The sequence below is a fragment of the Aquila chrysaetos genome, chromosome 5, assembly GCF_900496995.4.
Source record: "Aquila chrysaetos chrysaetos chromosome 5, bAquChr1.4, whole genome shotgun sequence".
Lineage (NCBI taxonomy): Eukaryota > Metazoa > Chordata > Aves > Accipitriformes > Accipitridae > Aquila > Aquila chrysaetos.
Genome location: NC_044008.1, coordinates 16,288,935 through 16,404,981, shown reverse-complemented (window position 1 = coordinate 16,404,981; position 116,047 = coordinate 16,288,935). Strand labels below are relative to the sequence as shown.

The 116,047-nt window shown below is 39.1% G+C and overlaps 2 protein-coding genes across 9 annotated transcripts; one reads left to right on the top strand and one right to left on the bottom strand.

The window, feature by feature from the left end:
* Nucleotides 1–6,978: 6,978 nt before the first annotated feature.
* LRRK2 (leucine rich repeat kinase 2) lies at nt 6,979–77,548 on the top strand. 4 transcript variants are annotated; one of them, XM_030014944.2, is made up of 51 exons: nt 6,979–7,337; nt 7,434–7,519; nt 11,893–11,999; nt 16,470–16,558; nt 18,493–18,627; nt 20,302–20,436; nt 23,013–23,144; nt 26,027–26,146; nt 27,311–27,435; nt 27,992–28,071; nt 28,639–28,745; nt 30,358–30,487; nt 31,642–31,766; nt 33,442–33,575; nt 35,202–35,346; nt 35,652–35,791; nt 37,156–37,284; nt 37,371–37,541; nt 39,271–39,526; nt 39,764–39,952; nt 41,412–41,533; nt 42,327–42,396; nt 42,859–43,079; nt 43,588–43,838; nt 45,130–45,278; nt 47,118–47,211; nt 48,904–49,090; nt 49,479–49,660; nt 50,091–50,320; nt 51,347–51,474; nt 52,752–52,970; nt 55,167–55,368; nt 55,992–56,080; nt 56,937–57,124; nt 58,058–58,212; nt 59,245–59,391; nt 59,545–59,736; nt 60,541–60,687; nt 61,016–61,116; nt 61,290–61,480; nt 62,149–62,309; nt 63,124–63,294; nt 65,183–65,283; nt 65,939–66,133; nt 67,150–67,343; nt 67,645–67,717; nt 68,550–68,734; nt 70,135–70,287; nt 71,028–71,236; nt 74,502–74,576; nt 76,485–77,548. In XM_030014944.2, the coding sequence occupies exons 1-51, from the start codon at nt 7,175–7,177 to the stop codon at nt 76,604–76,606; spliced, it is 7,602 nt and encodes a 2,533-aa protein (XP_029870804.1). In that variant the 5' UTR covers nt 6,979–7,174; the 3' UTR covers nt 76,607–77,548. The 4 variants fall into 4 exon arrangements, with proteins under 4 accessions (XP_029870804.1, XP_040979200.1, XP_040979199.1 ...); XM_041123266.1 differs by lacking the exons at nt 67,150–67,343; nt 70,135–70,287; nt 71,028–71,236; nt 74,502–74,576; nt 76,485–77,548 and having other exon boundaries at nt 68,550–68,662; XM_041123265.1 differs by lacking the exons at nt 6,979–7,337; nt 7,434–7,519; nt 11,893–11,999; nt 16,470–16,558; nt 18,493–18,627 and having other exon boundaries at nt 20,327–20,390.
* Nucleotides 77,549–85,911: 8,363 nt separating this feature from the next.
* On the bottom strand, nt 85,912–110,919 carry ERGIC2 (ERGIC and golgi 2). 5 transcript variants are annotated; one of them, XM_030014739.2, is made up of 16 exons: nt 110,731–110,919; nt 108,672–108,790; nt 108,192–108,337; nt 105,170–105,278; nt 103,096–103,142; nt 101,834–101,904; nt 100,223–100,263; nt 99,398–99,499; nt 97,783–97,878; nt 95,971–96,026; nt 94,882–94,980; nt 93,583–93,680; nt 89,774–89,936; nt 88,775–88,854; nt 88,238–88,456; nt 87,857–87,994 (listed from the first exon to the last, which is right to left on the bottom strand). In XM_030014739.2, the coding sequence occupies exons 3-15, from the start codon at nt 108,295–108,297 to the stop codon at nt 88,277–88,279; spliced, it is 1,248 nt and encodes a 415-aa protein (XP_029870599.1). In that variant the 5' UTR covers nt 108,298–108,337; nt 108,672–108,790; nt 110,731–110,919; the 3' UTR covers nt 87,857–87,994; nt 88,238–88,276. The 5 variants fall into 5 exon arrangements, with proteins under 5 accessions (XP_029870602.1, XP_029870599.1, XP_029870597.1 ...); XM_030014737.2 differs by lacking the exon at nt 108,672–108,790; XM_041123267.1 differs by lacking the exons at nt 108,672–108,790; nt 110,731–110,919 and adding an exon at nt 110,390–110,518.
* Between the last annotated feature and the right edge of the window lie 5,128 nt (nt 110,920–116,047).

The window sequence follows — 116,047 nt, the reverse complement described above, 5'->3', positions numbered from 1 at the left end:
TCAATAAAGCTCAGCTGAACATAGATTGTACCTGACTGGTTACTACTTTGGGTAAGAATGCTATTAAAAGTCAAAGAGACTACATAACTGCAGCTGACCACTCCAAAAATTGAAAAGCACATCCGTTCATAATTCAACACACCAAAAAGCAGCACAACCCCCTACGGGTAGTGTTCATGAATTCAGTGAAGCCATCAACTCTGTTTCATATCCTCTGGGTTCTTAAAAGACGCTGGTTGCCAACTAATTGAACTAATCCTGCATGCAGACAAAACTGTTACTCTTCACCTGGAATTGAAGGTACTCATCGAGTCAATCACTATTAAGACTGGAGTTTAAATAAAGAAGATACAAGATCACCACGGATTCATTACTCTGCCAGTTCGAGGCCATCAGCAGTGGATTCCATCATGGACAAAACAGATCCACCACCCTAGCCTTTGCTGGCAGTCTGGCCCTGAGAAGTGACTCATAGGAACAGATATGAGGAACACCTCTTGCACGCAAGTCTCCTGTGAAAACACTGGTTCACAATCCCAGAGGGAAAAGTGTCATGAAGTCTTCCATCAAACCCAGCCATAATGCCCACACAGTCAATAACTGCAGTCCTTGGATAGTGTCCAACATCGTCAGTATGAGCATCCAGGCAACTTTAAAAAGTATATCTAACTAAAAATTGATCTGTGAGTAGCAACTGCTAAATCAGAACTACTGAGAAAACTGGAATCTCAGCTTTCTAATATTAGAAAAAGCTTTGTTAAAAACTCTCCAAAAGCTCATGATTTTATACATCTTCACAATCCCAAGGCGTGTGTAACTAGCAGATGGAAGGTCCATACCTTAAAATTCTGAATGTTCATCAAAAGTGCTGTTAAAGGATGGTTATACTTCCTGGCCTTTACAGAAAATAGCTTACTTTACAGCAGCTCGAAGGGCTGCAACCTAGGAGTTACCTAGCTCGTAAGCTCACTGTGAATCTACAAGTACACAGATTATACAGAATTTCATTCACACAGGATACCACCATCCTGAGAGATAGCTGTGGAGGGATGCAGAGAAATAGACTGACAGATTATGGATAGTCATTGGAGTTAGTGAAGAGACAAACATTACCAAAATCAACCCTAAAAGTGCTAGCTACCATAGGCACTAATGGGATTAAGTGAACAATGTAACAGAAGACCTCCTATTTCCAAATTTCAATAAGAAGTTTAAGAGATGGACCAGTTTGAAAGCTAGGGTTGTAAAGTACTCTGAGAGGACCCAACCAGTAACACCTGGCTAAAGAACCATCCATCAGTGTCTGTCGGAGATGCCTGTTAACAGCTATTCAGCTTAGGGCAAATGGTTACTCAGTCTGAGGATTTCCAGGGAGAGGACGATACAACACTAAGAACTGCAGACACCGCACAGCCAAAAAGACCTGGGCATGTGTTGTGGGGACACACTCTTGTCAAACCATGTGCATAAAACAGCACAACAAGCTACGGCTGATAAAGGGCAGAAGAAGTGGGAGAAACACACTGAACCCCAACAGAGAGAAAGGAACAGATTGTTTGAACCAGTTAAAGATGAGGTGGCCCTTTGTTGTGGTCTTCATGGTTAGGCAGGACAAGACATCCACACTCACTGATGCAGCATTAGAAAGAGTACAGAAATATAAGAAACTTCCAGAACAGAAAAATATTAGAGGTGCTCCAGGAGTAAAGTCCTTTGCCACTTTTCCCATGCTCTGATAAGAAAGCCATCCACACAACTACACTTTACTATCAAGAGCTCAACCTCTCTGCCAGTCATCAAGACAACACTGCTCAGTCTACAACCCCTAATCGCTTCTACAGATATTACCGATATCTTCAGCAGATTCTCCTAGGAGAATCTAAGAAATCTGCACAATATAGACACTTACTGGGACCATCTTGTTCTTTCCATTCTCCTCTGGTCTAACTAATTAACACACTGCAGAAGACTTTTGGCAAACTCTCCTGGACTCACAGAGACTTCGCAGAAGCTGGCATCCCCTCTAACCAGTCGTCCAGGGAACTAACACCTGCAAAGAAATGACACTTGGGAGCCACGTTGCAAGTTTTGGGCTTGAGATGCCTGGATCTCAAGAAGCTGGTTACTTTATTCAGCCGCCTCAGAAACACTAGCATAGTTTTTTGTTCTTTACCAACGCAAGTGGAAAGAGGAGGAAAGATTAACTGAGGCCTCAAGCTGTCTAGCTCAGGAACCTACAATTGCTACAAATTATTTACTAAAGGAGTTACAAATGATCCAGGACAGCATGCCAGCTGTACACAACAGGATGGAACAGGCAGGGAGACTGCAACTACCCAACATTTACTATAAAGGTGGGTAGAACATACACACTGAAGATTTCAGACATCTGTGGTTTCAGGCAAGACTAATGTGGTAAGCACCAAAAAGGACTGTGGTGGGTTGACCCTGGCTGGACACCAGGTGCCCACCAAAGCTGCTCTATCACTCCCCCTCCTCAGCAGGACAAGAGAGAGGAAATATAATGAAAGGCTCATGGGTCGAAATAACAACAGGGAGATCACTCACCAATTACCATCACAGGCAAAACAGACTCGACTTGGGGAAATTAGTTCAATTTGCTGCCAATCAAATCAGAGTAGGGTAATGAGAAATAAAAACTAAATCTTAAAACATCTTCCCCCCCACCCCTTCCTTCCTCTCAGGCTCAACTTTACTCCCAATTTCTCTACCTCCCCCCACTCCACTGAGCAGCACAGGGAAATGAGGAATGGGGGTTGCAGTCAGTTCATCACATATTGTCTCAGCTGTTCCTTCCTCCTCAGGGGGAGGACTCACACCCTTCCCCTGCTCCAGCGTGGGGTCCCTCCCACAGGAGACAGTCCTCCACAAAATTCTCCAACGTGGGTCCTTCCCACAAGCCGCAGTTCTTCACGAACTGCTCCAGCGTGGGTCCCTTCCATGGGCTGCAGTCCTTCAGGAACAGACTGCTCCAGCGTGAGCTTCCCACGGGGTCACAGGTCCTGCCAGAAGCCTGCTCTAGCACGGGCTTCCCATGGGGTCACAGCCTCCTTTGGACAACCACCTGCTCTGATGTGGGGTCCGCCACGGGCTGCAGGTGGTTATCTGCTTCACTGTTAACTTCCATGGGCTGCAGGGGGACAGCCTGCCTCACCATGGTCTTTACCACAGGCTGCAGGGGAATCTATGCTCCAGCGCCTGGAGCACCTCCTCCCCCTCCTTCTTCACTGACCTTGGTGTCTACAGCGTTGTTTCTCTCACATATTCTCACTCCTCGCTCTGGCTGCTGTTCCCCAGCAGTTGGGGTTTTTTTCCTCCCTTAAGTGTGTTATCACAGAGGCACTACCACTGTCACTGACTGGCTCAGCCTTGGCCAGCAGCAGGTCTGTCTTGGAGCCGGCTGGCATTGGGTCTGTCAGACATAGGGAAAGCTGCTAGCAGCTTCTCACAGAAGCCACCCATGTAGCCTCCCAGCTCCCAAAACCTTGCCACGCAAACCCAATATAATTGATCATGGTTTTTGTTTACAGTACTGTCTAAGCTCATGCATTAGTATAATTTGCTTTTACTGTCTCTTATGCCTTCCACAGGGACACCTGTCATCCATGTGAAAAACAAAAGATAAGAAACCATCTTGGTACTGACTACCAGCCAAAAAAAAAAAAAATTTCAACAACTAAGGAATCTTGAAGTAGTAAATATGGGTTTGACTGCTCAATTTTTTTATTGCATAATGCTGCCAAAAGCCCATTACATACGTATATGATGAAATCAGGCATAATGCAGAAGTGGTTGCACCAAGTACCTGTGGTCAGACGTCAACATCCATACAGTCATTACAATAAGCTAGTGAATCCTAACGATGTTCTGAACATTAAAATTCAGCTTTAGCAAAGTGTGTTCAATAGCAGCCTCATTCCAAGTTCTGTAAAAGAAAAATGCTCATCAGTGTGATCAGGCTGCTACTTTTTCACCAAAGTTAAGTGACAAATAAGGACAAAGACTTCCTAATGTACCTGTGTTAAAATGACAATGATCAAGGAAAAACCCAAACATTCACATTGTTCTATATTCTCTCTACAATCCAAATCTCAGTCTTCAAGTTGTAAAATATTCCACATAGCTCCGTGTTACCTCAAGGTGTTCATAAACTGCAGCAGGAAAGAAAAAGCAGTGTGGCCTAAAACAGTAGGAACCCCATTGATAATGCCACCACCAAGCAGGACCCAGTTCATTTGAACAAGTGTGTCATAACTCCAGGGATCTCTGATGTCATGCAATTTTCCAGTTGTGATACAGAAATGCAAAAGCTCAAGGTAGACATCTGTTCTTATACATTACCAGACAGAACAATTTCTTAGTCTCTGCTATGTTAGCATGTCATGTTATGTCTTTATATCTGTCTAGATGGTCACACACCAGAGATGATATATTACTTAATGAGTATTAGTAGTCCCATCTGAGTCTAAGAGGATAAATACAGAACAATCTAAACTGGGTTGTTAGCTACCAATCTCATTAAAAACAAAAAGGGAAAATAACTCTTTTACACCCAAAGCACGCAGCCTGAAGAATGAACCAGCTGCTACACAAATCTGGCAGAATCATAGAAAACATGAAAAGGAAACCTCAAGGGAACACAAGTGCTTGGAAGCAAAAGTCACTTGGAATTTAAGGAGCAACAAGGGAAGTGAAGTGATAACAAAACCCCTCAATGCCTAACTAGGACATGCTGAAGAAGTTGCAGTTGGGATCTTTTAAGAGACAGAAAAGAAATCTTTTAAAGTATAAATCAAGGTTACATTTTAGCTCTAATCTTTGCTTTCTCTTTCCACTTATCTAATAACCTAGCCTTAAGTTTGCTAAGCAGCTGACAGTTGTTTGGGACAGAGTTGACCAGAAAAGAACTAACACAGAAAAGGCTCTAAAAGCAGCAAACCAGAAACTTCACATACACATAATTTCAAGTGGTCTGCATCCAGCACACAGTTAGAGAACTCAACCTATTTCAGGAGAAAGGGCTGGTTCCCAACTTTCCTTAAAGAAATCTACAACTTTTTTCCACTAACATTCACTGAAACTCTAATACATAACTTGTACTTGTGCATTCTTATATAAACCACAATGCAAGGAAGTCCACAGCAGCAGTACAGCTGCTCTGCTAAATGCACAAAACAGCCACAAATTCAGTTTAAGATCAGGATTTGAAAGTTGTATTAATATGACTTTATCAATATCACTACTTGTAGCTTACAACTGGCATTTCCGATCTGTGTGAACTATGAAGATTGAACTTTTAAAATCTTTTGCTGAAGTCTGGTAAATGGCTACAGCTTTGCAGATATTGGAGAAAGCTGTTTACTGATCCAACCTGAAAGACTGTATTTGCATTCATACTATTTGTGAGATAAAAGGATCTTGTCAAAGCTGCAGGAAGCCAGCAATGAGGCTTTAAATCCAGAAAATAAATTTTTAAGTTTTTCTTTGTGTTTGAATTACTGCTTCTGCAGAAAGGAAAAATATCTTTCAAGTGAAACTAATCCATTTAATTGAACTAATTTTTGTTTTAGTCCAGATGTAATGCATTCCACACATCCCAAACATGAGTCACTATTTCATAAAGCTATCTCACATTCATATTTGTTCTCCAACACTTCAGAGAAGGAGAAAATAGCTCACCATTTAACAAGTGCAGTCCTAGTTAACAGGCTATAATTAGGATGCCAAGACAATAGTTTCTTTGTGCACAAAAACCTAAGAAGCACTGAATGATGATGAGAGCGACATACAAGCTTTAAGACCAATACACCAGCAGACCAGAGACAGATTATCTAGGACCCCATGGCTTCAGAGGCATTACTAAATAGTATTTCTTAAAGTTTATTTTGAGAAATAAATTAGTGACCTGTAAGTCAGCTAATCTAAGCAAAAGCTTTGAGTAAATCCATACTCCATGATCCTCCAAAACTTAAGATATTTGTCTAACAAAAGTCCTGTTCAACTGAAGAGTTTACTACCTTAATTTTTTGTATTTAAGAAGTATATGCAAGTTCTTTATGTAACATATTCTACTGACACTACCCTTCTAATTAAGAATTATTTTTAAAAGTGATTACTAGTCTCCTACCCACACATCGCTATCTTAGAAGGGCAGCGGAGGTACCAGAAATATTGTCAGACCTCAGGAAGATTGCATCAACCACAAATGAAGCAATCCGTGCACGCAGCGAGAGAACCTTCTTGCCTCCAAACAACAATCTGTCACCGCAAGGCTTGGAAAGAAGTTTGGCTTCCAAGGACAACAAAGGTTTGTTTTAACCAAACCCGCAGACCCAAGTCCACAACTGCGTGCCTCCCTCAGGCGAGGTGAGCTACAGCTTCACCTCAGCTGCCACACAGCAGCCTTAAGAGCAGAGCACCCCCTCCACCTTTCCTGGCCCCTCGCAGACCCACCGCACAGGGAAGGGCTGGCAACCCCAAACACCACACGAGGCACCTCACCTGCTCGGGGAGCTGCACAACGGGGACACAAATGGGCTGCAGTTACTTCCCCTCTCCTCCCCTACCCAGCAGGGCACTATATATCTATGTTTTCTTTCTCAACAACGCCAAAAAGACAAGGCAGCCGGCTTCCCCCACCGCCTAACCTGCCCGCGCACCCCACCGCCCTCGCCTCAGCCAGCGTTCCCGCCTCCCGACCCTTTTATAGAGTAGGGGAAAAAAGCAAGCAGCAGCACGACGAGGCGGAACCTAGGCTCCAGCTCTGCGGCGCTATTGGACAGCTCTGTTGTCAATCAACGGAAACGGGCGAGCGGCCAGCGTGCCTGGCCCCTCGGCCGGGCCCTTGCGCGAATGACGGGGGCGCCCCCTAGGGGCAATGGGGGCCGCCCGCCCGCCGGGGCCGGTCCGTCGTGTCCGTGTCCGTGTCCGTGGCGCGGCGGGAGGGAGGGGCAGGCGGCAGCGGGAGGGGCGGCTCGAAACAGCCGGGTGACGCCGGCCGGACGGGCGGCTCTGCGAGCGCGGCGGGCGGCTGTAGCGGCGCAGCGCGGGGCGGCGGCGGGACGGGCCCGCGCCGCCCAGCCCTCGTCCCCGCGGGCCGCGGTGGCCGGCGGATGGGGTGAGGCGCCCGGCGCGAAGAGTCAGCGGGTCGGCCATGGCCAGCGCCGGCCCTGAGGAGGGGGAGGCGGCGGCGGCGAGGGAGGAACAAGCCCTGAGCAAGCTGGTCGTCCGGCTCCAGAACTTCCAGGAGAGGAAGCGGCTGGAGACGCTGGTGCAGACCCTGAGCGACCTGCTGGAGCTGGCGGCCCGGCAGAGCGGTAAGGCGCGGGCGGCCCCGGCCGCCCTGCCCAGCCCTGCCCTGTCCCGCCCGCCGCCGGTCGCTAACGCGGCCTGTCTCTGCCCCCCCCCCACAGCTCCCCGGCTCTTCAGCGGCAAAAACGTCCATGTGCCCTTGCTGCTGGTGGTGGACCTGTACCCGGGAGCGGCGGGCGTGCAGCAGGTAAGGGCGGCGCGGCGCCGACCGGCCGGCTGAGGGCGGGGGGCCGGGCCGGGGCCGGGGCCGGGGCCGGGGCCGCGCTCCCGCCGCTCCGGCTTCCCTCCTCGGGACGAGCCGGGCACGGCAGCCCTTTCCCGGAGGGAAAACCGCTCGGCTTGTTTACTCAACTTGCTCTGTTCTGGGCCACTTTCTGAAGTACTGTCGGTCTGTAAAGGGCGCTTGCATTTAAAGGGACAAGCGTTCCAGCTTTTTGCAGATACCACTCGTTGCATCTCTGCTTAAAGGGCAGAAGGCGGCGGAGTAGAAAATAAAAATTAAGCAGGGTGAATACTGCATGACATAGGCTTCCAAATTACCAGTAATGTTATCTGATACATTTTTTACGTGTCATTGTTGAATTTTGCTATGGTTAGACAAACTTCTGAAAAGCAGAATTTTATAATATGAATTCATACGTATGTAGCCCTATCCTAGAAAGAGAGTTGTACTATACCAGTTTTGTAAGGGGCAGGGGGGTGGGGGGCAAAAAAAATCTTTCAGCTAAGAGTAGGTTCTGCAATTTAAGGTTCTGCTTGGCTGCTCCTGTTACTCACCATTGGCCCATTTAGATTAGGTGTGGCACTTGTACAGTTCGATGCTGTACTTATGGTACAGCTGCCAGACTTGTCATGTGAAACAGCTCCTTCCTGGCAGGCATATATTAAATTTCTGACTGTGTTATGCTTAAAGGATGTTTATAAGCTCCAGATGTCTGTGCAACTCACTTGATTTTTTTTCTTTTTTTTATTAAGCCCATTTTTATGGGTACAATATTTTTGGCATCTTTTACTTTTTTCAATTCAACTAGAAGGCAAAACATAAATTATATCGCAAATGTCTCTTAAATAATAGTATATTTTAAGGGTTTTTTTGTCTAGTAGACCTTAGCTAGAGGTCAAAAGCATAAAATTCAGATTAAATATGAAATTGGTACTTGTGTAGTGATTAATCTGGAATAACAGTGATCTCAGGTTTCCTTTGAAGACTAAATGTTTGTGCAGAGTCTGAAGTTTTAACTTATTTTACTATTCAATTGTAAGGTCATTAAGAAAGAAGAATGAATCAGCAGTTATTTTCAGGATAAAGCATATTATGTATATAACAATTTACAAAACCACTGCCCAGAACTTTAGACTAGGAAGTAAAAAATATGAAATCCAACCACAACCAGAATTAGGTCTGAAATGACAGCACAAGACTCTCGGAAGTGCATAAGGAAAATAGTGATTGTTTAATTTTCACTTTAACTGTGTTAAAACACCTCACTCTGATTTAATATAGAATTTTAAAATTAGTTTTAATCTTCTGTCTGTCTACATATGCAGTCGTCCAGTGTTTCAGTTTAGAAGTTTTGGAGCTCCCTTGCATTACTATGTTGTATTAAAGTGTGAAATTCATAGCCAGTGCAAAGCTTCAATCCCGTTCCTCATAAAATGTCGTAGGCAGCTCTTCCTTCACATTCAGTTACGATATTTACAAACATCGACAATATGTTAGTAGAGCTCTGTCTTCTTGCTTCATTCACTGCGATTCATTTACAGTCTTTGAATACACAGTTCTCACTTTATGGCAGTGATAATGTAGTTCTGATTTCAGTGCAGTCTCTTTACACTACTAAAGAATTTTCATTGAATAAGTGGATTAATCCATCTCTTTTGCTTTGGCATTGTAATAAAATTGACTCACATGAGAGAATAAACACAGTAAGAGACATATCCGAAGTGAGGATTTTCTTTCCCTCCCTTCCTTAACTGGTCATAAAGCATCACTTTGTGCTGCTGTTCCACTGGCTTGTACAGAGTAAATTTGCTTAATAGATCAATATTGCAAGTACCAGTGCAAGTCGGACTACAGGCATAAACCCTGCAAGCTTCTTTAGAAGTAGGAAGGTACTGGGCTGGAAAGTCAATAGTGCCTTAAAATAAAATAGACATCTTTAAGTAAATATGGTAGTTTCTTTCTGCAGTTACTCTGGCAATGATTGGAGCAGCTTAGAGCAAAATATGTTTACACTTCAGTAAAGAGCAGTCAGCAGGGCTTTATTGTCTCATGTAGAAGGTGTGACCTAATGTAATATAAATTCATTGCACGCTAGAAATGAAAAGGGTCTGATTTAAAAATAACAAGAGTTTCAGTGCTGCCACCAACTGTTTCTGTGTATAGGGACCTGTTTAAGTGTTTATAAGAACGTCTTTGTTTACTGGTTGTTTTTTTTTTCTTCCCCTGTAACCTTTAGGATTTCTGTTAGTTATAAGACCCATACCTTCCTACATAATGATTAAACAGATAATAAGCTCTCTGTTATCTCAGATTGTGATTTTAATATTGTAAAATAGACCACATGTCAGCAGGTCAGATGTTTGCATTGGTCATCTCTGGATCCACAGTTCTTATAAATGTTTGCCAATACTTGGAGTCACAACAATCCAAATAAAAATGTTTCATGGAAATACAAATTTCATCAGAAACAATTTTAATACAAAAAGGAATTTTCTAAAGTCATTAAGCTAATTTTCATCATGTTCTAAATTTTACAAGAACAGTTAGGATGGCATGAAGTGGGACTTTTAAAATAAAATCTTTTCTAACCAATACGCAGTGTATGAATTAGTGGTCACCTCTACAATGTCTTTGCTATGCAGATTTGAAATCTGTACCTGATTGACTGTCACTGATAAACTCTTATCATGTGGATAATTAGGTAATTGCATATCCTCATCTTGGGGAGGACTGATGGTTGCTAAGACTATTCTTTGCACCTCTGTTTAGTTAGGACTCAGTTACACAGAGCAGCCTAATCTTCCTGAATGTCCATAATAATTGGTTTGCAGTCTCATGTAGAGCAAGCCAGCTTGGTGTCCAAGTAAAAAAAGAGCATGCAAATCGGACCGTGGTCAAGCTCAATCTGCAGACGTTAAGGTTGTAATTGGCTTGAAACATTTGGCTCTGCAAATCTAAACTGAAACAGAAACAAAATTACTGCAGATAGTGTGAACATAACCCATGTAATCAGATATGTGAAAGATAAAAGCAGAATTCCAGTTCTCAGGGAGCTACATCACCTTTTTTATGTTTGCCAAAGCTGTCATGAAAGCTATCTAGATTCAAGCCTATGCTGTTCCTATGGGTGTTTCTACACTACCAGACTTGAAATTTCATGTCTCTGGTCTTGCAGACTGCAGGGTTAGAGATCATGCACTTTCCATGAACTTTGTCGTTAAACTCCTTGGAGGTAGCCATTTACATTCCTGTTGTTGGCTGTCCTGTCTTGACCCCTGTGCTTTATATAACTCTTCTGCCAAAAACTGATCCAGTTATGCATACAGTTTTTGAGCCATACTTAGATTATCTTCTGTCTTGACCCTATTCTTAAAGCACACAGGCCTACTTCCACTTTTTTTTTTCTTGTTGTTTACATGGACAAGGAAACTTTGATGCCGTTTTTTAATTCGTTTTTGTAAAATCTGCTTCATCTTGAATTTTGATATTTCTCAGTTCACTTCTCTTTCAATACAGCGAGGTTTTCTTGCTCATCAGTTAATCCTTTGTACAGATTTTGCTTGCTGCATCCTCACCAAAGCCCATTCAATCATATCAGCCTGCAGGCATTCATAAGAAAGCAGATTTCTCCAATACAGAAGACCAAAGAGGAGCATTTTTCAGTTTTGGCATTATTTAGAGATGTTTGAAAGTCAAATAATTTGCATAGGATAGAGCAGGTAGTTGTGAAGAACAAATATATTGGTTTTAGTTCATCTTTTATTCCTTATGATTTCAAAACTTTCACTGCCTTCATTACATTTTGAAAGCACACAGTATTGAGGATTGATGGCGAGAATATGAAACATATAGTATTATTTAGGTATCTCATCCATTTAAAACAGCAGATGCCTTTAAAAACCTATCCTTTCTCTTTATAGTTTGCAATTAAATGGCAAATTCTTATGGAAACACCCGATCTTCAATAAAGCTGGACTACCTGCAATAGTGCAGTGGTCTTCCCTGGCCCATGATGATGTACTATGGATCACATCACATATTTTTCTCTCTGTCAGCATCTCTTTTAACTGTGCATCCTTTATCCTCAAGCAGTGCTGAAGCACATTGAGAGTGATGTGTTCCTACAAGCAATGCATTCAGAATCATTAGCATATCTGTTTTACCTCCGTCTTTTAACTTTTTATGTCATTTGTCTTGTGTTAATTAATTTTCCCTTATTGATTTAGCTAGATAACTTTTCAGAACATCTGTCTTCCAAAAGTCAAGAATGTTAGAAGACAACATTGAAGTTTCAAACAGAATACCTGTTCTAAAATAGCTGCATTCTTGTTTTACAGATGGGTTGGTCACTTCTTTGTAAATTAATAGAAATTTGTCCAAGTACTCTACAGAACATAGCTCCTAAGGATGTTGGGAAGGACTGGGAAGTACTGGGTGTTCACCAGTAAGTATTTTGTATGCAAAGAGTCTTCCAGAATGCTTGGTTATCATGGCAGCATATGTATGCAATGAAATATATTTATATAATGTTATTCCATCAGCTTCTAACTGGTTGAAGATTTCTGTGTGTTTCTTCAACCTTCAGAATGGGAAACTCACAGAAGCAGGGATCTTATCTGTGTGTATAAATACCTGATGGAGAAGGTAAAGGAGACTGAGCCAGGCTTTTCTCAGCAGCACCCAGCGACAGGATGAGAAGCAATGGGCATAAATCGAAACACAGGAAATTCCACGTAAACATTAAGAAAAAGTCAAGCAAACTTTTAAATTTTTTTTTTTTATGTTTGTTGTGAGGCTGATCAAACACTGGAACAAGTTGCCCAGAGACATTGTAAAGTCTCAAGCCTTAGAGATATTCAGAACCTGACTGGACATGGCCCTGAGCAATCAGCTGTAGCTGACTCTGCTTTGAGCAGGAGAGTTGAAATAGGAAACCTCCAGAGGTCCCGGCCAGTCTCAGCAATGCTGCGATTCTGTGGTTATCAAGGACTTGTATTTTAATAAACAGATGCAGTATTACCTGGATGGTTGTGTGTGTGTGTGTGTGTGTTCTTTCCAGATGTGATGAATTATATCCATAAGCCTAAAGTAGTGCAAATGGAGAGGTGTATTTGTCACACCTGATCTTAGTTGTCTAAAAATTGGTATTTACAGTGGTCACCTCAACTACCTGTAAAGTCAGTGAACACAATTACCTTCAGAGAGGATGGTTCATTCCATCTTTTTAGTAAGTTATCCTGGAGCAAATTGTGGTTTGGACTTGCTCATCTCTGTCCATTAAATGGCGAGGGAGCCAAAGCAACTGGTTTCTGGATGGCTGTGGTTAGATGGGATGAAAACCCACATAGGTTAGCTCCATAGTTGTTCCGTAGCACAAATGCTAGTTGTAGATAGGTATAATGTATAATACAAATAGGGAAGAAAGGCTTTGTTTGGTGTTCTCTCGCTTGGGCAGATTGCCTCATTCAGGGCTGATAATGACAGCAAGAAGCTACAGCCTTGTAACTCCCCTAGTGAACGTGCCTCTGCCTTTATAGTCTTCACCATACCCTTCCTTAGAAAGGTTGCTACTGTAAGATCATTTGCATGAAGATGGTTTTGTGGTGGTTCGTTGGTTTGTTTGTTTTACAGTGGCTAGAGTACATACATGGTCAGTAGGTGAATAAACTCCCTTGAAGGGAGTGTTGGCAATTTTTGTTAGAAAGCGAAAGTGATTTTGGTTGCTTTTCATAAGGAAGGAGATACTGAGCTGAAGCTGTATAAGCTAGTTATGATTTCTTTGGCAGCTTAAAGGCTTGTTAATTGACTGAGACTTATTCTGAGAGCTAGAGATTCTGCTGTTCATCCTTGGGTCTCAGAAAAATTACTGATCTTTCCCATAGCCTCCTCAGAGACTGCACAGTATGAGCAGTTGAACAAAACATCCTTTTCAAATTCAAACTTCACTAAAGATCTAATGATAACATTGCTGTACACGATTCCTTCCCAAACCAATATTTTAGCTGACTGTGTATCTCTGTCTCACATTTTGACAGTTTTATGTGCTGTGGAGAAGCTTGTTAGTGGGGGAGTGGGCTCAGACATTTCTGTCAATGCCAAAGGCAGAGCAAGCCAACTAAATTATATCTCAGGTTCCTTGTAGGTGGATTGGACTAGTGCATCAACACCTTATTGACTACATGCTGTTTGCAGCAAGGCAGGAAACAGTTATGGTAGAGAAGAAAAGGTCATTTTTTTTTGCAAGAGATTTTCACTTTTGTGTGTGTAACTATTTTAGGAGAAAAGAAATCTTAAGCTAGAAAAAAGCATTTGTTTCTGGTCTCTCAACCATAAGCCAACTTGACCACATTACAGTTGTGTTTACAAACAGTAGTTTGTTATTGATTTAGGTGTTCCTGACAGTGTGATAAATAATTAAATAGTCGCTGTCACTGTGAGGAGAAAGGAAGGAAATTCCTTCAATATATTTGCATCCTTTCTGCAAGCTCAAAGAGACTTCATGAGATGTTTTGTAATCTCTTATATTCAACTCCCGTAGAGTAGATGAAGTTTAGAATATTTTACATCCTCATGCTTGATTGTGCTTGAAATGGGAGAGTAGATGCAGGGAATTTTCTCCTTGCATTAGACATGCTTTAGTGTGTGATTATTTTACCCTGCAGTATAGTGAGCCAGCTCATGTCTTTATATATCAACACTTGCCTGAAACAGATCACCCTCTATAAAATGCCCTCTTCTCAAAGCAGATTTCCTTCCCCGCAGCAGAAATCGTGAATCATTGGTAGACAAGGGAGAGACGTTTCATGGCTTCAGAGCATTTGATAACTCGGGGAGGGCGGGGGTTCCATCCATGCAGTGCATAAGGAGCAAGGAAGTCTAAGCCACAGTTACTTAGGGAGCAAAGAAGTGAAGGAATCTTCACCCCATGTACAGTTTCTACACATGTATGCATGTGCACGCACACCTACAACCACACAATAGAATGCATTAGGAATGCTTAAGACTAGAATACTTTAATCAGGAGGCTAAAGCAGATTAAAGGTGTCTGTTTAGCTATTCTACCAGCTTGGTTAGCGTGGCTCTTTGTTTTCCTTGACTCACCACTCTACATCTTAGTCCTTACATGTGGGCTGTATGTTGGGATAAGAATTTGCCTCAGGACTGAAAACCCAAAAGCCACTATCTATCCTTGTCTGTAGACTTAAAAGTCCAAAGTGTATATACAGAAGTTTCAGCGAGGTATCTATTCTCAGTTTAAGAAAAAAACCCCTGCATTTAACTGGATTTTATTTTCCATTGTTAAGATCATCCTGCACAGTATTCTGACTAACCTTAGATTTCAGTAGCAGTTTGTGTTCATGAGAGTGTAAGTATGTAAGCAAGGCATAGTTTATATGAACGGACAATATATCTTTTATTGGACTGATACTGTTATAATTTTCTGTCTTGCAAAAGGTAAACGATATTATGTCTCCCATCAGACTTTCCCTCTTATGTGTACTTTGGTCATCACAGCTACAACACTAGTGCTACAGCAGAGGAGAGAGAAACTAGCAACATCATAGTATGAAGGGGCAAGAAATAAAACAGTGATACATTCATTCTAGCTTATAAAGTTAGACTTTAGCAAGGCAAACAACATCATTGCTAGAGCTGGGGAACGAAATTTGGGTGAAACTTTAAATGCTGCTTTTTGTTTTTCAAGACACGTCAAGAGTATCTACTAAAGTATCACAGACTGCTGCACAATCCATTTTTATTATATATTATATATACAAAAATTCACATTTGAAGATTATTAAGATTGTAGAGTCAAGCTCTCCAAAATCATGAAAATAAAATAATGAAGGTTTCTTCAGGTTTTTTTGTGTAAGCCTATCCTTTTTTATTTAGTTTTTAATTACTCAATTTGGGGTTTTTTCCCCCTTTTGAGATACGCTTCATTCAGGGCAAATTCAACACTTATTTATTTTCTGTCATCAGCATCATTCAACATTTGGCCCACTGCCTTATTTATTGTTCATTAGTGATACCTTATGTGAAAACTGGCCTATTCATTTTCTTCTCAGCTTTTCTTAGTGTTCATCAGTATTGTCTACAGCTTTTAAAATTTTGTTTCCTGAGAAGGTGTTACGGATTTGTGGTCCCTGTTTTACAGGTGGTAGTTTGAGCAAAGTATGTTAAAACTATCAACTGATTTTGGGGTTCTCAGTTTGATACATGCACTGGATTTTTCAGAGTACTTAGCATTGTTTGGCACTCTCTGTCCAAAAAGTCAGCTTTGGTTGACTCTGGTGCGGCATTTCAGAGGTTAATATCCATGGATCTCAAGTTGGGCCACCTAGAAAGTAAGGAGTGTACAGTTAGCAGTCTATGAAATGTTTCTTTTTAGTAATTGGTCCAGCATCATGTAAGTGCTGTATGGTGGAAACTTAGGGTAGAGTTCTTCAAGATGCTGTTTAAGTTCTTTAGGTGGGAAACTGCTGCTTCTCTTCCAACAAACCCTTGATCGTTCACTGTGGCTTAGCTCTTGCTACAAACAGAACAGTGCCATAGTGTCCGCAGTCTGCTGTACTCCACAACCCTGCTTTCTGTAGAGTAACCCCATACTGAATGAGACTTGTCCTCTGTAGAATTAATATACATTACTAATTAAAAAATAAAGTAAAATTGATAAATTATGCATCACTATTTTAATGAAGTATGATAATAGTTAAAATACCAACATTATTTCATTGCCAACTTGAAAAAAACATAAACTGAAATAAACATTTTAAAAAAATGAATCGGGAGCTTTTTAAGCTTTCGTTAATTTCTGTAACTATTTTTGTTTTTAAGGTGAACATTTGATGAAATTTTGTGTATAATATTTCTTTAGCCATAACTCTTTTTTCTTTTTTTTTTTCATTTTTAGGCAGATTCTTAAAATGCTCACAGTCCACAAAGGAAATATAAATCTCTCAGTAATAGGACTGAAAGCATTAAATCTACTCCTCATGTCAGGTATTGTGTGTTTTACTTTCCTAATTTGTCTAAGCCTTTATACCACAGAACTGTGGTATAAAGTAAGAGACTGTACATCTCAAATCTGATTTTTCTCTCTATTTTACTCCATAAAGTCACTTGTCATTTGTACTTGAATACAAAATAATAAGAGTACTGTTTTGCACCTTTTTTACCCAGGTAGAAATGATTCTCCAAATTGCAAGACTGTGAAGAACATGATTGCTTAATTTTGCTGACTTGTTATTACCATAGACACAAATACTTGCTGTTAAGTAGTTAAGTAAAATAAGTAAAAGCTTGATTTTTCTTACCTAAGTATAAACTTGGTGACATTCTGACTTGCTTCCTTTAGTACTGGTTAGTACTTTTGAAAACAGTAAATCATCTCTGACGTTTCTGTTATCCTGCTCTGCAGAGACCTAAACTTACCAGGTACTGAGAACTTTTCTCATGGTGCTGAGGTTCTTGATCTTCTGTTGAAATTAAAGAGAGACCCTAAGGGAGAGATTCTGCTAGTTTTATTTGAGGCAGCATATAATATTAGCACAAATTATTGTTAGGATTAGGAGTGTTTCCATTGATTTTAACAGGCTTTGTAGTTAAAGATAATCCAGCTGTCCAAGCTTCTGCTGTAGGCAGTAGAGTGAGGCAGGCACTTTCAGAGGATGGTTCATGCTATCCATTTGTCTATTTTATAAGATCAGTTACTTCTTAAACCTGTTTTCCTCTCCCTTTTGATTGTAGAGAGGTCTGGAGGACTATCTTAGACTGGATGCCTAACTTTTTATCTGCTGAAGTTGGGTAATACAGGTCTTGTTATAAGGCATTATACTGTGTGATTAATAATAATAATAGCAAAATCTGGCTATTAGTGAGTAACTGTAATAAGCAGCTTCTTTCTTTTAATTGTGAGGTATCATAAAGGGTCTTAAACTATTGACTGGATATTCTGTAACAGTTTATTCCTGACTGCTACTCTTCTTCTCAGCAGTTGATTAACCAAACTTAAACTCTCACTTCAACTACCTTACTTCAGAAAATCATTTGAAATTTTACCTTGTCAGAAAAATCTCTTCGTATTCTTTATTTCTATATGTCTCTCAACTTGAATTACACTATAACTGGAGCTGACAGGCCAGTGTGAATGCCATATAGAAAGATCTTCTCTAAAAAAAAAAACCAAAAAAAAAAACCAAAAACCAAAACAAACAAAAACCAACCACAAAAAATCCCAGCTGCATCTGAAACACTGGAACAGGCATTATGAATTCTATTGTTATTGCTGTAAGCTTGAAAAATTGTCAGGGATATGAATCTTTTTGTCTACATATGCTATAGAGTAATATTTTTTTGCAGAATTTTTTTATGTTATAAAAGCAACAGTGAGATTGGCTTTTCAGTTCAGGCTGAACGAATGGCTGAGAGAGCGAGAATAGGGTTTTATGATACAGATGGACTGATTTAATGGTTCACTGTAGCTGACAGGTACATTTCAAATCCCCTCTTGTTTTCCTCAGGCAGTCTAGTCCTGCCCTCTTTCTTCCATCAACCTTACTTCTTAGTGAAACCTTTCAGTTTGCTGTGACTGCAAAAAGGGGTTTTTTGGATGGGTTAATTTTCTACCAGTTTAGTGAGTTGAACTGGCTCATTGAGGGGTCAGACAAGTACCAAAGCAGTGCAAGGTGGGAGCAAGAGTGGAGAGGGGAAACTGTCTTTTTGGCAGTAATGTTTTAGAACATCTCAGTTGTATTGTAAAATACTGCCTTAAGAGATAACTTCCTCGTGGGTTATACAAAAACCTGGATTTGAGCCATCATAGTAAATTTTAAGGACAGTGTTAAAGAACTTTGAATTGTAATGGTTAAGTACAGTGCTTCAATGAAAACGTTGAGAACTAGTCAGTGCAACATGTAATCTCTTCTGCTATTCAGATGTAATTGCTTTCCTGCTCTTGGAGGAAGAGGTGGATGTGTTTTCCTTGGTATTTCATGCCATGCACACCTTCCCTAAAAATGAAGAGATCCAGCAACATGGATGTAAAGCATTACACAAACTTTTTGAGAAAGGTATTTATATCTTGTAGTTTATTAAGTTAAAAAAATGTATAGGTTGGGAGGGGACTGCAGATGTTTATTTAACTGCAATAAATGAATTCTTGCATTCTAGATTCTGTTGTGTGTATTATATCCATTCTTTGAGTTAGCACAAAACAAGTTTTCCAAGCAATATCACAAATTTCCTAAATTAGAGTGATGAATACGAAATTTTAAAAAAATCAAAATGTCTCTTCACTTCTGACTCAAGAGTTAACTGAAAAGATGGGATTCAATGTTAGTAACACTGGAACAAAGACTAGTGACATTTGATTTTAACTCTTAAAAAACAGGATTGTTTATTTAAAGACTGGCAAATTTTAGTAACGTATGAACAGTTCTAAAATCAAGCAAAATGTGTGCACTTTAGAAAAATACATGATTTTGCTTTTGGTCCTTGCAATGCTAAAAGATGAGTATGCGCCTGTATGATATTCTTGTGTTTATTCTGAGAAATGAACTTGCCATGTATTGAATTTCTGCAAAATTCTCAGGAACTGCATGTGTAATTACCAAAAGTCCCGCTGTTGTAGCAGCCTTGCTTTGCATTGAGTTTCTTGCCTCAAAATAAATATTGAGAAATACTAGCACTCCTACCAAGTCCGCTATACTCCTTTCCTTCAAAGATACTCTCCAGCTCTTCAGCTTTGTTCTTTCTGGCACCATTTTTATTGCTTTTTCTAAGTCTTCCTCCCACACATGTGTGCCTGGAGTTATCTTCTGCGTTCCTTCCCCTCTTCCACTTTCCCTAAATACTTTTGTCCTGCCGTATTTTCTCTTCAGTCTCCACAAAGGTCTGAGCTTCTTAGATTTTCTGTGCATGTTTTTTATAAGGCCCTGATTTTTACAGATCTACAGACTGCTCTGGGTACAGACCTGCATACCTTCTTATTGATGGCAGTGCTAATGTAACAAGTTCCTAGGGTTGCCTATGGCTATCTTTTCCTGCATCTGAGCCACCTTGTCAGTTATTGTAGTGTGAATGTTTGCCTAGCCTTAGCTTGAACCAGATTCAGAAAATTATTCTGCTTACGAAATTTAAAATGTGTCATTCTTTCTCAACCTGGATCAGTTCCCTTATCTGGTTCATTGCACAGCCACGCAGTTATGTCAGTACAAATGACAGGGGGCAGGGATGGAAAAACCATAAGCCGTTATTACAATGAAGGTAAGATATTATTAAAGCATGGCTGTAGTCTTTATGGAAAGAACTCCATTATCAAAAAAAGTTGAGAAGTGAAGTAAAATCATGCAGTATGCAAAATGGCATTCCATCAAATGGTTTTCACTGTATGCTTAGCCTTTCCTTCAATATATACTGTCTTGGTGAGGAGTATCTGAAGTTCGTTCTGTGAAAAAGGCTAAAAGACTTCTTTTAAGATACTGATTCACCGGGAAGCATTTAAAAGTCAGAACTCAGTTACATAAAGTGCAGGCTAGAAAAAGGTCTTTATAAAGTAGCTCAGTTTTTAGTAAAAGGAGTCATAAATGTGTAAGATGATGTGTGTGGAGACTACCTTACTTCCTGTGAAACATAGAAAATAAATATAAAGAAACTTGATAAAAACAATTGTCTTCTCTCATGTTGTACCAGGATGTGAATTATTTCTTCAAAACATACTGTGTCTCTCTTGCTTTTCAATTTAGTTCCAGAAGAGCAGCTGACTGAATTTGTTGAAAGCAAAGATCATATGATCATACTGAAAGTATTTAAAGAGTTTCCCGAGAAAGAAGAGGTGATTCTTCCTGCACTTTATTCATTACATTCCTTAGCTGGTCCATGTAAGTGCATTATTGAAAGTTATTTTCAATTCTTCATCTCCCGTAGTGTGCATCAGCTCACCTCAGTTTGTGGTAATCTTTCAGTAATTGTAAAAAATCAGTGAGAACTGGCTGGGAGGTGCCAGACAAATTATTTTTCTGTTTTCTTTGGGAAATACTGATTTGTAATTTTTCATGCAAAATTTTCATATTCAGCCATTCTGATAAAACTGAAGTCTCTCATAACAGAAAGAGGCGTTCTTCTGCTTGGAGTGAGAGGTAACAAAGATGCTCATCGTGGCTGTAGAGGTCAAAGTTCAAGACCCTGCCCTGTCTTTTTTTAATGCTTGATAAATAAGGTATATTTATTGACTAAATAAATCTTCAGTGTGTTTGGGTAGCAGGTAAAGAACACTGTTGGCAGAGGCTGTTCCACAAGGGGAAAATCACCCATGCAAATCCAATGGCCAGGGCTGAGAAAAGGTATCTGGTACTCAGACACCCCCTCTGATCATTCAGTGGTGGCTGCAATGAGAAGCATTGGTAGCACTGTGCACATTATAGAGTCTTAACGGTGTCCTCAGGTGTTGTGCAAAAGGACTGGAAGAAAATGTCTTCATTATGTCTTCTGATAACAGCAGTCCCTGTTGTGGGCAAAATCAGATCCTGAGAAATGTGCTTGATGATTTGTGTCAGTTTGTTGACAGTAATTTGATCTTGTTGACACAGAGGCAACTCTTGTCAGCTTCCAGCTGGTAGTCACAATTTTAGCAAGCATAGAGCAGGATCCTGCTCTCCATGTCTTCCATGAGGTACGTAATCTTGTACTCTTGCAAACACGATTCCTCACAAAGCCTTGCTCGTACATTTTGCCTGGCTCTGTAGGAACCATGCTGGCCCCCTGTATGCCGCAAAACAAGAACTGGACTGGAGTGTCCCACATTTCATCAGACTCCAAGCTATTTAGTTTCTGTTTCTCAAACTTCATGCTGTTCCAGTTTGTGTTTAAAAAGTTAAGTATTCCTTGAGCCAGAAATAATTTTACCCTAGCCCAGAAGTTACTGCCATTTTCTAAGGAAGAGGATGCCAGATTTTTAAGTACTTTTTAAAATAGTAAATACTTACACAAAGCGTAACAAGAGAAGGGCATGACAGACCTGCTCTAAAGTAGGTATTTAGCACTCTCATTTCTGATACAAAAGATTGAAAATGGTCAGAGAAACAGAGATAGTTTGCACAGGAATGTGCAAAGCTAGGCTACTTTTGCCAGCATTCATACTCTTGGTTTGTGACATCCCACAATACCTGCAAGAAAATGTATTCCTTCAAGGCCACCATGGAGAAAATCATTCACTGTAATTACAGACTCTAGCTTATCTGGTAGTAAAATGTTTGTGTCCCCATATGCTGAAGTTCAAATCTCTATTCCAAATGAGTTACATCAAGGATTTGTACGTCGCTATACCTTCTTTCACTTACACATATGTAGACTTTATTCCAGGTCATATGTCATGAGAAATTGAAGGGTAAGAGTTTATTCCAATGCAGTACAAGAAGTCTTTTAAATCTCAGTAGTTTCAATGGAATGAGAAAATGCTTTGCTGCTGACTGTCCTCCAGAGTCCATAGGGAGGTGACAGGTCACAGAATGTTAGCCATCCAAATGGTAGTCATGGGCAGCCATCCAAGCTTCTCCTCTGTTTAATGGGGAGAAACAGGCACCTCAAGAGGAAATCTACCTAACCCTAAGAAAGGTATCTGTTACAGGTGGGATAAGTCACCATATGGAATGCTCAGATCTCTTCAGCAGTTGTTGTGAGAACCTAGATGACCAAGTTTTGGTGGTTAAGAATAAATGAGATCCATTCCACCTCCTTTTCTCTAGCTTGTTCTGGTAAATGGTGGCTCCCTGCAAAGGTACCATTGTTTGGTTGCAGGATTTAAACATGCAATTAACTGCATGCTCTTTCTGTAGTAAACAAGTTTGGAATCTTCTGAATATTTTAATATGTTTATAATTGTCACCTGTGAAATGATAACTTACTGTGAAGCAATACTATTTTGTGGAACATACCTTTAAAAAGGTGTTTTCAGTTGAGAATGACATGAATAAATTGCTGTCCTCTTAAAGCATTGTGAAAGTTACCTTACTTCAATATCAAATAGAATGCTTCAGAAATGCTTCCCACTCAGAGCTTCCTTTTTCAACTTAGAGTATCATTATTTAATATTCAGAGATATTTAATTTGAAGATCTGCTGCTGCTTTAAAAAGACTTACTATCTTTAATAATACAGTTGTGGATATTCCTTTTATGTTGTATATAGGAGAGGCAAGCTGTTGAAAGAATGATTAAGAAAGTTTATAAACCTCAGCAGAGTAATGCTAACTCCCTTGGAGTCAGTGACAGGACTCTGTGTCTTCTATGGCAATACCAAGAAAAAAAATGCCACCTTTCTGTCAAGTTGCAAGGCAAAAACTGAAACATAGGCCCAGTTTTCTAAATAAATCTATTTAAATAAAGTCTGAATTAGAATCCAATCAACATGGGTGGGTTTTTTTCTTGAGAAGCAATTTTTGTTTCTGTTTCTTTCTTTAGCCAGCAATGTTGAAGTGCTCATGTCTGGAAATGTTCGCTGCTACAACATTATAGTGGAAATGATGAAAAGTTTCCCCAATAGTGAAACAGTTCAGGAAGTGAGTTGCTGTTTGTTGCATAAGCTTACATTGGGTAAGTTCACAAAGTTGTTTATGGTTAGCTTACTCTGACTCTGTAAGAGTTGGAGTTAACTGACAGCAAGCGTTACAGGCAACAAGAGAACTACTATTCCAGTTAATCCTCAGGGTGGTGTATAGCTCCATGTCTTTAATGATGTAAACATACTGAGGTAACACTGGCCACAGTCAATATGGTATCCTTTCATGTTAAACATTAGTAACAATGACAGAAGCTGCCGTAAAAGATTAGAGCGGGGAAAAAAATGAGACAAAAGTGTGGGAGAAACACAAGATGAGAATGGGAGATCAATAGATCCCATTCTATATAAAGTTCCTATAAGAAAGCAAGAAAATTCCTTATAGATTTCTTTTTTGAAGTGGCAATGCTGAATGTGTGAGAAACAACTGGAGCTACAGAATTACCTAGGAGGGATTCTCCAAGACTCTGTTTTTTCTCCTTGCAGTGCATTTGCCTTCAGAGACCTATGCTGCATTCCTGCCCAGCTATGGTGCCTGTTTTGGGACTCCCTATGCTGCAGCAGTGAAAGAACCACTGGTTCCTAGACTTCCCTTGACTTGGGCAAAAGTACTTTGGTTGTCTAGGCTTACATGGGCTAGTGTCACATCAAGAGAAATGATGGCAATGTCAAAAAGGGATTTGTTGTGCCTCTTAGCAGCTCTGTCCTCTCTCTTGCCACTTTAATAAGCTGATCTGAGCAGTTCCCAAGGACCACATAATAGGAAGGTCAAATGAAAATAAATGTTTTTCTACCTGCTGCATACAAAACCACTGTGAGTAGCTGCCTGAGCAGCCCCCACTCCATGGCAGGCTCTTCTTCATCAAGGACTTGGCCAAGGTTTTTCTCATGAGTTAGGCTTCCCAATTCTTGCAGGTGGTGGCCTGAAGCTACTGCAGATGCTGGTACCACTGCATGGCTCCCCTTAATCAAGTCAGTCCCATCCTTTCACCATGTGTTTCTGCTTCTTCATGCAGATATTATAGAAAATACAGATCAAATTTAAGTGCAACGCAGAGCAACTTCCAGTTCCCCTTCAGAAAGCCAAATAAAAATTTCAAGAAAATGTGGTGGTCGCTGAGGTAGTATTTGCAGTCTTTTGGCAAAAGGTGATGTTACCCTTGAATGTTTTCCTGTGCAATGCTAACTGAAGATGGGCAGGGAAACCAAGCACTTGTGGGGACACAGCAACTCTGTTGACATGCTTTGATCTTACCCTAAGCCCAGCCAGCCTGGTTTCAGTCACACGTTTGTTGTGTGTGTATGCTGACCAACAAGTAAAGCAGCCACAAGATCCATTTCTTCATTCAGCATAACAGATGCCCTTCATCTTAATAAGGAGCCACTTCAGGAGACTTATGGGAAGAGTTGTCCACAGCACCACACAGTTAGGGAAACAGATGTGAAATTGATAGGTGCTCCTGGAAATAGTCTGGAAGATTTCCATATAGCTGATGTGGCTTCCAGAATTATTCTTATGGACACTGTGTTCCAACCCATGTTAACTGGCAGTGGAATGGTAAAGTCAGCATCTACTAACTTCCAAAATCACCATCATGCATTCTTGCTAATCTGGTAATGACTACCCTAGATTTAATTGACCAATACCTGTTTGGCCAGCCACAAGTCCAATGTAATAACTTATCACATAGCCTAAGATTATTAATTTTGTGAGGTAAGTAACATATTTACACGAACATACCATTTCCATTAAAGTACGGCAAGAAACAGCAGTGCTGGTATAACATGACCACACTACTACAGGGTAAGAAGAAGAATACTGTTTCCAGTTGCACTGGTAATAGGTGTTAAGGACAGGGTTTTTAGAATGATGAATCTGGAAAGGACTTGCCTTAAAGTCTGTTCTTAAGAATTCTGTTAACTTGGTCTAATTGAACTGAACCATAAAACATTGGGAGACGTACTTATCTTCTGGTGAAAAAACTAAACATTGAAGGTAGTCAGCACCTATAGGACTCAGGACCAGAACTGAGGGAAAGAAATGAGGTTTGCTTGTCTTCAGTATGTAATTGTAGTTTTGATTCTCAAATATGGGAAACTTCTTAATTTTGTACCTCATCTGAAGGGTTTAAGAAACATTGATACAGATTTTAATCTGACCTGTCACATTGCTAGTGTGATTCTCATTTTTACTAATCAAGAGTTAAACAAAATTTAATATCAAAATAGAAACCATAGCTATCAAACTATGTTTTACAAAGTGAGCATTGCTGTAGTATTTTATGCATGATATTTGTTTTTACAACAAACAGGGAAGTTATTTTCATTTGCTTGCTTTTTGTGGAATTCCTTTTATTCAACCTGTAATATAAAATAAATATAAATACTGTATTGTAGGCTATAAAATAGCCTATAATAAAAGTTATGCTTTAAATATATTTATCACCAAAAGGTAGTTTTTTCTACTATTCCAGAATGTATGTATTCTGTATTTATAATGCTGACCTTGATCTATTTAATGAGGGCAAAACCAGAGAGCAAACCAGGGTTAAACCAATTGCTTGATAGGATAAATCAAATCATTGCAGGAATTCAAGACCAGGACTGTATTTGCTTCCTGGCAGGAAGTCTGCAAGTGATACACTGACGGTTTTTTTTCTTGTTTTGATGACAATGTGCACTCATTTTGCATTAAACCTCAGTCTTTCATAAAAAAACACAAAGAACCTAGATCCCAGCTGTTTTTTATCCTTGACCTCTTCTTTCCACAAATAAAACACTGTTGTGTCAAGCCCTCTAACAAGAAATCCATTGTTTGCTACAAAGTTTGTGCATTGTGTGCTGAGAAATTTATGTTAAATGCATGTAAAGCCCTAGATATGTGTTTATATTTATTTAATATCTCATGTATTTTCAGGAAATTTTTTCAATATCCTTGTATTACATAAAGTTCCAGAAGTCATTGTGAAGGCTGCTAAAACATATCCTGAAAATGCAAAGTTACAAGCTGCAGCTCTCAGTTGTTTAGCTCTTTTAAGTGAGTAAATCTCTTCCTAAATACATAAATATATTATTTCATTTATCTGTCCACTGTTAATTTTTTTATAGTGGTAATTTCCTATAATGATTTTGAACTCCATTTCTTTAACATGAAAGCCTCAGGCAGCATAGCTTTGACAGAGCTAGATTTCCTACATGCTTACAGTTCGTTGTTTTACTATGACATGGCTGTGTTCGCATCATATGTCCAGCATCTTCACAGTGTTCAGAGCTGGTAAGTTATGTTGACAGATCTTAACAAAGCAACCTGTTTGTTCCTAGGCAAATATTGGATAATCCCTACTTAACATAAGATCTCTAGAGATAACAACGCTAATTTCATGCTGTGTTTGCCATGTGTGACAATACTCATTACATTGTGGCAGCTGATAGCAACACCAAATCAATGCTTGTGCTTGAGTTCTGAAAGCAATTAAAAAATTTAAACTTTTCCTTGAGTACATTCCAGGTATTATTTTGAAATGGAAGTTAGTTTAGTTAGTTGCAAAAAGCTAAGAATCTGATCCTCTTTGTCTTTGAGCAATTGTTCCATACAAAAGTCAGTAGAGATGCTGTTTAAGAGTCCCCAGAATAGCAAAGATTAGAAATCAGTACATACTCCAGTAAGCCTCAGATATTATGGTCGCTGTTGATACTTTTTTTTTTTCCTTAAATGCTGAAAAATCACAGGTATAAAATTATTTCTTTTAAATTCTGTTGCACTTTCTAGGACCAGATATTTCTCTTTTAGCAACTGCAATTTGCATTTCATTTTTTAATGGCACTGCTTCAGAATTTAGATGGTTCTGTGGTAAGTGGTTACATTATATTTTATGTCTGTGGTATTCTGTATATAAACACACAACAAAAAAAAAGCATGTGCAGGTCTTTTCAGAGCCTGAGCATTGACTGATCTGTAACTATGTACCTAATTTACTGCACTATAATTAATTTTTTTAGTCCCTTTATAACCTTAAAGACATTTTTCAAATCTGTTGTAGAGTTTATGTCAAAAGACTTCTCATTTCCCAGAAAAGGCTAATCCTCCTGCTGGTTTTCGCACATAGGCAGCGTGAGCACCTCCATGACTACAGGAAGGTTAAGATATAAGTGTTTTGTTTTCACAACAAGAATTTATTGTAAATATTTTTTTTATTTCAAGCTGAAACAATATTCTTAAACCAAGACTTAGAGGAAAGAAAAGAAGAGGAGGAGGAAGAAAAATTATGCTGGTTGGAAGCATGTTACAGAGCATTAGAACTGCACCGAAGAAACACAGATGTGCTGGTGAGAATTTCTGGATGATGGGGCTGTGGAGAGACTGCATTATGCATTAAATAAAATGTTTAGCAACATCACTTTCTCCTATATATCCTCAGGCAAACAAGGCCTTAAGGACTGGATTAGATTTAGAATAAATCTTACCTTTCTTGCCTTTCTTATCTTTGTTCACCTCAACTGGTTTCAGTTACTCCTTTGGATCAACTGTAGGTAGTTAAGATGAGACTTGTTACCTGAAACTTTGGCCATCCAAAGTTTGTTGTTTACGTAGCTCTTCTGAATACAGCAGCAAAACACAAGCCCATCAACAGAAGAATTAATCTCAGCCTAAAATAGGTATCAAAATGCAAATCAAATAATGAGATTGTGGCAAATGTTTGTAACTCAGGCCTATCCCAGCTGTAAAGAATGTGGCAGTCCACATCTTGTTGTATTTCTACATAAGGCACCTTGTACCTTTGTCATAGACTGAAAAACAAACTATTTAAATTTTTTTCATATATTTTTGATATTCTAAAAGCATATTTTCGTAATCCTTTGTCTCCTCTTGGTTTATATTTAGGAGGCTGCATGCTGGGCTTTGAAAAATCTGTTTCTGTATCAACGCAACCTTCATGAGAAGATTGGAGATGGAGATAATCAGTCAGTGTTAATATCTTGAACTGTATTTTTGGAAATGAAAAAAACGAAAGCCTGCTATTAGGCCATTTGGGGTCTCATGTTTCAATTATTTTTATTTTTATTTCTTGTTTTCTAATATATGATGAAATGCGTGGTGATCAACAACACTTGGGAAAGTTTCTTGAAAAGTGTGCTAACCTTGACTCAGGCAAAATTGCTAGTGTTTTAATACAAGGTCAGAACACAGTCTAATAAAGCTAATTTTTATAGTTCAAAAGGAATTTCTTCTTCAGTTGCAACAAGGATAGAGAGAGGACTAAAGAATTTAAGAGTAGAGAAAATGGAGAAGATTAAGATATCTAGTATGTAAGAAGTATGGAAAAGCAGTGCTCATTTTCCCACAAATCAGATGAAAGGGCATAGTTGGGGGGGGGGGGGGTGAGGGTGCTGCCTCATATTAGAAGCCAAGTACAATCATCTGAAGATTTAATAATGTCGCTCAATACCTTTTTAGGAGACTGAACTACAGATATGAAGTAACTGCTGTAATGTGGTCAATGTGCAGTGATTTGTTTCTCTCTGTGAAAGGTTCCCAATAGACAGAGCAGTGATGCTGTCCATGCTGATGCACTCATCTTCAAAAGAAGTGTTTCAGGCAGCTGCTAGTACCTTGGCAATTTTGTCACAACAAAATGGTAAGGGAATTTAATTATCTTTACTTTCTAATTCAGCAGAAAGTTAGTGTGCTGTTGTATGAATACAATATTCCCTGTGACTAGAATATTATGCAGTTGTGTTTAGTAGGAAGTTTATTCCTTGCTTTGAAAAAGCTATTGTTGGCTAATATCAAAGAGAGTATGTGGAAGTAAAGAGCTCTTTGCTAGTTTATGTGTTGCAATTTCTATTTTTTGGAGCAGGAGACATGAAAAGACTGCATTCTTTTTGTATGCTTGTTTATCACATGTTTGAATTTCATCAAGAGCAGCATTTGTTGAAAATCATGTGAGTAAGGATTACAGCCCAACAAACACCATTTTCTTGCTTAACACAGAGTATTTGAGCAGTCCTGTTTGCTTCAGTGAATCAAATCACTTATAGAAAGTTAAGCACGTGCATAACAGTTTTCAAGATTGCTTTAGTCCTGATTGTGTCCCTAACATGGTTTCCTAACTTCGATTTGCAGACCCCCTCAAAATTTTCCAGTGGAGATGTGGACCCCTGGGTAGAGTATTTAAGCCTACTGACAGTTGGCCTGCTTTTATAAGATAACTTTCCTAGAACCATTTGAAATGGTGGTTTGTAGGCTGCACGTTGAAAACCACTGGCTAGATAGGAAGATAAAGACTAGCAGTTAATTATCATTCTCTAGGTGAGAAAGCATTGTTTTATCACTAGGTTACTGAGCCATCCAAGTACATAAAACCTAACAATGAAAAGATTTTATAGTTATTTATGAGATAAATATATATCTAGATCAAGAAATAGATCTCATAAATGTATGCATACTGTTATATATTATACCAGGTATTTTCATAACATGTTTCTGACAAGTGGGCCTCTGATTCCATTTGGAAATCTAAAGCAAATTTTTATTTTTTCTTTTTTTTCTCCCTAAATGAATGTGCTTACACCAGAAATGATAGACATAAAGCAGCTTAGTAAAACCCTCTGGCACAATGCTTGAATATTGCTTGAATTAACCATTTGAAATGGAGGTACTGAACTGGGAATGACAAGAATTGGTGGTAGTTATCATGATAATGTAGAATATTTTTATGGTGTTCTGAGCTGTATTGGTTACATTATAGCTACAACATGTGCTTGGGTGCTTGAATTTTAAAAAAATGAATTAACAAAGTAAATAGAATGAATAAATATAATATAATTTTTGAAGCCTTATTTTGGAAGTTAGAAGGTTTTTTGAAAGTTTTAAATTCTAGCTTTTCTACATGATCACAGAGTGCAATTAAAAGGAAAAATTGTTTAAGAATAAACATTTTTGAAAATGAAAGTAAAGCTGTATGTTCTCCTTCCCTTAAGGTAACTTAATATAAGTAAAAATAGCAGATGTATTTAAACATATTAGGCATTCTGGAATTATAATGCTTTTGATTAAGCTATGCAAACAGAAGTCAGCTTCAGCTGAAATTGTTTCCCATGCTAATTTATACTTTTATGATGTGTGTGTTTGGTGAGGAAAAAAATCGTAAAAAGTGGGAAAAAAAGTTAGCAGTTCTGTTGGTTTTGAGACCTATACATAAAGAGAGAGAGATTTACTTATGGAATGCTTACTATTTTGTGTTGCAGTAAATATTAGGAAGACACTTTTGGCTAAAGGAATACATATGAATGTTTTGGATATAATGAGGAAACATCCACATTCTCCTGAAGTGGCTGAAAGTGCCTGCAGAATTCTGAATCATGTTTTCGAAGGAAGGTAATATGCTTAGAAATACGTGGCCACTTCCAAAGTGAAGGTTTCTGAGATTCAGTGCTGTAAGTGATTATATTTAAATTATTGACTGTTTCACTCATATTAAAATTGACCACAGGCTAACAGCCCCATTCAAGACATTGAATTTTTTGAGCCCTGTAGTCAAATGCCCAGGTGGATATATGTAGGGAGCTGCATGTTGTTCCCTTCGTGGTTCTTGAGCAGTGAGGTTTGAATAGATTATTGCTAGATGGTTTCCCCTCCTGTTAGCCACACTGAATTCCTTTGAGAGCTAAGAAATTTCCCACAATATTAACTCTGGTTATTGAAATAACATTGTGTTAATATTACTTTTGTGTTGGCTTTTGCAAATGCTCTAGAACATGACTGGAAAATCAAATTTGTGACTCATAAGTAGTGGTATACAGGGTGGGAACGTGATTCCAAGTTTTTCCAGCCTTCCCTGAAAGCTTTGTATATGCTAAGCTGTCTGTGAAGAAATGACAGACTCAAGATACAGTCACAGAATTTCGTATGAATAATTTCATTTTATAAAGAAGAAAATCTCAAAACTTCCATAAATGTTCACAGGAATAAAAAGTATTATAAAATGAAAGAATAAAATAACCTTAAAAGTGAATTAGTGGCCTTTGGCTACTGCCATTTCTAGGAATGCTGATGACATTGAGATTTATTTTTTTTTCTTCAAGATTAGAACCTAACCTGACTGATATTTTTCTGTTTATTCTACAAATATCTGACAATTCATCAGTATTTTATGACAGTTGCGGAGCACTAAATTAAGGAAGATGTTTCTTTTCACATATCTGGATTGGTATCAAAGTGAAATATATGAATCCACCACTCACCCTGAGTGAAATACTATATTCTCTGTGTATCACTGTTTTGGACTGGATTGCAAATTACCTCTCAGTAGTCTAGAATGGAATTAGTTACATAGGCTGGATTCATGGAATGGCACAAAAATAATGTATTTGCTATGATGAAGAAAAGTACCATAGTTTAACTTATATTTTGTAGCTCACACAAGATTTACAGTGTTCTAAAGAGTTATCACACAGTGTGATTAAGGAAGCAAATACATGTAAAATTTAGAAATGCATTCTTTTTATTTATTTTGTAAACAATATTTTCAGTTTCCCTCATCTGGATATAATGACAGTAGCTGTATCAGAAGTTGTAAAAGCCATGAGGAAACATGAAAAATCACTCTCTCTACAACTGGAAGCACTTCGAGTCCTTTTACACTTTATGATGCCCGGTAAGTCATCCAAAAATATAATTGGTGTGGCATCATACAGCAAATCAGAGAATAGAATTACATAGCTGGGTTTTAGTCTTTCTTATCTAATGAGACAGCCTTTAATGGGACTTCAAAAGATTTACTGGAGTTCTGTACATAGCAGAGAGCAGCTGTAACTCTTCAAGAACATACAAGATGGAGGAAAACTTTTGAGGTATTGAAGGTAACAGACCAAAATTATCATTGCTGATTTCCCCTTGATTTCATCAGTGAAGAGTTAGCTCCATTACTTCTAAGGAATCAAGGGAATGAGTGTGGAGCTATCACTGTGATTGTGTATTTTCGTTATAGATACCCTTTAAGTGAGAGCAAATGGTGATACTGACATCAACATTATTGTACCCCAAAATGCAATTGTTTTAATAGTATCTCTTGGAAGGAACATAAAAATTGGACTTCTGACACCAAAAAATAAAGACAGTGATTTAAATACATGAAATATACTATTATATACTACTTTCTACAGAAAAGGAGAAGCCAAACTGATTAGCTTAGAAATTCCTTTAAAAAAAAAAACTCGTTAAAGGCAATCTACTGTGGGAAAAATATGTTCTTTGTTAGTTCTATACCTTTAATAGAATTTGGGGAAAGTTTGAACTCTTCTTACCTGTTTACTGCTGTATATCCTGTTTCTTTCCTCTGATATTAAGTATGAGAGTGCAGACATGGGCTACTGATTTTTTTTCCAGAGGAACTTTTTGCAAGTATCTCTCAGCAGTTTTAGTTGAACATTTACAAAACCAGTAACTCTGAAACTAGTAACTTGGCTAATATGCAGACTGATTGCAGGTTTTCAGTTTCCTTCTGTTTCTAGAATTATAATCCTAATACTTTCCTTTCTTTTCAATAAACAGCAGGATTAACACTTGACATACATATTCTAACATGTAGGCAAGGCACTTTTTTTGCCAGTATCATGAAAGGGAGGCCCTTCTAAAGTATAGTCAAACAAAGAGAGTGCCAACTCGATGTTGGAACTTGCAGGTTAAATAGGGAATAAAAAGTAATTCATGGGGAAAATAGTAATTGGAACAAATACGAATGCTGAAGTGACTTTTAAAGGATTTCTGGGTACTTTCTGTAGTGCCACTTGACTGCAAGTGCCAATAGCTACAATAAGGGTAAATCTGAAAGACCTTTCTCAGTTCCTTTATTTGTACTCACCTTCCACTTAACGTCATCTGTGCATAAAATTTGGCCTATTATGTGCTGCCAAGTGAGAAAGGGCAACTAGTTTATAGCTTCTCTATAGTGTCTCCGTTCCAGAAGGAAGAGGCATTCTGAAGTAGGTATCAGGAACACTGAGAAACCCAGTAACTCAAAAAAGTAATATATTGCAATGTACCTTAGGCAAAATTCTTTGGCATGATTTTGCGTTTTCACAGTAAGCAGTGAGCAAACACATGCTGAAATCGTCATTTCAAACACAATGTACTTGTACCACAATGTAAATCTGGAGGGACTCCAGTCTCTGTAACTACAGCGTTCTGAAAATGTCATAAGATCTGAGATATGCCCTCTGAGTCACCTGTGTGTTCAATTTGATTGTTATATTGGGTTAATAATATTGGGTTAATACTGGGGAGAATATTAAATCTGCTCTTCTGAGGAAGGCTGTTTTCCATTGTTCCAGATATGAAGAATGAACACCAGAATGGTTCTTCCAGAGATGTGGGAGATGCTGCCTTTGTACTTACAGTAAAAGTCATTAAAAGCCAGTGTCTGTTGGAGGGAACTCATTCATTGGTGCTTAATGCTTTGAACCGGGTATAGTTAAAGCTTTATTCTAATGGATTTTGTCACTATTTTACACTTGCAATGGTGAATCATTTGTAAGTTTTAGTTCCGCATTGATTTTCCTATTGATTTGATAGAATTAAACTTAACTCCTGAGTTTCATTTATCATTTGGGGTTTCTTCTTACTTTCTTTTCTGGAGTGTATTAAATGATCCTTTATACAATATCTCTAAAGGATATTTATAAAAACAAGACTAATCTTTTTTCAAGCATACAGTTTATTTGTGATTTTTTAATAGACTAGCTTATACATGAAAAGTGTCCTCATACCTACACCTCAGCTACACATAGAACTGAGTGGTTCTTTAATATGGCTTTCATGGATACATATTTGTTTACTTTCAACAGAACAGTGTTTCTCAGTTGTCTCCATTCTTTTCACTGTTCAATTCTATAACTTTTTCCAGCCACTGGAAAACAGAATGATCACAGTGCCTTGAAGGGGAAGCTGGAAAGGGAAAGGCTGAAGGAGACCCAGTCTAAACAAAGGAAACACTGGGCACTTTGCACAGCAAATGAACCTTAAATCCTAGTGATAGGAAATGTTTAACTTCATGGTCTTCAGAAGAATTCCACCTCTACAAGGTTTCCAAGGTTCACATGACCACAATCAAATTGTAGCAATTCACAGTTTTTCAGAAGTCTTTCAACAATTTTAGGCTTGCCAAACACCTTCAGTCAAGGAAATTTTTGCCTCTTAGCAAAAGAGTGCTAGAGTATCTAAAGGACATTTCTTGACCTGAAGATATAGGAGTTAACAAGGGAGGCAAAATAATTTTTACTCAGAATGTATTACAGTCTCCAGTGCTTTGTGACCATCCTGATTGCTCTTTGTGACCCAGCTGATTTGTGTTTTGGGGTACTACAATATCAACCAGAACAGCTAGAAATTAACATTTTAATGAAAAACTAGAGAAGGAATAAGAAGGAACATGGGCATGACTCTACTGAAATAATTTTGCAGATTTGCAAGTCACTGTGACAGCTATGCACACTTTCAGATCTAGGCCTCATCTAGGTTTCCTCCATCTAAAAGTGGGGGAAAATTGGGAAAAATAATCACAAATAACCTATTGAATTGCTATATAACTAAACCCAAAACTTTTAAAATCTTGATGGGGTGTTGTAATAGGTATGTTGCTTCATATCTTTCTCTTTTCATGTTTTTTTCACTTGCCACCATGTTTATCACTTGTGCCAGTTCTGAAAGAACCCCATTTTTGTTCCTTTTTAGCCACAAAGGAAGTACTTTTTCTCACTCTCCTTATCCTAGCAAAATGGTGTGAACTTGTGAATGGTTGTACTGAAACTTTGAGGAAAAAAAGTCCCACTTTCCATTAGAAAACTAGCTAGGGAATATTTTCAGAATCAAAGGTGAAAATCTGGGGAGATTATGAGCAGCTTAAACTGATGGTTGAAATAGAAACCTTTTTGAAATTGTGATTATTGTTATTCATTGTCACATCAGCTGTAATTTCACATACTTTAAGAACAGTCGCTTGTTCTTAAAGAACAACTTTAAGAACAAGCAACTTTTCTGTTGCCGTTGTAAGCAGAACAAACTTGATCTGATTTTATGTTCATTTCTTCATTAGTTTATTGGAAATCCTAGCATTCAGAAGTGTGGATTAAAACTACTTGCTTCTGTAGCTGAGTGCACTGGTGCACTAGAAATTTTAACCCAGCAAGGAGCTACTGACACTGTGCTTCACACCCTACAGATGTATCCAGACGAACAAGGTAGGGAAGGTGTTTTGTTAGTAGAATGTGAATGGTGTAGTAGGAGGGGCTGATTAACCACAGAAGCTGTAATCTATCTATTACACTCTTTAGTACTGGATGTGATGTAGGTTACATGGCAAGAAAAGGCTGCAGTACTGCATAGTCCTCAGGTTCATCCACTTTGTAGTTATGCCTGGCCCTGTAATAGCTTATGCAAATAACTTTCTGGAATATTAGTAATATAACACTACGTAGGTCATGGGTTTATTCCACTCAGAATGTCTGAAAAATCAACATTATTAATCTTTCTTTTTTTCTTCTAGACATACAGTGTTTGGGTTTGAGTCTTCTACACTCTTTGATTACAAGAAAAAGTTTGTGTATTGCAACTATGCATGTCCTATCAACAGTTCTGGTTTCTGCTCTGCGACGATTTAAAGAGGTCACTGAAATCCAGATGCATGTATGTGTTATTTCTGTGTACAAAGATGAAAGTGAGAGGCATAACCTTAGAAAATTATTTTAATGTAGCTATATTTGAAGTATAATTACTTATTTTATTTACTTCATTTTGATTTTATTGCAATTACTAGATTAGTATAAGCCTTTATAATTAAACCAATATGTTTGCCATAGAGATGGTTTTCTTTGAGGCATGTATTCAATCCAGAATATATAAGTGTAGGTTTAGGTGTTTATCTAAGATTTCTGAGATCTGCAAACTAGAACAAATTTCTTAGTCATGGTCCATCATTCAGTCAATCTATAACCATTTAATGAAGTAACCTTTATAATAGTATTAATTGCCCTTCTTTTAAAAGTAATAGAAAATAATTTAGTTCCCAGCCCTGTCACCAGCAATAAGCTTAGCGTAGGAATGCTGTATTTAAGAAGGATATTACTGGAATACTGTGTCAGACTTTGGATCTTCTTCTGAATATGGAAGGAGAGTTCTTCTCTGTCTGCAAACACACATTCAGTCCTCCTTGTGTGAAAGTTCCATTTCCTCTGCTTCAGAAGAAGCTTTCCTTGTTTGTTGCCAGTTTCATTTTTCTAGCGTAATGGAGCTTGTCTGTGAGATCAGCTTCCTGTGAGAGTTTCTGTAATTATGTTTCAGATCAATATGAAAATATCACAAGCACAGCCTCCCTTCTTTACTGCTGTTTTTCCCCCAACGCTTCCAAATTTAGCTTAGCAACCAATGTAAAGAGAAATCAAAATAATGTGGTGGAATAAGGAAGTTGCCTGAAGTGATTTAGTCTCAGTTAGGCTTGGACAGAGTCCGTAATTTAGCCAGTTCACCCTTCTAGGTGAACTTTACTTGCAGAATCATGGGATAATTTTGTATTTGTTTTTAGTTTTTAGGTACACCTGTTAAGGTTTTTCATTTAGCCTATGTATATTTTTCAAATTCAAGGATTACAGAGCAACACATTGGGACAGGGGCTGCACCTTCATCTCATATCCTTAGAAGGAGATTGTTTCATCTGTACATTTTCAGGAAATCACGAGTACATTTGTCAGTGCCAGGCAGGATGTTGTCAGATATTATGGTGCATAATTTGGCTTTTCAAAGTGTCAGTTAATATCTGTTTAGGTGGGCCAGCTAAACAAGCATGAAACTACAGCTATATAAACACAAAGACATCAGGTCTTTCTGCCTTCTCTCCCGATCTTCTCCAATTTGTGAATTATTGCATGTTTAAAAGCAAGAAAAAAAAATAAAGCACATATCTTTTGGTTGAAATTTGATTTTGTTGCACAACCTGTTTTAGAATGACACTTTTTAACACTGTACTTATTTCAGTCTTCTCATTGTGTTCTTAGGGATTTCATACAATCTTGTCAATTCTTGGTTTATCACCTTGTTTTGCAAAGCTGCTGGTACATGAATCATTTGACACAGTCATTTTCCACCAGATGTCTATGTGTTTCACTGACCAGCGAGATCGACAGGTATCTTCTGCCTTTTGACAGCTCCACAGCTGAAAGATTTTGGTGCTTTTTTTGTTCTAACTTTGATTGTTTGTCTTCCCATTCAGTTTCAAAGCCTGTGTTGTAAATGTTTTGCTAAAATAGCTGAAAATGATGATATAAAAAATATGATGCTGGAAAAAGCATGTATTGAGTACAATAGTATTATGGCTGAATGTTTACTTCTACTGGGAGCTGATATTAATAAGAAGACAAAGACAAACTCTTTGATCTATCAGGTAATATATGGAAATATATATAGTTTTATTGCTTTAAAATTTGTGCTTTCTTTTTTCATGGAAACATATATTTGGCAGAACACAGCAGCAATACCCAGTGCAATCTAACTGTGACCTGAGTGGTGTTAACCAGTGCTACTTATGGTGACTTCAGGCTCAGTCTGATGTTCAGTGAAACACCCTTCACTTTATTGAAGCTCATAGGGTCACTGTCAGCAAGAATGTGCCCACGCTGCCAGTTCAGTTCTGATGCAAGTTCACTTTAAAGTCCATGCTTCCTGATTGTTTACCCTGTTCACATGCAAACCTGGGTTCAATCAAGTACTGACTTAGCCTTAGCTTTGGAGAATTTTTGAGAAAGACGACTAAAGCTCAAGCTTTGCAAACTCCCAGTCACTTTTTCAGAACTAATCAGGCACAGATGGCATCAAGCCCATTAGAGCCCAATCCATGAACTGATACTCCAAATTCAGCTCTTTCCAAGCTCTGTGAGGCCGAAATACAGATGGACCAGCAGGCACCACTGTGCATGGATAGGTTTCAGTGTGCTTAGTCCCACTCTGTTCTAGACCTGCAGAGAAGACGTTGCCCAAAACGCCTGCCCTGGAATGGTGGGGTTTTTTTTACTTTGTGTTGTAATTAAAGATGGATATACTCATCAGTTTTTGTGCTGATTTAACTGTTCTGGTTGGAGTTCTGACTTTTTATCGACACAGCTAGAGTAATATAACATCTTGGAATGCCTGCAGTCACACTAGCTGCAAGGAGCTTTATCCAGACAGTGGCCACATCCAGAGCATCAACTATTTGAAATACGTTGGTGTCTTAAATAAGGCCATAGACAAACATCCCATCTGGATTCAGCAATGCCAACAGAGAGGCTGTTCCCACCTGCTTGTAAGGGCTCCTTGCTAAATGTGACTGCCTTTAAAATTTTTTTTGAGAAATGCTGTGTATGAGCACTTCTTGATTTTTCTTCAGTGTCAAATTTTTAAACAGTCTGAGATAACCCTACCAGTACTGCGTGAAATTAATTAGGAAGTGTTCACTCCTGCTGGCAGAGCTGGCTGGGTGATAAAGCATAGCTGGGTTTGAAACCAACCATCCAACCATAGAGTCTTAGGTAGGCAAATCACTGTTAGTGAACCACAGTGGAAATATTGAAGTAACTGGAAGTATTTCTAAAAAATATTTGTAATATTCACAATCAACACTGCTCTGTGTAGCAATGCAGGCTGTGAGATTGGAAGGAGTAAAGCTGACTGAAGTCAGTGGACCTGAGCTCCCTAGCACTGGCCAAGGCTTGACAAGTCTCACCATTGTTGCTTGTTCATCTGATATCCAGATGACATGGCAAAATAACCCCTAAGTGTCTTGTTTTTTCACTGAACAGATAAATAAGTGGAGTTGCCATAGACCACATGCAATAACCAAACTACATAAATTACCATTCATTTTTGCCTGATATTTTGTGCACTCATGGCAGAAATTACAATTACAGAACTCAAGCATTTGTTATATTTTGGGCAAAGACTTCAGTAAAAATGGGAGCTGGTACTCAGATGCCTTAGGCATCTATATGCTCTGAGGGGTAGGGAATTGTGTAGTTGAGAAAGAGACATGATCCTAAAAATACAATGACTCTGAATTTGAGACAAGTCTCTTAATGCAGTCTGAGCTGTTGTTTGAGTGTCTCTCATAAGTTTTTGTAATTGCTTTTCTCTGTTAGGTTTGTGAGAAAGGAAATAATCCTAAATTGGTGGAATTGCTATTAGCCAACGGTGCTAGAGAGCAGGATGTTCGAAGTGCTTTAGCCATCAGTATAAAGAGAGGAGATAGCCAAATCATCAGCTTGCTCTTAAAGAGGCTTAGCCTTGATGTCGCCAACAGCAGTATATGTCTTGGAGGATTTGGTATTGGGAGACTAGAACCTTCCTGGCTCATTCCTTTGTTCCCAGATAAACTTACTCCATTAAGAAAACAAAGTGAGTATATATAGAATTTGCTATACAAAATGTGTTAATATCTCTTGACGGTACTATATAAGTGTTTAAAAGTGTTTTAGATCAAGACCTTCAGTTGAGGATCTCTTCATAGCATTCAGCTGGTTATAGAAAGACTGCCAAACCTTGAAAATAGATCAAGTTATTTCTGTTAATTTTTTTAAAGCTATTTGGATTTCTTGGAGAATATGCTATCTTTTCGGTTTCTTATACATACAGATGCAGGTTCTGCACTGGCAAGAATGGTGCTTAAATTCCAGATGAAGAATATTTCAGAGGATAGATCAAGAGCCTCCTCTGATCTAAACTTCTCTGAAGACGGAGTGGATAAAAACTATGATTGGAATTTCATTTCTGACCCATTAGTGGACAGTGTTTTTCCTTTCAGTGATGATATTGATAGTGAAGGTAATTGTTTTTCTTTTCTTTTTTCTTTTTATAATCCCAATTTAGTGTACCAGGGCTAGACCATAGCCATAAATCAGTTGTTTATTTGTACTTGAGGTAAAACACTTCCCACAAAAAAAAATAGTTTCATCTAAAATTTTGTTTGTGGTGACATTGAAAAGTAGTTTATGATGGGCAAGTATGTGCTTTATTTACAAAATTAGGACCTTTATCCACTTAAAATTAGTTCTTCATGCATTCAGTTTCTTGTAGAGAGAGAGTGGGATTCATCCAACCAATTTTAGATACTGACTGTTTTTATGTCTGTTTATGAGCTATTCTCACATGCTGCCTTTATAGTCTATAGCAAAAAGCAAGTCGTTCAAGAGCACAGTTTGTGTCATCGTGAAGTCAGGTGTATTGTGATCTAGAAATCCCTATTCCCTGGGTTGTCTGTAAATAAAGTGCGCACAACTAAGTCTGGTATAGAGGACTATATTGTTAACAAATAAAGTAGGTGAAACAAGCTCTATCCCAAAGATATCTAATTGATCAGAATATGTAAATTGACAAGTCTATGTTCAGTCCAACATCATTCTTGGTAACCATATCAGGAAATCTGAATGCCTTTAACTTATAAAAAAACAGCATTTCTGTCTACAATATCGATAACTTAATACTAAGAGTAAGTGGCCTTGATTTTCAACATACCTTTTGTTTGTTCAGATGTCACTGTTGTTTTAGAACTGTTGGATACTTAAAATCATCACAGATGAAGAATTTGAATTTGGGAAACAGAGAATCCTAAATAATTTTTTTTGTTCTGTTTTGTTCTTTTCCTTTACATCATTCAACACCATTTTTCGTTTCTGTAGGACTGTAGCACAGGCGTATAATACTGATCGGTACTATTTGTTGTCCCACATAGAAAAGTTATTAAGTCATATGTAAATTATGGTAAAAAAATACAGGTTTTGCTAACAGGAGTGATTTTAGGAGTTTTAAAAGTAGCTTTGAGAAGAGGAACACTAAATGGGTCCAGATAATCCTAAATCACCAAAGCCAGAGTGTCATTTGATGTTTCATTCTCAATAAATGTGAGACTGCAAGTTTATCTATTAAAATACAACCTATTTCTATTTGCAAAAGTTATTTACACTGCAGTAGCACAAAGATGTGTTAAGAAACATGTATAGTTAATGCCAACCTGCTGGAAATTTTAAATGATAAAGCATCAATTTAACAAGCTGCAGGTTGTATTTGGAGCATGTTAAGTTAGTATGGCCCATGTACTCTAAAACATGTTGACAACATTCTTGGCCTATTTCACACACAGTTAACAGGTGAGATCCTGCCAATATTGATGCTTTTGAAATGTATCTCTCCTTTGTATGTCAGCATCTATATTACAGGTGAATTCTGAGCCTCATCTTTACATTTTCTTACTTATTTGTCCTCCTGTGTTACTGTTTTGTACTAGGAAGTGAAGGTTCACTTTTTACAAAAAAGAAGTCCAATTCCATTGCAGTTGCTGACTTATATTGTAGGGAAATGGCATTTCAAAGAGGTTCTCCTACTTTGCCGCGACATTCCTACTCTGTGGTAAGTCAGATCCTTGTTCATTCCAGGCTTCTTATAAGTCCATCTGTGTTGCCTACAGCAAAATTGTTAATAATCAAGTGTTAGGAAAGGTCATGTAACCATATAGGCTTTTGTCTCACTGTTGCCATTTAATATTTCCTTCTATTGCTGTGCAATTACTGTGCTCCAGATCACTGTACAGATGAGAGTTTATTTCAGCAAAAACTTAACGATCAATAAAAAGTACACATTCTTGTGAATTGCTCAAATTTCCGGTCTGATGTTCAAATGCAGATACAGAAACTGTGGGCCTATTCACAAAGACTTAACTACCCCTTAGTGAAGCTGATCTTCAGAGTGCTACTGCAATCAATGAAGAGAGACCGATTCCATAAGCAGACATGAGAGGACAAATTGGTGGAATCAAAGTCAGGTTCCTTTGAAAGAAGCTTGTCTCTTTCCATTGACTGTAAAGGGAAACTGGAGAGACTGGCTTCCCTAGAGAAAGTTATTTTTTGTAATATCCTGCTCCATCCTATCACCCCACCCTAGTGAAAGTCATTTTAGGTTGCCAAAAAATGCACTGCTTCCATTGCACTTTAAATCCACTGTTCTTTCATATTGCATGAATCAGTAAGTTTTATAAAGATGTGACCTATTGTTATTTTTAGTTGAAATGTACAGTTTCTTTGTGTTCCCCCTGGAAGTTCTGATAAAAAGAAACCACAATAAAAAGAAATTATCTGAATTCAGATAATTTCAGATATCTGCATATGTCCATAAATGTTTTTTGTTCGCTTCTGGGATTTTCCAGGGACCTGGCTCAGATTATGAACCATTAATGAAACAAAGAAGAAAATTCTTGCCTTCAGATGAATCCACCAGTAAGTAAACTACAATTTAACATATATAACAGATGTTTCATCCTTAATGCTTTCACAAGCATAGCATGCAAAGATTTTAGTCAGATTATACATTAGTTTACAAAGAGGAGGATAAATTTTGGAAATACTACAGTGGAGTACAAATAATGCATATACAGGGAATTTATTTTTTTTCCTGGGCTTCACAAATATTTTATGTAGAATTAAACAGGCAATGAAATTTCATGAGCGCCCTTATTAGCTTTCAAAAGCTACTTCTGTTGTGCAGTGCATAAGTGTCCATCTCTTCCCTACAGTCTTATAAATTTGTCTCTTAATAGAAGTCTTCATGGATTTGGATCTTAACCAATATCCAAACATTCACTGTCTTGTGCATCTTTACATCCCAAGTTGATTGATCTTAATTTTAATTACGTGATAAATTAAATCATGCTGGTTTTCCCATGTTTTTTGTTTTAATAGAAGGCATCTCAAAATTTTCACCGCATATAAGACCATCAGACAGTCTTTCTTCATTGATCTCAGAGAAAGAATATATTAAATCACTAGATCTTTCATCAAATGAGCTGGAGAACATTGATGCCATCAGCCAGAATAGCTGCTTAACTAGTCATCTGGAACATCTTGAGAAACTGGAGCTCCACCAAAATGCTATTACAAACATTCCAGAACAACTGTGTGAAGTAATTCTGCATAATTTTATGTAATACAAGTTGAGATTAAATAAATTGTTTGTCTCTAACAATGTACCCATAACAATACTACTCATGAATATGGGTGTATATTTTTGCATGCTTCATACATTCACTCAATTTTCATTCAGTGGATTTATGTTCAGCTAGAAATAAAAGTATTTTCGTGGAACTGTTTCAAGTCATTTACTGCAGAGAACTGCTTTAGGACATGTTATATTGAGTAACATAATAATGTAAATGAAACCGAGAACTGCAGGCAATTCTTATCTGTTAAATTTTATGAAACTGAGCTAATGAATTTTGAAGAATGCTTTCTATTTTATTCTGTAATAGAAATATTATGGGTTACATTGGTATGATTGCTATTTTCTGCTATTTATCCTAGTGAGAGAAATATAAGTAAATTAATAAATTGTAGAAAATATAACTCAATTTAAAACCTATAAATTCATATTTTCATTTAACTTTTTAAAAACAAATTATCCTTTTCTTTCAGAACTTGAAATGCTTGACTTACTTGGATTTGCACAGTAACCGATTCACTTCTTTTCCAACTTACTTACTGAAAATGAATTGTATTGCAAATCTTGATATCTCTCGAAATGACATTGGACCTTCCTTTGCTTTGGATCCATACCTCAGATGTCCAACTCTAAAGCAACTTAATCTTTCATACAATCAGTTGGTGTGCACTCCTGAATTTCTTACAAATGTTGCTGAAAATCTGGAACAGCTATTGCTAGAAGGGTGAGTAGCATTAGTGAATGGACTGTAGCATAACAAACATAACAGAAAGTAGTATATTTGTCATCCAGAATGATGACTGTTATAGCATGGAAAGGATTGTTTAGACAGCAGTGAAACACTGACATTATCTTCCAAATGTGTAACTTACTACAATTTTCAGTGTTGTGTTAAAAAGTACATGAGAATATCTTTGGGCCTTGATAGAATCTAATAGCATTGCAGTTTCAGTAACATACTAAAAATGTTGTAGTTCAGCATTTTTCTACTGCCATACTATTCATCCACAGGACTGTCTGTGTTGTCTAACATACTCAACTAGGTTTTCTGTATATAGAATACAGTTTCCAATGTATTTCATATTCACCAAAGGTTTTTTGGAAGTATGATTGACGGAACTGCATTTATTGGTATGGATATGTTTTAAATGACAGAAGCAGAGAAAATATGTATTTTTTTGTTTACCAGCACTTTTTATCATATTTGTTAGTGAGTGAGATAATTCATACCTATACGGATTTCTTAAGAATGCTATTATTGATAGCTCTGTAAACTGCAGATACTGTCTCATTCATCTCCCATAATTTATTCTAAATAAGATGGTGACATTTTTTACGCAGAAGTTCACACAGAATAAAGATAGCAACATATGTAACTAAAGCAAGCAGTATTAAACATGGGTCAAATTTACAAAAGCAATATTTTAAATTCAAAATCCTGTAGCATTTCTTCATTAGCTTTGTTTTGAACTTTATTAGCAATATTACCCTTGCAAAACAGTGCTACACGGTTTGTTTATCTCTGGGTTTTCAGGATCTTTGTATCTTTCTCTTTCTGGTGTTCTTCTTCCCAGAATACATTGTTTGTAACAATGTATACTCATCCTGAATTGTATCCCCTATATGGAATTCCATTCTTTTTTTAGATTGATAGTCATTCTGTGATTATAATCCTGCAAACGCATATCTTTAGTAAACAGAACTACTCACAAATGCAGCAGTCCTCTTTGTGTGAGATTGAGCTGCAGGATGTAATCAGGAAATGACACCTTGTAGTACATTCTGACATTTGCTCTCCAAATTAATTAAAACAATCTTAATGTCAGTCATGTTATTGCATGTTGCCACATGTACCAGTGTTTTTGCTGACTGGTCAGTCTCTATGTAGATAAAAATCTTATTTTTGGTTTACCAGTGTAAGGATAGCATTGCCAGATCAATACTCTTTACTTTCACTGTTTAGCTAATAGTTTCTGAATAAAAAACGGATATTTTTTTTCTTCTTGTTATCATAGAAATAAAATTTCATGCTTATGTTCACCTATATGCTTGAAAGAACTGAAAATTTTAAACATTAGTAAGAACAATATTTCATCCCTTGCTGAGAATGTCTTCATGGGCTGTACAAAACTGGAGCAGTTCAATGCCAGGATGAATGCTCTTGGTAAGTATCTGTGAAAATAGATCCACCTTCTAGAAACTATTCCAAGTCACAAGATTCCTCAGCCACCAGCATTTGGAGTCTTGGGAGAATAGAAAAGGAGAATACCACATTTACTTGTCCTTGTTTATACAGTTCCCTAAACATCAGCTTTTGATCAGTGTTGGAAAGCGATATACTTCCAGTGGGGCTTGATGGACATTTGATCTGACTCGGAGTAACTCATCTTGTTTTTACATTTGTAGTGGATGCTGTAAAAATGGTGGAGTGTACTCAAGATCGTACATATTGTTGGGGAAGGTTCAGAGGAAAGGCAGAGGAAATTGTTCAAAGTTAGCTTGCAAATCTAGTACTAATACAGCTTTAATACTTTACTGAAATACATATGATACAAGCATCCTGGCTTGTATCAGAAATAGTGTGGGCAGCAGGACTAGAGAAATGTTTGTCCCCCTGTACTTGGCACTGGTGAGGCCGCACATCGAATACTATGTTCAGTTTCAGGCCCCTTACTACAAGAAAGACACTGAGGTGCTTGAGCATGTCCAGAGAAGGGCAACAAAGCTGGTGAAGGGTCTGGAGAACAAGTCTTATGAGGATTGGTTGAGGGAACTGGGATTGTGTAGTCTGGAGAAAAGGAGGCTTGGGGGAAACCTTATCGCTCTCTACAACTGCCTGAAAGGAGGTTGTAGTGAGGTGGGAGTCAGTCCCTTCTCCCAAGAAACAAGTGATAGGACAAGAGGAAATGGGCTCAAGTTGCACCAGGGAAGGTTTAGATTGGATATTAGGAAAAAATTTTTCACTGAAAGGTTTGTCAAGCATTGGAACAGGCTGCCCAGGGAAGTGGTTGAGTCACCATCCCTGGAGGTATTTAAAAAATGTGTAGATGTGGCGCTTAGGGACATGGTTTAGTGGTGGACTTGGCAATGTTAGGGTTATGGTTGGACTTGATGATCTTAAAGGTCTTTTCCAACCTAAATGATTCTATGATTCTAAGTATTACCACACTATATCCAATGTTGTCTTCTGAATAAGACAGACTGTTTGGTTCACTTGCCTGAATGCAGGTGTCATTTCAGATGCCCTGAAGTATCGCATTTGGCTTACAGCTTCTGGTCCAGAAAAAGGAGGTCTTCCATAGTTCCTGTGTTGTATCTCTAAGCCATGTGCAGATGGCTTAGGTACCACAGGGCAGATCACCTTCAGTAGAACCCAATGTTTAAGCAATTGAATTGAGAGTGGGTTTCAGTGGCTTAGCATACTTTATGCAAAGGTGTCAAAATTAATTTACCTATGAAAAATACAAATTACATAAATGAGATTTTAATGATACTGCAGGAGTTCATAAGTTACTGTCAGAATTTATTTCTGTCTTCAAGACATAAAACCTTCCGTTTTGAAATTATTGTCACAGTATTTCAGAACGTAGCTCTTATGCCTGCATTATACACAGCTGAAGCATTAGAGTCATTTTTATATGCATAAGTCCCACCACTCACTGGGTGAATTATGGGAATGTTACGTATACTGGCAATACAGTAAAGTGCAAGTAAGATTATTTCAGTGTTTAGTACCAATATGAGATGAAGTATGATAGTATGTAATGTGATAAAAGCCAATACATTAACTCAGTTCTAAACTTCTTTCATTTGGGGAGTTTAGTTTTAAATAAGCTTTAAAAAAAAGATTCAGATTCTGCCTTTGGTAGCTTGTACAAAGACCTGTGTATAGAAGATGGTAGACTGACTTTTTAGTCTGTCTTTGATTTTAGAAAATTCCAGACTTAAAAATAATTTGAACAGTTCTGAAAAGTAATAGGATTAACCTCTTTTTCTGCTCTAGAAATAATACCTGACTTGTCATCCAGCATAACAAGCTTAAAATTATCCCAAAATCATTTTATTAATGTTCCAGAAGCAATTCTTCTTCTACCACAGTAAGTTACTATTTTATTCATTGAAGTTAATGACAAGTTCTTGATGAAGAAAATCTGATGGCAAGACCTTTGTTAAGCAAAAAGTTCTGCATGTTTTACTGATTTTCAGGAAATATTCTAACAGGTTAAATCCAAAACATAGTAGCTTTTAACTGAAGACAAATGAGTCATGTTTTCTTCATTGTTTTGAGAAATTCTATTCTTCAGATTCAAATCAGTGTTATTGAGAATATATTGCTTGACTGCTGAAGCTGACAGTTCTTGCTGAGAAGACCAGAATAATTTTATTATTTTCTTGAAACCAACAGTAAAAAGATACTGGCAATTTTTCCTTTTCAAGAAGTTCTGCAGACTTTTGCACAAGGCTACTGAGATTAGTTTTTCACTTCCCAAATATCACAAGATATTTATTCTCAAAGAATGACACTTCCTCTAGATGGAATTGTGATAAAGATGCATGTGACATTTATTTTGCTATACCTTCAAAGCATTACTCATGTGAAAATCAGACTTCTTTTTTTTATGGAAGTTACTGACCTTAACAGGTCTAGAATCAGATTGTGGAAGGAGTGCTTGGAAGGGATGATCAGATCAGTTATCTGATAGATGTGGGTAGATGTGAGTGCTGATGGCACTATGGGGAGGGCAGATCCACAGATTTGTGAACTTACATTAATCAAATTTACATAGAGCATGTCATTATTAACATGATATTACACTGTTTCAGCGTGCTAACATTTATATTCACAGCAGCAAATTTAGTGGATATGTTGAAAAAGGTGCAGCTTTCAGTTTCTACATCTCCCAGCCCAGACAATAAGGAGTTGCATGGATTTTTTGCATGCTTCATTTTCCACAGTACATAAACAGCATAGTCGTCCAACAGATGACTTACGGGAATGAAATGTTCTTTTTTATGTAGTTCTTAAATACATGTGTAGTTGAACTATGTAATTTATGCACATACATGTATTTACAAACATATATTCATAGAAACATTCTGATAAGTGAGGTAGCCATAGCATCTGGTGTTAGTTTCCTAAGTTAGGAGCAAGAAAGAGAGCAGTTCAGATCACCTAGTGGGGCTCCATAGTTTATAAGTGGAATCTTGGGTTCTAGAAAATTGATAATACTGGGGAAGTTCCCCATTGCTTTTTTTTTTAATTTGAGATTTATAAAAAAGCACATGAAAATACGTATTAGTATTACCTTAGTTGTGCACTACAGGAGTGTGAACCATGTTTATCTGTGTCTTCTACTAATCTGAACAGAGCCATGCATGTCTGCAAATTGTAGAAAGAAGGAAGTGGACTATTATCCCAATATGTACACTTATTTAAAGTGACTCTTTAATTTCCTATCTGAAACTTATACACACAGTATAGTGTGGATGTTTATTTTCATGACCAGGCAATTTAATTCACAAATACATTGAAAGAATATTGTACTGAATCAATCATATATATATTTTCTTATAATTTTTTCTGAGGTAATGAAGACTTACTTATAATATCATCTTACTTTTGCTTGTAGTAGTAATTCTCTATCTTCTATGTACATTGCTGTCAGAAAACCGTCTGTTCTGATATGTAATCTATTTGTTTATTTATTAAAAATTAATACAGTTCCAGTTAATCTCAGGTTTATTTTTTTCATTTGCTAACTTTTTTTTTATTTATTTCATGTTTTTAGTTTGCGATCAGTAGATTTAAGCCAAAACAAGATCATAAGCCTGCCTGGACCAATGCACTGGAAATCATTAAACTTAAGGGAGCTGTTATTTAATTATAATCAAATAGACGTCTTGGACTTAAGTGAAAAGGCATCTGCATGGTCTAGGCTAGAAAAGCTACACCTGTCCCACAACAAGTTAAAGGAGGTAAAGTGTAAGATTCTACCTAAAGAAAATGAAATCACTTTTCAATTTAATGCAGTTTTTCAATGTTCATTTGATTTTCATGTCACTTCTCATAAAATTGTAAATTCTATTAATGAAATGGTATGTTAGTGCAAATAGTACTTCCTGTGAATGAAAATCACCATATTCTATTAAGCGTTTCTGTCTGGAATGTGTCATATAATCAGTTTGTATAATGAATTCATTGTGAGGTCCTTTGTCTATTAGTGTGGAATATTAGGCCTGTTTACTAAAAAAAGTTAAACTAGAGCGGTAAAAATAATACCTAGTTTTGTTAAACATTAATGTATTCATGCACATACTTTTTTTTTTTTACATTTAATTGCCCGTTAAATGTTCTTTTATTTAGATTCCTCCTCAGATTGGCTTTCTAGAGAATTTGACTTCTCTGGATGTAAGTCATAATCCCGATTTGAGATTCTTTCCAGATGAAATGGGAAGACTGTCCAAAATCTGGGATCTTCCTTTGGAAGGACTCCATCTTAATTTAGACTTCAAACATGTGGGATTCAAAGCCAGAGACGTTATCAGGTTTGTTGCCCTATTGTTCTTGAATATATTAAGAAAAGAACATATCCTTTTGAAAAGACATGCTGGTTTGTCGTATGAATTCCAGCATGCTACTCTATGGAAGGTATCATATATCATATCAATGCACACATAAAATAGATTATAGTGATTTAGACTATAATAGTATTACTTCTTGAATTTGGTGCTTCTATAAACCATGCAATAAATGGTGCTTACCAATTATTTCTAATATGGTTCTGGTTTATTTACAAAATAAAGAGACACATTCTGAATTAAGCTTTAACTTTCAAGTCAGAAATTAGAGTAGACTTAAAATCCCAGTAACGTCAAACAGATACTGAAAATTTGAAGAAAATGGTATGGTCTTGTGTTCTGTTGATATTTTCTTTATTATACACTTCTATGAGTTCTGCAAACTTTTTTATGGCAGATTTCTTCAACAACGACTGAAGAAGGCTGTACCTTATAACAGAATGAAGCTCATGATTGTTGGAAACACCGGCAGTGGGAAAACCACCCTGCTACAACAACTAATGAAGTGCAAACGAACAGAATTGGGCTCTCCAAAAGCTACAGTAGGCATTGATGTAAAAGACTGGATCATTCAAGGGAAAGGCAAAATGAAGAAAGAGCTTATATTAAATGTGTGGGATTTTGGAGGTATTTCAAGAGCTTATTGTCCTTTACTATTTTCTTTTCTAACACAGTAATGCATTACTTAGAGTCAGCCTGTGAAATTTCAAATTCTGGACAGTAGAATCATGCAAATTTATACCAAAAGTCAAGTAACCACTTCTAAATTAGTGAATTCTGTAAATTGGCAGATAATATCTCAAATTTAATATAAGGCCTCAGGAATTTCTCATCACCAAATGTGGTCTGACCACTCATTTCAACCATAGCACTCTAGAACTGTCATTTCAGAGTAAGTAAGAAACTGCTTGTAATCAGTCACCAGAAGAATCATCTTCCACTCAGCTGTTTCTCCCTTTTATAGTCTGAGTCTCTCTAGGCTCTACAGTATCACCGTTTTGTAATGTCACAGAAAACAAAGCACTTGGGGGGCATCTTTAAACTTTGGACTTTGGAAAACTTTCTAAGTTTGGGGGACTCCAGAAGCACTTCTAAAATTCAGGGGTATTTTAGGCTATAGAAAAGTTACTTTTAAACATTGGTCCACGATCATTTAAATACAGTCTATATCACCATGGATAAGCACAGAAGAGCAGAATTAAAGCTGAATGTCCAGCTTCCATTGTGATTTTAAGTGCTTAATCATGTGAACTTAGGAGTCTTGTTTTGAAGTTGCTGAAAGGATAGGAGAAAGGGAGGGAAGAAGAAAGGAAGGGAAGGAAGGAGTGAGGGAGAAATACTGAGTTTTAAAAGAATCATGACCTTTCAAGTTGTCTTTGCAGCAACCATGTTTATCTAGTTGTTAAATCTTACACTTCTTGATTTAAAACTAGCTTACATACTTCAACACTACACTTCAGTCAATGAGCTACCACAGAGTACCTACCTAAAATTCATAGTTATTACAGGCTTCCTGTCAATTTAGACAATTTTCTGTAAGCATTGATTTCATTTGTGGATTAGTGATCTGAGAATAAGTGTTCTCCTGCCTTTTTGTGATCTGAAGATATTCCATGAGGGAAGTACTCAACAGTGGAAATTTTTTATCATTAGGACAAGAGGAATTCTACAGTACCCATCCTCATTTTATGACCCAAAGAGCTTTATATCTCGCTGTTTATGATCTCAGCAAAGGACAAGCAGAGGTGGATGCTATGAAGCCATGGCTTTTTAACATCAAGGTAAGCCATAGATATATACACAATGAAATTCCACTTTCCAGGGAGCTGTTCGTGAACAGCAAATTAACCACAAATATTTTTAGATGGGGGAAGAGGAAAGAAGCTCTTCAGCAAATAAAAATAGTAAGATGAAACAAGAGCTGAAGTAATCATATATTGGATATGAAAATATTTGTAGACATACAAAGACATGATTAGCACCATTTTGTTCTTAAAATGGTCAGAGTGATTTGCAAAATAATAGTTTGTATGTTCTGGCAATATTTTTAATTGACTGATAAAAATAAGAAGTGGGTATTATTAAAGGGATGATGAGTTAAACCTGCTTTTTCTTTTATGCCATTGTAAATACTGCGGAAATCAGAATTTGGCTAATGTTAAACTGACTAGATGCAGGTTTGAAATCATGCTGTTAAGTGCATGCTTAGCATCCTATTGTTAATAGGGATGATTCCGGGACTATGGTAGCGAAATTGGTCTGAGAATCTGCCTATATATTTTCTTTTGCTCTGTGTGTTTTATTTTCATTTGATGGAATCACCCCATGGTGAGCATTGCTTGTCTTTTCCTTTTGTATGATGGTTAGCCGTGGCTGGGCAATGCAATTACATAAAGATTTTGTATACTGATCCTGTTTGTTAAACTCGTCTTTTTCACTCTTTTCACCTTGAGCAGTGATACAGGACAGAGGGTTACAGTCTTTTTAGTGTTGATGAAGACCATTTCTGATGTGTTCTCCTTTGCTATGCAATACTTGCTGGTGTTTCATTGCTGCACTGTTCTGGTGACAACTAGCAGAGTACCCTGTGCTTTTCTATTTTGTTGGGCATTTTTAATGAAAAATACAGTTGTCCCTCTATCTTACTGACAATGACAAGTTGTCAATTAATTTGCAATTAATCTGCAAAGTATGAAAGCCAGATCTGTACTGCTTCCTTTTAGAAAAAGCTGATTTTTTAATATTTCTATTTTGAAATAGACTGCTCTCTGTATGTTAAAAAATATGTTTCATATTTATAGGCTGATGCATTTTTACTGCCTTATCCAGTCAAGGCTATTATGTGGGATTGCAGTTTAAACTTACTCTGGATAAAGACATGACATCATATTTCAGATTTCAAACTTATTTAAAAGACGTCTATTTAAAGAGGGAGAAACGGTTGCTTTTTTCATTGTATTGATTGTTTTGACTAAATTGTTCCCATTTTATGTGGATATAAAACAATAACATCAACATTCACTATTGAGTTAAACAACTGTATGGATCTTAATAACAGGCTCGAGCTTCAACATCGCCCGTCATTCTTGTTGGCACTCATTTAGATGTTTCTGATGAAATGCAACGTAAGGCCTGCATGAGTAAAATTACTAGAGAGCTGTTGAATAAGCGAGGCTTCCCAGCAATCCAAGATTATCACTTTGTGAATGCTACGGAAGAATCCGATTCCATTATCAGACTTCGGAAAATCATAATAAAGGAAAGTCTTCACTTCAAGGTAAGATACATACTGTTTGTAATGTTGAAAACATTCTAGTTTTAGTTAAGTAAATATATTTTTAAACATTAATTAACACATAATTAAATACATTTTTAGTGTGATAGCAAACTCATTTTGCCTTCTATAAAATGTTACACACAGCAAAATAATGAAGGAAAATCACCAGGTTTGTTTTCATTTCATTTTCTGCCAAAAAAAGCAACCTAGTAAAAATCTCAGCTAAGTTATGTTTTCAATCACTAGGGCCATAAATAGAATATTTAATTAAAAATAGGCCATCTTTTTCTTACGAAGAAATGTGATCAAAAACTGGTTGTTGTTGGATGGCAACATGTAATTGCAATAATAAGTATTGCAAGATTTATGGGGACCAGAAAGTAAGATTTTGTGATTTCTGAAAGTCAACTAATTCTCCGTTTACTGATTTCATTTTACATAGTGTGAAACCATTTCTAGAAAGAGGAAAGTGAATTAAAGCAGGAAAAGAAGACCCCTTGGACTGAATGATCCTCCTGAACTGGAGAATCTGTACTCATAGTTCTGTGGTCTCCAAAGTCATCCCTACCACTCATTCCCTGCTATCTCCGTAGCCACAGCATGAAGCTCTAAGTGTGAATCACAAGCGTGAAGGGACTAGCGCAGGCATGGAGCTTATAAAAAGACAGGATCCAATCTGTAGCAAAAAGAATATACATATTTTTATTTTTTCATTTATATGATATCAATCGTGTAGTGTCAAAACATGTTAAAGAGAAAAGGTGATGTCCTGTGCTACTGAAGTCAATGGCAGAACTTCATAAACCATAGCAGAGCCCAAATTTCTTCTGAATTACTGCTTCGAAGATTTTATAGAGCAAATGCTGTATTTATGACCAGCCTCACACTAGTGGTGTTACAAAGGAGAGAAAGAGTGCACACACCTCTTGTTTCTCAGAAACTAGCAGCTTAGCCACATCCATAATCTGCCTAACTTCATTCCACAGTTCAAGGAATAGCTAACCAGTGCTAAGAGGCAATGAAGTGGCCTGTTCAGATGGAATGGATTAATTCTACTTCTCATACATCCAGTAGGCATGAATAGAGCTGGTGTTTGTAAAGGTATATGTAGCCCTATATTTCACTGTGCTTATTCAACACTCAGGAGAAGTTCTGCTTTTTGAAAACATTTCACTCTTAGGGACCTAAAAATTGTTCCTGTAACATCCACATCTCTTGCGACTATGACTTAAACTGATGTTTAAACTTCTACACAAATGTAAGGTAGCCTGAAGGAAAGGAGATAGTTTCCATAAATAATGTGGACACTGTGAAAGGAGTGTTATAAGGCACCTGCTTAGAAGTTAGGCAAAATGAGTTAAGTATTCAATATTGTCATCAAGTGCTCTGAGTCTTTGAAATTACACAAGGTACTAATAACATTTTCACAAGGTACTAATTACATTTTTGACACATAAAAATTCCACAGTGCATTGGTGTTTAACTTCTTTGAGAGGAAGATTACAAACTAAGAAGCCAATTTGGAAATGTTGGGAAAATTGTTTCCCATTTCCTCAAAAAAATTACTAGCTTAGCACCTATGGGGAATGAAAAACCTGGTCAGGAACAGGGGCAAAGCACCCAACTCTGTTTCCCCTAAGTGTCACTAACTTGGCTAAATTTATTTCTTCCTCTCCTCTTAAGATCATCTTAAGCTGATCCTCTTGACCACTGACTATCAGCAGTGGAGACTTTTAATTGAGCTACTACCCTTTTCCCCCCAGTTTATCTAAACACATGTCTAGAGATATTACAGATTACAAGAGGTATCTTTTTTTTTATTCATTTGCCTATTGTCTTGTGTTAACCTGAGATGTATGACATCATCTGTTCATATAGTGAATATTTTCCTTTTACTTCAAATCAAAGCTTCTCTTTGAAATGATGTCTTCTGAGATGACATAATTTTTTATTTACGTGTAATGTGGAAATATTTTCTTTGAGTATTTATTAATAGAAAGATATTCGTATTATAATTCTGAAAGAAGAGTTAGTTACATCTACCTTTCAGAAACCACGCTAGTCAATAAAGGAGTGTTCTTGTTCCTTCTCACTGCTACTGTTGAGTGGACATGCCCAGCTTACATCTTAGTTTTATTGTCTGCATTTCACATGAATAAATTAATACATTTAAGATTATTATTCCTAATTGTACAGATCAGAGATCAACCAGTGGTCGGTCAGCTAATTCCTGACAGCTACTTGGAGCTGGAGAAGAGAATTTTGCTGGAACGTAAAAATGTCCCAGTTGAATTTCCTGTGATTGATCAGAAACGTTTACTGGAACTGGTACAAGAAAGCCAGTTACAATTGGATGAAAATGAACTCCCTCACGCAATTCACTTTCTTAATGAATCAGGTAAAATATTATCTTCAATGTATGTTTGTTAGCACTTTGTTGCAAATCTGCAGCAGACAGACCTGTATGCATTTTTATATCTTGCACAAGGTTGCCACAAAGTGTTGAGCTGAAATGCTTAGGGTTAGGTAACATTAGTTTGATAATCCAGGTTGTTATGTCATAAAGGAATTCCGTGATATAAAGGATCACTACTGTAACAATTTAATCTCTTAGCCCTCCTTGAAAACATCGTACCTGCTGGTTGGTTAGCACAGTTTCTAAAGAAAGATGCAATTGCTGCAATAGCTTGAATAGAACAGCGGTTAGATGAATACATGTGACAGCTTATCTCAATGCCATACAGACTTCATAAGATTACCTAATAAACCACACAGAGCATAGCTGCTTGGCAAAAAAACAAGTCAGATTACAAATCTAACAAAACATCTGAAAATAAAGGTAAAGCTGAACAAACCGTGATTGCATTCTACTCTCCTGAGATATTGACATAAATTCAATAGCTGTGTTATTCAAATTGCTTATGTCAAGTCACATAAGAAAAACAGCCCAGAGTGGACTGTTTACTTTGCTTAATATGGAGCTTGAGAAATGCATTGCTAATTACAATATTCTTTGCACAGGTGTACTCCTTCATTTTCAAGACCCAGCACTACAGCTAAGAGATCTGTATTTTGTAGATCCTAAGTGGCTATGTAAAATCATGGCACAGGTTTGACTCTGATTAGTTTTTGTATCTACATTCATGGAACTCTTTCGTCTGTCTGAAACCACTGTAACTTATCAGTGATTCTTCTTCACCATTACTTTACTGTTTCATGATCTAAAATTTTCTCAGGGCCCAGATTGGTTTACCTGGCTCTTTCTGTTTCCTTTGCTTTCTAGACAACTGTCTCAGTGGTTCTTACACTGCAATGTCCAATATCATTTAAATTGCATCGGACACAAGAATACATGTAGAATAGAAAAACCCCACAGATGCAAAGTAATCCTGCAATATGTTGCAATAGGTTGAGATGAAAGCTGGAATGTTGGATTAAAGTAGTAAGAATGGGGGAAGAAGGGTCATTGTGGGCTTGGTAGTGATGGCAGAGGAAAGTGAGTGATATGGATTCACATGTTGGGACGGGAGAGTAGCAGACTGACTGCTTAAGTGAAACCGTTGTTGAAATGTTGATCTAGAAACACTCAAAATTTTTTGTATCTATTCAGTTTTCCTAACCTCTGAAGCTTTACTTTCATTCAGTGCAGGAAATGGGATGGCAAAAATGTAAGTTTGAGTCTTTAAAGTTGGTGGGATTAAGAGTGAGAAAAGATCTAGAAGATCACAACACACAGTGAAAGCTACTGAAGAATGGTAGCACACAAGTGGCTTGGACAGGTTAAGTTTTTTCACTGCTGTCTTCTTGCTGGCTAGCATTATGGAAATGTTTGGTTTCACTGTGAAATGGAGTCTTATTTTGTCCCCCTAAATAATAGGCTACCAAATATTTCAGGGAACAAAGTTTGTCAGGAAAATGCAATCTCATTATGACTGTACACCTGAAATTGTTTTACTTTTTTGAAAGATTCTGATGGTGAAAGTGGAAGGCTTTTCTAAATATCCTAAGGGAATTGTAAAGCGTTCAGATGTGGAAAAATTCCTTTTAAAGAAGAGCAAGTTTCCCAAGATCTACATGTCACAATACTTCAAGCTTCTGGAAAAGTTTCAGATTGCTTTGCCATTAGGAGAGGATCAACTACTAATCCCAAGCAGGTAAGCAAAGAGCTAAACCCCCAAATGACAGCCATAGAGATCAATCAAAATAAAAACTTCCCATCAGGCTAACTAGTTTAACTGATCATCAAAGCAATTCAGTATATGAAAGCATGATATATACTTAGTACACTACATTTTAGTGATGCTTTCAGAGACATCTTAAGCTGACCTTGTAGCAGATAAAGCTTACATCATATTAGCACGGTAGGTAAATTGAATCTATAAATGATAAAATGCTTTATGAGGATAGTATTTCTTTTACAGTTACCATGCTTTGAGACTACAGCAGGAAGATTATAATTTAGCTTTACATTGCAGTGTGTACCAGCATTACAGATATTTATTGCAATATAAAAGATAACCGTGAATTTCTATAGCCTATTTGCTTGGAGTGAGAACCACAGTCAAGTTACTCAGAGACAGTATCTCTTCCAAACGGTCTAGTTATTCAATGTGGTGACAAAAAAGTGTTATGAATTTTAATGCGGTCTTTTTGCTTTATCTGCAGCAGATAACACAGTTTCTCTGCCTCAGTTACAGATTTCCCTGATGTGTTTAATAATGCCTATGTTCCTTAATGGAGAGCATGTTGCATGGTTGTATTGGTTAGAGCTTCTGCATTCTTCAAAGTCCTGGGATAGGAAGATTTTATCTGAATGTCTTACTTGCCTTTTATGTGTCTCAGGTTTTTCTCACATTTACATTCGATATCTAATGATTGTTAGTGAGGTTCTGCTGGGTTTAAATTACAGCAGAACTCCACTTTAGCACAAGCAAGTAGAATAAGCAAATACATTATCTGTCTGCTCCCTGATCATTTGAATCATTCATTCATTAATAAATAATACATTTTACATAATAATGTATGTCATCAGTCAGTTTGGATAAATTACATCATTAAATTACTGTCTAATATTTTTATTCTTTCAGTTTGTCTGATCACAGACCTGTTATAGAACTTCCCCACTGTGAAAATTCAGAAATTATCATCAGGCTTTATGAGATGCCATACTTTCCTATGGGATTTTGGTCCAGGCTGATCAACAGGTTGCTTGAAATATCACCTTATATGCTGTCAGGAAGAGGTACAAATCTTTATCTCCAAAAGCAATAGTGAGCATGTTTGCTTCAAATGCCAACACCTACATGTTAAAGCTCTAATCCCCAACATTGTTTTGGTTTACCTAATTTCTGGCCACTTCACAAATGTGAGAAAAAGAGCAGTGGTCATTTTTGTAACTTAGATATATTCAGGAACAGACAATGCCTGATCTTTACAGTGGTGTGCAAAAGAAAGTGAAGGTTGTAAGCCAGCTATTTCTCTTTCACATGCTAGAGATGGAGGAAATCCTTATATTTATGCAACATTGCCATTTGCTTTTACAAAGAATACAGGAAAGGATGTGTCTTCCACATAGAAATACAAACTGCTTTTCTTCAGGTTCATTGATTCTCCCTTCATGAAAGTCTAAAAACTTTGCTTTTATCAGAAGGACAGGGGAGAGGGGGTTGTCTAATTTTTTTTCCAATAATTCTGTGCTTTGACATGAGATCTGTCTGCTCAACTTTGCAATTTCATTAATATTTGGGTTTTTAATGTGTGATTTATCAATACTGGTGATGAGTAAAGTATGAAAAATATGCATTGCTAATGCTCTACAAATATGATTTAGAACTGCTGGCTCTTCTGGCATTCAGTTTTCCCCTGAGCATAGAATTCCAGTCACATCTTGCTATTTCATGAGTGTATGATAGTGGAAAAAATCAAATCGCTGACTTTTTTTCATATGTTGCCTAAGATATTCTGTGTTTTAACCTGAATGTACCTAAGCATTTCTGTAATCCCTACATGCATCACCTGCTACATGACTTACCATCTGATTAAATATTTAGTTTGTGGATGTGCCTTACAGAACTGAACACTGGTTGACATATAGTCAGCTTTTGTGGGGCTATTCAGTCTGCAAAGTTGTAGCCTTTATTTTGTTTGTTATTTGGGTAGGCATAAACCTACAATCACAATTAAATATTTAAAGTACCATGAATTATTCTGAATATTTTAAAATATGACATTCCTATTGGAGATCAGGTTTTTAATCTAATTTTGTATTTTCTAGAGCGAGCTCTTCGTCCTAATAGAATGTATTGGAGGCAAGGCATCTACTTGAATTGGTCTCCTGAAGCATATTGTCTAGTGGAATCAGCAGTATTTGACAACAACCCAGACAGTTTTTTGAAAATTACAGCACCTTCTTGCAGAAAAGGTTAATTATTCCTGAGCCTGATTTTTGCTCCAGTTTGATTGCAGCTTGGCATTTTGGTTTGTTGTGCTTTTGCCTTTGGAATGTAGAGTTTAGCTTTGTAATTACAAGTATGGCAGATTGAGGCTGTAATTTCCCTCTTTTGGTTTCTTAAAGGGTGCATCCTTTTGGGGCAAGTTGTGGATCACATAGATTCTCTTATGGAAGAATGGTTTCCAGGTTTGCTGGATATAGATGTATGTGGTGAAGGGGAAACACTGTTGAAGAAATGGGCTCTGTACAGCTTTCAGGATGGTGAAGAACACCAAAAAATACTACTTGATGACTTACTTAAAAAAGCTGAAGAAGGTATATATTTGTGCCATTTGAGCTATATAGAGGTATACCTGTATGTAGATAAATATTATATGACATCCCCTTTATAACATTTGGATATTTCACGTTACTTAAAAATGTTTCATTTCTGTAGGAAATAATTACAGTATAAGTCAAAAGCAACTTGTTCTTTTTCTTATGTAAGAGCCATCTGTATAAGTATAGAATATGGGACAGATTGCAGCTAGTCTGTATAGTTATGTATAAATGGCAATAATGAAGAGAATCATTTTGTCATGATACCAATAATGCAACTTCATTCATGGAATTGAATCCACAACATAGTAAAACTGGTACTAGATCTCTTGATTGGACCATGTACAACAGTAATTTAAAAGGCAATACTCAGGATGACATTCTACATACTAACAGAATTCTTTCTTAAAAGGCAGTATTCAGGATGACATTCTACATACTAACAGAATTCTTTCTTTTTATAGACAGAAAAATAATCCCTTGGTTATTTTGGTGTTATTACATAGCAACAGTTGCTATCACATTTGATTGGTACATATACAGAACCTTGAAAACACTTAAACATGTAAGATACATTAAGTTGAATGGCAAACTTAATTAGTGTTCTGTTCCATATATTTACATGTATATATGTACGTTTATCTGTGTGTGTGCGTGTGTGTATATATATATACACACGCGCGCATATGAATTTAATTTTAGGTACATTGATCATATGCACTCACAGAGATCCACGTACCTTTCAGTGCCTTTTGAATGATGGCTACCCTTTTTTTTTTTTGTCTCATTTGTTTTTCTTAGGTGACCTTTTGGTAAATCCAGATCAACCAAGACATACCATTCCAATAGCTCAAATTGCTCCTGATCTGATATTGGCTGATTTGCCTAGAAATATTATGTTGAACAATGATGACCTGGAATTTGATGAAGCTCCTGAATTTCTCTTGGGTAAACATTATTTTGTAGGGTTTTTTACAGAGCTTATGTAAACAAATCTATTGAAGTCAGTTCTGCAACATATGGAAAACATTCTAGAGATTTCTTATTGTAGAAATGGATTTTTTAAGGTATTCTGAATTTCAGGTTATTTAGTTTGGAATTTTCCATTAAGTTGTATGCTAGGACACTGGGTTTTATGTGTTTAGATTACTGATCATGATGCTTAACACAGTGGATGATCCATACATTTTAAAATTGGACCCTTTCAGCTATTCTTTTGAGAAATTATTGATATCCCTTTGTTTTTAATATTCTTTTCAATTTTATCATTGAAAAGGTGATGGTGGGTTTGGATCTGTGTACCGTGCATCCTATGGTGGAGAAGAGGTTGCTGTAAAGATTTTCAATAAACATACTTCCCTCAGGCTCCTAAGACAAGTAAGAAATTGCCTTTTTTTTCTGTAGTGCTGCTCTTGGAATACCAACCCTAGTGAAGAGCTTGAAAAGCTTAAGAAAATTGCAAGACTTCACTCCAAAACATTTCTGAGTTTACTTCAGGGCTACAGAAGTTATGCTATTTGCAATATTTCATCTGATTTTACGATTTACAGGAGCTTGCAGTGCTTTGTCATCTCCATCACCCTAGTTTAGTGTCTCTGCTGGCTGCTGCAATCCGTCCCAGGATGCTGGTGATGGAATTAGCCCTTAAAGGATCTCTTGATCGTTTGCTTCAACAAGACAATGCAAGTTTAACTAGAACACTTCAGCACAGAATAGCTCTACATGTAGCTGATGGCTTAAGGTAAATGACTTCTGCGTTGCTGTAAAAACAGTATACAGCTGCAAGTAGAATATACTGCAAATGAAAAGCTTGTATTTTCTTTTATCTCAAGCAGAATATTCCCTGGGTCAGAGAAATGCTTGTATTTTTATGATTGATTAGCTGATACATAACACAAACTTTTGTTACCTGTTTTTTTCTGCTAACAAGTGGTGCTCATATAAGTAGAGAAATAGCAAGAGCTCTGGGTGAGATTTCTATGTGGCTGTTGATTTCTTAATAAAATGTCAAAGAAATTAATTAAGTGCATTTTTAAAGTTCTGAAAGTCCGTGAATATCCTCAGGAGCTATTGAAGTGTGACTGTGAAATGACAAAACCTGCAAAGGAGCTCAGGGACCGATGAAGCTTAAACTTCTAAGATTCAGTTTTCAAACTGCCAGTGACACTTCCGATAAGACTTGGTGCTAAAACACTGCAATGTTTATGTGCCAGTAAATAGTATTTCAGAACAATTCTAAGCTCAATATCCAGTAAGGCGTTGTCATGTTGGTGATGTTTGACATTTTTTTCACATAATATTTAACATTTGAAAGCACGATTTACTGTTGTGGGAATAATGCATTCAGTGTGCGTATAGATGCATCCCTGAATTATGAATGCTTTCAATAAATACTTTTTTGATTAACAGGTATCTGCATTCAGCAATGATCATCTACCGTGATTTAAAGCCTCACAATGTGTTGCTCTTTACCCTATATCCTAATTCAGCTGTTATTGCAAAAATAGCTGACTATGGCATTGCCCAGTATTGTTGCCGAATGGGAATAAAAACCTCCGAAGGCACACCAGGTATGGAAAAATGCTTTGGTTTACAGTGCATTATATCAAAAAATAGCTAATATGTTTTTTATGTAGTCTGTAAGAAGTAACTCAAATCTATACTCTAATCAAAATCACAAAATGTAATCCTAATTGTATTACAAGTTGTGATGCCAGATTTATACCTTTTGGCCTTTCCTCCTATTAATGTTTTAACCCCTTTTAGAAGAATCAAGGAGTATGCTAAAGGTTTAAAAAGAGAACAAATTAAATTACATGCATTCATTATAATTTTTTGCTATCTTGTTTTAGTATGGTTATTGTGATACTGAAATTATACTGCTAAAATTGTTTGGTTTTTTAATTTTCAGTAATGCTTAGGTAGGCCTTATTTTTTTTAAAGGTAATAAATACCTGCACTGTTTCCTGACTTTAGAGAGAACATATTAGCATCCATTTTAAAGCACTGAACAATCCAACAACTTTCAAAAGTGCCTTTAGGTCTTGGAAATTGTGCATGAGGGTGTGACTTCAAGTGTTAAATGTTACGCCTTCAGTAAAGACTGCAGACTTGCCCTTCACTTTCAGTATTCATTGATAAATGAATTATTTTGTGTGTAATGGTGCAGGAGCTCTGTAACTGATGTGCTGTCCCCTTCCTTTATACTGACTGGATATATTTTTGGAGGTCTGCCACATGCAAACTACTGCCAACCCAGAAATAGTGTGCCATTTTTGGTTTTCTTCCTGTGACATTTTCATCAATAAGTGTTTGCTCTTAAAAGGATAAAGATGGCTTCATTTTGGTATGAATCATAACTATTAATGAATGATTTATTTGCAGGATTTCGAGCACCGGAGGTGGCCAGAGGAAATGTTATTTACAATCAGCAAGCTGATGTTTATTCATTTGGCTTGCTGCTCTATGACATTTTAACAGGAGGAGGTAGAATAATGGAAGGCTTGAAGTTTCCAAATGAATTTGATGAATTAGCAATACAAGGAAAGTTACCAGGTATGCCTTGTTTCTTGAAATTTGAACATGAAAGTGGACCATTTGTCCTGCCTCCTCCAAAAATAACACCTCTTATGTTTTATGTTGTATCTGACAGTGATCAGAGGAGGAGGCTAAATAATAGCAATTTTTAGAAGCTTCTCCTAATTTCATACGGTCTTGAAATAGTGAGAAATAGGCATCCATTCAACATCATGTTGGTTATGATTTTACTGCAATTTCAAGATACCTAACTGGTTCACTTTTATAAAGAAATAGAGGTTTTGTATACTTGGGACTTTATCCAGACCTAGTTAAAGTGGATGTTGCTGAAGGTACCTTCTAATACCATGTCTGGACTTGACCCTTACATATTACTGTGATAATGCATGTCATGCACTAATATAAACACAATTCCACTTCTGTTCTTTGATCATGATACATTACGTTAAAATATCCATTATTGAGAAGCTGCATATCTTAAAATCTTTTAAAAAACCCTTGAAATCTTATTTTTTTTAAAAAAAAAAAGCCACTACGTTAATAGAGCAGCCACCCCTAAAGGTTTTAAACAGGAATTCCCTTTTAACTTGTCAAGATTGTGAAGTCCTTGCCCAGCTACATAATGTTCTTCATATTCCATCTGCATTACAATATGTAGTTGTTGGCTGCTGGAAGGAAGATTAAACAGGCTATCTGGCTGGACATGATGTAGTCAGCTGGACAGTGTAACTCAGCATTTGGCAATTTCTGTGTAAAGAGCTGTTGAATTTTTATAGTACTACAAGCTTAATGTGTGGCGTTCTTATTTATTGCTCTGCAATAGCGAATATACACATGAAACACTCTTTAAGACTGAAAGGTCACTCCATCTAGGAAAGGGCAGCAACCATACCGCTTAATCTGGCATGGCTGTTCCATTAGGAGATACAGAGAGTTCATACGTTTTCTACTCCTTAAGGAGAATAGTCCAATTCATAGCTCAGACAATTTAAACCCCCTCCCTGAAGAGGCCATCCCAAGAACTGATGACTATCTCGAGTGCAGCTGTCCATTTGGCTGTTTTCTGTATTATGAACCCTATGAAATAATCAGAAGTATTAGTTTCTAGAGATAGTACAGTTCCATCTGTGTGCATGCTCATCATTTATATATTTCCACCAAAAAAGGGGCTGGCTGAGCTCACAAGTAAACAGTGCCTATCATTTGCTGAACAGAGTATGTTCATTTGCAGGTATTTATCATTATTGTTACCTCTGTCTAATGTAGGACTGGAATATCTGCTGTGGTTTATGATGAACTAAAAGGAAAAGCAATACAAGCACCATTATTCACGAGTGACTTGTTCTTAGAGAGGTCAGCACCTATAGTCATAAGATATCTATTCAAAGCACTGAGTGGCAATTTAAACTTTCATATCTCGTAAATACTATATAGAGCTGTTTATCTCAATTACTATACATTTTATTGGAAATTCATCCGTATTCCATATACTCTGCCCAAACACAAGAATAAATGTGGAAAAAAATGTTCACAGGAATTGTAAAGACTACAGACTGAAATGACATACCATTGAAAGGTCAGCATTAATCAAAACACAACTCACACTTATCTGTCATTTAATCCCAGGTATAGGGACATTAAAGAAAAAGTTGAAACAAAATCCATTTGCTTTAACTGCTTTTAATGAAAAGGACTCTACCTCTAGCATTTCATGCTCTAGCATTTAATGGCAGATGAGCAATTCCAAGCTGTTCATGCTGACATTTTACTTAAGAGAATGATATTTCTTAGAGAAGCTGTGTAAGAAGTTAGATGAATTCTTAAAATAAGAAGAAAGTTATTCAGAACTCTAATTTCTGAACTATGGTAAAGGCTGGTTAAGAAGTTATCTAATTTTACATTTTAGATCCTGTCAAAGAATATGGGTGTGCCCCCTGGCCTAAAGTTGAAAATTTAATTAGAAAGTGTTTGAAGGAAAACCCTCAGGAACGACCAACATCTTCCCAGGTATTACTTAGTGTATTTATTTGTATTTTTGTGATACCACAAAGTTATTGTGCTTTCTAAAAAGGAATGGGACATTTAGGTTAGTAAGAGGCACGGGGTTTTTTCTGTTCTTCTTTTCTGGAACTGAAACAGCCATGAAATGTTGCCTGCTCTTGCCATCCAGGATAAACTGTTCCATTCAGATGTACCAACCATTTATTCTAGCCTGCTGTTTTTCCCTGTGTTGCTGTATAGTGACCATAGTGAAATGGGATTCAGATTACTTCATGGTCTTTACTAGAGCCATGCAAAAAGGACTTTGTTATATAGTATCAGTGCGGTTAGCCTACACTGTTCCATGTGTGTGAGAGGAGGAACAGGAGTGAGGATCTGAAACCTGCTGTCTCTTATCACACTTTGCATTGCTCTTTGAAATGGGTGAAATTTTCAAACATGCCTTAACCCCACTGACTTCCTGAAATTTTAATAGAAAAGTAAGAGTCAAAGTAAAGTTGCTCAGTGCACAAAGATTGCTCATTAATAGTGGTAATACAAATGAGCAGACCTGCTGAGATACTCTGTCCATATTCCATAAAACATTGTTATCCATTGCTTGTTACTTATCACTGTATAAGCCATTGTTATTAGCATGTGCATGCTGTGGCTTGCTTTGTAGGTTTATGAGATCCTGAATTCTGCAGAGCTTATCTGTTTGATGAGGTATGTTTCAATACCCAGCACATCTACAGCAGAGTGCATGGTAGCTGCCAATCAAAGCTGCAAGAAGGCAGGAGTCTGGATAGGCAATGGGAACACAGAAAAAGCACAACTTTCATTTGTTAACCTAAATACAGATGGACATACTTGTGAGGTATGTGGGAAAGTTGCCATTTATTCTAATTTTTTTGGCACCCAGATATATTTCAGAAGAATTAATTGCATTTTAACAGCAGGCTATTACTTCTGGAAAACTAACCTTTGAGAGAACAAAGATTGCTCATAAGTGAGTCATCATTGTATCCATGAAATGAAGCAGAAAAGCAGTTACTTTTTCCTCTCTTCCTGCCATCCAGCCTGAACTTTCTCATAATACTGTCTTTCCACTACTGGGTTCCTTTCTTCCACTCAGATGGAAGTTATTTCTAGCACGGAGGCTAGAACAAGGAGTAATAGTTATACAACATTTCGTATCTCTACCTCCCCTAATAATCCAGCTAGTCTCTTAACAATTCCTCTCTTCCCATGGATGCCACCTCCTTGTGCCACTTTGGGTGATACCCTCCAGGTCTTTTCATTTGATTTTTGTACATCTCAGTCCTGTTCCATAAGAAAAGGGAAAAGGTTTTATCCAGGCTTGATGTGCTGTGATGAAAATGTGTGCCAGAACTGAGTGTGACTCATCATCAAAGTTGTTTAAGTTATATTTCCATCTGCCATCTGCTGACCATGTTACATTCAAATTGGTAGCTTTGGTATAAATTATATGGCTTATTTTTCTAAAACTAAAATGAGAAAAAGAAATACTAGACCAGTACTTTTAGAGTTAGCAATTAAACTGAACATATATTGCAGTGTAATTCCATTTGCTTAATTCTCTGATGGCTTTGAGCCCTTCATTAGAATAGAAGGATAATATTTTTTTCAGCATTCAGCTTAAGAGATTTTCCTGTGTACTGTTTGAGGGGTCCTTCCCAGCACTTTGAAGATAGATGGCACAGCTGAAGTATTTTGCTAATAGGGAATTAGATTTCTTAATGGGGAGGTTAAGTCTTGGATCTGTCCAGGCTCCTAGAACATTGTACTTTATTTTTATTACCAGCAATTTACCAGCATTTCCCCTTACTGAAATCATAACCAGGTTGTTTTGTTTTGTTTTTTCTGACTTAGGATATTGCAGATAGCAAAATTTTAAGTTTGGCCTTAGTAACCCTTCCTACTGAGAAAGAAAACTGGATTGTAGCAGGAACCCAGTCTGGTTCTCTCTGGGCAGTTAACACAGAAGATGAAACAAGAAGGCATCGTCTGCAGAAAATGTCAGATTCCATCACTTGTTTATACTGTAATTCTCTTTCAAAGCAAAGGTATAAATTAATTTAAATATTTTAGATTACATTTGAAGATATGACTAAACAGAGATATTCAGAAAATTACATCTGTACACTCATGCAGTTTTGTTCAGACAACTGCTTATTTTGCCTGTATTTTCACTTAATTTTGCACCCAGTGTAACTGAAGACTACATTCCTGACCACAGGTGGTTGCATTTGCTTTTAGTGTTCAATGAAACATGAAACAACATCTTGAAATACCAGAGGCTGCTCATTTAAGTTTTTCTTACCCGATTAAGGCATTTTTAGAATTCATTATTTTATTTTATTTCAGCAAACAGAAGAATTTCTTCTTGGTAGGCACAGCTGATGGCAGACTGGCAGTTTTTGAAGACAAAGCAGTAAAGGTAGACTTGTTCTTTGCTGTCTGTTCTACAAAATGCTATCAGTAATATGTAAAGCAGCTACCAATAGTAGCTTTATTTCATGCAGCTTATTTTTTAATTGCTTCTCTAAAACTAAAAATAATTTTCTGCTGCAGTCTTAGAGGAACTGCACATGTTTTACAGTATCTGTTTTAACCAATAGAGTTAAGAGGGGGAAATTATTTCTTATTATATGACTTTGAAAGTCCTGGCAAACTGACTAGAGAGTGATATTAATGGTTGTTATTAAGAATATTCTAACAGTTTTAATCTCCTTTATTTATTGTTGTTATAGCTCCTTTTTCTTTTCATTCACACTAAATTTTCATAGAACAGATATCTTTAAAAAAGCAGTATTGTTTCTATAGATCAGAGTTCTGCTCACAGAACAGGTAAAAAAATGCTGGGAGCTGTTGTTTATATCATCTGGTTCCTGAGGGCTGGCTCCTGACCGTATGCAATTTAGAGCAGTTATGGAGTTGCAATGCACTGCAGAACTAGAATGTGGTCCAGTGTGGGATGTCTCCAAGGTATGGATGTGACTTTCCATCCAGTTCTTGAACTGCGCCAGGGGTTGCAGAAAGTATCAGTCCCAGCTCTGTCCTGTTTGCACTCACACAGGCTGTTTTGTATGGGACATCTATAATGAGACTATGGTGCTTTTCAGCTTCATAACATTCTGGAAAGATACCATAATAGTTCAGAAAATCTGTCTGTGTAAATTTAATTCAGCAGGCTGTGTGGTTTTGTTTTAACAGTTTCTGAGTGTCTGTATGCTCCTTGTTTCTAACGGAGACTATATTTTTGCTTGCAGTGTAAGGGTGCTACACCTTTGAAGATATTAACTGTAGGAAATGTTAGCACACCACTGATGTGCTTAAATGAATCCTCATACTTATCTGAAAAAAATATAATCTGGGGAGGCTGTGGAACAAAGATCATTGCCTTAACTAGTGATTTCTCTGTTCAAAAGCTCATTGAAACAAAGACAAGTCAACTGTAAGTTTTTCTGATAAGTGATGTTACTTGGCTCTTTTGTTATTTTCATTGAAGACTTCTGGCAGTACTTTGATGTAATGTCTTGTCCTAGAGCTCGTTCTTTGAGTTATCTTGTTTCCATTCTTTTCCTTCCATAATACAGATGGAATACAATGTGCATTAAAATAAGATCAGTGAGTAGTGTTTAAAGTATTCGTTCCTGTGTTTAAACAAGGGATATGCATTTTTACTATATAAAGGATTTATGAAGTCAGTATCTATTCAGATAATGTATAAATGCAACTGATCAGTTTTTCTCCCGCAATTGCATTTGTCCAGGCCCTGTTTACTTTATTTAGAATTACACACACTTACTTAGCATAGTGTTTGTCAGTATGATATGTGTGCATATCTTTGCCCTATATAGCTAAATCATGTATAATTGCTGACTTCTCATTATTTAGAAATTAGTGTTAGAAAATTGGAGTGTTTGATATAGTTCTCACATGGGCAAATCCTGCTCTCAAGTCAAGGCAAGATTTTCCTGAGCAGGGAAAACTGTTTGATTTTATACTAGTAGAGATCATTATTCTGGTAAATTAATTTACTCTGGAAAATAATGTGTTAATATAAAGCAAAAACCTAAAACTTCAGTAAAATGCAGTTCCATGGTAAGATGCAAAATAGGTCACAGGAATAATTTGAGCTTTGTGGAGGCAAAACTGTATACGGTTTTGAAATAAAGTTGTCAAAACCAAGTAACATTAGGGAAAGTAGCAGTGTTACTGAGCATCTGCTATCAGGGGCCTGTGATTTTGAGCTGTTCTTCAAGATTAATTGAAGAGTTGGTGAAATAAGCTAATGCTGTTAATTTGCAGGGCCAATAATATTTTGATACGTGCAGGCGCAGATCTGGCATGAGAGACAAATTTGGAAGTAGAAGAAAATAGTGAAAAAGGCTGTCAGCTGAAGTGAAACAATAGCAGAGTGGGGTGAACTAAATCTCGCTGCTGCTTTTCAAGCTTAGTCGTCTTTGTGTTGAGTGACCCTTTATGGTCTTGTGGGCCGGAAAACTATCAAGTGTCTCAAAACATTGAAAGAGAGGCAGGAGAAAGGTGGAGTTTGCCCTGCTGTGATGTGAGCATATGTAATTTGAGCAGATAGATGGGAAAGATTTATTGATAAGTTTGGGGCATTAATGTGCCTCCAAGGATAGCATCAGCATAACTCCATTACTGTGACAATTTATGTCAAACTGTAGGAAGATTACAGCAAACCCTTTCAGTTGTATCCTAGCCCAGTTTGGTTTTAAGGCTGAATGATTCTGTAACAGTTAGAGGGAAGCTAACCCCACTCACAATAGTCAAGTTTTTCTACTAGCTATTTTCTGTGTATCTAACTGGAGTTCTTCTCTCTTCTAGGTTCTGTCATAATGCTTACAGTGACGCAAACATTATTTCAATAGCAATAGACAAATCCATCTACTTGGCAAAGAAAAACAGCCATTTTGTGGAAATCTGGGACAAGAAGACAGAAAAACTTTCTGAACTAATTGATTGTGCACATTTTCTTAAGTAAGTGTTTTATTTCAGATTAATGGCCTGATGCGTAGAAAGCTGAATATCAGATTGCCTTCTCTAGCATAGTACCTTAACCTGCTGGTGGTAAGGGATTTGCCCAGTTCTTTGGGCAAATGTGGAATTCCTTTCCTCTCTTTTGGCCCAGAAATTCAGAATATGCCATGCAGAATCTCAGTTTTTTAAGACCCTTATTATATTTCACAATTTCTGTGTGATGTCAAGAGGATTCATTTAACTCTGCTCAAGAAAGAAGAAAGTCCTTTGCTGTCCTTCAGGTACTAATGCTTTTGCATCCAGTTACTTCCTGCATCCCCTAAATAAGAATGTATTCTTTCTCCAGTGCACAGATTCAGCAGGAAATCAGAGTTTTATTAACAGTGACGGTGATTTTCATTTGCATTCAAATTGTTCCTCTCCCTTAATGTTCATTTTCATGGTGAGGTTAGGAGCTCCTCTAGGTGCGCTCCTCCCACTTTGCAGTGACGTTATCCTCCTGCAGACTGGGAGAGAACAGAGAAGTATACCTGCCTCCTTTTGAAGCAGACCAGGTGGCTCTTAGAAGTCCAGTAGTTTTCATCCCAGTTTGTTTCAAGTCAATCAACTGATTAGCATGAGATTTTTGCGGCTTGTCTTTATGAATGATTGTTTAAAAGGCTGCTATTGAGAGAGTCATTTTAGCAGTTGTGGAATAGTGTGCCACCAGATTTTAATACAAACTCTCTCCATATTCGTAGGGACAAAGTGGAAAAACTAAATAAGGAATCAAAACATAAACTGGCTTATTCTGGAAGAGTGAAGACAATTTGCCTGCAGAAAAATACTGCACTGTGGATAGGAACAGGAGGAGGACATATCTTGCTGCTTGATTTATCAACACGTCGTCCTGTACGAGTTATAGACAACTTTTGTGATTCTGTTAGAGTCATGATAACAGCTCAGCTAGGTAAGTAAAACCATCAAATGATGAGTACTTTGAAATCAGTGCCAAGTTTAGGATTGCTGTGTCCTGTTTGGCATGGTGTTCCAGGAACAGATTAGCATTTCCCATGTTTTTTTCATTCATTCTGTTCCACTGCTGTCGTCTTCAGTCAATGTCAGACACTCCGGTGTTAGCTGAATACGAGCAGGCTGTCATACCTGTGCCCACATAAAACAACAGCTCTTCCCTGGTTTGTCACTGATCAGCACATGAACACACCCCACCTTCACTGCGTCCTTGTGCCATGCTTCAGCACAGTTCTCACCATCTTCTGTCTGATAGTCTTTGTCTTGATCTGTGTCTACCCATCTTCTTTCTCCATCTTAAGTTTTATACTTCTGGCTTCTCTCTCTGTGGAGCTTGTTAGGGTTTAATAATTTTTCCTTAATTGCGTAATGCCTAGTTTTCTTCTGCCATCCTTATTCAGAAATGGTTCTTTTAGGTTTGGGTCACAGGCAGATCACAGCAAAGCTGAGAAAGTGCTACACACTTGGACTCAGGGTTCAGACTTGTACATATGTCCTGTTCCTGTCACCAAGGCCAGTTGTTTCAAGCTGCTGTAGGCAGATAGTAGTTGTGGGTTTTCAGTGGTCATTACAAACAGCTAGAGGAGCATAGTTAGGTATGGGGCACTTCTTGGCTGTTGTAACTTTCTTCTCCTGTACACTTTCCTGCATCTCTCCCCAAAGTAATAAAGGCCATACCAACTCAGGAGTTCTTTGTACGGCAGTGGTAGGTACGCTCAAAATACACATTACTTCAAAAAGTACTCTGTGGCACAACATGTGAATTCCCATCGCCTTCCACGGTGTTTTGAAAAAAACTTTGGAGTTCCCTTGTCAGTGTGATTTAAAGTGTGTTTGCTGTCAAAAAACCACTCTGAAGCGGTTGTTGTGGACTCAGAAACACACCATAATCCTGCTAGTAAACTTCATAGTTGCAGGCTGTGGATGTTTTCTCATTACCATCATGAACTTAATTTGGGGGCTGTTTCTTCCTTTCTAGCACCAGAAGTATCCATACACTACAGTTAGTTCATAGTGCTGACAGTGTTGTATGAGTCAAAGAACTCCATCTTTCTCTGACTTGGCTTTGCCTGAGACAGCAAGTTTGTAGAGTCTGTTCAGTCCTCAGCTGTTAGGAGTGCCAGCTATAGAGTCCAGATTCACTAGCACAGCATTTTCAGTCCTTCTAGTGCTGATAGCTACAATATTAATACTATAAAGGGTTGTTTTATTTTTAGCATTTTGTAAAGAGTAGTTACTATGAAAACAAAATTTCTGCCTCACTTATTACTGTCATTGACAGGGAAAGTATATTCTATAGAATAGTACAGTGTGATTTAAAAAGCCTTGAGTCTCATATTCTTTGTTTCTAGTCACCTCAACATTTTAAATCAAAATTTTATATACAGAAAAGTTAATACTTCAGGAGAAAGAGTTTAGCTGTGTTTGCACAAAACTCAAGAATTGCAAGTAAGATTGATACATGATACATTGATGTATACTTTTTTCTTTTGATCATCTTTTCCCAGCAATTATTTATAAGGGTTGGGTTTTTTCCTAAATTCAAGGACTTTACTTCTACTGGGATTTTCACAGATCAGTGAAAATGGCACTGAGGCTGCCGAGCAATTCTTCAATAGTAATGCATTGCTTGTGTGAAATGAGAGAAGATAGAGGGAAATATTTTTGTATTAAATAGTTTCATTTAAGATTAAAATACATAATGTCAATCAATGTAAATATTTCAGGGAAAAGAGATTGCCAGACTTTGAGACATCAATTTTATCTGTAGTTCATATATGAATATGGAAACATAATGTCTTTTTCTAATTCTCTCACCTAACACATTGACATATAATAGACATGAGACTTACCATAGAGAATTATTTATATGTAAATCTGTAGTTCATTTTGCAAGTGAAAATTTAGACTTCTATATAGTAGGAAAGGACCCTAGTCTGAATAAGAAACATTATACTTAAGTTCCAGTCACTTTTGTAAGGAGTATGGATAGGACTGGTTGCAGAAAAAATTGAAGTGATGAAAAATCTGAGCATGGAAGATGTGTATGGTTCCCACCAGCCCTCATCTACCATAAGCAGATTTACATCAATAGCAAAGGAGAATATACTGCAGATCTCCACAGGGCAGGAAAAATGTCTCTACCGTGCAGAGGTCCTGGGGGACCCACTAGAAACATTTGCCGGTTCAGAAGGAACATAACGTGGGGGACACACTGCAGTGTGGTCACACAAAACTTCCAGGACTGTGGCTTTCACAGTAAGCCATACTCCAGTCTATTTATACCCCAGAAACTGACCCCCTCCTGATCTTTTCCCTGGGGGAGAGTGTAAGACTTCATGCATGAAGAGGTGTGGGGCGCAGTGCTGCAGCTGGGGTGTCTGCAGACGGAGGGCTGTTCCTTCCCTGGCCTGATCCGTGACCCAGGTACGTAGGCTGGGTCCTGTATTCCTCTACTAGCGTACAGCCAAGGGCTCACTGTCCTCTTTGTGCTGCCAGTAGGACAGGTAGCTGCTGTGGCAGGAGAACATGTAACAGCTTCCATCTACCTTGCAAGACATTTATAAACATGTCTTGTTGGGAATAAGCGGGAAGTTGGTACTGAAACACTGGCACATTCAACTTATCCCTCTGTGATCCAACCACTCCTGTCTTCCTGGTCTTTTTTTGCATTCCTCAGTAGGCACCTTCCTATGATCCGTCCCCTATTTCTACTTCCCTGTTAACTCTCCTTTCCCACCTACGTGCCATCGTTAGTACAGAACACTTTTAATTGGTTTGTATCATACTTGGTTTTGATTTTTTCATAACCGAACTGATTACTGGCACTTTCTGTTTCTGCTGTCCACTGGGACTTCATTTGCAGCCTACCCCTTCGCTGTGACATCTGTTTCCTGTGACTCTACTACCTCTGCTTGTGGTATATAATAGGGTGCTTTGTTCTCAGGCTTGTTCAACATGCTGGCCGGCTGATCCAGCGCTTATGCCTTTGAATCCTGATAAACCCCTATGTTAAAGGGAGACATGAACTATATTGTTTTCACGTCTGGGTTTTTCATGGTTAATGATTTTGAATAAAGGGTCCGGTTGAATGAACTTTGCTTTCTGTCATCTTAGTGGGATGATGTCATCTACTCTTTCTGTCCTTAAATTACAAAGTTCCCATTAAAATTAAAATTTGACATTTTATTTCTTTGAAAAAGGGAGTCTCAAGAATGTGGTGCTGGTTTTGGGATATTGCTATAAAAGTGACACTGAAGACAACAAATATCACAAAGGTACCTGAACTGTGTTTCATTTATTTGTATTATTAGTAGAGTAGACACTATCATGCTTGACTACCCACTGAGAGTTGATCATCATTTCATATAATTTTATTGAAACATTGTTATTATTTTTTGTTGTCTTTTGCATTTCTGGGCTCCATGCAAACTAACAGTAACTTCTAAAAATGGATCAGAGGAAGCCACTATTTGAAGTATATAACATACTGGAAAACTGTATTTGGAGAGTAAATGTCATTGTATAATTGGAGAATGTATCAAATGGATTTCCAGAGGGGTCTCTGCTGGGCCAGGAATCCTCAATGTTTTCATGAATGTTGTGGATGAAGGAATAGTGAATGTGCTTTTCAGATTTGCAGACAATTCTCAGCTAAGACAAAGCCACAAGCACACTGGAGGGCAGGATTAGAATTCAAAATGACCTTGACAAATAGAACAAATGGTCTGGAGGGAAGTAGGATACAACTCAGTAAGGACATATGTAAGACCTTTTACTTAATTAGGAACGATCCGTTGTACCAACATGAGGAAATGATCAGCTTAAACAGCAGTGCTGTAGAAAAAGGATTATAATTGATCGCAGGCTGAACATGAGTCAACGTTGTCACGTTGCTGCAGAAGAGGCAAACACCATTCTTATACCAATTGAGAAGTGGTGTCTGTAAGACATGAGCTAATTCTTACACTCTGCTGAGTGCTGATACGGCCTCTGCTGGAGGAGCCTATCCATGTGGGACTTGCTGAATGTTCTGGACTATAGTCCAGATGAGAGAAATGCAACCTGTGAGGAAATGTTGCAGGAAGTCAAGTTGGTTAACGTAAATAAAGCTTAGAGAAGACATGATAACAGGCTTCAAATATGTAAATAAAGAGGAAGGGAATAAAGACTTCTGCATATTCCTTGGGGGTAGGATAAGGACTAACCAGTTTCTATTACAGCAAGGGATATTTAGGTCAGACATCAAGAAAAGCTTCCTGACAGTTAGGATAGCGAAGTGCTGGAATAAGAAGATAGAAAACCTCCATCTTTGGGTTTTTCTAAGAACAGTTACAGCTGATGCTCTGATCAATGCCCTTCTTCACCTTTATCTCATCCCAGTTTCAGTGACTCCTAAAAATGTGGCAATGACAGAATAAAGTTATAGGTGGCAAGTGGAGATGAGCTGACTGTTTGGAGTAAAATAAGAATCAAACTTACAGCAGTGGTTTTTATATTCTGATATTCCCTGATTATTACCATGAGAACACCTATTGCCTTTTTAGCCTTTTTATTGTATGTAAGAGTGCCGTTAATTATACAGAGAGGAATCAGAGACTCCCAGAAACCGTGGGGCCTTAGTTTATGAGCCCCTACTCAGGTAAGTGTTCTCAAAAAGCAGCGTGAATTTTCCATGAATAGAGTTGTTTGCATGAAGGAGGATTGAAGAAGTGACCTTTTCCCAGTATACTCACTACCTTATGAAATCAGTTTTCATTTTTAGTTTACAGTGAATGGGTTTTGAGTCTTGTAAGCATTTAGGGTATATCTACTCGGGAAACTAGAGATGGAATTTTATGCCAGCACCTCAGTACTAGCATTAGCTGTAGCTCAGGTCAGTACCTTATGGCCCACAGGCACCAGAAAGGGTTTTTCAAGTGCTTTTAAATGGTATACTCTAAGTTTAGGAACTGGAATCTAAATCATTGTGCAAGTACAAACAGCTTGTAACCCATAACTGCATTACCTCATACATGAAGTTTCATATAACTTGTCTTCCTGGTCCTAAGCATCATGCTTCATTGAAGCAATTTATGAGTAACTAAAAAATAAGCAGATAAGCAAAACTACTTCTTATTATGCAGTAATTCTTCTCTGTTGCAGTTTTCCATTTTTTCCATTTTTTTCATTTTTTTTTTTTCCAGAATTACAATCCTGCGTGTCGGTGTGGGACATTAACCTGCCCCATGAAGTGCAAAACCTGAAAAAACATATAGAAATGAGACAGGAATTAGCAGAAAAAATGAAGAGCTTTTCTTTGGATTGAAAAGTCACCCTGCAAGTGCCATTCTCTTTTCTAGTCTTCCATTCTAACTTACCGTGCAATATTTACAACTTCTTGTCGCTGGGGTTTTTAACCGAAAACCAGGAAGAAGATTGCCATGAGAGAGGCCATTGGTATTCATAGGATACCAAGAAAAGAGAAGGATAAGTTATTTGTAATATTTGAAAGGACAGAAAACTATTGAGAATTTCTGAATCTAAAGTGTTATCATGCATCTTGTTTACCTGTGAAGTTCTGCTCCCAGAAGCTATGGCTCAACTTCAGTATAACATTGTTCATCCAGTTTTTGATCCCAGTTAAATTGGGAAGAAGCCAGAAGACTATAAATGGCTCTTACTTACTTCCTTATCTCTACTGAGTTGACGCTGTAATAAGAAGCAAAATTTAAGCTTCTATGTGTTTATTGCTATTTGCGTGTATGAGTTTGCTCTGGTAATTCGTGTTTTAGTAATAAGTCAGAGCTTATGACCCTGAGTATACGAAAGAAAACATTACATTTTATATAATAGCAGTGTTTAAAGGAACATATAATAACTACATTACTCTGCTTGAAACAACAGGCACAATAGTCTTTATTTCTTCCATGAATAATTGACACTTCTTCATTATGATCAGAAAAAAAAAGTTGTGCTACAATAATAAAATAGGTCAGAATTCAGAATTTAAATACACCGACAGGCTTCTGCAAGTTGGTGTCCTCTTGCAGTACTGCAGTCTGCCTTGTTCTCGGAGATGTAGTCACATTGTTATGAACGTTACCATTCACATATATCTGTTGTACAGCTCACTTTGAAAAGCCAAGAGAAACGCAGAGTGAAAGCTCTGATCTAAATGCTGCTACAACTTTTACCACAAAGGAAGAAAGCAGCATGCTGCTGTAGCCAGACTGCTAGTTCTTAGTCCAACTTGCTGGTTCGCTTATCTCAATCTTAAAAAAAAAAAAAGCAGGGGGGGAACTTTCACTTTGATATTTCTAACATGCGAAGTTTCCGCTTGTTCTTGGTTTAATTTATATTGTTATTTTGGGGGTAAGCAAGGGAACCTTGAGGAGCGTAAGAATTGGCTACCTCTTGTGTACAACAACCAGAATTTGTTGCCACACATCTTCATTCAAGAGAGGCCTTTTGCTGCTCTCTGGCTATAAGTCCAAGCTGCTTTTTACAGCCTGCACTGATGTGGTCTAAGTAAGTAAGTAAGTGCGTGCCTTATTTCTGTCCATCAGAAGACAGATATAATTCTCTTTTTTTGATACCAAAAGAATCTATAGGGTGCTCCTGAAATCTCAAGGAGTGGATATCTAGAGCCGTTCCTGAGGCTATGGAGCTGAACAAGGCTGAGCAACCAAAAAGTTCTCAGTTCCATTTTTATAATTTTGGAGAAATTACATACTAGGACAACAGCATTTATTGTGTCCAACAGTGTCACTGTTCTATTTTCTGCCATTTGTTGAGTGTATACTCAGGATTCCTTTCAGATATGCACCCCAGTTTTTATATATTCTTGTAATCAGCATACAGAGAATGATGTGCTATTTATATAAGATTTTATAACTGAGAAAATATATATTATCTTATAATGAATACTTTTTTTAAAAATAGAATATATGTATTGTGATTATGTTTATTTATAAGTCATTTTGAGATGTAAGCCTTAAACATTTTTATTAAAGCTGTGCTTTGTTAATAATATAGTCTACTTCTGATCACTGAATCTCCAAGGAGGAGCTTTTGTGTGCAGTTTTTTGTGGAGCTTAATCCCTTACATCAGGATGATGCAAGATCCCCTTTCCATGGGTTGTTTTGACACAGCTGCATTCCCAATTTTCCCCTGTCTCATTGTGCATGTCTTAAGCCCTTTTCCATTCCCCAGTTTATCTTCTACTTAGTGTTCCTTGCAACCTTTCCCAGAGGTGGGAGGTGACCTGTAAGCAGTACTGTCGTTGCAGTTGTTGGTCACCTCTTCCAAGATGCTCTGCAAAAGAATGGTCTGTAGACTGAATTGGTCCTACGTGTTCGGTATTACAGGGATAGCAAAGAATGAAAGAGACAATAGCAACCAAACAAAAGACAGAAGGTCATTACAAACCTGACTAAATTGGCCACTGTTGAATTATCAGTGGTGAGAGAGTAAAATTCTGTAAAGGTGACTATTTATCAATACAGCACTCATTCATAGGGAGCACAGTGATCCAGCTGCATCCTCCCCAAATACTTTTTAGTACTAGAAGAAAAGATTTGGAGAAGATCATGTGTTGGTACTTCATGTTATTCTTTGCCATTTGATACAGTCTAGAAGTTCATCTCTGGCCATCTTGAGCCCTATTCAACTCATGCACAGCTGCCTGTCTGCCAAGTGTGGCATTTCTTGGAGACAACAGCGAAAGGGCATATCCTGTCAAATAAAGACAGCCCTCAGCATCCATCTCTTTCCTGAGTGTGGGAAAGCTCTTGAAGGAGGTGGCTGCAAAATTGTTTGGCCAGGAGCTGGCAGGCAGTAAGTGTGCAGGTCCAATTTAGAAGTACTGAGGCACTGGCTTCCCCTTCCCAGCTGGGACGTGCTGCCAAGGAGAAGAACATCACTTCTGTGCGACAACCATTTAAACCTGTGCTATAAGGAAACCTTTTCCCAGAAACATCTCTGACAAACTATAAGGAAAGAGGAAAAAAAAAAGATCCATGACTTTGTGTTCCCTCTGGCTTTAGTGGAGCTGTTTGAAAACCAGCAGGGAGTACAAGCTCTATCAGATGCAACGCTTCCTGTATACTTAGGATAACATCCAGCACCTGAAAACAGAACGATAACCCTTACTTCAAAAAAGAGCCTGTTTGCTCATGGGAAACAAGCAGTATGGTTTGGATGTGATTTAACACCTGAGCTGGGACACGTAATTAACCCCATGTTCCTCAGAAGTGTGCAGCTAAAGGATACTGGGGTTTAGACCTAAAGACAAGGAGACAAACTACAGAGTGAGCTGAATACTTGATCCCTTTCAAGTCCTTTCTTGAGGGAAGGATGACCCATCACTAGTCACAGAGGGAAAGGAGAGGCCTTGGGCTCCCCCGTGGGCCCTGAGTCAGCCCAACATGGTGACAGGAGCGCAGTGACTCAGCTCACAGGATCACACACCTCCAGCATCGCCACCTCTTCCCCTGCTCCATGTTTTGGCAGCTCCTGCAGAGCCTGGCCCGCACAGGACCATTGGCCACGAGGACACAGCATGGTGGGACACGCCTTTACCTTGTAGAGAGAAATTCATACAGCGGGAACATAAACACCCAGCTCTTTGCACTGCAAATACATTAACTTTAGTTCATGGATGCTCAGGTCTGCTTTTCCTTGCCTTGACATCTTGACGGTCACCTTGAAAACATCTGTTCTCTGCAAGGCAGCAAGAACCATCCGCCCCCACCACCACCCGCCGGGCTCCCGGGCTCTGCAATTGGGACTTTAAACCAACTGAGCTAAAGCTGGGGCTCAGCAATGTCAGCGTCACACCATTATCATCAGAGGTCACAATAAATACATTTTTTTAAAAAACTGCAGAGCTGTGAGCCCTGGGAAGAGCAGCAGCGCCTTTTGCAGCTCACAAAGCAGAGGCTGGGTTGGTTTGTTGTGGCAAAGCTGCCGGTGGACACAATGGCAGCTCCCCTGTGGGTGTCGCCAGAGCTGCCTGCCCCCCCCCAGCACAGCTCCCCTCCCTTGCTGCTGCTCGCTGACCAAGTCCGCAGCAGCCTGAAGAGGGGAAAAACCTGTTCAGTTTTTCTCAGTAAGGGCCGAGGGACGTCAAGCCCAGCCACCCACCCTGATGCAGTAAGGTTTATGGGGACTGGCAAGACACAGGGCAGCCAAAACCAGCTGCTTCTGGCAGCATCCGTCCCCCCCCAGCACCTTCCCCCCAGGGAGGTGTGTCGTGCTCTGAAGTGAGCCCATCCTGCCCACACTCACCTGGCACCAGCCCCTACACCTCTCATCAGGACTGGGAAGCAACAGGTCTGTGCACACCAGCCGGGAAGATGCCACTGACCCTGCTGGGTTTGGGTGAGACCTTACACAAATGTACAGGGAAGCCAGTTCTGTGCACTAGCAATTTTCTTACATTATCCTAAGCATTTCCTGATGAACGCCCACATAAAACTCACGTGAATTTTGCCATTTTGAAGCCCACTGCTCCAAAACGCAGTGCTCTGCTGAGCTACATCCACGGGTGGGCACAGCAAGAAGAGTCGGGCTGATGCCTTGGGGCTCAGCTAAGTGGGTGCTGACCCCAGGGTGCTCCATTTGCACCTGTGGTTCTTCTTCCAGGACTAAGGGAGGCCACCTCAGGTGTTGGGACAAGCCACCAGGGCTCAGACATGCGCCCCACAGCCCTCCGCTCTGCAGGGAAACCATCCGTGCAAGAGCGGTGACACCTTCTCCACCCCAGCCAGGCCTCTCTGAGTGCTGCTGACAGAGGACAAAAAGCCCATCTGTTGCCCCTGCAGCGATGTCACCACATAAAGGAAATATCCCCCCTCTCCGCATGCCTCCACAGACTGCTACGGCAACAACGTTTTTGCATTAGTCTAACACTGTCAGGTTTAGGCAAAACTCAAAAGATGCTATTAAATTGCATGCGCACAAGTAAAGGTTTAATGAGTTTCCTATTACTCCAAAAAAGTTCAAAATTTGAAAAGTGAATTTCTAAACTTTAAAGTCACCTGCTAGAGCCCACGCTCCCGGCTGAAGCAGAGCAACAGCAGCCCCTAATGGGTAGAGAGCTGGAGGCCCAGGCTGCCCAGCAGCCATGCTCGGTTTAACCACCACCATTGTTCATACTCACTTTTAATAACTAACTACCAGCCAGGTAATTAAGCTTCAGTCAACAGTAATTTTCAAATATTATCCATGTGTCAAAACTCACTTCCTCCTCTTTTTTTTTTTCAACCTCCAAAATAATAGTATGTGCTGAGCACTCTGCAGCCGGAAAAATCTCATGGCAAAACACGCTCCCACCTTGTTAATTATGAGAAAGTTTGCAAGGAAAAAAAAACCAAAAAAACCAAACACATTCAATTCCCTGGTTTTACAGCTATTACAGCTAAATCCAGGAAGGGACACAAACACCTGGGCTCCGCAGGGGCTCAGAAATAGCTGGTGCGGAGCAATCAGTCCTGCCGGAAGAGTCTGAAATCCCCATTGCTGGAGCTAGGGGCAAGGGAAAGAGGGAGGAAAAAAACCCACAAAACCTAAAAACCAATATTAAGTGTCTGCAGTTCCCATAAAACCGGTGCCAGATACATAGGGGACCGCACGGCCCTGCTCCTGCAAGCTCGCAGCACACGGATGCCCAGGCCGGGCGGCTCCGCAAGACGCGTCACGCCTTGGCGCGACCGGCACGGCGTGGAGCGCTGGCAGAGGCGCACGCAGGCAGCTGCAGGGGGAGGCTCCTGCTGAGAGGACGCTGGTGCCGTGGCCCCAGAGAGGAGCAGGGACAGTCCTTCCCGGGAGAGGTCAGAAAGCCACCAGCTTGCCTAAATCCAGGCCTGGAGAGGAGGGCCCACAGACAGGGAACTATTGTTAGTTCTGCCCTACCTCACCCAGCCATTTTTCTTCAGTCAAAGGCTTTATCCTGGACAAGCTTTGCTTTTTAGTTTAAAAGCCCTTTGGGCTTTGACCACGTCAGCTTTGACCAGCACCGCTCCCCTTCCACGCAGGCATCTCCAAGGCATCAGGAGAGCAAAGTGCAGAATTGCTGTTGCTACTCGGTTGCCCCGTCGCCACTGAAAGATGGAAATACCAGCGTCCCGGTTTCATGCAAGGACCCGTCGCTCTCCGCCCTGGAGAAGCCGCAGGACGAAGGCTGGGCGCTCCCCGACTCCAGCAGCAGCTCTTGCAGACCCACGTGCCACGGGGCAGCGTGTTCCCACAGCCCAGCAACACGCAGCCGCCCCCGGCTCGCTTTGCCCACGGTGAGGGTCCTGCACAGCAGCCGCCGGCTGCCCGTGGCTCCAGCCCACCCAGGGGGGTCCCTGGGGAACGGCTTTTGGGCTTGGTACGGGCAGGGGAGCACAGGGCCCTCGCTCAGAGGAGGGAGCGCTTCGTGACACCTCCAGCCTGTGATGGGGGAGGCGGAGGCATGGGCGCTGCAGCCTGGAGGAGCTCTGCTCACCGCGTTTGCAATCGCCTTTTGCCCCCACACCACGCCAGGGTCCTTCTGAACTCGGCCCAGTCCGGCTTTCTGTTTTTCACACCTCAAGTTGCTGGTTCTGGGACTCTGAAGGTTTCTATTTATGTACACAAAATAAAAAAAGAAAACAAACAAGCCACAATGAGATTTTGCTTGAATTCTGCTGTGTCGAGGCCAGGGAGAGGCTCAGGTTTGCAGAGTGTGCCTTTAGCTCTTCCCCACAGAAAGCACGCTGTACCACCCAGCCTTAAAAGGCTTCTGCTTTAATGAATTTATGGACCAGCTCTCAGAAAACTCTTCTGGAAGACAGGAAAAGGTGACACTGCCTTGCTCCTGGGCCAGCAGCAACCAGAAATACTTTGGAAAGGACACTAAGCCATGGCAGAAGGAAAAGATGAAGCTTTTCATGTAATTTTAACTGAATCAGCTGAAATGTATGCCAGTGCTCTAGCGAGGCCTGCAAGGGCAGAAGGCGGACAGACCTACAACACCAAACCTTTGCCAGGGCACCAAAGGTAGCAGGCAGCCTCCCTTAAGGCTTCTTGAAGCATTAACTACTGTATGTTAACTATATACGCAGGCAAGCATATTTTCTCTAAACAACAGACCACCACCAAGGCCAAATACTAGACATGATTTGCATTAACTGAGCGTTGGCAGAAAAAAAAAAAGTGTCTTTACGAGAAGTAACTTTGCAACTAAGGACCGATCCAAGTAAGCGATGCGTATAGTAGATGTATCCTCTCACACCCCCGCCTTCTGTGGTGCCTTTTAAAAACAGACGGAGATCTTTGCAAGTATCCCCAAACAAGCTGTTCTCATTTCCCATCTTCCCAGAAAAAAGCTGCGGTGCTTGGTTACCTCTGAAGAAATAGAGAGCAGGGAGTTTTAGTATCATCAATGCCACCGGAGACGTGATCGAGGTGACCACATCCCTCCTGCTTCAACGTTACTGCATCTGTAACGTGTTATGCAAGACATCCTTCTCACAGAGAACTAGACAGCAAAAAGACAAGGCAACAGCTGCCTCCGACCTTGGTTTTGTCTGTACAGTTAATCACAGCTGCATTTATACCAAATATATATCTGCCTCTGACTGTTCCTAAGCAACTATGCCGACTGCTTAGGGCTCGGTTTGTCAAATCGGTCCCTGAAAAGCTTAAGAGGATTTCGGGCAGGGCAAGGCAGAGGAGGGAGAGTCCTTGCCCAGCTCCGGGCAGGACCGACTCCACCAGCACATCTCCCCGTCCCACCGTGGACCTCCCCACGGCCACTAACAGGCGCCCAGGGCAGAGCCGGCAGCTGCAGGGAAAGGCCGGGCACTGCACCCACAGCGCAGGTCCCCACCACGGAGCTTCCGAGATGGAAAGAGCTCAATTTTCTTTCAGATTACTCACCTATTTCTAGGATGAGAATTTCAGGGGAGTGAAGAGCAGCTTGGGTTTGCTTTTGTAAAGAAAGTCTGCTCCGTCAGTTAACCCAACCCCTCTCCTGCTACAGAGACACATGCATTTCTTCCTCACCTCCCTGCCAGCAAGAGCCCCAAAACACCTACTAGAAAAGTCAGGGGGAAAGAATGAAAAGAGCCTGAAGTAGGGCAATTTCCATTCATACACCCACTTCACATTCTTCTCGTGGTCTGTCCCGCAACAGGCACCAATACACACACCAGAGGTGGTGGTTAAGGAAGACGGAGCAAACAGGCGGCACAAAGACAGTAGCCACAACGTACAGCAGGATCTGTCACAGCCGGACTTCCACAGCCTCCCCCATCACACTGTCCAGCTGCACCCGCCACAGCACATCACTCAGCTGGAAGACAGCATTATTATAAATTACAGGAATTTACTCTTTTACATCAGCTCATGATCAGTTCCTGCCCCCCCCCCCCCGCCCCAAGAATTCTCTCACAGCTATGGGTTTTGACCACATCTTCATTTTTTACACTGCTAGCTTGCTTTTGCTGCCTGCTCCACAGAACAGGCACCTGCTCCTGCCCACCAAAACACCTCGTCCGGTCTTCTGCTGTACCATAAAGCAAGCAAGCACCCTTACTGAACTCCTGCGGGTGCCAGGGCTGGCTACATCCTCACGTTTTTCCTTCCCTAATTAGAAATCTTTTGCAAAATACATCCAGAAAAACAGCAGTGAAGTGTGTCATCTTAACTCGGAGATTTTACAGCAACTTGTCAACGCTGTGTGATCCTGGCTCGCGGGTGACAGGGCCGGAGGTGCTCTGTCCTGTTAAAAACTCAGCTCGGTGTTTCCTCTCGAGCCCTAAAACCAAGAGTTACTTGAGACATATCCGCTCCCATCCCCTCCCCACCTCTTACGGCTGGCACCAGCTTCCCGTGACACTGGGGTACAGCTCGAGGGATCCGGGGGACACCTGCATCCAGGCACAGCACTCCAGGTCTTGGAGACAATCAAGGCGATCGTGCTCCTGCTAACACAACCTACACTCCCTGAGAGCATGGCAGCAGCGAAGCAAAACCCAAACCATGCCAGCTGGAAGCATGGAAGACTTTCTGCTCATAAAGACAGCTGAGGGGGACAGGGGAGCCAGAGGAGTCTGCAAAGGGCGTGCTATGAACGCACCTTATGAAGGTTAAAAATTTCTTCCCCTGTGTTCTCTCTCTTCAACATTGTGTAAGAGCCAAAGATAAAAATACATAATTTTGACCATCTTTCCTGACCCAGAAAATGGTATTTTTCATCTACTATCCCCCCTTTCATAAAATACACATCACATCAACATCAGGGTTTCTGTTTCCCTTGGGACACCTATTCCTTCCATTTTTCCATACTACGCTCACTTTTACACAACATAAATAAACGTGACCAAAAAAAGTCACTGCAATAAACTACTCTTTCCTCTGGAACATCCTTGCATGTGCTGGTTAAGCTAATGACAACGTGTGGTACACGGCTAAGTGGTACTAGCTGTAACAACCAAACCCTCTGTGGAGAGAAAGCCAACAGCAGGTTCAGCTGATCCTGTACTCACTCCACAATGCAGCATCTCACATCTGGAAGTCGATCCCACCTTTTCTTCCATTAGCAACCAGATGTCACACAAGCTTTGTTCCAGGCAGAACAACACGAAGACGCCACACAAGGATTTAAGACACACCAAGCCACTTGGCTCTTTTATGTGAGAATAGAAAATATCATTTAAGTTCTGGTACAGAAAGTCAACTGAGATCAGTATCTCCCACCAGTACAGTCTGTTCCACGTAGGTAAGAAACAAGTGTTACGACGAAGCCCAAAGCAGAACCAGTCCAAGCAGAAGTAGGGAAGAAACCTCAGAGGCAAATGCCAAAGAGAAATAGGAACCAAAACTTTACAGCTTTTGATTTTCTTGCTCACCAAGGACAAGAGCTTCTCAAGTTGCTGGATTTTTAATCAGTGTTTAAAAAAAAACACAAAAGAGAAAACTGCAAATCTGACTGCCAACCCCAAGGACCCGGCTTCCTTCAACTTCTGTCTTTCTCAACAGTCGAACTGAACAAAGGTCTTTCCTCATTTCCCACATTTTATTTACTATTTCATATAATTTCTCAGTTTAGAAAGCCCTTTGCTTTGCATAGCAAATCAGCTACATTATTTACACTGTGCTCATCACCAAGATCTAAGTGTCCTGTAAAGTACATTAACAGAAGTCAGCAAAATCTGACAACATCACAAAGATTTTTATTTTCCATAATTAGTCCTCTCAATTAAAATATTCATTCCATGGTGAGTAAGGCCAGGGTCAGCATCATCTCCTAATATATTATTAAATCAGTTTTGCTGAGAAGGAATCATATTATTAATTTTTTACCCTGGTGGAGTAACTGTTTAACCACAGGTCTATGCCAGTAGTTCAGCAGTAAGAGGATATTTAGTTTCTCAAAGCACCATCTGCATTAATAACATTCATTCTCAGTAGCATATTTACAATATAAAACTGATATTGCTCTCTTCATTTATTTTACAAAACCTTCACGAACAATAAGGATTAATTCTGCAGATCCCTCCTCATCATCTGTCTGCAGCAAAATGATTCAGATTCCCTGAAGTCACCTACTACCAACTACACCGCTCCCTGCCTGGGCTAGCAGACCTCCCAACTGCCCTGAATTCCACATTTCTGCAGTATTTAGCTGAACCAAAGCAAGGCAGCTTCCTGCTCTTTTTCCTCCCCATCTCCAGGATTTACACACCATGGCTTACATACTAGCAGCAGGGGTACAATGAATGTTCCATCAAAGTAATTTCTTTGCCAAGAAAGAGGCATACAAAGATCTCCTGATCTTTCACTAGGGACTCTTGCCTTTTATCAAAACTACAGTCAAACGCCTTATTTAAAAGGCTTTTTATTCAAAGTCAAAAAACTGTGCACACTGGAGCCCTTTCTCAGAGTCCTTGGGCACTTCCACATCAACACCAGAAGCAATATTCTCACTGTTGGTACAGCAGCTGTGTGAAAACACAGGGGAACTCCTCTGCTCTGCATTATGTTTCTTCCACTAAGGAATGGTGGGACTACAGAAAGGCAGCGGCTATGACCAACATTATGGCTTGGGCTCCACCTTACTCCCTGAGTTCTCTCTCCTCTCCCTCTTCTTCAGGATTTTCTAGGATTGCTCCCCACCTCTAATAGCATCTTAGCCCCCGGCCCCACCACTACAAAAGAACAAGAAAACCCAAACCCCAGTTCGTACGCCTAAAAGAAACCCCAGCTCTATTACCATCCCTCTTTGCCTGCTGCCCGGCCCTTCCACAGATCCCACTTGTACTCTTTTCTCCTTGGAGTCTGCTAGCCTTCCCAGGCACAGAACCAAGATCACTAAGATGCTTCAGCGGTCAATGGCAGCCATCACAAAGACGCTCAGCTCGACCATGAATACTGTATTGGCAGCAACGCTCCTCTAATCTCCAGAAGATGGTCCACCTCACTGGTCTCACAACCTTCTATGACTCCATGTGCATTTAGACAAAAAAATTACACAAATTGTTTTGTTGGGGGTTTTTTTTTTTGTAAAGGCTTCATTTTTTGCTGCCCTTCAGCACTGTCTCAGCATATTGCACAATGTTTTCTTTATTATAAAAAAATGTCTTCTGTATCAGGCAGGAAGAAAGTTTTCTCAGGAGGCTAATGCGTACTATTGTCTGTAATTAGAGGTAAGTGGTTGCTTGTGTGGCCATCAGGAAGTGGGACCTAGTCAAACAAAAACAAAGTGTTATTAATGGCTTGCCCAGAAACAGAATCTCCCCACGCTCCCCCAAAACACACAATTCTTTATTCTTGGGCATTTCTTGTATGCCTTTTGCCTGGTCTCCCAAACAAAAATTATACAAACCTGCCCGTCTTCCCTCCTCTCCCCACCCCTCACGTAACCTTGCCAGCTGGCAAACTTCAACCAAATTTGAGGAAAAGGCAGAAGTCTTAAAGGCTACCTACAGGCTTAAATGAGAAAAACGAAACAAAATCAAGTAGTTGCTAGAGGAGCAATCCTACTGATGCCCAGGTGGAAGGAAAGGTAGACTGCTCAGCTCTTTCACGCTGCTTGGGAGCAGCCTGCAGGCTAGTCAGTAGCAACACTGAACGCCTGCAGCATGCAGTGTCTCTTCTTTGGTCAGCAGGCCAAGCAAAAGAATATGTGATGGAGACGGATGAGGCCTGAGAAAACATGTAATTTTTGTAGCAATATGAAAATAAAAAGAATACAGTAAGGACAATGGAGGGAATGTAGCAAAGAAATCTCTAAGGCTCGTTTTCATTAATTCAGCTTCTTATAAAACACCTTGCTTCCTTAAATGTTAGGTTTTCCAAGTATTTTTTAAAAGCTATTGAATCTCTGCTCATACGCATGTCAAAGGGAGGGTTTATTGCAAGTGTCTTAAATTCTGCTGGGACCGAGTCCCAAAGTTGTCCTTATCATCCTTCCCCAGATAGCTGTTCCACTTATTTAATACTCAGAGACTAAGTTTTTCTTACCGATGTGGACTTGTAAGAGCCCAGTCTGAAACGGCAAAAAATAACTTCTGCTACAAATCTTCCAAAGCCATGTAAAATTCCTGCAATATCAAACAAGATTTAAATTGTCACAAGTAGTAAAACTGTAGTATTTACAGAAGTATTACAACAAAACTCTACATGATACTTAATCAGGATACAGTGCAGTAAGCCGGTATGTAAAACACTGAGAAATTAACATAAAAAAGGAAACACCAAGGGCGGGGGGAATTCTAACATTCTGAAATGCCTCAATAAAAGCAAAACCAAAGCTATCCAAGCAAATATAACTCCCTCTGCCCGGCTTTCATGGGTGAAAATACATTCTGTGGGACAGAAATATCTACTTTGAAAGAGAGCTCTTAGTTCGAAGTCTCTTTACTATACTCTCTTCAAGTGAAAGCCAAGAAAAGAAATAACTTGTAATCAAGTCGGGTTAAACCACGACATCAAGATACTCTATTATGTCTTGACTAATAAGTGGATTGTGTCTTTTCAACTTAGTTTATTTTCTTTGAGGGAGCAAATCTTGCAGTACATTAACAAGCTACACAAGGAAAATCTTCCCAATTACTTCAGATGGTAATTTTTCTCAACTTTTGGCACTGATTTAGCACTGGATCCCAACTATAGGAAATACACAGTATATCAGAAGTCAGCATGTGTATGTGTATGTACGTGCCTGTGTATATATATCTCTCTATATATCTATATATATATCTATCTCTGCTCTTCCAGAAGTAAATAAACTATGCTGTAGTTACCAAAAAGGAAACAACTAGCCCTCAGAACAGCAGAAATGGCATACTGGGACACCAAAAATGAGTAGCTTCCATTGCACATTTCAGTGCACACAAACGGGCACTTCGTCTTAAAACCTGCTAGAGGTTCAGGACTCCCCTGTAACTTACCCATAATATAATCACCATGACCAAAAAAAAATTTCTGGTAGAACTTAAGAGGGAAAGCACTGATAGTTACCTGTAGTTGAAAAAATTCCCCCAATAATGCCACAGAGCCTCACTAAGAACTGCCAAAAAGGCATGTGTTCTTCTGTTACCGTCACCATAAGTGAACTGATATCATATTTCATGAATATTCCTGACACTCCATGGCTGCCAGCTGCATGGTTAATTATTCTTTCCTGAAAGAAGAGAGAGAAACACAAGTTAGTCACTTCTGGTTAGTCACAGGGAAAACAATCTTAATAGATGTGATGACAAAGAGCTACTAGGTCAGATTTAGCAATCAACAGAAGACCAGGGAACATCAAGATAACTTTGGCCAGTACTTTCTAAAAGTCAAACATCATTAAATAACAATTTATTTTCCTGGTCACTGGTCTTCTGTACTGCATATCAATGTTCACTATCAGGCTCTGGCACTATACTCTCAAGATTTGCTTACATGGTCCTTTAAACAAGGGTGTTTATAACTAGGTTGCTTTTGGTACCTATAAGGATAAGTGCTACCATCTTGGTCTAGCCCGTGAACTCAAGTGAGTGCACTGGTATAATACAGTGCCCCAACTCTTCCTACTTTATGCGCTACTACTAATTACTTAAATCAGGATGAGACCTTCAGGAGACATTTAAGTTGTTGAACAGCCTTAGCTATGGCAGTTTTCCCTTACTGCATCTGCATCTAAGACTCATCAAGCTGCATCCTCCTTCTTCCTTGGAGCATATCTCTGGATTCACATGCCACAGAGGATTTAATTCCTGGTTCTTAAAAGTATCAGGGAAGACCCTAAACTAGAGTATACCATAATGGAAATTCAGAAGCTTAAATTAAATTAGACCAATGCCATTTTTTTTTGCCTCAGTGCATACTTGCACATATGCCATAATCCATTACTTTGATGGGGAAAAAAAAAATAAAAAGGAAAAAGATCAAAATTTCTGGGGTCTGGAAACTGAATACCAGTATCCAAGCCTCTTTTCAAAATTTTTGTCAGTCAGGTCATTTCAGACAACAGTCACATGGCAAGAAATATACCTCAATAAAAATAATAACTAAGTTGCCATGACTACTCTAAACAGATCAGATGCCTTAGTCCTAATCCAAGAACTTCTACGGTTTCTTCTCATTTGCCCAAATTCTTAAATCAAAAGACCCCAAAGACAAGAGTGAGGCTGCTATAAATCTCTACTTTTTAAAAAAGGTTTCAGGAGAAAAAGCCTCACCACAGTCTTAAGTTTCTTTCAAAAGTTTGCTATCATTTTGTTGTTAGTGAAAGGTGTTGATAAATGCACTGCCAGGTAAGTCTGGCTGAAAATGCACAAGGGCAGCAGCAAAGAACATAACTGACTGAAGACAAACTCAGTCTATCTAGGCTAATAAGAGTAGAGGAGACAGACAAGTAAGACTGAACAGAAAAGTAATATATCACAGTTCCATTTCACCTGTAGATTTAACAGTCTGTGCTCAAAAAACATGCAGAATACAGTACGAAATAAAAAGCTGAATACCACTTTGGAAAATACAGACTAGGCAACTTCTCCAATCAGCTAACGTTGACATAAACCATATTGCTTCCTTTGCTACCAAACTGAAGTAAAAAGAATGCCAGAGTAATGTATCAGTTATGATACCAAGTTATGGAAACTTTGCAATGGTTAAAAAAATAAACAAACTCCCCAACGCAGTACAGAATGCTTTCTATATTTCAAGAGCATGACAACATTCCGCATTAGAGGATGGATGATCAGGCATACTAAGAAAGAACAGAAGACTGAAGGTATTTAAACAGAACCTTGCCATTGGCAAGGGACAAAACATTATTTTTTTGTTTGTTTTTCCTCTATTGTTTCCCTAAGCCTTATCGGTCTATTGAGGTCAAATGGTGAAAAAAGAATACGAAGTTAAACGGAACACCCAAAACTCCACCCTCAAAATATACTTAATTCTTTTTCCGCAAACCATTTTGGTCTGCTTCTAGCTTCTACTGCTGCAGAAGATTTAACTCTTGGTTGCTAAAACCTGCTGCAAATAACTAACCCTGCATCAGATATCTCAGATCAGCAAAGCCTTGCTAGAATTAAATCTTTTTAACATACATAAACACAACAACTCAAACATCAACAATAGTGGAGATGATTCTGCCCACACCTTTCAAACTCTCCTTCCCAGTCTGTTCACCACTGTCAATTAAACCTCACTGTATTCAAGTTTTAGCCATGGCTAGCCGACCACCTTTTTCCAGGTCTGCATATGTGCCTACTCTTATAAAATAAATGGACTAAGTTGTTCGATGTTAACTGTTCTTAATAGCCTTTCCCAGCTCATCTGCTGGGGTATTTGGTTTCCAAATATAAACACGAACAAGCTTTACACACAACAGGGCTACCTACTGAGACAGTGAGAGCAAGGCTCCACTATTCACAAGCTTTTCTCCTAAGCAACCTGTGACCATGTTGCAACTTTCATGAAAAATACATCCCCACAAAAAAAAAAAAAATTTAAAAAAAATCAAAGAGCTAACTAAGACTGCACAGTTAACTGACAGAAACTATCTTTATAGCAGGAGAGAAAAATTTAATACAAGACGAAAAAAATGCAATAAGGAGTAATATAAGCAGTCAACTGATGTCCAGAAGTTTAAGGAGTGCCTTAGTTGTTGCAGAGATTGTGCAGAGAAAACATGAAGCAGATTGCTACACCAGCAGGAGATGGGAGTACGTTGCATTATGAAATTCCTCTTCATTCCTCTCTTTACTCCAACTTTCATGTGTTTTAGAGCGAACCTTTCCCTTCAGTGCTCTGCATGTCCCAAGTTGGACCCCAAGACATCACTTCTATCCTACTTCCCCTAGCTACGTATTTTTCAGAAGCAGCATGGAATTGTGAGAAAATAAATATTTTTCTCCCTTGGAGAACACCACAAACTGTATTACAGTGAACTGCCATTCTAATCTCTGAATTTCCTTTCAAGCCAAGGCTTCCTTCTTACCTCTCACTTTACCTGTCATTTTTAAATTAAACTTTTCGCAAAGATTTTTTTTTTCTTTGGCTTTTGAATAAAAGACCAAAACAGAGTTCAGTATCTGGAAATGAGACATGTAACTGGTACACATAAGGCCTTTTTCTTATTTACAGCAGTCTTTAAAATTAATACCTTATGATTTGCCCATGTACTATGCTGCAATAACTACTTTCTTTATGGATTCAGAATTAAAAGCTTCTCCAAGCCCAGAAGTGGAAGCTCTCTAGTCTGGAGAGTAATCAAAGTTGGTGGTTCAACAAAGGTTAAACAAGACAGCTGAAAGACAGAGATGCTTTCTGTGTGATCAGTTTTTCATACAAACTTCCATTGCTTCCATTTTTTACACTCCACAACCAAGTTAATGACATTCAAGTGAGCTGCGTTTTTTGGTTTGCTTCCCACATGGATAAAAAGCTAATGGTGGATTAAATATTTGTAAAGCTACACACAAGATTACACACCAAAAACTTACAGGATTTCTCCCCCACCACCACTATTAGCATCCAGTGAAGTGGAAATGACTGGGTATCTATCATTAATTCTAATATCAGACTCCAGATCTACAGATGCAAAACACTAATGCAAGATGTTAGCATGTATCACGAAGCATATATATTTTACCATCAGTATTACATTATTCACGGATAAATCTAGTGCACTGGAACGTTCTACAAAGAGTCTCTTCATGCTAGAGGAGTTTTCAAAACCACAGTACGACTAAGTCTTCGTTTCCACATTTGAGCTTTTGTGAAGAACAATCACTGTTAGATTTTTCCCTGCATGTTTTTCTCTTACTTCTACTTACCCTTTCTGTCACTGAAAATTGATGAGTTTCTGCTGAAATTTTATACGTATGGAGTTTGGTTGGCACAACTGTGATAAAATACTGGAACATCTGGTTGTCTAGAAGAAAATAAATCTCACTGTTGAACTAAGTACACAGTCAAAGACCATTTAAGACATTCACAAATAAAACAAATAATATTTATAATAGTTAATCAGCTAAGCCATTTACACTAGGGACATTCTTCATGGAGTCCCAGCACTGCCAAGACTACTTCAGCACCATCTGCATGAACAAAGTTAGTTTCCATGGGCAGGGCCTATATCACATTTGTACTCAGAGAAATTTACATTTTACCCATGTAACAAAAAGATTCATTAAGGTCAGGCCACTCAAAGCTTCAAATGAAATGCATAGATAGTGTTTTCCACGACACTAGAAGTCAGTCACATTTTGCATGATATATACATCTCAACAGTGGTTTGAATAGATTTGAGCCACTGAATTGTCTATACAATGCTGGAAGCCCTTCTAAACTGGTTACAGTTTTTCTCTTGATCAGACAGACTTCTAGAGAATTCTTCTAAAGCAATCAGCACGCTTGTGCATTTATGATTGCTCTGTCTTCGTGCAATTCCCTAAAAGAACAAACACTGGTAGACTGAAGCAACTTGTTTCCACTACACAAAACTATTCTGGCTGGAACAGCTAACAGACTGACTGACTTTGACACAACAGCAGCTTTAGAAGGTTCTGGGGATCACTCCCATGGGGAATGCAAGCCAGAGGATGAGGTATAGGCAGTTCTGTAAAGTAGGTTACTATACTCCTTTACTTACACATGAGGAAACAAAGTGATACACAAACCTTTCCTGTAGTAGCCTCACAAAATGCACTGCGGAAGTGAGAAACCAAATACAGGAATAGAATCCAAGACTCCGGATGCTATTTTTTTTTAAACCAAATCAGACTTATTTTTCCCAGTTACAACAACAATCAGATCTATGAATCTCCACTGTAGCATACTGCTGCAAAATTCTTTGCCATATGTTCAGACATACTGTAACTTCAACATAACACAAATCTGGAAGAAACTGCAAATCAACTTCAGCACAACAGCAAAGTACAGTGATAACCGATATTAAAAAGAAATCATCCATTTAAGATGCCATGTAGGTACCTGAACAGTGCATTGCTTGCTACCACATTTAGTGGGACATGCTGTTTGTAAATCACAACGTTTGTGAAACATGGTATTTTAAATGTAATTATTGGAAAAATATAGAAAACAAGATGCTTTTTTAAACACACAACACTTACGATCTGATGCTATTTTTTCTGTTCCATCCAAAGGATTAATAATTCCTGGAATAAGCTCTCCAAATGACAAATGATCTATTCTGTGAGAGAAGTTATAGGCTGAAAGACAATACAAAGGAATGAAACAACATTTTTACACTATAAGATTCTGTACTCTTCTCAGAGAAAAAGATGCACCCATTTCTCACACTGGAAAATGCATTAGTTAGAATATTTCAAACTCTGATGTGCATTTCATTGGCTTTGTGCCTGTGACTATATCAATACATCTACGTACATGTTTCAACCAAAACTCAAATCCAAAATATTTAACAAAGAAATTCAATTTCTCTAGAAAACAACTTCTAAAACAAATTATAACTCTATCTGTATCAACCCTGGAGCTGAAGAGAGTTAAAATTTCATGACAGGAAATTTCTAGCTGGCCAAATACTGAAGTTATCCTACAGTTCAGGTTCTTGTATGTAATGGTATTAAAAAGACTAAAATTTCATAAATTAAATGTACAGAGAAAGCATAAGGCAACTACCAAGTTACTACATTGCCTGGTTTTGCAAAGGTATTTAAGCTCTATAATATTATACACTTGTGTTGACGTAAATTCATGGGCAGACATTTGGAGGTTTAACCAATACCAAGTTCATTTTTCACAGTAAGTCTACCCTTGCCTCACATTAAGTACAGTAGCAACACACATTCAGTACCTAGACTCATAACCTAAAAATGAAGTTTCTAAGGACAAAGGTCAGAAATTTTTAACCTCATAAAAACAGATTTTGCAGGAAATACGTAGTTTGGACTGAAATACAGGAATTTTGTATGGTATCTTGTGTTACACCAAAATACATCCCAGATTCCTGTGTTATCATTACTGTAGAAGCCACCTAAAGATAATACTAATAGTGTTAAATGTATGAAAGTAAGTCACTACTGAGTCATAACATTGCAAAGAATATTCTTCACTTTCTTCTACAATGCAATTGCCCAGTTAGAACGTCTTTACAACAGCGACCTATGTTAACATATGAATTAGGAGACTGTCTGAACAAAATGATGTTCATTCGCGTGGAGATGATATAAAGAACTTACACTCGTGGCTTACAAGGGCTGCCAAGTGTGCATGGCCTCGAGGGTGTGGAATTGCCCTAAAGAAAGCAAGATATGTTTCATGAAAAATTTGTTTAATGAATCCACACAAAAGACACAGTTTTCCTAAGCAGAACTATGTAGAAAAATTACCCCTCCTCCTCTATTGCAATAAATACTTTACATATATAAAAAAATATGTGCATATATATAACATATATATGTTTAAATATATATGTTTTACAAACTTTATACATATATATAAAAGTCGTGTGTATCTATATTAAAAATAAATAAATAAATACATTTTTATTACTGCTGAGTACAGACAGCCTGAATTACAAGGTACAGCAACATCAGACTCATGAAAACCCTCTTACACAAAATTAGTGTCTTGCATTTTCAGAAATGTCAAAAACACATCAAGTCACTAGGCTACTAGAAGAGCCACCAAGGCCTACCACATGAAAAGCTGCAGGACTGCTCAAGTGACTAATGAAAACTTTACTGTACTTGTTCTATGACTAAGCAAGTTAACTATGCTCTGCATTTACTCCCTGACTAAGCAACTTCAGGTCTGGACATTTGTTTGTAGACCTGCAAAGAAAGTACAAAGCAGAGGCTGGTAGCAGTGTGAAAAGGGAGAAAAATGTGCAACTCTATCTGGAAAGCAAAACATTCTCTCAGCCACACTTCATCCCTACCAGTCCAGCCAATAATGCAGGAAACTTTCCCTACTTAGCTTAAGTTAAATCATTACCAAATGCATGCAAGTTTTGGACAAATAGAAGGTGGAGAAAGACAATGAGATCAGTCAAGATAGGACTACATTAAATAACCAGGCAATAAGGTACAAAGGCAGCCAGTAAAAAAAGCCATAAAAAAAACCACCTACAAGCAGAGAAAGCGCAACTTCACAGAAGTACAAACGTAATGATGAGCTAAAGGAAGCAAAGGAAAGCAAAATTATTCAGGGGTGCAGAACTAGAGACAGGAAGAGAGAAGCGATAGCAGTACAGATGAAAGGCTGAAATGATCAGCTCTGAAAAGGGCTTAAGAAGTTGGACATGTATGGGCAAATCAGAGAGGTGGTACAAGACCAGACAGAAGTGGCATTTGGAGAAATATCCACACAAAGACAGCAGCTGGAATTACGTATGGATAAATTAGAGAGCACAGATTGCATGCCAAGATCTCTGGTGACAAAGGTGGCAGGAAGACAAGTGAGGACAGCAGAGCTGGAGAGCACAGAGAGAAGTTAACACAAGTTTGTATGCAGCGTATATAAGCTAATACCATTGCCGAAGCGCGTCAGAAAGTCTCTCTGCAAATCAAGATGAACTGGCATTTAGCTCTCTATGGTTCTATAATGACATTATCTCAGCATTGAAATGGCACGTATCTACACTTCATCCATGTTAGTGAACTGTACTAATAGAAAGGAGAAGTTTGGACACGCCCAAAGAACGGAGGCAAGTACATACAAGCAGTCCACTCCACATCATACACTTACAGAGGACTTATTTTCAAGAGTTTTCATCCTGTAAGACACTGGAATTCACAACCACTACACTGCATACAACAATGCACTGCACTGCACTGCATTGTTTTAGTAACTTATGAAGAAATTTGTTTTTAACTGTGCAAGAAAAGATACCACATGGAACATAATACCAAGCATGTACAGGGGAAGGTTAATAAAAGTCATTAACTCAAAAGTGTAAAAGCATACACACACATATACATGCATGCACTGTACATAATGCAGAAATCAATTAATTTGTTTTTTATTTTCAGGAATTGAACAGAACATACTTGCCCACAGTTATGTGAAAATTCCCTGCCACTTTATTGACATAGAGATGACCATGAATTCTGCATGCATCTGGAGACTGTAATGAATTATCTTCCCTGTTTAAACAAAAACAACATAAAGAGTACTTGAGAATATTCACTGTCTAACAGAAATAACAGCAGTACAGTTAGATTTCTTTTTCCTAGCATAAAGATACAGCATTATCATCTACCTCTCCTTATTGTATTCTTCTGGAATTATAGCAGGGATCATGGAAGGAAGAGAAATTAATAAAGGTCAGTCTGATAAAACCAATAAGCTTTCGTTCGTACTTGTATTCAGAGATCTGGCCTACAAAACTAACTTACGATACCTGAACACGTGAACAGAAAACATAAGACCGTAAGTATACCTTGCTGCCCTGGGCATTTTTTTTTTTTCAATTACTTCTACCAAAAGTGGTTTGTTGGAAAATTTTTAATGCTACAATGAACAGAACAAAATATATTAGTCACATTAACAACAATGTAGCAAGAACAGCTTTCAACATTTATTTTTTATGAAACCTTCCTCTTCCCACACTTGTTGGGATGTCCACAACTTGGAACATATTTCCAAATCTGCTCCTTAGAGGGAAATAAAAAAAATAAATACAATTTTTTAAACACATCTCAAGCATAAATGCCATCTCAAATACTGCACTAACAAGTATCACAGAGGCACAGAAGGACTTAATGAATCTGAAGACATCGACTAAATGAGAAAAAAGATTTTTCTGAGCCCTCTTCAGCCTTGCCTTAGGAAGAAAGGATGCATTTATTCCTCAAACAAGGAGATTACAACATGGAAAGTGCATACAGCAGTTTTGGTGTTTGTTTTGTTTATGGCTTGTGTGGGGTATTTTTGTTTGTTTGTTTGTTTGTTCTTAAAGAGAAAGGAATTTCAGCTTTTATGTAGAAAGTGTTTTCCCCTTGGGGGGAACAGTGGGGGAGAAAATATCACATAGCATCTAGATTCAGGCAGACCAAGCCTTTTATGCATTAGTCTCCCAGCATTTTGTGAGTAGTTGGAATAAAGCATAAACAGCAAGTTTTCTCCACACAATTTTAACAGTGCTATCTTCAACCAAGGCATTTACTAACAAAACACATTTTTATTCAAAGGTTGAGTCTTTTAAAATCATAAAGTATTAAGTCACAGTTAATAGCAGGACTTTTAAAAAAAGTTGCTGGACAGAAAAATATTCTTTCATTTAAAAAAAGACTTCTTGTTTAGTATTGCTTTGGCATTACTAATTCACATTAAGAAGGAAGCATCAGATAAAATGGACTAAAAAGGTATGTGTGTATATTTATGTGTGTGTCTGTATTACGTACACATACATACATATAAATACACACATAAAACCTGGAAACCTTCTCCAGTTTAGAAACCCCAGAGGTTTTCATAAAATAACAGCTCTCCAAAGCAAGCATGAAGCATTCTATTTTAAAATGCAATAAAAAGCAGTAAGGTCTTCTTTTCTTACAACCTTATCTTCTGGGGGAAAAAAAAAAAATCATAACCACAATAAAATGTGAAGTCTAATTAAATAGGGTGGGGGGAATGACAACACAACATCCCAATTTTTCTTACCGAGGTGGCAGTGCTGTAGAAGCACTTTTAAAAGCACTTTTGAATATCACATCTTGAAGAGAGTGCTCTTCCTGTAGCCTACTCTGAATTAGCTGCAGCATCCTAAAGATTACACAGACATGTGTGAAAGCATGCAACAGCAAAACAAAAAGTAACTTCACAATTAATTATCAGCTTCAGTTCCAGATTATACATTGAGAAGTTAGAAAGGTTCATGTCAATATTAAAGTGTTACATTAAACTTTGAGAATGATATTTTATACAGAGCCTAAAGCTTTGGTGTTCACAGCAGTGTGTAACCAAAATACTGAAACTAGCCAGAATCCCAAATAAGCTTCAGATTCTATTACCAGACTATCAGTATAGCAATCACACGTAACCAAGCTATTCATGTTTAAATGATAACAGCGTGTCATTATACAAAAGACTCAAACTCCTTTGGCTTTGCAAGAACATGCCAATTTGTTACTATGGTTCAGCTTTGACATTTAGATACCAAGCTATCTGTGTTACGCACCTGAACCCATAATTAAAACTTGTGCTACCAAGCATTTTTTTGGAAACATATTTGGGTGAGTCCATACATCTCTGCTTGCAACTGCAGGACCCAATTCCACAAATAAGTCCAAAGCCAATTTTTTTCCATAACAGAGATCTCAAATCATGAGAAAAGCAAAGTAAATTAGTATCTTTTTACAGGTTTGCACTCTTAAAAGCAGGAGCTGTTAGACCCAAAATGTAGTTCTGTCATGTGACTCTGGTGTACCTCAAAGTCACTTCCAATACAAATAATACAAACCATAGGCATGCATCTCAGTGCTTTACCTTTGCCATTCTTTCTGTTGTGGGCTGAGATCAAATACTACCTGAAAACAAAAATACACAACTAATAAAACATGCAGGAAGCACTGAAGTCCCATTCATGAAACCCTGAAAAGAATTGGGGTGTGGGAAGGGGTGGGGAGTTATAATCAACTTCACGCTTGGTACCACATACTGAAGTTTATGAAAGGACTTCGCACTTTAAATAATACATTTAGTGTTCAAGTATGGACATTTCTGTCCCTTCCCCCCAAGAATTATTCTCGTTTGCATTCATAATTTCAGCATCTTTTCCTAAAGCTCTCATAACTCGAGTCAGCAGTCTCTGCCCTTCTATCCTTTGACTAACATGGGCAAGAAGAAGCAGTGAGCGTAAAATTTAATTCTAAGTGATATAACTGACATGCATGGTTTTGATGCAAACAGCAATGAAACAAGCAGAGGAGCAATCTTTGAAAGGCAAGGGTCCAGGTGCAGATTTTTTATTTCTAGGGTCATCACGCATTAAGTGCTTCTTTAAGACAAGCTATCAGACCTGCTGTACTTCAATCCGCACAAGAATATCACCAGTAACATCTGCGCACCAAATTCAAATCTATGTAGTGTTAACACTGATGTAGTCCAGACAGTAAATTCAATTGCAATTAATGCTTAAACCTACCCAGAGCTATGGCCAAAAGAGTTAAGTACAGGAAGTTTCCTCTTTCTAAGATTATAATCACTGGGGCAACTGCTAGCATGCAGCAGCTACAGCAGCGCAGAGATGACTGTCCAGACAAAAAGAGGAAATGTTCCAAGGAGAACAAACAAAAACAAGCTCCTTCCCCTTCCCGAGCACGTCCCTCCATTCAGCTGTCTCCTCCCGCTCACACACACGAGTAGGAATTTGGACAAAACTCCTATAATTTGGAATATGGTTCAGTTATTAGAGAATGTAATAATTACAGCAGGAAGTTACATTCTCTAATAGGTTTTCTGTAAATGATAAATTACTTTCGCACAGCATAATCACTTCAAAGCTTATTGTATTATGCAAGCAAAACCACTTGAAGAATATAGGCTTACACAGTTCCAGAGCCTTCAGTTCACAATACAGAAATTAAAAGGATACTAACCCAATTTATGATCTTTAATGCCATTCCATATTATAAGGATATCATGGTGACTTTCTACCCCTTTTTAGAATCATAGTATTCTTCTAGTTAAAAAGCAGTTACATCAATTCTATTTTTATGAGAGCTCCGATAGTTCTCCTTCCATATCAAATACTGTTAGCATTTATCCCTAGAATTTGCACATATAAAAATAACTAGCTGTAGAAATCACTAGCTTGTTAAGAACCACTGATCTGGGAATCTGCTGTATTCAAATCTGCTGTATTTGCACAGAGTGAACATGCAGAAATCCCAATGCTAGCCTTTTTCCCTAGCAGATTCCTGGAGTAAGCGCTGCAGACCTCACTCAAGGATCAGACAATACTTGGGGAGGTTCTGTGCAGACCAGTTGTGGGGAAAAAAAAAACCAAACATACAAGCAAGCAAGCCAGCCCAGCTGCGGTCCACACCAAGTAAAGAGCAATTTCCTTTTCAAATAAAAAGGTAAGAATCAACTTACTGGTTCATAGATTAGCCCATCTGCAGAGGCAACCATTGTTTCTGCTAAATCCAGAACATCAGCCCCCACATCTATTTTAAACAGGGAGAAAAATATTAAGAGTCATATAGATGATCATAAACAAACAAAATGTTCAAGTTGAAATGAATTTTCACAGTACAGTGGTAAACTTTGAGTGTAAGTTACTGTTCCTTGTTAACAAAGTCCAAACCAAAAGATAAACAAATCTGGCAAGAAGCAGATTTCTGGGAGGTAGGGGGAAACCACAGAATCCTACTTTTCAACCTATCATATCAGAGTATCATCAACCGATGCACAGTCACCAGAAACAAACTTTTCAGATTTGCAGTATTTTCTCACTGACATAACACCTTCAGAGATGTTGTATGAACCACGGGATCTGCTATGCATAAATACTTTTTCCTGTTTCATAAGCACTGAATCCAAAACAAAACTAGTCAAAACAGAGGATAAAGTTTGGTTTTTTTCTCAAATAAAAAAAATTAAAACCAGAATTTTCAATTTTTTTTATGCTAACTGGAAAATAATTGTAAAAGATTAAAATAAATTTTAAGAGTAAGATGGGAGAACTTTTGAATTAATACTTGTGAGACAAACACAAATTGTGTGGTACTGATGTACCATACAATTAATGCAAGGTTTAGCCTAGCCAAAAAAGTGAGTCTTGAAGATTTGCTTGTATTCCTGGTAGTAGTAGTAGTATTCTCCCTCTTTCTCAGTCCAGGACAACCAAAACTAGTCCATACAAATAATGGTTCATTACCTAAATGACATCAAAACAATAGTAAGCATTGCCTTTAAATGGGAAGGCATCCATATGTTCATCAGGAGGATGAAATTACCTGATGGGTCCAGTATTGTTAAACAATAGACTGTGTTAATATTGGCCAAGTTCATAAATAAATAAAAGTTGTGATAAATTCCTGCTGCTGAGTTGTGTCTCTCGATGAGCTTTTAGAATATTCCAGCTAGAGAGAGACGGGAACAACACATCCTTTTTTTGCCGACAGACAAAGCAAAGTTCTGCAAGACGCGAATGAGATGGCATAAATACTTTTCTTCACATCTCCTACCAATACTTTCAGTGAGTTATATGCCATCAAGATCACTACATACCATCAAGATCAGAAGAAATCTCACTCCTTGAATATTCTGAACAATATCCAACTATATTGCAAGCAAATGCATACTCTGAAGAGCCTTTAAAAGTGTTTTAAAACTTTCACTGATAGAATACTTACATTGACACCTCATGGCAACTGTAATATCAATATTGATTCTTAATTTACTGGAAAGAAAAAAAAGGCAAAAAGCTAGTAAGTAACATTGTGTACAAGTATCAATTGATATATTACCAAAATTCTCAGATTACTTGCAGAAACACAGTCAAATAACAAAATTTACACCACTAAATATAAACTTAAGCTGTTTACAATTTGGGTGAACCAAGACGGACTTTTAGTTACTCAAGTACTGATGACCACTCATAACTTAAGAGATACAAGCATCAGATTTCCCTGTTGAATTTTACAATGAAAATCCTAATGGATTTTTTGGAAATATTACTGGCCCAAGAGTTTGTCAGACTCTTATTAAGAATATACAGTTTTCAATATTTTACACATATTTTTTTTGCCACACAACTGCAACAGTGCAATAAATTCCACAGAATGCAGTGGATCAGGACAATGTAGGAGTTACAAAATCTAAAACTGAGTAAATATTTGAGCACCTTCCTCCTGTTTTCTCTTTAAGACAGGCCATTGTACTTCCAATCCTAATCAGAATTCCTCAGGACAGTAACATTCAGGATCAGGCTGAGAAGTTGCTAAAACCAGTTCCCAGAAAATGCTGCCATGCCATAAGGATTGCTGGTTTTGCTAGCACTGCTTCTGGAAAAAGCTCTTTTCTCAAAAATGCTCCCATACTACAATAGCAAAATGCCTTGTATGTCAAGATCTTTATCCTGAATGTTTCCATAACGAGGGGAGGTAAAACATAGTTCCTCTCATCAGGAGAAAAAACAAACAAACAAACAAACAAAACCCCCCAAAACAACACCCCAAAAAACTCCATCACACTACAAGTCTGATTGTGTGGCATTCCCCAATATTCTGCGTATTTCCTACTGGTTAGTGTTAGTTTCACATAAATCATTTAAACTGTAATGAATAAATCCCTTCACTATAGTCATACAGTCCTATCACTTCCAGGGAGCTTCTTCTGGGAACTTAGATGACGACATAAATCATGTAAGCAAGGGATTCAACATTGGCTCAACCTGGGATCAGACATGGTCAGTAGACAGGACAAAAACAGTTAAAGTGATACCAATCTCCATTGGTTTCAATTGTCACAGAGCTGCAAGCTGAGTTATTAACCCACAATCAAACTGGAAAATCTGCAGCAGGACATCTCCCAAGTCCCATAATAGTCTCTTAACCACTACACTATCCTTTCTGTGTGATAGCTTCACTAGGGAAATAGCCTACTTTAGCAAAGACCTAAATGTGAAACTCCCGTCTGTCTGAATGGATTTACTCTAACTTGAGTTTTTGATGCATCTCCATTAAATTTCTCATATTTTTTATTTTTTCATTACAGAAGCCTTTGGTATTTCTGACGTACAAGTCATCCAATTAATATACATAGCTTTAGCTTGTTACCATAGCAACTAGTCAAACAGCTTTTAAAGTTATTTCAGTTCCAGACGCATGATATTTAAAGGTGTTCAGTGCACAAAGTCTCCATTAACTTCGCATGGACTCATGGGTGCCTGATCATGTCAGGAAGAAAGTCAAATGCAGTCCAGACAAGCACACGAAACCAACAGCAAATATATCTTCAGCCAATCTTGGAGGCCGTAACTGGAGACAAGATCAGTAGCAATCTCTAGATAATCTAGTCAAAGTTATGAGTGCTTAAAGGTTCACCTCCAGCAGCACAACGTATAATGGCAATATACAACTGTATAAACTAGAAGTATGCATCATGCAAATGTGGTGGGTTTACATAGCCAACATGGAGTTACATATTACAATGTCCTCTGAACTGTTAGCAAATAATTCCTTAGGGTACTCCGCCAACAAACCTACACTATATTGACTTCGCTGCAGAAATCTCAATTTCTCTTCTTCATAGATTCCAGAAAAAAAACCAAAACAAATGAATCAACAGAAGAAAAATGAAGTCCCTTTAGTATTTCATTTTTAATTTCAATCATAAATTGCTCGCAAGTCACATAAACGTTTTAAATCTATTCTGTCCTGAGATGCAGAAAACTTAAATTTTAAAAGGAATTATAATAAATATTACCTAGTAAAATCCTTGTCTACTTCATATTCGTATTTCATCCATGTGTCCCGATACACCATGAACTCCATTATAGTCAGGAAAGCTATCGTTGTAAATGCTATCAGAGAAACTGAGTGGTCAAAAGAAAAAAAAAAAAAAAAGTTTAGATTGTGAGAAATATTATTCAGATACATAAGCAGAACAAAATTCTAACATTCCAGAATCTCAGCATTACCAGTACAACACTAGTATCTTTGATTTATAAATCCATAACCTGCTCTTAGAAAAATGTTTTCATTTCTACATTATTTGCTTTTACATAGGAGGGGGAAAGAACAAGTCCTACCTTTGCATCAAGAAAGAACTTTTTACATTTAAGTACAGTCAAATACTAGAATGACGAGGAGATTCTGAAACCCCTATATGGAAGATTCAAGAACAGGCTAGATCCAGCTCTGCATGTAAAACAAAATGCCCACAAATCACTGTCAGGGATGGTCTAGGCAAACTCAATCCTAAATTCAAGCATGAAAGAAGGAGAATGGGCACCTTGAAGTCCCTTCAAATCTCCACTTGTCTACAACCTAAGTTATGTAACAAAGTTTTTTATATCTAGTTTTAGAGCCAAGAAACTAGTAGACAAGAGAAATAATATGCATTATATGCACTGTCCAGTTGTAAAATGTGCCCTGATTACATTACTTGTGTCTAGCTGCACAGTCAGGACACCCACCCCAATATTTCAAACACTTCTCCCTCTGGTGATAAGCAACATGTAGCTAGCTATCCATTCTACCAACAGCTAAATAAGTGAAGCACTGATTTGAAAATATTTTTAGGAAGAAAACTAATTGGCATATTTTAAGGGTATATGTGCCTCACTTATCTCCAAAGAACCCTATTCATCACACTTGCAAAGTTGTACAATGCAAAGGGAAGATTATCCTGCTGCACATAGTCAGATGCAGAAAAGTACCTGCTACACCCCTTTTATTAAATCAGGACTTTTGTCAAGTGGAAAAAACTTCAGTTATGGAGCACAGTAGTGATTTGTACAGCTTATTGACAGTGTATGTCTTCCATCTGCATTGTGTAGAGTATTTCTATGGAGTCTGTGAAGGGCAACTTGAGAAAAAACAAGTCCATTGTTGATAGGCTTCAACTCACTACACAGTGGTCTAGAGCCCAGAGGTGGCAGCAGGGATATAAAGGCACTGTCCTACAGGATCAGAAAAGAAACCACTGACCGCTGCATTGATCAGTGACATTTCAAGTTCTAGCTTTCAGCTGAAGCTATGTAAGGTTCATATATATATTATATATATACATATATATATATATATATATGAAAACCTTCATGTCAATGCATACTGTGAAAGCAGATGCACCAGTCAGTTAATTATTCTGGCTATCAATTTCCTTTTGGAGCCCAGCAGGTGAGACTCACCCCAGCTATGCAATAGGAAAGCTGGAACCATACTGTCTATCCAAACACAGGAAACAATTAGAGCCATAGCTGCTTTCTGGGTATTTCTGAGCAAAGGTATTTGTGGATCTGAACAGGAAAATAAAGTCTTGTAGAATTTCCAAAGACAGATCGTCTTTTATGAAGGTTCTCCCAGCCCCAGAGCTGGAGTCTCAGCCTGTTTGAGAGACCGGTACTTCTTTTGCAGTGGGTTTTAAGGCACTGAAAGTCTGAGAATAGAGTCTTTCACTCCAGAAAGTAAGCCTGGCACTGGAATCCTGAATGAAATGGGAATACTACATTAAAATTTTATAACGGCATAGAGTAAGACAATCCTATATTGTAATTTATAAGGTTACTAGGATAAACCAAAGAATGCTAAAGTAACTTCTGGTGTTGAGAAACCTTAAGGCACCCTTCCCCAAAGCAAAGTTCTCACGAAGGATGGTGCTATACTACAAAAAAGGAATTTTTAAGCATTTATTGTTTTTTCTAAGAATTACAACATAAAAACAACTCGCTTTCTCAGGAACTGGGACTAACATTAACAAAGAGTCATTTAATCACCTCTTACAGATTATTTCATATACAATAATCCTTTAATTATTAACATTGCAATTCAGGAAACATAGCAAAGTAATACAGATCCTTGTGATATTTACTTCCACACAAGTGGCGTAATGACTTCAAAGGCTTATCTGTAGTTGCAATTGCTTCTTGTACTTTTTACTCAACTGAGTTCCAGACATAATCACACATGAGAGAGATTTTTGTCCTCCATTTCAAACTAACTGCTAGCAGTTTCCTACTTATCTGAAAACAATTCTAATAGCCCAGTAGATTAAGTCACTATTTCCAGATCAGGCTAACTCTAACCCAACCCAACTTACAGGCACAATTTTCTGTTCAGATACATATACAAAAGGTACTTCTTACAGCTACAGCTTTTTGAGAGAAGCTCAAGGAGCTCAAGAACACTACAAGCACATATGCCCTGGAGTAAAGTGTTTAGTTCTTCAAAGGGCTTTCCTTACTCTTAAAATCAAATACACCTTCAAGACAAAAAGCTTTAGAAAGCTGCTCTTCATCCTGATGCTTAACTTAGCCAGCTCTTAGACACCTCTGGAGAATGATTTTCCACTTTTATGAAAGCATAGAGCTGAATCCAACCTGCATTTCAGCTCATGCTGACACTGTCTCGCCCAGAAACCTGACACAGAGAAAACAGCTTAGTGAGACAACAAATGAAAGTTTTACTACAGCCTTGGCACAGTGCACTTCCAGTTGTAATTGGTTAGAAGTTTTCACAGTGAACCTTTACATTGGTTTGAGTCTCAGTTTTACACAAAAATATCCCTTGAGATGAGAGATGAATGCATCTATTTGGATAAGATACTAGGTCTTTACTTGAAGGAGATGAGCTCTGTCAGTCCACAAAAGAAATCACAAAAACAATTTTGGCTACTTTCAAATGAACACAGATGCCTGTCTTCCTCCTGTTGGAGGTTCTATTCCCAGAGCATGCTAGACTGAGCCAACGGCCAACATGAATCATGTCAGCATCTCAGTAAGGCCTACCTGTGCCTCCGCTCGCTGAAGTCTCCACATAGCTTTCAGGAACCTTTGGAAAGGCATCCAATTCTTTCATCAAATTCAAGGTCTTCTTCCGATTCAGTCGCCTCATCTTCAGCACACTCCTCCACCTCCTCCTTCATATATTCCCTCTGATTTGAGAATAAATTGTTGTGATTAAAATACACAAGCAATATTGCTTAAATCAACTGGCTATAATTATAAAGCAATAACAAGGCAATTAAAATCTAAGAAATACGTTTTCAAGAACCACATGCTAGGCAACGGGATGTTCACTCTTGCTTCAAGAAAAGTGTTAAAATTGGTCTGGACACCGCTGGTTACATTCCAGCCACATCCAGCACATTCACCATTTAATTACTATGACTAATTTCTTTCTCGATTAAATTCTTATTGGTATTGGATATATTGAATTTTAAATTAAAAAAACCAAAAGCAGTCCTGAAGTAAGCTTGCTAAACAGACCTGACAATGCATGGAAGTCACTGACTTAGCAGGGAATATCTAATAGGCTGCGTAAAATCAGGAGGATGTCAAACTGCTCTGGGCTCCTATATTCAGCCAATGTGGGCACATACTACAGGCTAAAGGAAAAAAAAAAAAAGTGCATTTCACATTTTTACAGCTGTAGAATTTTATGGTCATAATAAAATTAGCATTTTTTTCCTCTACAAAAATGCCCCCCAAAGCAAATTAAGCATCAAATCCTAGTTCCATCCTTCAGAATCCTTTTTGTCCATGACATGATCTCTGCTCTGCTTGGAGTCATTAATACACTACACAGCAGGATGCTGAGAGAAGCAGCCTGCCTAGGAAATACTGTCTTAAACTGTTTCAAAATCATGCAAATACACTCACAACCCGGTCCTGCCAATACGCTGCATGTTTTAACAAGTTGGCACTGCTGTTTTCCTTCTGAGGAAACACTGTACTTTGCCCAGAATTTCTGAAGCTATGAAAAACATCATGCATTTACTGTATTCTGAGAATATGTCATATTATCGTCCCCTATTTAAAGACAACAAGGCTGACTACACTGCCAACATGCGAGACAGTCCTTATCATCATCTTGTAGAAAAATCCGTTAACTCACCTCCCCTGTTTCAAGAGCACATCAAGTCTCCAGCATGTCCTAGTGAAGTTACCCAAGAGCTATTCCCTGCCCTGCCCCTTCCTGGTACTGAGCAGCCTTCACACTGTGCAATAACAAAGCAATAGGCTTTACTAGAAATGGAAGTTCACACGTGAAGAATCACGCTCTATGCCTGCAATTTTCTCACTACACAAATGCGCTTCAGACCTTAGTGAGAAGATACAGACTCTGCACTTGGTGGGAGCATCAGTCAAGTCAGCCTGCAGAGACCAACAAAATGATACTTGTGTGCCTTGCAGAGGATTCAAAGAAACCACAGTTAAAGCAGACAGAGAAGATGGGTGCTGGAACAGAATTTTCGTTATACAGCATCAAAAAAAAAAAAAAAAAAAGAATCAGGGAAGCAAGGTCCTGTCCTTTACTACACTACATAATTATGTTTTAAAGAATTATCTCCTCCCCTCAGAGTAGCTTAAGGAAACATTGGAAAACTTCAGAGCACAGATATGGCAAACCAGCTGCTTGGACACAATGACTGGAGCCATAACATTTGTTAGCTCAGAAGAAACCCAGACAGGGTTGCCTGATATCCTACACAGACAGCACCGAAGTCAACTTAGCACCGTTTCAATTTTCCCATGTCTTCTCTGTTACCACATGTGTAGGAGCACACCGTAAAGAGGTACAAGATAAACCTAGATAATTTGAGAGCACTTTACTAAGAAACTTTCTGAATCATCCTGCATCAGTGAGCATGCAGATTTTTGCAATCTAGCTAGAATTATCCAATTCGTTCATTCGTTTCCTTAATCCCACATATACAGACTCACTTTCTGTTACAAACTGAGACAGACCTTCCCCCCTGCCCATCTCGACACACCTACCACAGAAACACAAAGTATAAAATTTGGAATCCATTGCTACGAAAGTAACATATCATAAATCCAAGAGCCAATTATGTAAAAAAAATAATTATTACAAGCTAAAAAAAGGAAAAAGCACAGCGCAAACGCCACTCGAGACCACAGCGCCCGCTCGAAGCGACCACAACCCAGACCCACCTGAGGGGGCTCGGGCAGTTTTCGCTTACTCGGACAAGGTGGAAGCCGAGCCGTTACCGGCGCCGGTGCGCGTCTGAACATCCACTCCCACACCCGCGGAGCGGCCCCACGCCTGAATCCCCTCCCGAGGGCCTCGCACCCAGCGCCGGCCGGCCGGCCGACCCCCGCCCGGCTGCCCACGCCGAGGGAGGCCCCGGGAGGCGGCCGTCAGCTCGGAGCCCACACGCCCGTGCGGGCCGCGGGCGCTCCCGGGCGCCGCCACCGCCGCCGCCGCCGCCGCCCCGAGGCGGGCGCAGGCCCGCAGCCAGGCACCGGGCAGCCGCGGGACGGGCCAGGCCGCGCCGGCCGCCTCGCCCCCGCCCTCCCCTACCTCTCGCTTCTCTCGCCGTTACCCAGCGCCGCGGGCGAGGCCGGAGAAGGGAGGGGAGCCGTGACGCCCTGCTCGGCACCCGCCTCGCTGACCATGGCAGCGCGCGTGGCCCGGGGCGGGCTCGCTCCGACGCCCGGCGGCGGCGGGAGGCACAGGCCGACGGGAGCGGCGGCGGCGGCGGCGGCGCCCCGCCTGCGCGCATGCTCGCCGCCCCACGGGCATGCGCCGCCCGCCGCCGCGGCCCCGGGCAGCCGCGCAGCGGCCCCGGGGAGGATCAGGTCAGCGACCTGGCGAGCGGGCAGAAGGAAGCGAGAATACGTAGGTCTGGAAACCATGGAAGTCGTGCCCCGCCCGTACGGCTCGGAGGGAGCGGCGGCTGCCGTGACGCCCCCTCGCTGCCAGCCCCGGCTGGAGAGCAGAGCCGGGAGCAGCCGCGGGGCCGAGCCCCCCGAAACCGTGGTAAGTTACGTGGCCCGGGTGAAATACGGGCGGCAGCTCCGCGGAGCTTCGTCTGCTGCGGGTGCCTTGGGTTCTCGGGAACTGCAGCTGCCGGCAGCGCTGGGCTCCAAAGCCACCCACGCGGGAATAGCCAAACAGAAGGAACGTACTGCTCCGAGGAAGGGGAAATAAGTGTCAGCAAGAATTTGTGAAGCTGCGAGTTACTGAGCGATCGTTTAAAGTGATGTGTATCAGGTACCTTCAAAAGCAAACTGGAAAAGCACTGTAACCTGGCTTGCAGTGGTAAAACCATGGATATTAGACACCATGGATATAATAAAAGCAGGCAACGCTTGAAAAGAGGCAGTATCACCTCTTTGGTTAACTATGAGGGGAAAGGCTTTAAGGCAGTGGGCTATTTTTAGATAGATTTGGGGAAGAACAGAACAGATTTTAAGCTCTCAAGCCAGTCTTGAGACCTGAAGTGAAAAAAGTAAGACAGCTCATTTATGCCCCAAATCTCTGTTCTTTTCCCTGTGTTGGTGGAGCTCATAAAACGGCACTGCCTCTCACCACAAACCTCACCCCTTAGTAACAGCAGTGTTAGTTTATCGCCAGATTCTTTCCTTACAATTGCAGCAATTCATTCTCCTCTATGCCAGTGTCCCCTGTAGTCTTTACAGCTGCGCTGCTACCAAAAACAGACTTACAAAGTCAATTATCATGGGGTGACGTTATGCTACTGCCACCGTGCCCACAAGTTCACGAGTAGCTGAGCCAACCTAGGCATCTTCCTACAGCCAAAAGGGGAGCTCTCCAAAATCTTTTGGGAAGTACTAACATCTTAGGTGACATCAACATTATTCAAGGAAAAGTGCTGCATATAAGACCTTCTTAAAAAATTATATCAAAACATTTATATTCATAGATCAGAAAAGACACTGAAGACTCCTGTGTTTTTTGATAATGAGGCAAGCAAAACTCACACCCCAGAAACACAGGAAGTGATTATTTTCACAGCATTAATACAGATTTGCTCTTTTTAATGGTTTAGAGGGAAAAGTAGATCCATGACAAAAGAGTTTCAGGTAGCACACCAAAGTACATACAATTTGAATAAAACAACTGTTTGTCTGGGTATCTACAGCATTTGAGAACTAAAGGAACCTGAAAATGAGGACGTACTATGAACGGATTCAAAGAGTATTTTTTGCTTTTTAGGGCTAGGCAGACAGTGGGTTTCAAGGAAGGAAAGAAGATACAGCAACACGCCAATGTTCTCACAGAATTCCGATCAGTCTGTTTTGATCATTTTGGCAACTGGATCAGAGAGGCAGAAAGAAAAAGGGGGTGGGAGGACGATACTACAAGAGATAAATAACCAGGCCCAAAATACATTCATCTGTCCCCTCATCTCAGAAACAGCAGACAGCTTTAGCTACAGCACTTAAAGCTGTTATATTGACATGCCGATGGTTGTAGGGTATAATTCAGCAGCCAGGGATTTTGCTGGCTAAGCCCTATTTTCCCTTGAAATGCTCTCAGCGCTGAGGCCTGGAAAGAGCAACAGATAGATCTGGTTATTAGCTGTGCATCAGAGATGCTCAACAGATGTTCTCACAGGCTATGAACTAAAGCAATCCAATCTGCTCACAGACAAAAACGGTTTTGGCATTAGTGCTCAACACCGCATTGAGATGCCTCTTACAGAGGAGAAGTGGCATGGGACAAAACTGCTTGCAGCTTTGCACCATTATAGTCATATTCTTAACTACAGATGTCTCCACAGGATTTTATGAGGGAAAACACAGTAGACATTTTTCAGAACTTAAGAAAAATGGAGAAAATTAGTGATAACACTTTGCATTATACCAGCACTACATATTCAACTGTACTGTGCTAAAGCGATTAACAGTGATCGTACTGCATCTACCAAATACCAGACTATTCCAATTCAAACAGTGCTCCTTTCCTTATGCACCTGCGTGCTTGTTTTCTGCTCTCCTGATCACACCTCAGTGGTGGCAGCCTATGAGCACCTGCCAAATTACCTTCAGAAGCCTGATGGGAGCAGGGAAGAAGGAAGAAATCCAGCTGTCAACCGCAAGCCACAGAGGCAAGCCAAGGGGCTGCCCCTCAGCTGCTTCTTTGCACACATTTGTTTCACTACAGCATTTAACAAGATCCCAAGGTACCCTGAGACTTGAGTGCAGTCTCCTATGTAAAAATACAACTACCACATCTTAATACTGGAGATTTATTAAGTGCTTTGATGTGTGCAAAGAGGGGAAACCACATAAGGTGTCTCATATCCGTACAGTTTAGCAAACCACAAATGAAGTGGGACAGGGAAAAAAAAAAATGCCAGGAATATTAGGCTATGAAGCACCTTGATATCAAAGACAGTAACAGAGAAGATGGTAGACCAAACAAGAGGAGCAAACATAAACATGCAGAGATTCCCCACCTGCGCTTCAGCACACTTCAGTGTTAACACGCTGGAAACGGTATGCAAGATACACAAAATTAAAAACCTGATTAAAGCATTTCGAGACTAAACCCAAGCCCCCATCGTTTGCTGCTGCTACAGTCGCCTGCACAGGTGGTTCAGGGCGGCTGAAAAGGCGCTTTGAAACTGTTAGCGAGAAAGGGCGAGAGAAACGGGCCGGGTAGCAGGAGCGAGTGGGGATCGGCCGCCGCTCGCCTGGGAGAGCCCGGAGGCGGCGGGAAAGGGATGGAGGGGAGAGGAGAGGAGCAGCGCGGAGGGGGTGAGAGGCAGGCGGGGGTTGGGGGAGGAAGCAGGCGCTTTACCGGAACGTGGAGGCATCGAGGTGGCATTTAGGAAGGAGAAGGAGGAGGAAATACAGGTGCAGGAGAGCAAATATGGAGATGAGAAGGTGGGAGTGGCTGGAAAGGGGGTGGAGGGGACGAAAATCAGTCCCGGGGGCCGAGTGGTGATGTCTGGAGGAACTGGGAGGGGGTAGATGGGCGCGGACGGGGCAGCGAGGGGCGGTGAGAGGGGGCCGTGAGGGCGAGCGGGCCCCGGAGCAGCCGCGGGGCGCCGCAGAGCGGCGATGAAGGCGGGAGATCCCCTCGGCCAATCGGAAGGAACCACGCTCGCAGGAACCAGAGAGATGAGGCAGCTGGAAGGGGCCGCCGCCGTGCCTGCCTAGCCGTCGCCGGGCGCTGGGGGGAGCTGGACGCTGTCGTTCCCTGCCCCGGAGCCACGCAGTCGGCTGCCAGCGTCCGTCCTGCGCCGCGGTCCCGCTCAGGGAGGTGCTGGGTGAACCGCGGGCCCCTCTCAGAGCGGGGCCCTCTCAGAGCGGGGCCCTGTGCGCCGCCGCCGGGCCGCCGCTCCCGCCGTTTTACCTCAGGGGCGGCCGTGCCCGACGCCTGCCCCTCGGGCGGTGAGGCTGTTGGATCACTGGAGGATTTCGGCGTCCACGCGTCCCCGACTTGAGCTAACGCTTAAACCCGGTTTATATAGTCACAGGTTGCCACACGCCTGTGCCCTCTGCCGGTGAAGGAACCCCGCGCCGGTCCGCCCGGGGGAGGCACAGGGCTGGCGGGGCCGGCCGGTGCCGCGGCCTGGGTGGAGACGGGCGCCAGCCGGGGAGCGGGAACCCGCAGTCGCGCCGCTCCTGCGGCGGCGGCGCCGTTTCCTTGCCCAGAACCTGGACGGAGTCGCCGACCCCCGTTGAGTAGGAGTGGCGGTTGCTTGCAATGCAGGTGGTTATCGTTACTGTGGTGGCATTTATTTACTGTCTCCCGTTTTCTTGGAGCACCTGTAGCCGGTTTAAGTAAAAACAAGACGGCAATGAAAGGAGGCCTTCGTCTCTACCCTTCCACATCGTTTTTCCAACTCAGTCCCACTTCTGGTCTTTTGAGAGATCCTTTTGTAAATGGTCTTCAGGAAAATTTGTTTTCATAGGGTCTCAAAAAACAGAACAGTCCAGTTCACTGAAATGAAAAATATGTTAAAGCTACTTAGGCTATCTGAAACAACGCTATTTACCGTTAATTCATGGTGTAAATAGGACAACTCTATTCTACTGAATCACCACTGTTTTAACACGTAATCCCAAATTATTTACCACTACAAATCTTTAGAGAAATTAATCCTAATTCTTCTTTTGAATACTTCTGTGACTTAGCTAACATTTAAAATTCAATTTATACAGCTGCTCCATGAGGCTCTTACTTCACTCACAGGGGAGCTGAGATAACTGCTGTACTCGAGTGAAGTACTGTGAAAGCTGTGGTTAAAAATGCTACCATGTAATCTTGTTGTTTTTTTTTCCTTTTCCCAAGAATTTAAATTGTTTGGTGTAGACAGATAACTGACTCGAAGTTGTGCCTTTCATTCAGCGGAGTTTTGCTACATGTTGTTGATAGATTGTATGGTGTGCGTGGGAAGGGAACATCAGTCACCGAGCTGAATTCCTGTCTAGATTACAAATGTCAGGTTAGTAATAAATCCTGATCTATCACCACTTGGCTATTTTTAGTAATTAGATCATGATTACAAAACAGAAATATTTTGATAATTGATCAAGTTACATAAAACCAATAATCCTTTCGCATAATGGCTTCTTGAATTGTCTAAATGCTCAGGACAAGGCCAGCAACTATCAGGAGACAAAGTCACTTTGCCACTTAACCTACTGTACATTGTGACCTTCGGTATTTCTTTTATTTTAATGTCCTGTTTTCCATTCTTTGGAACACAGTTTTCCTGAGAAAACACATGGCCAGTAATAAATAGGTTTCTCAAAGTTTCTTTGAAGTTGTATTCACAAATAATCAGTTTTTACTCCTTTGCTACAAGTTTGCCGTGTCCCAGCATAAAGCTTAATCTTGAAAAGTATCACTAGTCTTA

What these genes read in the sequence shown, in the direction of transcription:
- LRRK2 (XM_030014944.2), top strand. Translation starts at nt 7,175, where the DNA reads ATGGCCAGCGCCGGCCCTGAGGAGGGGGAGGCGGCGGCGGCGAGGGAG. An exon ending in TGATGATATTGATAGTGAAG is followed by an intron (nt 39,953 to 41,411) that starts GTAATTGTTTTT and finishes GTTTTGTACTAG; the next exon opens with GAAGTGAAGGTTCACTTTTT. An exon ending in GCCTTCAGATGAATCCACCA is followed by an intron (nt 42,397 to 42,858) that starts GTAAGTAAACTA and finishes TTGTTTTAATAG; the next exon opens with AAGGCATCTCAAAATTTTCA.
- ERGIC2 (XM_030014739.2), bottom strand. Translation starts at nt 108,297, where the DNA reads ATGAGGCGACTGAATCGGAAGAAGACCTTGAATTTGATGAAAGAATTG. An exon ending in GTAGACAAGGATTTTACTAG is followed by an intron (nt 103,143 to 105,169) that starts GTAATATTTATT and finishes TTTTCTTTCCAG; the next exon opens with TAAATTAAGAATCAATATTG. An exon ending in CAACAGAAAGAATGGCAAAG is followed by an intron (nt 99,500 to 100,222) that starts GTAAAGCACTGA and finishes TGTAATCTTTAG; the next exon opens with GATGCTGCAGCTAATTCAGA.